This window comes from Dasypus novemcinctus, chromosome 4, assembly GCF_030445035.2.
Source record: "Dasypus novemcinctus isolate mDasNov1 chromosome 4, mDasNov1.1.hap2, whole genome shotgun sequence".
Classification (NCBI taxonomy): Eukaryota; Metazoa; Chordata; class Mammalia; order Cingulata; family Dasypodidae; genus Dasypus; species Dasypus novemcinctus.
In genome coordinates, this window is record NC_080676.1 from 64980613 (window position 1) to 65124791 (window position 144179).

At 37.1% G+C, this 144179-nt stretch overlaps 1 protein-coding gene across 4 annotated transcripts; it reads left to right on the plus strand.

Moving 5' to 3' along the window:
- Positions 1-22135: 22135 nt before the first annotated feature.
- Positions 22136-119292, plus strand: TP63 (tumor protein p63). 4 transcript variants are annotated; one of them, XM_023592043.2, is made up of 12 exons: positions 22136-22306; positions 40282-40536; positions 88046-88232; positions 90675-90790; positions 91823-91932; positions 92592-92728; positions 95470-95552; positions 97217-97353; positions 109729-109886; positions 111664-111808; positions 113050-113143; positions 116098-119292. In XM_023592043.2, exons 1-12 carry the CDS (start codon positions 22265-22267, stop codon positions 116392-116394), a joined length of 1761 nt encoding a protein of 586 aa, XP_023447811.1. In that variant the 5' UTR covers positions 22136-22264; the 3' UTR covers positions 116395-119292. The 4 variants fall into 4 exon arrangements, with proteins under 4 accessions (XP_023447811.1, XP_071070783.1, XP_071070784.1 ...); XM_071214682.1 differs by having other exon boundaries at positions 92592-92716; XM_071214684.1 differs by lacking the exon at positions 22136-22306 and adding an exon at positions 23336-23411.
- The last annotated feature ends 24887 nt before the right edge of the window (positions 119293-144179 follow it).

Sequence of the window (144179 nt, forward strand, 5' to 3'; positions counted from 1 at the left end):
CTTTCTAACCCTCACCCTGCATCCTAGAGTGGTTTTATGAAAGTTATTAAGTATATGTTGTCTTTGTTGGATTTTTAAAAATTAGCGAATAATAAAATATGAAGCAAAAGATATAAACCGTGGACTGACACATATCTTATCATGCAAACATTTAAAAAGTACTTAATTTATGCTGAGATATTTAATAATTATGGAGTGCACGCTTTAAAAATGGTTCCTCAATTTGTAATGGTGTCTTAGGCAATAACTGAGATGTCAGTAGGCCATCCTCTCCCCTATTTCCTTTCCTGACCCAGTTCCTCATCCAGATCTACTAAAAAATCTTGAGTGGTAATGGTTCACATAATATTATATTATTCTGATTATGTATAGTTTGTAGCTAAATGGGGATGGCTTGTTATGTGAATTCAGTGTAGGGGAAAACAGGAGGAAAAGTGTGCCTCTCAACTTGTGCAGTGAAAATGAAATGCTCTTCATAGTGTTATAAAAGTTGAATTTCTTGCTTTTTCTGATTAAAGTTTGAATGGCGAAGGATAAAATAGGCATTTTCTTTGCTGGTTTTGTTTTTGAAAGAATTCTCAGAGCCATTTGAAATTTGGAGTTGGTTTTAATTTCTCTTTCCTCTTCTGTAATAATAGGATGAAACGTGCCATACTCATCATTCAAGAAGTTTGCGTGAAGAGTAGCTTTATGGAAAACCATGGATAGTCTGGGCCTCCTAATTGTCTGATAGGCCCTAGAAACAAGTCATTATTTTATGACTGAACTATGAGAAAAAAGGAAGTTCAGATACTAGACTGTTATATATTAAAAAGAATGCTGCCTTAGAGGTTTAAGAACCAAATGCTGGTCAGTCTTTCTATACCAGTTAGCTGTGTGATCTAACATGTATCACTGTCTCTCTCTAGTTTCAGTATCTGCACTGATAAACTCTTCTAGAGAACTGATATTCATTTTCCCTAGAAAAATCCATAAAAGAGAAATCTTGTGAGGTATGCCAACAAATAAAACAAATTAAGTAGTTATTTAATTAATAGAGATTTATTTTAATGGCTAAACCCTTTGGGTGCTGTATTCAAATATGCTGGGTATATGAATAACCTTCTTTAAGTTTTAGTGTGGTTTTTGCCCTATAAAATGGGGTTTATATGATTATTGTGAAAACTAAATAAGGTAGTAAATACAAAGAGTTTATCATAACGTAGTAATCTCTCAATACATGTTGCCATTCTTTAATAATTTTGTTAGGTCAGCCATTGAACACAATGAGGCTGTTTCAAGTGAATACAGTTTGAAGGAGGGGATTGTTTAGCAGTTGAAGTGTTTTGCTACTCTGAAAATCCAATTCCTTTTGCATTTTGGCTACCCAGTTACTTTTTTTTGTTTTGTTTTGTTTTGAGATGCCAGGAACTGGGTATTGATCCTGGGACCTGATAATGTGGGTGCTCAACCACTGAGCCACATTGACTTCCCTGAGTTGGTTTTATCATTTGTTTTATTTGTTTGTTTTTTGGTTTCTTTCTAGGAGGCACCGGGAACCAAACCTGGGATGGCCCATGTGGGAGACAGGCATTTAACTACTTGAACCACATCTGTTCCCCTGCCTAGTTACTTATATTATTGTTGAATTCCTTTTAAAAATCATGATTCACAAATATAAGGAGCTGCAATTATTTTTTTAAAACTTCCTTTTTAATCTGTGGATAATCCTTAGTCAAACTGTCTCCAAATGCTAGAAGCAACATTGTTTCAAAGTCATAAACACTATTATCAAATAATTGTTTTCATTCCTTATCATAAACAATTAATTCTGGCCAAAAAATTAAAAACTCATAATAAGCACTTGAAGCTACCTATGACTTATTAATCACTCATGGTAATTAGAGTTGATGCATGGCTTCGAGTAGATGGAATGGTAAGGCACAGGCCTAAATTTAAAGAAACAAACAAACAACAGCACAGAGATATAATTCATTATCCAAAGACATTTACAAGCAGTATAGTTATCTGCACGGAGATGGGCATAGGAACTTCACTCACAACAGCAATTTAATCTGGCTTCAGAGGCCCTGTCCACCCAGGTCTTCTACTTCCTAGCTGTAGATGTCAGTTGAGTTCTTTAACCTCCTTACGCTTCATTTTCCTCATTTGTGAAAAGTGGGATACAATGGTACCTCCCGTATAGACTGATATTGTATTAAATTAGGATATGCATATATAAAGTGCAAAGAATTATGCCTAGCTGTAAGAAATTCTCAGTAAATATGTCTTCTGTTATTAGATTCTATTTGTGGGCATTTATATATTTTAAATGTTTAATATTAAAGGCCCTATGTATGTTCTACCATTCTCCAAAACTTGGACTCTTTGTAATGATCAAGTTGAATAACAGAATAGAAGTTGTTGAATAACAGAATAGAAGTTTATTCTGTGTAAAAGTAAAGAAAAATTTTATTTAATTGAATGTTATCCCTACATAGTCTCTTTGAGAATATTGGGCAGTAAAATAATTTTAAAAATGTTACTTATGTGCATATTTTTGTTATGTCTGATAAGCCAGCTCTACCCCTACTTGCATCAGAGATGGTATGCCTGATTGGATACAGGAGCTATATTTAATCTCCTTTGTATTGTCCTACTAGGTAGGTAGTCATTTGAAACATAAAAGAATAAGTTTAGAGTTAATGTGATTGATAAAATTATTATATATGGTCTTAGTGCAAATATGATTAGAATAAAAATACACTATAAATTGTTTTATGTAGCCTACAAGGCATATCTCAATAGAGAAATAAAAACTTATTAAATGACTGAACCCATGTAGACATTCAAACATGCTGTCCTTCAAAGTGGTCACCTTTGGCGAATCTGACCTTCTTTTCATTGCTAGACCTTCACCTGCCATTTTATCAGGAATATAAGAAAATGCATCCTTATGTTAATGCCACATTTTTTATTTTTCTCATACTAGAATTGCCTTACTTAATTTGATAATTCACTTTATACACTAAATTTAGTTGTGCTGAATGAATTTTTAGTTATTTCAGTAAAAGGGTGAAATTTGTCACCATTGATTATATTCCAAGAATGATTCACAGACTGATTCATAAATTACATCAGATTGTTCACCAGCCTCAAAACCCTTTTATATACTGGAGAACACATTACAAAGCCTGGCACCTGCAATTGCTCAGCAAATCTTTCTTGAATTATTGGGATGGGTCTCTTTAAATTGTCAGCACCTTAAGGACAGTGGAGCACTCTGAGTGTTCTGAATGCCCCACAAAATCAAATGAAGGTCAAATAATATGTAGACCTTACTATTCTTTGAAAATCTAAAATCAGGTTCTACCATAACATTGTCCTGATGTGAGTTTTGAAACCTAGACACAATCCCACCAACACTTTCTTTCCATCCTTGTTATGTTTTGCCATTCCCATTGCTTTCTTGGTCATCTGGAATGTGTATATATTAATTTAAAATGCTTCTCTGACATCTAGTAAGTAATCTGTAATAGAAGTAGGCAATAAAATTTAGGCATTTGGGTAACTATCAAAAAGTCTTATGCCTAGAAGGCTGTTCTTTTTTCCCTTTGAAGAACATTTATCTCTGAGTCTATGCAAATTTGAAGAAGCTAATCCAAGTCATCTCTACAGATTGTTAGGCAGGAAAAATATGTAATGTTGCAAGTTTTCTCTTGAAATTAATCAGTCACTTCCAATGTATAAATCATGTAATATGTCAGAGATTTTCATTTGAATGAATCAAAGCTAATTGCAGCAAAGGCTTGGAAAGAAAATGGTACCTATTTATCCAAAACAAGCAAATAAATAAATAAAATATCTTATGTTTGAGAAACCTTTGATCTTCACAACTACATACAATGTCTATGTAATGCTATTCTCAGGGCATTATCTCCTTGGGTTTTTTGGTGTTATTAAATGTTATTAAAAACTGCTTTTCTTTTATTAAAGAACAAGTTCATATGTATGATTAAATAAAATGCACCTGTAATATACTAATATAAACAAGCAAAATTACAGCTCTTGTCCTAGAGCTCCAAAATAAATGAGCAGCATCTCAAAGATGCGTTCTCTTTAACATTGTTTCATGTTACTCTACCTGTAGGTGACATTTCCTAAAAAGCTGAGAGAAAGCTGACTGTTAAAGGTATTTTCAGCATTGATCACTTGATTGTCTTTGAAGAGAACCCCTCACTTTCTTTCATTACTCATTGCCCGAAACCGGTGGGGGCGAGTCCAGGGGCCTGTGGGAAGAAGCAGGGGGAGGGGCAGGAGCCACAACTCATGATTCCCTTCTTTTTTATAAAGTTACAGAATCTTTTTTTAGGCTCCCCCGTTGAAGATGTGGACATATTCAAGAGTTTTAATACAATTCAGGATGGAATAAAGGTTTTGTTTGGTTGATTGCTTGGTTATCTGGTTGAGACAGATCATGGGTCTCCTTCAGCTACAATAGCAAAGGCCTGGGCTGTGTTTGTTAATGTTCATAAATAAGTCCCTATGCATCAACAATCAGCAAATTCATTGATTGATTCATTTCTTCCTAAAGTGCATTAAATCATTCCTATACACAAGGCCCCATTGAATATTTGTATGCCCAACTTAATGGTTATACTCGGGAAGTTATCCTCAATAGTATTTGATAGCGTATGAGGAATCTTGTTTATTGAGCATGGTAAAGTGACAAATTGCACTTTTGCTTACATGGCTAATTGTAAGTGTTTGGAAATACTCCTTTGATGTACTAAGAGCAGCTAATGAAGACAGTTAAATAAACAAACCATTATAATGAGTCTAGGACTTCATATAGCTGTATTCTGCCAATTTGCCTCTTTTTCCTGACCCAGTAATTTTATGTGTACCCCAAGGGTACACCTATTTTGTATTTAATGAAAAGTCAGCTTGGCCTGGTTTTCCTTTCTACCCTAAAACTCTCCTCACTGACTTACAATGTCAGTACTGGAACTGATTTTAGAGACCATCTAGTCACCAATGCTTTTATACTGGTGAGGAAACTGATGTCCAGAGAAGAGAAGTGGAAAGCTGTAAGTTAGGCAGCTGCCTGGTGAAGGAGCCAGCCTAAAATCCATGTTTCCTGAGTACTTCCATGTTATGATACCTCCTTTGAAGAATTCTTAAGTATCTATATAATATCTCTTAAAACTAACTCTATATTTCACCAATCAATATGTAGAAACTTGAGGCATCCACATTTTTGGGGTACAGTCAAATGATTGCTTTCACACTGTTATTTTGTCTGTTTTAGCTCATATCTCTTGATATGACTCCAAAGCCAAGTTTAGTGCTTAGAGTGAATGGGGTTTGGAAAGGTAGATTGAATTTCTCCCCCATTTTTAAGACATGTGCTCTAAAAATGCTACCCCCAAGCTCCCAGATAATCTTCTTCTGCAGTCTTGGTGGTGTAATGAATTAGTCTTGCACGAGTCTGCAGCTTCTGGAAGGCAAAGCAGGGGATCAGATCCTCCCTTTGTAGTGAGACAAGCTGCCGGGACAAGTGATTGATATTGCAGACAGAAGTAGGACTTCAAGGAAGGAATAAGCAGATAAGTGGGGTAATAAGTAGATAATACTACTACTTTGCACTTGGTGTCTTTTATCTGAGCATCTGAAAAGAGCTGTATCCTCAAACATCAAGGTCCTTTAGTGTAAGGCGAGAATGGAGTCTGCTTTTACTCCACACCCCTCCTCCACAAGTGATAAACCAGTGAAAGTTTCCAAAGGAAAACCAGTGCTTATTTTATTTTATTTTGTTTCATTCTCTGGGAAACTTAAGTCACCAGGATATGAAGCTATCACTCTAAATATTATCTTGATCTTGATGCAATGTTCTGTGTGTACTTTCCTCTATACTATTTTGATCTGAAAAAAAAAAAAGTTTTACTCTCACAAGTATGGCAATTAATGTATTTTTTAATTTCTTCTGATTGTGTGGGACTACTCCCTTTGAATAATTCTCATTGGTGCATTTATTTTACTCTTTAAAAAAAGTCCCTCATAAATCTTATTTTAGGTCAAAGTCCTTAGACACTAAATCTTTCAGACAGTTTTAGCCCATTATGGCTCCAAGGAAACATTGTGAAGTGAAGCTTTGTTTAATAAGGTTGGTGGGCCCTGTTAGAGATTTCTTTGAGTAAGCCTTCACTAATTTTGTGCACATCTTGTTAAATCAGACAGAGAGTAAGTTGCCAAGCCAAAATTGTTTCCTATTAGCAGACCATGACACAGAATTCAGAAACCGATTCCTAGGAGAGTTAGAGAAAAATATAAGGCCACCACATATATTTTCTTGGTAACTTTGTTTCTTAATCGCCAGACTAAAATCATTTTCTAGACATTAAACCACCAAACATAAATATGAAGTGACATTAAAAATATTGCTTAGTAGTCTTCTCCATTTATGGCTTTTTTGCTAGTTAGGCTATGTGTATATGTATTGTTTGTTTGTTTCTTCTCATCATAGAATTCTCAGGGTTAGGAGAAGTCTAAGGGTCATCAGATTTAGCCATTCAAACAGTCTGATCCTTAACTCCATAATTACAATATGTAAGTAATTGGCATGTAACTTCTTTAGGAAGTAAGAGAATACAGACTCATTTAGTCTATTTTCCTTGATGATCTTATGTACCTAGAAATGGAAAAAAAATCACTTAATTCATGGCTAGATGCCTCATATAATATGTTTTTTCTGAAGAGAAATTGCTTCCATCAAACAACATTTCCTTTAAAAGAAAAATTCCAATTTTGACAAAAAATTTAAAAGTACTTTGTGATATTTAATAATGCCATGTTTCATTGTGACCAAATTATTTTGTGAGCTTATGGTTCCCAAGCTAAGATAATTGAAGATTAAATGTGGGGAAAAAATTGTGTATGTGTATCAGAGGTGATGAGAACACAAAAATATTGTGTGCATCACTATTTTGTCAATATCAATATGCTGTTGATAGTTCTAATCTCTCATAATTTTATCTTCCGTATTGCAGTTTATCAAACACTTTGTCTCATTGACAACATTCATAGTCACCTTTCCAGTGAGGTGGTTGCAGCCCTATTTAGTAAATGTGGAAATGGAGTTTTATATTCTCCCAAAGGACACAGACCTAGTAAATCTCAGAATCCAGAATTTAACCAGATCTCTTGATTCTAAATCAATAGTCTCCAAGCCAAGTACAAAGTGCTTTCAAATATAGTATCAAATATAGCAAATCAGTCTATTATTGCGAAGTGCTGCTTAAATGTTAATTATGATTATCAAATATATCCTCGAGACTCTCCTACACAGTTGGCTCTTTTGGGTGCAGATCATTCTTATAGCCAGGAAATCAAATTATTAACTATTTATAAGGAAGTCATTTGCTGTGATAAGGTTTTCCAACTCTAAACTCATTCTTTCCCAAGTTAGTCTTCTTATTTCCTTTACTCCAAACCCAGTGGATGCTGCGCCTCTTACTAGATTCTATGTTCTACCCTTTCAGTGTGAGATAAAAACGACCTTCTACACAATTACCTAGATTCTAATGTATCATTTTTCATTGCTTTGTTATGGCTTGAACTGTGTTCTCCAAAAGGTCAAGTTCAAGTCTTAACCCCAAGTCAAATGAATGTGACCTTATTTGGAAATAGGGTCTTCTTAGATGTGATTAGTTAAAATGAGGCCAAAGTGCATTAAAGTAGATCCTAAATCCAGAATCACTTGTGTTCTTATAAGGAGTTAACTGGATCCTGACAGAGGAGAGAATGCCATGTGATGACTAAGGCAGAGATGGAAGCCCAAGGTTTACCAGCAAACCACTAAAAACTAGGAAGAGGCAAGGAAGGATTTGCTCGTACAAATTTTGGATTTCTAGCCTCCAGAACTGTGAGGCAAGAAATTTCTACTGTTTTAAGCCACGCAGTTTGTTTCAGCAACCCTAGAAAGCTAAGACACTTGTTCTTATCTGGTTTTGTCTTTCTAAAGATTCTATAGTTCTTTGTTTCCAATCTTTTCTAAGGTGCCTTGAACATCCATTATATTTCTCTGTGTCTGATGGATCTTGTTTTTTATTTTTGCTGACTTCTACCATTCCTCCCTCATTTCATTGGCACAGTTCTTACACATTTTAGAGGCCCACAATTAAAGGTGAAAAAGTCTTCACCAGAGAGAAACAGAAGTTGATGCTAATACTTGAATGTGTTTATTAGGTAACCTGTCATAGTGATCAAAACTTGAAATAGTTTAAAGCAGAATCTGAGGCTGCTGACTGGTACATGAGCTGCAATTCTGGGGCCCTTGGTCACATATTTAAATGCACGGAGGTCTCATAGTTAAATGTAACGCGTCATTTAATTCTTTCAAATATGGTTGGAACATTAAAAATGAGAAAATAAAGAGATCTCTCTCTCATTCCTAAAATAGTTGCAACATCAGAAAGCACTCATTTGCCCTCTTTGGGTTCATACTGTCCAACTTTAAAATAAAAAAAAAACATGGTTATATGATTTATATAGTCTCTTAATTATTTAATATTCTTAAATTCTGTTTTTGACAGTGCTTAGAATTATTGCTCATACTATCACTCTAAGTTAGGCATTTTCTTTCATTCCTTGTGTTTGGAACACTGCATTTCCTTCCAGAGACAGTGACAGAGCCCTTCTTCCCTTCTCTATGTACAAGAAGAGAAAGTGGCACTATTGGTTTGTGTGTCTATAACACAGGAAATATTGGAAAAAGGATTTCTGAGTAGATGCTTAATTGATTGATGACTGCTATGAATTATAGTCCCATAGAAGAGTAATGATGAAGAAATGGGCCCCTGTGTTTGAATCCCTACAATTATCCTATGAACATAGCGTAGTTCCTACTGAGTTAGAAGTCCTCCCCGGCTGAAGATCTGTTGGAAGGATGGGTTTTGCTTCACAGATCTACGGTAAATGTTAGCCCAATTGGGCAGAATGTTTGAGTCTCTAATTAACCCTGCAGGTCAGTCTTTAAAGAAACAAGGGGTAGCATACAGGAGTTTAAAAAAGCATCCCATGCAATTGTTTGCTGAGGGTCAGAGGGCAAACACTGTTGTGACAAGTTGTGTGGACCTGGCGCACTTCCCTGGAGAGGATGCAAGGGAGAAGAGGAGTTGATGTGCCAAAGAGCAGAAGACAGTCCTCAAAATTCTAGGATACTTTTGGTGTCCTTTCAATTAACATGGTTTTCCCTTTTTAATCCAAGGAGTTAGAAAAATAAAGTTATAGGAAATAAGCGGTTATCTAGCCAAACATTTATCTTCAGGGAAGTCCATAGTTAAGGGACTTAAGTCTACATTGAGTATGAGAAAGATACAGAAAATTCAAGTCCACCACAGCGTTCTTCCAACATACATTTTCTACCCTGTCTTTTATTTCCCATATCCTTCCAGGCTCAACTAACTCTACCTTGTCTTCTTCTTCTTTTTTTTTTCAATATTTATTTATTTATTTCTCTCCCCTTCCCACTCCCCCCCCGCCAAGTAGTCTGTTCTCTGTGTCTATTTGCTGCGTGTTCTTCTTTGTCCGCTTCTGTTGTTGTCAGCAGCACAGGAATCTGTGTTTCTTTTGGTTGCATCATCTTGTTGTGTCAGCTCTCCGTGTGTGTGGTGCCATTCTTGGGCAGGCTGCACTTTCTTTCATGCTGGGCAGCTCTCCTTACAGGGTGCACTCCTTGCGCATGGGGCTCCCCTACACAGGGGACACCCCTGAGTGGCACGGCACTCCTTTGTGCACATCAGCACTGTGCATGGGCCAGCTCCACATGAGTCAAGGAGGCCCGGGGTTTGAACCGCAGACCTCCCATGTGGTAGACGGACGCCCTAACCACTGGGCCAAGTCCATTTCCCTCGACCTTGTCTTCTGAATACATAATTTCATCTCTCTGTCCTTTGGTCCATGATGCTGCTTTGATTTAGGAGTGTCTTCTTTTCAAAAGCGTACTCAAACTTGAAGACCAAATTCCTCATTTCCTTATGGGAAATTAATCATCCCTGTATTCCCACAGAACTGTCACATTTAACTTAATATCTATGTCTACTTATCATTTTTTTTAACTAAATTAATTTATTTCTCTCCCCTCCCCCCCCCGGTTGTCTGCTCTCTGTGTCTATTTGCTGTGTCTTCTTTGTCCGCTTCTGTTGTTGTCAGCAGCACAGGAATCTGTGTTTCTTTTGGTTGCATCATCTTGTTGTGTCAGCTCTCCGTGTGTGCGGCACCATTCCTGGGTAGGCTGCACTTTCTTTCGCACTGGGCGGCTCTCCTTACGGGGCACACTCCTTGCACATGGGTCTCCCCTACGCGGGGCACACCCCTGCATGGCACGGCACTTCTTGTGCGCATCAGCACTGCACGTGGGCCAGCTCCACACGGGTCAAGGAGGCCCCGGGTTTGAACTGCAGACCTCCCATGTGGTAGACGGACACCCTAACCACTGGGCCAAGTCCGCCGCCTATCATTTATTTTTTATCACTATTTTACTCTGACTTGATAAACATGTTAGTTATTCTAGATATGTCTCTTCCACTAGAACAGGAACTCAAAGACAGGTACTGAGTCTTATTTCTCTCTAGATCTTATTTCAGGACCCTGTAAATAAAGTAAATAATGCTTGAAATGAAATGTATATGTATGTTGGAGAATAAATAAAATAGTCTCTAGCCAGACGGTTTCTAATACCCTTATCAGCATTACCATTCTCTGAATGGATCTATGATTTGATCTTAGAATGAAATCAAATCAACAAATTTGTAGTCAGCCTCAATTTACTTAAGACTTAAATTTTATTTTCCTGTCAAGAGTCCAGTTGGGAAGCTGCAGATGGTGGGGTATAAAGCTGACCTGGCAATTTTCCCAACGAGGTGAACCAATAAGCATTTTTATCTGTTCCTCTCTAGAGTAACAATGGAGATCAAAAAAGAGGTTGTCTGATGTTTGATGGCTGTGCATGAGTTTTAGTTTATCTCAACGGTATTCCAGCCATTGACCATCACTAAGAATTTATTTTGGTTGCTGAATAAAAATTGTAAGAATATGGACCATTCAAGGAATGAGTTGAAAGACCAGAAGTGAAAAAAGATCTTTTAAAGAGTTACTCATACTGAAGCATCATTAGCCTGATTTGGTCATTTTCTTACTCCCAGGTACAGGACACACTACTTAAGCTGCCATAGACTCAGCCATTCAACCCTATAGCCGAAAGATCTTATCCCGCAGGGAATCTGTCTGAATTACAAGACCCAGTGAATAAAAATGAATAAATAGAGAATGAGCATGAATCATTGATCGAAATAATAGTATGGGCATGTCATTCACCTAGCAACGGAGTAATAAATAATTCCTCGCTTTTATTTTTCATTTTGTTGGAGGTTATGCGTCTTCAGATTATTCATCATAAAGCTAGACTGTGTCACATGCTTCTTTCTATGATTTGAATGAACATACTACCTGTACTGGTTTCCATTTGAAAAAAAGATTTCTTCATTCTTATTATGAAGCTTTAAAGTTTTGCTTCTTTTAATTTAAAACAATGTATACATTAATCCTAAAGTAAATTTAACCCTTTGCCAGAAATTAGCCTGCAGCACTTCTTTTGAATCTTTTTTTTCCCTCTTCTCCTTGTGATGACTACTGTGGAGTTGCCCAGTTAATGATCAATGTAGATAATGTTTTCTTACAAAATCAAACCAGCAGCCTCTGTAGGCCCGAAGATCTGGCTTAACCACCCAGGTCACAGACACACCTACATGGTTGCACCACTTTATAATCTAGTTGTCAATCAGGCTTGGGAAGCTGGAGTAAAGTCAATTTATTGAGTCTGTAAGAGAAGGAAACTCAGGAGACTAACACTAGGAAAAGCAGCTGCTAAAGGGGAAAGAATATCAGTGGGAATCATTTGTGGCCATAGCACCTCTCACTTAACTTTGCAAAGCATGCAAGCAAAGAAGTTGATTTGTTTGAGACTAAATTCCTCCCCACAGTTGATGCACGTGTATGAGAACATAATCTCTTCAGTGACAGGGCAACTTGTGTAGCACAGGAGAGTGTGTAGTTTGAAACCTACAGAGGTGGGTTGCAAACTACAGCCCTAAGCATACTTTATGTATAAACTTGAACATGACATTTAAGGCCTCTGAAACCTGATTTCCTCATCTAAGAAGGACATGCCTGCTTTACAGACTTATTCTATGGATCGAATTAGAGCAGTCCTCTAGCAAACAGAATTTGAATGCCTACTCTGCACTTTCCGAGCTCCAGGAAATACGGAGCTGTATTGGGTGTCATCCTTACCCTTGCGCTCATGTTTGAGAGTGGGAGTCATGAAAACAAAATAAAAAATACTCAATTAATAATTTCCTTGATGGAAATATAGTATATTTTAAAACTAGATGCAGTCATGGGGTTCTTGCCATAATATTTTCCTGTATTTTTGTGAGTAGATTTAGTTTTCTCTTTTAGAAAACAATGTGTAAGATTCACCTCCAAACCTTGTTCACTAGACCCGGCTTTCTAATTCTATATAGGCTTCACTGTATCCTCTGTGCTCAAGGACAAAAATGACACCAGGAAACTACTTATTTTTATTTCTTTCCTTTTTTGGGAGGAGGGGCTCCTAGCTCTGCTATGTCCCACACTTAGAGGAGTAGAAATGGTTTCCATAGACAAGTGCTTTTTCACCCAGGGCCTATTGTCCCATCCTGGAAAGATTATACCAGCCTGACCATGTTTGTACTTGGGAACGCAGCCAGTGTGTTCTGCTTCCCAGTTCCAGAAAAACCCTGAGGTTTGTCATACCTGAATTATGTCAGCCCCTCTGGTGAAGGAGGTAGGGATGTCCATTATCCTGGGTCCAGCTAGGTCTTTGTCTTTTTTGTCTGATCATTTTGACTCTCTTCTTTCTTATATGTGTTGTCCTCGTTTCATGTGGCATTTTGTGGTAAAATGCTGTTTTCTGCCAAAGCAACCATTATGAAAGCATTTGCATAAGAAGGGAGTAGTATCCCCTATAAGCATACAGGGACCTGAGAAGGTCAAGCTCAAAAAGGACTTTAGAAATCCCACCGAACTTGGCAAACCCTTTATTGTACTTGCAGTGAGGTTGAGAAACAGAGAGGCTGATTCCAAGGTCACACAGCAAGTCAGGGTATTAGAAAACTGGAACTTATTTTAAACAGTTATGCATCCATTTACATAATGCAACATTTTTGTACTTAGGATTTAGGGGAAGTCAAGCAAGGAGAGTGTAGCAGAGTATGAGTGGCAACAGGCTGCTGGAATGGCTTAATTCAGCCCTACAATCTCTGACACAAAGACGGTGTGTGTCCTGGATGAGAGATTCACAGATGGGATTCTGAAACATGTCCCCAAATCACAAGCCTGTGACTTCTCCATCCTGTTTCCTGGACTTGAACTTCAGCTACCAGTGGGCCACATATTTTGTAAGTAAAGGTGAATCTGGAAGAATTTGAAACCAGAGAATGATGTTGAATCTGAGAGTCTGAATTAAAAAGAAAATAAAATGTGTTTTTTTTTCCCCTGGAGTTCATCCAGGAATCCAAAGGGAATGCACCTCCTTTCTATTTTGCCTAAGGACTTTTTTTTTTTTTTTGGTCTGGAAAGGGTGGAGAGGATTTCTGTAAAAAGAAAGCTGAGTTACCTCAAAATACAGCCTCCAGGAAGAATGAGGCACATCCCCTGCCCAACCTATTATTCCTGCTGAGGAGGGAAAAATCGGGGCACTAAAAGTGAAACCTACAGTCTCCAGTGCTGAAAACTTGCTAGAAATCAACTGTTATATAAAGTCAACCGCCTCACAGGCTCTTTAGGAAAGAAATACTGTAGGGAAAAAATGTCTGAGTCAATAGTGGAAATTCTGTTTATGATAATATAGATGAGCATGAACTTCAAGGAGGTTAGAATCAGTAAAAAAAAGATGCCAAATATTTAACAAAACTAAGTCTATTTCCATATTGCAACTAAGTCCACTTAACATACTGGAAAACTGACACATGCATAGGAGAAGGACCCAGCTTTAGGTAATATAACCAATTTTCTGGCAGAACAAGGATTTAACCTAAATTCCCTGACCCTTGGGCCAATGTCCTTTCATGAAGGATCCTTAAAAAGCAAGGTGGGTTGCCCTCACTGTGGCTTTAAGTAAGAAAATTATTAAAATCTGAGATCATACTGGAATATATTCCATATGGAACCAGAAGGGAAGGTGATGTGATATACAATTAGAGTGAGTAAATATTTATTCATTAGCTATCTGGTCAACAAAAAGAATTTACCTCAGATCAAACAGTTGAGACCTGGATCCCAGGTATCTGCTGTTGGTTCTAGTCTTCTTTCTACTCTTCTACCCTGGCAATCGACTGCATCATCTATGGCCACTTCCTGTGAAAGCAAGCATTTGGAAGATGTGGCAGGAAATAGAAGGGTAAGAACTAAAGTACAGTGTAATCAGACTACCTGGTGAAACGCTAGACTATTTGATGTTTGGAAAAAAATAGCAATTTATGGTGGTATTAAGTAGCTATGTTCAGAACTGCAGACCTGAATAAATAATAGGTAACTGAAATTTATTCAGAACTTATAAACTAGTTACTGCTTTAAGGTTGCTTATGGAAATTAAGTGTTATAATATGGGATATTTTGGCTTTACACTTGAAGAGACTAAGGTTCAAAGAAGCTAAGTAAGCATACCTGTATTCAAACCCAAGTTGGTTTGCTTTAAAGACTTGCTCTTTCAGAAATAGACCAATCAATTAGAGTGGAGCTGAGTGCGTTCATTTAAATGAATTATTATAGTGATAGGAGGAAGTTAATTTTATTAGTAATAGTTTTACTCTAAGTTTTAAAAATTAAATAATACTAGATGCTAGTGAAGTTGTGGTATGGTGAGCACTGTTGTACATTGTTAATCTAAGCATAGACTTAGAATATTTGGAAATCAATATAATGATATGTTAGTCTTCAAAATATTTTTATCTGTTAACTGAATAATTCAGTTTCTGAGAATGTATTTTAACTAATAGTGTAGTGATTTTTGCTTTAAGGTACTAATGTCACACACAAAAAAAGGAAAACAAATTGAATGACCAATGAATGAGAAATGGCTAAATAAATTTAATATATTTATGCAGAAATTTATAAACATCGTGTTCTTTAAAAATGCATTTAATGACCTAAGAATGCATTCATATATCCAAGTTAAATGTCAAAAGTGGGCATATGCATGCGTATATATAAGCACACATATATATTTTTTAAATATATATTTAATATGTAATATATGTATAGTTTTATAAAACACACACACTTGTGTCTAAAATGTATCTCTGGAAAAAGAATATACCAAAATGTTAAAAGTGGTTACCAGTAGGTTTTAGGATAATAACTACATTTTTTCCCCATAACCTTCTATATTTTCTGTTTTCAACAGCATATTGGTAGTCTAAATAAACAAAAATGATATGAAAGAAAAAAGGGGTTATTTTTTATATAATGCTATGATCAGAGTTCTTATGTCAATATAGATAATATTACAAAGCAAAAAAGCTTGAAAATATTTGACAAATATATTAAAGGTTTAATATCCTTATAAAAAGAAAACATTACCAGAGCAGATACACTACCAGTGTACCTGGAGAGTGGGGTGGCAAAGGATATTAATAAACCATTTAAAAAGAAATTAAAAGGATTAATAAACACATTGAAACACATTTCATCTTACTAGCAATCAAGAGGATTCATATTAAAATAAGAATTTTTTTTCCTCTGTAAAGTTGGAAAAGGTAATCCTCAATGCTATGGAATGTATCCTCATATGAATGCGATTTGAAGCAGTCCTTTTGGAAAACAGTTTGACATTGTACCTATCAAGTGTCTTAGGTCCATAACTTTTGACTTTTAATTTGGCAAGGGAAAATACACATAATGCTGTGAAAACAGAAAATTTTGTGCTATGATGATCATTTTGTTTACAACATATGTACATACACACCAGGAGTAGCTCCATGGAAAATGTTTATTGTACTTCTCTCAGAGTGGTGTTCTTATGAATGACTTTTATTTTTATATTTTGATCTTTCAGTTTTTCCCCTAGAGATCATATTATTTTTGTCATCCAAAATTGTTTAAATGTAAAATGAAAGTCAGTGTGAGAGAGATGTATTTATCTCTGTAAATCTGAAACTACTTATATGGACTATATTGGAGCCCTTCAAAAGAAAGGCACTATCTAAATCCAGAGAGGTGGTAAAAATACTATTATTTTAATCACAGGTGAAGTGTCTGCTAAATGAGCTAGAGCTGCCATGGACATGAAATTGAAGGTAGAATAAATACAGGAAAAAAGAGAGAGATGAAGGCAATCTCTTTCCCTGAAATACAGTGCTTGAAAACATTGGTTCTAACTCAATTCCACCATTTAATATCTTTCTCTGTGCCTTCCTCATCTAAAAATAAGGATTATAACAATACAGCCTAAGTTTCTTATGAGAGTTATATATTTGTTATTTGTAAAGTGTTTTTGGATAGTACCTGGCCCATAGAAATGTACAGAGAGAGGGAGAGAGAGAGCCAGAAAGAATCTAAATCCTGCCCACCATTTTGCCTGTTATTACATGAGCATTTCCACAAATAAGAAATCACAGCTTGAATATGAATATAAGATTTAGAACAGAACCCATTTCCCCTTCAGCAGAGCTGATGACCCCAAAATGGATGTGATCTCATATCTTAGACTAAAAAGAAAATTGATTTGGTGAATTAATTTAGTTAGCTTCAGCAGCCTCTCTCAGTGCTAATTTTTCTTCCCTATCCAAGGCAGGTAGGGCAAGGAAATCTCTTAACTTGGGAAAGAGCAGAGCTTTACAAGTTGCTTGGTGTATTCTGTTGGTCATACTAGAACGTAATGGTAATTGCCATTTAAAAGATGAAATTGATTTGGTTTTGCAGAACCTTGGAAAGTCCCAACATTTCTTAGCTTTTCACACATGCTCTACAAAACCCCAAACTTTTTCTAACATCATAGATTTCTCATGCTGCCATGTTTCCCCTTTGGCAAATAATTATTAAGTGTTTGAGGTACTGAGCTTGGACTGAAAACATTATTCTCTCTTAATTTAACTAAATACTGTGCTTGATTCCTGGAGAAACTGCTTCTCTCTAAAATAAATGTTTGTCTCATAACAAAGTATTCGGGGAAAGAATCTAGTGTTCAACTTTCTAGTTCTCTCTTAGGGAGTTAAACTGTTCCATGGAACTTATATTCATTGAGCTTTAAGATTCTAAACGTGATTTGATGAACATAAATGTACTCTGACCTCAAAAAGTTCATTGCTTAAAGAGGGAGATAGACAAGTACACACCTTTTGCAAAGCAGCATTTTATAAATGTTTTATATACATTCATATAAAAAAAGAGAAGGTTTAATTTCAACTAAGGTATTGGAGAATTCCTCATGAAGGTGGCTTTCAAATAACCCTTGAAAACATTTAGAATTTATCAGAAGAGAATGAAAGCTTTCCAGACTGAGACCAGAACGAGCAGAGGAAAAGAAACAGTCAAATGGGGCAAGCAAGTATAAAGCAAAGCAGAATATAAGGAAGAGGAGGATGAAAAGGTAGTTTAGGGCCAGTTTTGAAAAGCTTTGATTCCCTGGCTAGATAGATGGTTTTGTTTATTGGCATTTGGGCACTCAGAGGAGTGACGTGAACAGAGTTGTTCTTTAGGAAAAATGAAGTGGTGGTTAGGGGACTCTAGAAGGAAAGGAAGAAAGTGGAAACATTTATGGATATTCCTTTTCTACTTCACTCAGGTAGTTAAAACATAAAAGAATTTATATGGTTAGAACCAGGGCACACATTCTTTCTTGGAGTTTCAATTCCTATAAAAACAAGTCACCATTTTTTTCTTTCCTTTCATCAGTGACTCCTTAATCCTACCCACGTTTACCCATACACTTGGCCTCTTTTAGTCTCCTTTCTTTCTCAATTCAATAGAACTTGGTCTTCTGCAGGAACCCACTGCAACACTCATCTCTATTCTGTAACTTTGTGAAAACTACGCATTTCCCTACCCTCGCTGTTGCATGTCAACATAGGTCCAGAAGCACAAAATTGCTTGCATCTCTTGCTTTCCAGACTCTTATCAGTACTGTGTTTTCCCCTACCCAACCTCACATAGGCTGGATTAAGAACATCAAACAAATACTTTCTGGGTGCTAAGGGTTTATATACCTGCTTAACTTTCTTTCACAGGAATATAAAATGGATCCTTTGGCATTTGATATTTGATGAAGGTGGTATTCCAGACCACTTATTTAATAAGTGATGAAGGTCAGTTTGCTAATTTGTAGGAATAGGAGGAGTGGATCCTCATTTGTTTCTTATACCATTATAACTCCCAGAAAGTTAGATTTGGCATGAGATGATATTATGATTGAGAAATGTTATAACATTTGGCTTGGACTTTGCAAACCATGTCTGGAAAACAGGACATAAAGGAAAAGATGATCCATTTAATTATAGAAAAATTAGAATTCATCTACACCAAAAGACAAAACTATAGTCAAGTTTGAAAGACCAAATGTACATGCACACATGCACACACACATGCAAATATTTGCAGCATTTATGATAAAGAGTTAATATCTTTAATATACAGAAAGGTCTTCCATGAGTCATTGTCAAGAAGGATATTCAACAAAATGTTAAGAGTGTTATTTCTGGAAAGCATATGTGTTGATCCCAGGTCTTAGAGTTTCTCTACTCCCAAAGACATGGATTCACAGCAGTGGCATTTTCATTGCAGGGGCCAGTGCTGACCCCTAGTTCTGAGGCCATGAGGTTTTAAAGTCATCTGAGTGAATAGCTGAGTAAGGAAGTTGTGAGCTCTAAATGGAGTGGCATTGACTCCTGAGGGCTTGAGAAACCCACTTAAGAACTTTGTTTTGCTTACATATTTGCAAAATAGGGATAATAATATCTATGTCACTAGGATGCTAGGAAAACTAAGCACCATCCCTAAACCTTTGTGATCCATGGATAAGCATTGTTGTATGTTAGGAACAGGGAATTGTTTCTTTGTCACCTCCTGCTTGAATAAAAGTGTGCATGATATTTGCATCCAGTATTCACGCAAATTCTGAAATCAAACATTATAATGTATACTTTAATTAGCTCTTTTTATGGAAATGCATGTACTAAGTTCAAATTTAAATGGACCGTTAGCTACTTTTTTTGTTATAATGGTGAGAATATCTTAATGTGAAAAAACACAGGTTTTTTTCCTCCACATATTGTACTTTTTCCTGTACATCATTTAAGCATCTTAGTATCTGTGCAACTTCACTGCCTCAATTGTATACTCCAGGGGATGAGCACAGTGAGGTTCAATTATAGAAGTAACCTAAGAGAAATATGAGTAATCCTCCAAATCTTTTCCCTGTATGCTGGACACAGGTCCAAGTAAAGGTCTTTAGAAATCATTTAGTTCTGCCTCTCGTTTCACAGATGGAGAATCTGAGTCCAGAGTTGTTAAGCAACTTGCCCCAAGGAGACAGAGCCAGCTAATAACAGAGCTGGGAATAGAACGGTATTTCCTAACTCCCAGTCCATTGCTCTTTCCCCTTAACTACCTGAAGTTCTCAAGTGTCTGCAGAGAGTACATTATCTTAGACTTTGTTCAGAGTCTTGGTAGATGTGTTAGATAGACACTGTAGCCAGATTTAATCGTGCTGCAGGCAGAGGTGGCACATAGATAGAATTTGACTGTTTAGTCCTTCAAATCCTGCTGGAAATCTTTTGACTTTGTTGAAAATACTTTGTTTACATTTTAAAAGAATAATGTCAGTAGTTCCTTTAGAACATGAACCTTAGATTTAGGGGTTCAAATGATTACATATCTGCATTACTGTAAATAAGAATCTAAAACGTATTTCTGGGCCGTAGTGCTAGTGGCGTCTTCTCTAGAACATTAGTTTCCAAGTCTTAACTTTTTCAGAATTGCCTAGCAGTCTTTATAAAATACAGATGCTGCCATGAAACAGCCCTGGAGAGTCTGATTCACTAGCTCTAGTGTCATATCCAGAAATCTGTTTTTAAAAAGTTCCTTGGATGAGTCTCATGATAGTACAGGTTTTCATACCACTGGAATAGAACACAGCTTTTAGGGAAAGAATCACCTGCCCTTCTCTATTGACTCTTTTTTTTTTTTTAATATATTTTTTATTTATTTTTCAAAGGTACTTAGATTACAAGAAATGTTACTTAAAAAAAATAAAGGATTCCCATATGCTGCACTCCCCACACCTCCCACCCTTCCCCACATTAACAACTTCTTTATTAGTGTGGTACATTAATTGCAGTTGATGAACACATTTTGGAACATTACAGATATGACTTCTCTACCCATGCCCCTTCTGTCCCCTTTATCTGAACCTATAGTTTGTGCTGGAGTTGGTAGGTATATGTTCAAGAGATTTGAATCTCATTTGACTCTTAAGTTGTGTATGGGTTTGGAATTTTAATACATGGTATGAATAATTATACTGCATTTTAAGTACGTTTTTTTGTATTATAACCAGTGACCATTTTGTTAACTACAGGTAATAGCAACAATCATTCTTTCTACTATGTCAGTGAAGAAATGAATGCTACATTTGATATACATTTGGAGCATTGTAGAATGTCATCATATCTTTTCTATTACAAAAATAGAAATACAAAGGAGGCAAACCCAAGGTTATATGCAAACTTGTGAACTTTATTCCTAATATGTATATACCAATCCAATTCTACTCATCCTATCTTCTAGATTTGAGAAGAAATCTTAATCTTCACTTATAATTATCTAGGTCAATTGTAACTTTTATTCAGTACAGTGGGAATGGGTTTCCAGAGTTGGGTATGTAGGGTGTTAATATAAATATAACTGAATTAAATAGAATGTTTAGCAGTAATGAGAGTATTTTAATGAATCACATTATAGACTTCAATGTGCATTTCATCTTCACTAAATCATGATAACCAGGTTCAGATTTTACATGAATGTTCTTATGTATTTGTGTTAATATATTTTAAGGAAAAGTTGATCTCTCATGTTTTAAGACTTATTCAATTAATTACTTAAATAGAAGCATCATGTAAAATAATCATGTTTTATTAAGTGTACAGAAAAAGATATTATACTTGAGCACTAATAGAAACTGAGTATGATAAAATAGAGAAAAGAAATATGCAAAAACATAAGCTAGTGTATGACCCCATGTTTCAAGAAATAATGATATAAAAAAGCAGTGCCTACACCTGGAGTTTTTGTGGGTTTTTTGCTATTAAACAAGGGTTTCTTTTTTTTTTTTTTTTAAATGGGCACATTTCCCAGTATTTCTATTTCCTGCACATGATATGGATGTTTGTTTGTTTTTACAAGATAACGGACCAGTAGTTTAAAATGATACTGAAATACACTCTGAAAAATCAGGTGACTTATGTTGGCCTTACTTTGTGTGAAACCACTAGCATGTCTCTGGGAAGAATAATTTGAAAACTTTTCAGCCATCAGGCAAAGGATTTTAATTTTTGTAGTGAAGAAATAGTACAGTGAATTTGAGTTTTTCCTCTTGACTTTGTGTAATCATTCTTGAAACACCACAACTAGATTTGAAAAAAAAAAGAAAAGAAAAAAACAAAAAAACTTTCAGAAACTTTTCCTGAAGTTCTACTTTTCAGTTGCAAAGTCTAAAATAACTTTCTGAAATGCCTTCCCTAAGTCACAGTGGCTACGATTTGCTTGGTGAGATTTTTGCTCTGTTTTAGGAGAGAGTGCACTTTCTTATGAAAGAGACAAGGGAAAGTTTTACCTTTCTGTCTCTCTCCTGTTTTTTTTTTCCCCCTTTCTTTTTCTTTTAAAGATTGGTGATAAGGAATTCTAACTGCTTAATGAGATGGGAGAGGCTTCACTCCATTGGAGTGGAGGAGTCCAGGTGGAAGTTGATGGATTGGACAGGTAAAGAGAAGAGTCCCGCCCCTTCATGCCTATAGTTGGGTATATAGTAGGGAACATTAAGTTATGTACAGAGAGAGAAAGAGAGAGAGGGACTTGAGTTCTGTTATCTTCTTAGTAGATTCATACTTTAAGGGTCTCAAGGGGGTGGGTGGGTTGCCAAATCCTGGAGCCAGAAGAGAGGACAGCGGCATTGATCAATCTTACAGCTAACATGTTGTACCTGGAAAACAATGCCCAGACTCAATTTAGTGAGGTAAGGATTTTAGATTTTAGCCCTCATTTAGAGATGGTTATTTCTTTTTATTTTTTAAATGAAAGTTTACCTACTTGTTGTTCTTGGTCACCCAATGTAATGTTTTTGCAAATTGTATATAGGAATCTCCTGTTCTTGGTTAATATTTTCAGTGGTGACTGCAAGATTTTTTAAAAAAATAGGAAATGCTATAAAGAACAGGAAAGGGAGAGGAAAAATTTCTAGGTGTATATATTTATATATATATGAAGACACTTAATATTCAGGAGTTTATAAAATCATTGCTAGAACAGACTAAGAAAGATCATAATCTGCTAGAAATTTTGAAATGACTCCTCTTTTGGGTGTTCACAGACCAGTAAGAAAAATTAGTTGACTGTCTTAACTTCTTAGCTCAGTTCTATCTCCATACTTCATCTTTAAAAGCAAATGAAGCTTTTTTTCAAAATAATCAGGTGAGATATTTTTAAAGCCATCTCTCCTTTGAATTAATTCAATCCCAAGACCTACCTAAATCCGAGGGGACTTCAGTAACATCGCTAATATCTGGTGATTGACTTAGACTTTTACTATATAATGACAACTGTTATTTTGAAGCGATGCATTATCAAACATTTATACATTCATAAATGTAAATGCGCATTATATTATAGTATATAGGATTTTATTTAAGGAATTGATTTGAGTCTCTGCTCTCGCCACACGTTTAATGACTTAGGGATTTAAATCAGTGGGCAAAGGGGTAAGAAAAAACTCCTGAAGACTGTAAGGCTTTGAGGAAGTTTCCTAAGGTTGAGGGAGGTCTAACAACAATATTAGTTTACATTCCTCAGAATAGGGCAGCTGTGTTGACACTAATCAGATTGGGGAGGGGGTGTGGGGTGGAGAGAGAGAGCTCAGAGCTTCTGATGAAAATGCTTGCAGGTAAATGCTTGGGAAAGTAGACTGGAGCACTCAAACTGAGCTCCTTAAAAATCAAAACAAAATGCATGGTCCCGGCAGGGTGTTCCGCTGCAGACAGCAAAAGGAAGAGTCCAGCAAGCGCCAGGAAAGCAGGACCTGCACTATTATACTGGCGGTGCTATTGTCTGGACACCTGAACTGTGTAAATATAACAGGGGAAATATCGAGTTATCTAAAGAAGGAAAAGGAAGTGTCTCTTTTCCTTTAAAATAGTCAAGTATGTTTGCTTGTTCTCAGTAGAGAAACTTGAGTTTCTTGCTTTGCCTTATTATTGAAAGTTACCTCAAAATGTTGCCAAACCCTTTTAAAAATGGAGGTAAATTTGAAGGTTATTTTTTGCCACTTTTTTCCCAGCTTTTAATCATTAAAAAAATAATCTGGCCAACATATCATATATGAAATTGTCTGTCTTGTCTCATGAGGTATTTCACCCAAGTATTTGTAAGCAGGCCCTAGCCGACTTTGTTGTTTAAGGATGGGATTGATGTGTGTATAAATATAAAGGAGAAGAACTATAAATTGGTTCAAAGATATCTTTAAGAGAAGTATAAATGAAAAAATAAGAAAAAAAAGTAAAGCAGAAAATGATTAAAAGTGAAAAGTACTCTTATGAACAAAAAAACTGCATAAATGCTGTGATGAGAAGATATCTGTTGTGGTTACTGCCTTTTATGGAGACAAAAGAGACATGTTGTATGTGTGAATATGGCATCCTTATGATCAAAGAATATACCTCTATGTGGGTTTGAGTTTGTGAAAACTTCAGGTATATCACAGTTAGGAGCGCAGATGGGAATACTCGTCTATTTTCTCTCAGAATGCTGCTGAAGTACATAGACGACACCTATGACAAAACATGGCTGCACTTCCCTCCCTTCCTGGGTCTGTTTTGCATAATGCATTTTCACATTCCATGTTCTTCCACCAGTGTCTGTATTATGTGATATCTGCATGGCCTTGGACTTCTATTTTCTTAGGAACAGCCTTGCCTCCTAGAGTGTCTGTTTCAATATCTGGTCGTCTGTAAAAATGCAGCTCTATATATGAGTATACGAAATACCTGGGGTCGCGTGGTCCTGAGAATCCTGAAAGTTATTACACTTTGGAAACCATTTTAAGATAGTATTTATGCAGAATATCAAAGCAACAATCTGCTATTACAACACAAGAATTGATAGAAATTGATCTAGGCGTCAAAAGGGAAAGGACTACTAGTGACAGCGAAAATTATTTTAAAAATGTAAGCCAATCTATGACCTCAAATAATTTAATTTGCTATTAATTTCTTTGGGTTGATAAGGTTGATAACTCAAAAACTATATAATGGGGGACAGGTGGTAGGTGGGGGGCAGCTTGGTGGTTAGGCTCCTGCTTCCCTTGTACAAGGTCCCAGGTTCAGTCCCTGGTACCTCCTTAGGAAAAAAAAAAAAGAAAAAAGGCCAATATAAAAACACTGTTCATTCTTCCTTTTCCACAACTTTCCAAGACATGTCTCCCAAGCAGAGCTGAACTTTGAAAGATTTTAATGAATAGGAAAGGTCTGGAAGGGAGGAGAACATGGGCAAGATATAACAAGCATGGTTTAAGGTTCTACCCTTGGGTCACGATGCTGAGGCCTTAAACGAGCAACGCTCCCCTGTGCCAGGTTTGGAATGACACAGCCTCTGGTCTCAGACTTGGAGAGGGAGAGGCTGAAGAGAAAGAAAATTCTCTACAGATCAATTGGAGAAGTTTTAGAACAACTTCTCAAATTTATTTAACTCACGTGGATAACATTCATAAAAAGAAAAAGATTAATTTTTAGTTGCACTGTCTTGCCAAAAACTGGGCTGAATTTTTGAGGAACAGAAAAAAAAGAGACTGAAATTCCTCTTCAGAAAGAGATATTTACTAAGATTTTCTATCTTAGTGTTTTGGGTCAAGAGGGAAAGGTACTTTAATAAATGGGTTGCTGTTGTCTAGAATTAAATGAGATTTCGGGGCTCATATACTGAAACATTTCATTTAAAAAATTGGGGTTAATGCTTTTTCTTTATGCAGTGGAGAGAGCTACATGTGAATAAATGAGTTCCATTTACCTAACTTTTTTTCTCCTTGGTACATAGGAGAGATAGAATACACTCTAAAAAGGGCTATCATGATTCACTGTAGATGGTCCAAAAGTTTCTGTAAAGAACCGTTGCACGAAACTAGCGAAGTGCAAGGTGAAAAGAGCTGAGGTAGCAGGATAAGCTTCAAGTCTGGATCACGGTCATTTAATTGACCTCTGAGCCTGCATGGTCAAGGGGAATGCTTTCTCCTATCCCAATACTGTTTCTACTGACTGATTTTCTTTTTTTAATGGAAGTGATTTTTCTCTTGCTAGTTAACAAATGCACCGTTTTAAGCTACCTTTTGTTGTGCTTCTGAGTTGTTTAGCAGCAGAGGTAAATGCACATTAAGTAAGAAGCAGAAGCTGCAGGTTACATTAAGTGTCAGCCAGGCTGTACTCCTCACTCCAGGCTGTGGCCTTAGATTAAACTACTGTTTTATAACTGGGTGCCTCAAGCTCAGAGGGGACTGAAAGAGATTTTAGATCACAGATCAGAGATCATACCTTCCTTCCCTACCATCGAAATAACAATATGGTGATAATAAATCCTTTCGCCAAGATAAGGAAAAGCATGATTGTTTTGTTTTGCTATTCAGAAGAACAGTGGTCCTCGATGGCAGTGTAAGGAGTGCAGTAGGAAGTATGAATTAATTTCTAGGTTATCTAGAGCAGCCAGAAAATATTGGTGTTCTTTCATCATACTACATACCTGCTTTTGAGTGTAAAATTGCTAAAATATTCTTAGATGATGAGGATATTCAGAATTTAGATTCTATATTCTGTCTTGTATCTGAGATTGAGATATTTTTATTTATCAAGCAGGTATATGGGTCAAAGGTTTGAGAAACATGTTATCACGAATGTACTCTAGCTTTCTTTGACAGCCATAGAATTGAGTGGGAACTGAACTGGTGGATAGAGGAAGCTAGGTAAAAATCTTTCCTTTTTGGCACCATTAAGTGATTAAGCACTTTTCCCCTGTTGAATAATTTTTCTCACTTGCAATTTTTCTCTGTGTAATAAATAAGAAAGAGTGAACTTAGATACCAAAAAGACAGCTCCCTGAAATCCAACCTGATTTTTTTTTTCCAGAAAAGTTGTGCTGTTTTGAAGATGAATTTTTTTTCCCAAGCCCAGGGTACTCTCAATATTCTTTTGACTGTATAAGAAAAAGACCAGACAACTGGTAAAGCATCATTGTCAAGTATCAATTTAGTGGGCTTTGGAGCCAGTAAAGGGAGTCCAGTAGCATAGCAGATTTTGAGTCTGGAAGAGAATGGACTGAAGTGACAAAGTGAAGTTTATCCAAAGTTTGAACTGTAAATCTTAATCCTAGTTTTCTCTTAAAAATAAAATTTGGAGGCAGAAGAAAGTTGTGAAATGTGACTTGTTGATGTGGTTACACTCTAAATATTCTTTCATTTAGTTAACTAAATTTACCATTTAGTTAAATTAAATTGCACATTGTCAATTTTCATGAATAACAGTGATGAGGAGGAGAAATGAAAGAAGAAGGACTGACTTACTCATTTTGGTAAATGTTTCCTGAGTATCAATTTCAGGTAGCATGGTGCATTGGTGCACAGGCTATAATCTGAGTAAGAAAGGGTTCTTGCACCCAAGATGTTTACAGCTAATAGGGGGAATGAGACAGGTAAACATGATATAATTCAAGGCAGACCTTATATTTATGAAAAGTGCAAGCATGATAATATAAAGGGATGAGAGGGAAGTGAACTTGGCCCAATGGATAGGGCGTTCGTCTACCACATGGGAGGTCTACGGTTCAAACCCCGGGCCTCCTTGGCCCATGTGCAGCTGGCCCACACGCAGTGCTGATGTGTGCAAGGAGTGCCATGCCACTCAGGGGTGTCCCCCACGTAGGGAAGCCCCATGCACAAGGAGTGTGCCCTCTAAGGAGAGCTGCCCAGCATGAAAGAAGTGCAGCCTGCCCAAGAATGGCGCTGCACACACGGAGAGCTGACACAACAGATGATGCAACAAAAAGAAACACAGATTCCCGTGCCGCTGACAATAACAGAAGTGGACAAAAAGAAGAACACGCAGCAAATGGACACAGAGAACAGACAACTGGGCCGGGGGTTGGGGGAGGGGAGAGAAATAAATAAAATAAGCCTTAAAAAAAATAAATAAAGGGATGAGAAAGAGATCTCCTACATGTATGAAAATCAAGGAAGTCTACATGTTTATATAGGCTGCACTTGCAAGAACAGGTAGAATTTGCTAAGTCCTGGATATGCCAGAGGGAAGGAGAATTTCAGGTGAAACATCAGCAAAGGCACAGAGATGGGATAATTGCTGGTATACTCAGAATCTGTAGATAAAGCATCAACTCCTCATTGCATTCTTTTCCCTGATCCCCCACCTCCAAGTGAAAAGGCAATATATATCTGGGTATAAAGCAGATACAGTGGTTTTGATACCGAGATGCAAACCAGGAAAAAAAGTGTTTAAAACCCAACCCTCACTGAGAGCTAATTCAGAATAGTCCCTGTGAGGAAATCAGGAATGAGCAAGTTATCGTCACTGACCTCTGGGAATTCACAGTCCTAGGAAGTGTACAGGGTGTTCAGAAAGGACTGGAGTATAAAGAAGAATGCAAGGACATCGAAAGGATAGAATTGTTATGAGGAACATTGTCTCAAAGACAGTGAAATGGAGACAAAATGTTCATGAGGAAAGTAGTATTTCCCATGGTTTGAGGATGAGAATTCTGCCAAGGAGGGAGGAGAAGATGGTCCTTCTGGGTAGAGGGTAGAAAATAAAGATGAAAAAAATCAAGGAAGAACTGCACAGGACCAGTTGAATAGATGGAGAGGAATAGCATACTAATATGTAAAGAGAACATGTTGATTTAAACCCTGATCTATATTTAATATATATGTCAAAATGAAAAGCTTTTGAGAAACATCAAAAGATGGTAGGGACATTTTAATGCACTAAGAACTGGAACCCATGTACATTTTGAAAGTTTGGGCAGTCTTCAAAATATGAAACTCAAAATTTTGACCCCATGCTTGGAGGATGATAAGTAGCAAATGCAGGGTGGGAGAAGAATTAGCCCAAATGATCTTATGGGCTTGGAAAAGTTGCAGACACCCTGTGTCCATTCTCTCAGACTTACAGAGACAGGTGTGGTATCTTACCTTTTATAGGGACTTGATAATTACATTTTTTAATTAATGGAAAAAGCTAGGAACAAAAGTTATGCTGATTCTCTATATTACTTAGAAGTTAGCACTATTTATCAAATAGTCATCTTAGAATCAGAACAAGAAAACATTTTCCCTGTACACAGCTCTAAATACAAATAGTAATCCTGAAGCTAAATATGTGAGAGAATATAGCAAGCATGACTTGTGTTCAAGATGAGAATCCCAACTGGGAAATATTACAGCAGAAGGAATATGAATGCCCCATTAAACAAACAACTCTGCCCCCCATCTTCAAAACAAACAAAACATTTAAGATATTAGTATCATAAACACAAAAATCTTTGTCATAAAATTTGCAAATTTCATTTGGGAAAAGGATACACATTTGTTTTTCAGATTTGAAGAGAAATATTGGGGAAGACCTTTCTTTATCCACATTAGTATCCCCTCCTTCCACAACTTCCTCCTTCACTTCTGTTTCACCAAGGAAGAAAATGTAGGCAATTCAAGAAAATGGACATCCAAGCTTGTATCTCATTCTCTTCTCATCCTTACCAATACAATTCTCCACTTGTATGAAGTGGATTTTGAAGATATTCAATTTAACATATAATTGCCCTGCTTTTAACTTGATGTGGATATTAGGGGAAACAGTGAAGTTCCACAAATTACTATGTTGCTATATAGCCACCCTTGAAGAAATCCTTAGTTCAGTGTCTGTAAAGTCCTTTTAGATACAGCACTTTATACTTCCCATTATTTTATTTTCTTATTTGGTCTGATAGCATAGCACACCTACACTATTGAGAAAGCATTCATTTACATTTTCAAAGCAAAAAAAAAAAATCTTGAAGATTATATAATTTAAAATGTACTTTTAAATTTGATAATGACTCACTCTTCACATACTGGGTTTTGTTTTTTTTTTCCCCTTAAATGCAGTTGTTTAAATTTCTTTTCCAAAGACGAATTAAATTGGGCTTCATATAAATTCTAACAGAGATGGTTTCACCAGATAATATTTACCTGTCAATTTAAAATTCAGAAACTGGTGTTAAGATAAAGAACATGTTGGTTCTAGGTAAAGGAATTACTGGCAAGAACAAAAGAACTATGCAATGTTAGTGGATATATGAAGTTTTAAACTGATATTCCATGCGAAACTTTTAATCTGAATTGCATCTTGCCTGTGCTTCTTGAATGGCAAAAAAAAATTTCCTTATAAAAACTGAAAGAGGGAATTTTCAGTCAAGTTGTAGTGTGTTGCCAAAGGCGGAAATTTATGAAATACTCTCATCAGCTATTCTGGAAACACTACAAAAGAAAGAGTTCTACTTTCTTATTGGTGCTAAAGCCATTAATAGGTACAGTTTAGTGTAATACCCCTCTGAGAATTACCACCCCCAAAGTGAGCTTGCCTTGGAAAAAGCTCTGTATAGGCATTTTCTTTTTTTCCTTTTAAGCTTGCACAAAACACCCAAAGGGGCCATTTCCAATCCAGGCAGTGATCTTTCTCAAGTTTATTCTTCCTCAGATCACAGAGACAATGGGAAATATGCCCTGTTTACTCAAATCAGTCTGGATTAGTGTCAGTCTATTGATGGAATTGGAATTAAAAGGAAAACCATTACCCTCTAAGGGCAACATCAGATGTTTTGGGAATGGCTTGATTACTTTTAAATAGACCATGTGAGACTTTGTCAGGAGACCCACATTGAGGACTCTACAAGGTATATGTTGAGAGAAACGGAAACACTTGGCGAGCTAGAAAGCTCATTACAGAATTTAGGTCTAAGAAATCATTTCAACAGACAATCCCAAAGTGCTTAGAAAACTGAAAATCAGAATACTGAGATTTTCAGAGAGTGCCTCTCTCTTTCTCGCTCCTCCTTTCTACTCCCTTCTTTTACCCTCCTCCTCCTGCAAATTTATCTCCAGGGTAAATCCTTTCCATTCTTTAAGGTCCTCCTGGGAATTACTTTTTTTCTTAAATATTTCCCAGATTGTTCTGTTCAGAATAACCTTTCCTACCTCTGAACTCTTTTCATTTCTCTGTCCTTCCTCCTTGCTCTTTCTGTATACTGGGTGCCTTCTCCTGTCTCTAGACTGAAAGCTCCTGAAGGAAGGAGGATGTAGTTGTACTTATCTCTGTATCCCCTATAGGGCCACTGAATCATGTGCCATGTGCTCTAAATGTAAATGTTGCTTGAAGGGATATCTTCAGATAGATACACGGTCTGCTTATTTACTGAAAAGTTCCTGAAAGGCTGTTTGTAAGCAACCTACCTGTGCAGAAAGCAAAGCAATCTCACACTCATAAGCCTTGCCCAGATGTATTTTCTGCAGATAACGGAGTAATATGGTTTTCTTTGATATATTGCAATTTTTTTTTTTTTTTTGGAAATGAGCCCAGGTATTTATTTATAGTGACAAGCAATTTTTTTTTTAAAAGACAAGGCAGTTTCATGAGTTAGGAATGAATTGTACTCTAACAGGTAAACAGTGTAAAGTGCATGCACATAATTGATTACCCATAAGGACAGAGAATGTGTTTGATTTTTTTTAAACTAAGCAGATTAGATTTTTATCTTGCTTTACAGTCTTTTTTCTTTTTTTTTTTTAAGTGTTTACTTGCTTCCACACTGGTCCCTTGATTTAGTTTGTCCCTGCGTGCCTCTCGATCATCACCAGAGATGTGGGTGGTTTGCTCTGGGTGAATAAACTTGATGATTTGCAAACACTTTCCCATTTTATTTTCTATAGTGTTATTATTAAAGGATGTCTGAGACATCTTTAAATCACTTTTCTCTCAAACATGGTGTCCCAGCTTTTTTCTGCTCAAATAAGACACTAATGAGCTGTTGTAATTATTAAACTGATTGATGGATTGTTACTTTTATAATGGGGTAAATAGAATGAAAGGAATAGGTGAGTGCCCTTTCAAAGTAAGCCATGTCTCTCACATAGCTGGACATTTCAGCTATTTTTTTGCAGTTAAAAGTGGCAGCTTAAAGGAGCACTCCAACATTATATAAGTAACCATGTCTAATTACAAAGCATAGTAAATCACTAGAAATCTTTTTCTCAAATATAATGAAAATGTAGCAAAGAATTGACAGGGAAAAGCAAATTAGAAACAGCATTCCTCATTTGAATATATATGTAATATATACACATGCACATATATACACTTATACACAATAATAATACTGAGTACTGTACCCCTGTTTTAATGCTTCAGTTTTCCATTTACAATATAGGTTAAGAGATTCAACTCCTGAGTGTTGAGTTTTGGAAAATGAAACCGGGAATTCATACCATTTGCAAGAAACGGTTCATCTGGTAAACCGCAATCTCAGGTCCTCAAAATATAAGTTAATTATAACAATATTCTAAACTGAATCTAGCTAACTGGGCAGAAAATCATGGAACTTAAGAGAGGTGGGGCTCAATTTAGTGGTCTATCCACTAAAACCTACATTTTATTCTAAACCTTGATTGATTCTAGGTGTTTTCCTTCCAAAGCAACCTTTGTTTTAGATACAAGCTTCATCAGTAGGAAGTGAATAATTACGTGACCACAAAGATTTGGATTCTTATTGTTGATCTAGATGCATATAGAAACATCATCTAGACCATCAGGTGAAAACCACTGCCTTGGCACAAAAGTGTGTATGTGTTTGTTTTAAGGAAGTAGAAGCTCATTAATAAACTTCCCAGCTAGGTGTGAGCTACCAAGTATTACTCATTGCTTTGTGAATGACAGACTAGCTATTCTGCTACTCGTTCCCATAAAAGTTGATGCTGAAAGCACAATTCCCACCTACCAAGACAAAGCAAAACCCAAAGTAAAGGTCATAGAGATTATTCGGCGATGCACTGTAGCATTCACCTGGCAGTGGTGTCAGAAGATATGAAGTCAGTTTGGAGACAGACTTGCTTCTGGATGAAAATCAATACATAGTATTGTGAGAAAAAAAATAGATACTTTCTGAAAATTATTTATATTCTGAAGCACTTTGCATTGGTTCTTTTAATAAATATTTGCTGAACATCTGCTATATCTCATAATAATACTGGGAATTTAGCACTAAACAAGTCAGATATAATCTCTCATAAATTTATAATCTAGCCGCAACGACCAACATTAAAGTATTTATAGAGATAATTAATTTCAATTATGATTACGTGATACTCAGGGAAAGTTGGTGTGCTATGAAAGTGTGAAACAATAACAACCTTTCTCCGCCAGCTGTCAAAGCAGGCTTCTCCTGAGAGATGTCATTTATGCAAAAAGCTGTGAAAGAGAAGTTGAGAAATAACCAGGGAATAAGGAAACAGGGTAGGGTATGAGTTTTCCAGGTAGAACGACTTGCATGTGCGAAAGACTTGAGAATTGACCTTTGAAAAAGTGAAGGAAGTCCCATGGGATTGTCCTTCATTGAGTGAAGAGAGTTCCAAAGAGTGCCTCATAGGCCATTTTAGAGATTTGAGGCCTTTATTCTAAAAGAACAGGAAGTCAGTCAGAGGAGTCAAGCTTGTGAGTGAAAAGATCTGATTTGCATTAGTTTCAAGTGATAGCTCCAAGAATTGGGTCTCTACCTCTTCTTTGCAATTCTACACTTTTAGGAATGTTGTAAGTTTATATCCATCTTTGATGAGTAAAAAACATTTCATTATATATAAAAGAGTTGTGTTTTCCTTGAATGTAACTTTTAAATAGAAATTCTGAGCAGAAATTCCAGTGGCTCCTATTTATATGCCACCAGAAGGAAGGCTACAGGACAAGTTAAGGATTAAGAAAGTGGGTTCTAGAGCCAGATTTGCTTGTTTCACATTTGGGCTACGTCACTTACAAATTTGGGCAAGTTACTTAACCTCATGGGGCTTCCTAATCTTTAAGGTAGGTCTATGCCACCAATCTCATGAGGATTAAGTAAGTAAACATACGTAAGGCACTTGAACACTATATGGCACATAATAAGGATTCAGTAATAAGTACTAATAGCAGTAGTTGTAATAGTTAATATTCTTTTCATATAAAGGTTTGACTATGATTGCTAAATGTATTTCAGATGTTTTTATGCTTGACTGTCATTATTATTAAAATTGACACATCTTCTGTTTTATGTCATGGTAAGGAAAGTTATCTCTTATGGTGAACGGTTAATCACATTTAATCACCCCCTGGTTTTAAGTCACAATTTCTGGTATGGACAAGATCGATATGCTATCAAATTTATTTTTAAATATTTTAAACTCATTGTAAAAATCAATGAAGCATTACTGCTGAGCTTCTAAATCGCCATGGTATGTTTTCTGTACAGATGGCTAACCTTCACTGAAGATTTTTATCTTTGACTGTGTACTTGCTTGTCTTCACATTACCATTAACCAACTATAACCTACTAAATAGAGGTATTAAATCATGATTGTTATAGATTGCAAATGTCCTCAAACATATTTTTCTTCAAAATTTAAAAATAACAACTCTTAGTTCACTCTGTACAAATTGAAACTCAATATTTTTATCTAATATTTGCATAAAAATTATTAAATATTAAAATGATACCATTCTGCTTTCTTCTAAACTTAATGCTTCCTTAGAATGTCGTGCCAGTGTTGTTCAGAATTGAGGTACCTCACAATTTTTATTTTGTTCTTTTTTCACGATTAGTAGAAGGAAGCACTTACTAAATTCCTAGAATTTAAAGTTTTTTTCCCACAGTTGAACTCTACACATTTTAATTTAGCTATATTTGAATCCAGTTTTGACTTCAATACATTGTAAACTTCCTCACTTTTCAAGTACTTTATCTAATATTTGTTGACATTATTGTCTACCAGGTTAGCCAGCTTTGTATTTATTTGTCTAACCTGCTGTTGTCTGGAGTTGGACATGGCTTTTAAGGCAGCTTTCTCCTAAATTCTGGAATCTGGTCCCTCAAAGGACTCTTGTTACTTTGTGTCAGAACAGAAAACATCCTGGTAATCTCCCTGCCTACTCTCTTTCTACTTTTGTGTCTACTTAAATACTTTATTACATTTTACTCATTATGAAGTATGGCTATGTTTTATCAACATTCACTTTTTTAAAGGATAATTTTAGAATACAAAAGAAGGGAAATATTTTACATGTAACAAAAACTCTTTTTTTTTACAAAAAATATGGCACTCAATAAATTCTTACTTAGGAAAGATGGTGCCTTACCTGGCAAATTATAATACAAATATCTTCTTGGCTTGAAATGGAGCACTCTAAGTCAATTGTGTTTAATTCTAGCATAAAACAAACCATCATTCTTTTGAGGTAAGGCAGGTGGTAAAAGACTAAAAAAATGACAAATATTTCTCCCTTAGGCAGTATTTGTTGAAAAGTCTCTATCTTGCAGATATTTGAGGTTGAAAATGTAGTACTCTCTGCTAGAGTATAATCAAATGAAAGCTTTGTAAATCTAGGGTCATGAAGAAAACTGTTTTCTTTTCCCATGAGGAGCTTTATAATGGTCACAAAAACTCCTCCATGAAGCCTGAGGTGAAAGGTTATATCAGCTGAGGAAACTATATTTGCTGCCTGAAACATTTCAGATTTCTAGGTTTGACCTGGAAAATCTCCATAAAGAAAAAACAGATATCTCATTTTTAAAGTGATTTCACAACATTAATTTAAAATAACTTCACAGATGAGGATGACTATGTCTAACAGAAAGTTGGAACTAAAGCACCCTTCATGTTTGATCATCACATTCAACCTCTTCATTTTGCATATTTTTTTACCTTATAGGAAGCTAAGGTACAAGTTCAAGTGTATTGTCCAGAGATACACAGCACATTAGTGACTGTGTTGGGATTTAGACTCCATGTCACCAAGTCTAAGTTCAGAGTTCTTTTGCCTTATAAGGGTGCATATAGGAATGTAAGGAGTGATAAAAATATTCAGTCTCCTGGCCTCATTTCACAGTCAGTCAAGGATTTTAAATATAATTTCTTTCAAGTGAAATTTGGGCAAATCATTGTTTCCTATGACAAGGGTCCAATTGACTTGAGATAAACTATAATGGTATATCTCAACAGTAACCTCTCTTACCACTGGGTTTTGGCCCTCATTCCCATTTTTATAAAGTTTTTCCTATGTATTGTTGACTATTATTGCAATATTGCCATAAATTTGCTATTACAGATAGTACAATTTTGAAAAGAGAATGTACAAAAATTCTCTGTACAGAAAAATCAGAGGAGATACATTTTAAGAAACACAAACTATAAACTATAGCTAAGTCATATGTGTTATATCAAACCCTGTTTCCATTGCAGTAGTCAAATGGCTTGATTGGGAACCTTTTTTGATGTTGGATTTTTTTTTTTGTAGGAATATATCTTTAACTTTAATAAGTATAAATCCAGGTATTCAATATTTAGCTTTGTTTAAAGCAATGTATTAATGATTGGTTGATGTGAAGAAAATTCAAGCCAAAGAGATATTCATATACTTTAAGAGAGTAATGTAGGAAAGAAAAATAAAATGAAACTGTATTCATAGGACACTTTTAAAGTAGTGACCATTGCTTTTATTTTAACCATCCAAACTGAAGTGAAGAAATAAATCAGCGTCTATAGATGGCTATGAAAATGCAGAGAGGACTTACGGGAGGAGACAAATGAGACAAACAAAAACAAGAAAACACTTTTTTCCATACTTGGGAATTGGCACTGTTCCACTTCTTCTTTTCTAATGGTGAAAGCAAATAGTTCAAGATTCAGCCCCTGGTATCCCTACACTTATCAAGTCAACTCTGTGTTTCAGAATAGCCCAAGGGTATATGTTATGACTCTGACCAAAGCATGCGTCATTTTTCCTGTGGTTAGATCAGCTTGTCTGTGATGAACCTGAATAAATTCCAGCCACAGACACTGGTAATTTTCCAGTGTCTAGGTGGTAAGTATTCTATGCCAAAGTTATTTTATAAAAAATGAATAATCTGTTTGCATTCATAGGAAATCAATTGCTCAACTTTGTCAGATTCATGGTAAATATCAGACAAACTGTTCATTTTTGCCTGTTATATATTGTGGAAAGAATATGATGTGATACGTAATTTTTTGCATTCCTTCATTACTTCTGAAAACATTTGCATACCAACCAGCAGAGTGTGTTAAGATTATTCTTAGATCAAGATACCTTGTGATTAGAGAGGGAGGATCTCCTTCCTACTTCATTTCAAATATTCCAATAAATTTTGATACGTAAGAAAATGCCTGGAACATTTAAGATCACATAGAGCTTTTTGGGATCAAAAGTTCTTCCAAGGGCAGTTTTTCTGGCTGATAGCAAAGTGTCATGTTCTAATTTCTGAGAATCTTTTACCTGTCATTGTAAATAGTCAGGTATTACATGAGCAACTCAGCATAACACTTAAGAGATTTTCCCCTCCGTGTTTATGGAACTGCTAACCTGTAAAGAAGGGGCACAGGCACTGTTCTCCTCCCCCCAGCTTCATTTTTGTGGGGAATAAGAGTTAGATATTATTTGCATAGAGTGGGCTTGTGGGCGGGCATGCAATCTGTGCAGTTGTACAGAGCTCCATGCTCAGAAGGGTCCCATGCTTTGTTTAATGTTCTGTGGTCCCTGCTTTGAAATTCTTAGTAATTCATGAAAAAAGGGAACCCATTTTTATTTTTGCACAGGGCGCTGTAAATTATGTAGCTCATTCTGCCTGGGTGATGCTTGTTCTTCTTGGCTACGTTGGCCTCCAATATAATTCTGTCAACACATACAGTCTTTCTTCAAATCAAATAAATAAGACAGTTGAGAATATCTTTTTGCTCATTATTTTTAAAATTAACTTCTGAAGTATTGTTTCCCGTGGCAGGTTCATACCATTAACTTTTAATAAAGTTATGCCAAGTATTCTACTAAATATCCAAGCATCCCTCACTCTGCTGGGTTTATTGTTTGTATCCATTTTAGGCTAACTAATTCAGAGTTAGTAGTGTTGTTTATTTGCATTTAGTTTTTTAAAAAATAAAAAGATAATTGTGAATACGTATTACTTCACTTATCTGTCTTTAAAACATAATTTGGGAAGAGTTTAAATTGAAAGATGTTCTCCCACTTTTAACTTGAATAGCAAGTAACTTTTGCCCAATCCTGAGAAATCTGGTTTTATGGTATCTAAATGGAGGCATTAGTATTGGGAGCAAATTCTGTTTACGTTGCTGCTATGCTAGTGTTAAGTAGAACATTTCACTTGGAACTATATGTAATTTAAAATTATGGCATTTAAAATTACACCCATCAGCACCCACAGTTCTATTAAAGACTTTTATCATAGTTTCTGCTTGTTTGGTGCCACTCACTTAGCTCAATCTTATTGATATTCTAGGGGTCTCCTTTGTGACTGAAAGGTAAATGGAGTTTCCATTTCTCTTCAGCCCTTGGAAAAGCAATGGGTACTTTCTCACTGGCTGTTATTTCTTTAAGATTTATTTATTTTATTTCTTTCTTTCCCCTCCCCCCGGTTGTCCGTTCTCTGTGTCTATTTGCTGCATGTTCTTCTTTGTCCGCTTCTGTTGTCGTCAGCGGCACAGGAATCTGCGTCTCTTTTTGTTGCGTCATCTTGTGTCAGCTCTCCGTGTCTCACTGGCTTTTAAAGCTGGGTCCCAAAATTTTTGTCTTTACATATATTGGGGAAAAAAAATTCAAAGGGCCTATGTTTCTTTGTTCTCACCCAAGCCCAAATTAGCTGAAGTTCCATTCTATGTAACTAGAAAAGAGGAGGAAAGGAGTGGTCCAACATGCATTTTACTGTCTGCGAGAAAGTGCTCAGCAAGTTTCTTTGTCCTTTTCATCGGGGCGGCGCCTCCCTAATTGTACTGCTGTAGGGGAGCACGTGGCTCTGCGAGCATTATCTGATTCCTACAGGTCCTTCATGAGTGCTTCGTATACTGACCCTTAACTTGAACACAAATAATATCTTTTCAATCCCTTCCCAGGCTGTTGCCTCAGGCTTGGATACCTAAGAGCTTTAGTTCAGCCAGGAGTGTGGACACATTTGTATGGGCCTCAGGTTTTTTATTTTTTTTCCCCCTCCTTGAGTTGTCTCACCTGAAGTTTTGCAGCACCTGTCAGGAGGGGAAGCTGGAAATGGAAGGTAGGGGAGAAATAGGAGTTGTAGGAGTCAGTGGGGAGAGAAGGTGAGACAAACAGTTGCTCTTGTCAGCAAGGGGGTAAGTGTAAAGAGATTAATAGTTATTTGAAGAGCAAATGGGGACATGGCATTCGACAAAGGAATGCGAATGTACACATGTAATGGAATGGGCATGCGACCAGTAATATTTAGACAGATGGTCTCTGGACTGAATGGAATGACAGGGTCCATTTTTCTGCTCATGTAAAATAATTAAAATTTAAAAAATAATTTTATTAAACTTAAATTTAAACTTCTCTTGAGACCTCATTCTTTGTTCTTCTCCATCGTTTTACTTAGTCTGGGAGTCTCAGAGTTATGTCTATGGAAGATTTTCTTTATAAATATGTACCAATAGGGCTGCCTTCCCCTTTTTTTTGAGTTTGATTTTTCTTCTCCTTCTTTTACCGGAAAAAACAATGATATTTCCATGTTCCAAAAAGGTTTCACTAAGAGAAAGCTGTATCAAAGCCTGGTTGCCCCTCCTGGAAATGTGTTAGGTTTGACTTGGGTTTTGGAGTGACCAGCCTGATTTTTCTGGTCAGGCTAACAGCTGTGATGCAGTAGACACGGGCCTGAACTTGGAACCAAAATATTTGGTTTCAAAATCCTCACTCTTTCCAATTAGCCAATGCCTGGACAAATCACTTCTTTTCTCTGATAGTAATACTGTCAAAGTGTGCTGCAGATTATATAAGAATAAATTAATTCATGTGTTTCATAAACATTTTACTGAGCCCCTACCCTGTGCTCAGGTCCATTCACATAGAAGACGCAAAAGCATCTGGAAAATGCTCCATGAGCTAATGTACTTCTGAATTATACCAAGTATAAACTTTACTGATACCCACATGGTCTTCCTCTTACATGTTGTGCTCCAGAAAAAAGAATAAATAGCTGAAAAGAAAATGAAGGAACAGATTTTTTAAAAATAGACCATATTTGGGTAATACACCAGCACGCTACTTTTTTCCATATGCAGTTGACTCACCCTAACACTGCTACCATGCTTCTCTAGTCTTTATGAAACTAGCTCCCTGGGGGTACTGCTGGCACCCTGGGACAGGATATAGCGTTATTGGGTGAAAGGGGACTTGGTGGTCATCTCATTGTTCTCCATATACCACACTTTGATGTGTAAATCTCCTGTAGGACAAGTCTACCAGGTGGTCTTTCTCATTCTAAATACCAGGGCTGGGGGGGGGCTGTGTGGAGAAAAACAGCATTCATTTATTTTTTAAAAATTCCTGAGCAGCCACTGAGCACTGGATAGTTTTTGTCCAGTGTATTAATAAGACACCTATCCTACTTTCAAATGCTTTTGAAATGACCATAGTCTCAAAAACTTCATGAAAAAGCTGTGTGATCTGTGAAGGTAGGTCTTTATCTCGTGCCCACACACACTTCTCTGTGAATCACAAATTGGCTATTTTACCTGAGATATGAAGTGTTACAGACCTGAATTCAGTTTCTGTCAACTTGTACCAAATAATGCCCTTTTTGGAGCAATGATCTGTGGCTTAAATGGCTAACGTCAGGTTTCTGGGTATCCTGCAGCCACAGTACACAAACCTGGGGCTCCTGAACAGCATGGATCAGCAGATTCAGAACGGTTCCTCATCCACCAGCCCCTACAACACAGACCACGCGCAGAACAGCGTCACTGCGCCCTCGCCCTATGCGCAACCCAGCTCCACCTTTGATGCCCTCTCGCCATCGCCTGCCATCCCCTCCAACACCGACTACCCGGGCCCGCACAGCTTCGACGTGTCCTTCCAGCAGTCGAGCACGGCTAAGTCGGCCACCTGGACGGTAAGGGCACCGGGCACAGACACACCACTAAGGCTTCCCCCAAGTACAAGGATGGCCTTCTATCACCCCCAAGGGATTTCTCCTCCCCTAAGCCTAGAGACCTGAATTCAATGGTGAAATTCTTGTCTTCTCCACCCCACCGGCACAATTTGTCTTAGATATTTTAACACTGAACCAGAGCGACAGAGTGTGTCATTTAGTTGGAGAAGACCTGATGTAGAAATTAAAAGACCTGAGTTTTAGCCAGCTGACAGCAATTTCAGCCAATGTTTCCTGTCTGGAGCCTGTAAAGTCTTATGCCAACTGAAAGTAGCATTATCATAGGATATCTGTTTACAGTTCCCAGAATGGGGAGTCTTTCTGAGGCTCATTATTTTGAAGAAGTAAATGTCACATTACAGTGTGATAAGATAAGAAATTTCATTTTATTAAGTCACAGCTAAAATTGTTTACGCATGTAGTCTCAAAGGAATCATAAAAAGTCTTTAAAACTACACATCAGGGCCTTGAACAAGTTCAAAGAGATTCTGATTTAAAATGTTGGGGAGAAATTTTTTTCCATATATGACTTTTCTGTGAAAACAGGAAAATGTTTTCAAAAATTAAAAAGGTGTAAGAGTGTTTATTCTATGTAAAGGTTTATTTTGTAATGTATTATAGCATGAAATTTCTAAGACTGGATTTAACAGGTAGGTCAAGAATGAAGAAGACCAAAGTGTATGCCATTGTCAAACAATTTAAAGTTTGCATGGATATGGAAATGCTTCCAAATATCATTATCTTGCTGAAAAGTAGCTCTAGAATTTGATTAAACAGTTTTTTCCCTTGGACAAATGGGTTTCTTTGGAAAGCATTTCTATTTTATATTATACATTGTAGTTTGTCTAGTTCCTTAGCGGCTTTAACCCAGTTATACACAGTTTTAAAAATAATCTTCATTCCTATCACTTATTATATTCCATCATAATTTCATATCTGTTCCATCATTTTTACCTTACCTCTCTGTGAAGTAGGTAGGAGAGGTTTTATAATTCCTGTTTTATTAGTGAGGGAGGTTCAAGAGGTGGAGATTAAGTAATATTCCTAAAGTTATAGAGGCTTCTGTATTGCTGGACCAGTTTCTGACTTCTGCCCTCTCTACTAGGTTTTGTCTTTTGTTTCATTTTCCACCATTTCACGCCAAGATGTCCCAAACATGCTTAAATATTAGTTTTATTTTAGTGCTTTCTTTTCACAGTTTGAGAAGCAGTTATCTTATGGCTAATAGTTCAATCATAAAGTAGTTTTTAGGTTAAAACTTAGTCTCTCCCCATGTGTTATCAATTGCATAATTGTTAGTGTCTCTATATTTATAATTCTAGAGATGGATACTACAGGTGAGTAAACCTAAATTCTATAGGCCTTACGTAATAGGGCTAAGTAATAACTGAAGAACCTTTTAGAATAAATGCTTTCTAAATGGAGTGCAAACCTGTCTTAGAACAGTGGTCAACAACGTGACATTTACAGTCACTGATCTTCAAGGCTAATCGTTTCTTGGTTGGCAGTCGCAGTCAGTGCTCCTCTATGTTACTAGCAGGTGTGGCTGAGGGGATGCTGGGTGTGTTTGGAGCCACTGAATGATTAATCACTTCCCTTTAAATGGTCATGGAGATGGGGCTTGATGTAAGTATAATGTTAAATTAATCTTACTCCTTCCTTCTTCTCCTCCCACAATCCTCATACATAGTACAATTCTAAACTTTCCCCACTCAAAGCCTCCTTGTAGGATGAACAAGAAGTCAGAGTTTTGGTTTGGAGTACACTGGTAAAATGTCCTTACATGTGACAACACTAATATCAGTACACGGGAAAAAGAGGCAGTGTGCTCATGGGAAAAGATAACTTTTGGGCACCAGAAAAGTTAGGTTCTAGTCTTGCTCAGCTGTACAACTTTAGACAAGTTTTTCTTCTTTTTAGAATTCAGTCACTGAACCTACTTTGTTTTCCTAAGGTGAGATGACAATATAAATTAATCAGCATAGAAACTTTTCAGAATGACTTACGAGTCAAGTGGATGTTTTTCTGTCATTAACTGAGTGACATTGGCTAAGCTGCTCTGCCTTCTTTGGGTTTCCCTTCAATTGCCTACAGTAGATCGTAGAGAATTTACAGAATAAGGTGGTTGAATTAGATGAGCATTCTATCTTACTATCCTATTGCATGGTATTTATATTTTTACTGAAGTTCTTTCTTGTTAACAACCAGGCTTATTTCAGGCCCAGTTGCATTTCTTCTAAATCTCGAACACCTGAGCCCTTGTCTGAGTAACTTCTGAGATCACCTACAAAGATGTTCTTAGCCTCTGACCCCTGCACAGTGGAAGCTAACACTTTGAGAAAAACTATATATCCCCATACACACACATACACACACACATGCATACACACATACACATACACACATATATATATATCACTTCACATTTTTAGGTGTTTTCTCCACCATAGTTTTAACTGAGCTTCATAGCCAAGGCAGTTATCCCCAACTTTATCAATGAGGAAACACCAAGAAGTAAAGGTTACTTGGTTAATAGCCACGCTAGGCCCCCTTCACTCCCACTGCAAATCTTTCCACCATCCTACCTAGACTCTCTCTCCTCTTGACTGCTGGAAGGCAGTGACATATAGCAGCTGGCACTGTAGCTGGTGTAGTAAGGAGGTAGTCTCTTATACCTGAAGCCCAACTGATGGAGGACTTCTTTTATGTCAAGCCTACACAGCTTCTATCTCTTAGGCATCTGTGCGTTTTAAAGCAATTTTTTCAAACTAAAACAGTATATTTTAAAACTTCTCACAGACTGGAAACAGCAGAACCAGCTGTCATTAGCGGAAGGCCACTTTTATTGCATCTCCTTGTGGTAATTCTTTAAAATTCTTTAATACAAACCTTTTTAGTACCATTTTATCACTTGTCATCCTTTCGTGTTGAGTTCTTTTTAGTTTCTGGTTTTACTCAGAACTGCTGTCAAAAGATAATTAATTTATTTGAACCTTTTATGCATTTTTCTTTGCTTTTTCTGTGGTTCAAATTGTGAATGTGATTGCGTTACCAGTTCCATAAAAATGTGGTATTTATTTTAAACTTCTTCCAGTGAAATAAAGTGAAGTGTGATAACATTTTTCCATATTCTGTATTTCACATGAACTAGCACACGCACACATACACACACACACACTTAACTATTTAGGATTTAGTTTGATTTTCTTCCTGTTTCCACAGTCTAATTGACACTACCGGTAAAAGCCTATCATTTAAAATAATGAAGTCCTGGTTAGTATTGCAGTTAGGAATCATCAGCCATGGGATCATTCAAAGAATGGTAGTTTGGAGATAATAAGAAATTTAGGTGCAGAATTCAACCCTGAAATTTACTGGCTGTATGTGGCACCTTCCCCCCAAACGTAGTGCGTCTTAACTTCACTTTCCTCACCTACAAATGGGAATTTTCATGCTTTCTTTATGGTGAAGATTGATGACATATTCTTAAAGGCACCTGGCTAGTTATAGGCACATGAGTTTTATTGAGTCCGAATTTGAATCTCATTGTTTTGTGGGTTTAATCTAATACAGTAAGTAATTATTTAATTAATTACTTGCTTTGGGACTATTAGCCTGCACACTGAAGCCCCAAGGGACTGTGACACTATCCACTATCCAAATATATGACCAGGTGTCATGAGACAGAAAGAGGCTCTCTCAAATGCAAACTTCTGCTGGTCCGCTGTGCTGCTTTCCTAAACCTGCCTAAGTATGTGCAGGCTCTCCTTGCCCACACAAGGAAAGGACCTTTGCAGATTTAAGGACCTGTTGACATAAGGTATTTATTCTTCAGTTTTCAATCTGTTACGCCAATTATGGGGTTGACTTTCTGAATTCTCCTCGACAAATGAAGGATAACAGTAAGTCTTGCTTATTAAGAAGCTGTCATAGTAATTTGTAGTGGCAAAGTACTAGAATCAGCCTAAACTCTCACTAGTGGAGAACTAATCAAATAAATGGTGGTATATCCATGTAACAAAATACTACATGACCAATAAAAAGAATCATGTATTGACACATCCTAATTTTGGAGTTGCTGATGAGGAAAAAAAAATAAGCTTTCTGTGGCACTTACTTGGGAATTGAGAGTACCTGTAACAAACACCACTTCTGGGGGCAGTGCTTTCTTTGTGTTGGACACTAGAAGTGAAAACTCTGTGAATATATGCTAGTCTGCTGGCATCATGGGTCTCACTCACCAGTAGTTTGCCACTGTGAATTACTGTATTAGTCTGAGAGCTGCTTTTCCACAACCCATGACATACAATACTCTCGCTGAACAAATGCTTGGTGCTCTGTGAGAATCCTCAGGTTAGTTTTTTCCATTATGCTCAGACTGAGTTAATGACCTTCCACTTGGGATGTATGATCAATTTTGCTACTTGTTTTTTCTCCCTACAAGGTTTTGTAGGACAAGCACCATGGCCTGTTGTCCACTACTGCCCTATTTGTGGTAGAACCTTAATAAAGATTAAGAAACACTTTTTTCCTCCATGGACAAGAAAACTGTTATAGTTCCAAGGAGTATCCCTCAGTTCTGACCCTGAATGGTAACTGTCCATGAGTTATGAATTTGGGCCTTTCTCTCTCCACCGATGATTTATGAAAAGCATTCTTCCTTTGCCTTGTCTAATCATGCCAGCTTCGTGTTGGGTTCAGGGCTTTGAAGAATTTCATTTGAGCAAGTGCAGAGATTAGGGAAGTGGCGTTTGAAAGGGGAACAGGCAGTTCCCCAGAGAGCTTCTTCAATCCCAGCATATCAGCCTGTTGCAAGCTCTCTCCCCTTGGCTGTGCAGGCAGACTGCCTGAAATGCTGCCCATCGCCCACCCTCCTTGTCATCAGGTTACCTGTAATATAAGACTGCAGAATAAGGCTGCCAGCTCTGCAGAAATGTAATGCAAGCGAGCCCATTGCATGAGGCTCTGGAATCTCGAGACTCTTAAGAATAGCCCATCAAAAGGACAGGATGTACAGACCAACTTTTTAATAGTGAACATGATTTATCAGCTTCCTTTCACAAAGGAAGCACTTCTCCCCTTCCAGGGTGACCTTTACTGGGGCTGGAGCTACCCTTGCAATTGAGTGACTTATATATTTCATTGATGAGGGACAAGAGAGATGTCAGCAGACTTGGCTCCTGTCAGTGACAAATCTGGTAATCATAACAAGGTTATTTTCACTCGTTGCATAGCTGTTCTGTGAATCATCTAAGGAATATATAGGGGGGCCTTTCATGCCCTCACATTATGAGGAACCTAATAACATTGAGCACATTGGCTTGTTATGCATGCTAATTCTTAGTGCACAGAGTTTTGAGTAAAAATGTGATTTAAAAAATGCTCAAAGATTCTTGGTGATAGTTCAAGTTATTTGTTTAACTATAGGCTTTAGATTTAAAAATGATTTTCCACTTTAAGGCATTCTGAGCATGTGTTGCCCCCAGTCCAGAACAGAATAAGTTAATCAGCATATTTGTCCTGAATTGTTTAGATTGACTCTTGGGTAATGTATTTGTGATAAACCAGTTGCGCCTAATCTCCTGTTTATCAACCACCACAGTATTCTGTGTGATTTATTGAACGTACTGCAGGGTTTCCATTTAAAAGGAAAATCTTGGTATTGATTCATTGCATCTGAATATTAATCAAACTGACTACTGATTCAAAAGAAATAAAATTTTAAATAAAGTTTGCATTTCTTTTCTACTGTAAAAATAAAAATAGCAAAAAGCCCCTTTTTCTTCCCTTTTCTTCATCTTCTTGTTCTTTATCCCCGTCCTTTTCCTTCCCCTCCTCCTTTCTTCCCTTCCTTCCTCCACCACCTTCTGTTCTTCCTCCTCCCTCTCTTTCTTCTTCACTTGTGTTATCATTAGTAGTGATCAGTTTAGTTTGGTTCTGTAGTTATTACCAACCACTCAACATCTTATTTTTCTATTGTAGGTGAGCTTTCCTGGTTAATTGAAAGAATTTTTAATAATCTGGAGAGGATAATTTGAATCTATCCTGATGGGAATTCCCATCAAGAACAGGAATCAAATCATCTGTCCCCTTTCATTTAACCCATCACTTTGACTAGAACTGGGTTACATCAGAGGTGGTAAACTCTAATGTCAGTCAGGCTAGGGAGTTTGCATAAATTAGTGAAAAGATGAGCATGGGGACTGCAGCAGTATGAGCTCATATACTTGTCTACAGGGGTACCTGCTTTGCAATGCCAGCCTGTTGAAATGTGGGAAAGTCGATTAGGATTGTAAGATTAATTTTTCAAGAGCACCTAGAAACCTGAATTTGCATGTAATTGCTCTGTATCTTCAAATGATAATAATAAAAAAAATTTTAAGTTGTAAAACACTACAGTCCATACAAAACGATAGGTAGGCTGAATGTAGTCATGTGCCACATGTTAATAGTGACAAGTAAAAGATTACTTAAAGTTTAAATGCAATAACCGGAAGCTGGAGCAAGCATCTAAGAGAGAGGGTTATGAGTAGACATATTTCATTCAGAAATAATATTTCTCTATCACTTTCAAAAGTTGTATAGATTAGCTGTTTGCTAAAAGTAAGTGATGCATTGAGTAGATTTTTCTCATTTGTTTTCTTGCAATAATGACCTTTTTGCTTTTTCTTTCTTACAAAATATTATTTTATAAAAGAGTTAATTATATGCAGTGTTGTCCCTTGACAAAGAAGAAGGGTTTCTTGGTTTTTTGTTTTTGTTTTTGCTTATATTATTAGAGAATGTATGGACCTCTGTAATTAACTTTTTGACATTGACAAAGCTATAATCAAAAAAGGTTAAGGAGATTTAGAGCACGCCAAATCAATTTTCTTATCTTACGAACTGATGGCTCATTTTAAATTGGCACATAGAGAGTACATTGGAATAAAAATGTCCTGGAAATTGAGCTATAAACAGGGAATAATGGAATAAGAATTGTTAACGACTCAAGAAAAATATAGTATATCATTAAGCTTGACTGAGATCTCTTAAAATGAATGTTAACTTATAATCAGCCCTGAATAATGTGTGTCACTTATTGTGGGATTGTCACTCATGGTATATTCCCAGATATAAGCTTTCAGCCTCCTTCTCCTGTTTGTATTCCCTCAAAATAGACATTTACATAGTGAAATAGTTCCCACCCAACCCTGGTGGAGAAGAGAAGATGTATTTTTCTCATGAAAGGTGTTTAGCCATCAGTTGTGTGAGTAAAACCAATTTCATATAAAATAAAGCCTCATGGCTTTGTATCAGCAGCAATTAGTACCTCTGCTCAGGTCACGGTCACCAAAAAGAGACTTAAGTTAACAGAGGTTTTCTGCCCAGGCACTTCCAACTCTTCGAGGTAAAGAAGAATTTATTGTAAAATAGAAAGGAAAGCCTAGACCCTTTGAAACCCTGCAGATGTTTTGTAGATCTTGGAATGGTTTTTAGAACAAGGGGTGCTGTAGGCCACACAGAGGCCTAAAGGTCATGATCTTAGGGGCAGATCTCTCTGGCTTTTAATAATGATCATGACCCTTTCAACAACTCAATCATAGCTCCCCCAGCAGGACCCTTTCAACAACTCAATCATAGCTCCCCCAGCAGAAATTGAAAAACAATTTGATAGTAGCCAGAGATCCGAGATTTATTTTATTGCAAGGTAAATTAGGGAAGGATCCTAACTATTCAAGTAAAATGAATTCTCTCATTTTACTTTGTATCTAATAATGAAGATTCATGGTTTCTAACTGAAAGAAAAATAGCTTGCCATCTTGTTGATGCACGAGAAAGGTCTGAAGATCGGGGAATTATAATTTCTAGTTTTTTTTTAGGGAGAGTTAATGCTGTGTTTTCAAGTTCATCGATCAAACAGGAGCTCCTTTATGAGTTACTCATTAAGTTTTTTCTTTTTCTTTTTGTGCTGTTTAACTTGTACCATCTGCACTAAGTCTGAATAAGATGAAGACACCATTTCAAAAGAATTTTTTACTTTTCTTTGAGTAGTTTCCAAGTTGTATTAAATAGGAAGAATAATGATTACTTAACTTGAAAGTCCTCATTTGAATTTGAGAAGTGACCTGACAGGCTGTCAAAGACTGTGGCTCATATTATTGCCTTATCCTGGTTTTTGTTTTTAGATTACCTACTTGAATGCCACACCATATTCATGCTTAAAATTCAGGCAGTTTTCTGAGCTTCCCATTTACTGGAAGCATGGACTAAAACAATATAGATAATAGACATAAATATGGAATGTAAATCTATTTATGTAATTTGTCTGATGTTAAATTTCATCTTACTAAAATATGTTCAATTGGGCCCTATAACTGTTAACAGTTAACTTTTTTAAAGAGCTTCATTGTTTTATTGGTAACATTTCAGCAGGACTAATAAAATACTTTTTAATTTTAATAGTTTTTATTAAGTCATGGAAATAAAATTTACTATGTTTTCCTTAAAAATGTAAAAAAATACATGGTTATATAATATAAATATGTTATTCTGGTTGAATAGCAGGGAAATAGGTTGCAGTAATTAAATTTGAACTAGAAAGATATTCCTCCCCTCTGCCAGGCCCTCCCCAACTTTATTTCATCCTGTGTATTAATTTGAGCTATTCATCTTTATGAATACGGAGCCCTGGAGTTAATATAAATTGTCTCCATTTTTTTTTTTTTACTACTTTTTAATCTTGGAAAAGCAAATAACATTTTCCCATAAGAAGAATGTTATAATTATGGATTACATTTTGACCAAGGAATTGTCATCAAGTAAGTCATAGACGTGATTAACTATATGTCATAAGAGTAAGGATGTTATTGCGTCATCCACTGTAATCATTTAAAATATCAAAATGATTCTCATAGTCCTATAAAATTTTCTTAAATAGCTTATGTCTTGAAATATATGAGCAAGTTTACTTATAATATAAAATTTTCACTGTTGTTTTAATTAACTTTGTTTATCTAAAATTGATATGCTGTTATAATATGCATTTTAATTAATATTTTGATATGCCTGAATTTTTATATGTTTTACAGGGAACAATTTGAGAAGCCTATGTTTCTTAAAAATTTTTTATGGGAACTGTATTCTTATTGCTAGTAATGATATCCAAACATTCTGTAGTATAAACAGTTTTTTATTTTATAAAATTGAATCAAATTTTGAAGGTATTATCAGGGATTATGCTTATGAGGGGGTAAAAAAAGAAAATATCATGACCCTATTGAATTTCGTGCTCGTGTGTGTGTGTGTGTGTGTGTGTGTGTGTGTGTGTTTAATCATTTCTGGCCTACCGCACTCATCCCCAAAGGAGAACAGTTTTGAGAGGGTACAAAATTCCCCAAGGCAGCTGGATATGAGAATAGCTTAGAGTACTATTGGGGAGAAATTTACTCCTTTGCTTTAGTGACAGTAGAAGTATTTGGGGACCCAGGGTTTGTTGCTTATCTTTGAACTCTATCTATTCAAGTTAACCACCTCCACACATTCTTCTAACCTTTCTGTACAAACCATGGAATTAGTGGGTAAGGCTTTTGGGAAATGATGTGTTGTTGATAATTAGATAAGGTAAAATGACCAGCAGGTAAAATAGAAAGTATTTTCATAATAATAATTTGAAATAACTTTTTCTATGCTTCCACTTTTATAATGGATGCTTTAAAAACGTATCTCTGTGGTTCTTATAATATCTAGTCTTGAATTACACCACATGGGAAGGTAACCTCTTTCTCCTTTACTTATCTCCATGCCTAGAATGTGTCTTGTAAAAAGAAGTGGTTATACAAGCATAATTAATTGCACACTACCTTAAGATGCCTTAATCAACTTTATTCCCTTTTAATTTAGCAAGCTATTTAGCAAATAACTATTTTAATATTACCTTAATGTGTCCTTTATAAATAAAATTGTAAATTTCCAAGAGTTATCATAAGATAACTTAGTATATAGGCTTCTACTCTTCTTTCATGCTTCTCACTGGCAATGGATGATCTTTAACTCTTATCTGTCTTCAAAGGTTACAGCCTACTTTTGTATGTTGATATAACAAAGGCATATTTTTAAGTGTTTATATTTTATGTATGAGAACCATGATGTAATTTGACAAATACTAACTCCTCTGTGCATCTTTTTGTTGAAAAAAACTACATGGCAAATTGTGTGCAGGGAACCCGAGGTCTAGAGAAAGGAAGGTAGATTTGGTCAATGAACCAGTAGCAATTCTGGACTTTTCCCAGTCTGGTTTTCTACTCAAGAAATAAATAAATAACCATCTATATAACTTTCTACAATGTACTTATATTTCAGAATTGAAATTTTGCAGAGTATGCCATGGTTTTCAGTCATAATGTTTGCACAATAGGTGTAAATTAATGTAAGAATTGTATCGGCAACAGTCCTTTATTTAAATTTTTATAGAATTTTCTCCCTCCCCCCTCTGCCCAAGTGTTAAGCTGTTTGGAATCAGGAGTACAGATATGAAGATGATAATCAGAAGGAGGAATAGGAAAGAGAGAAAGTGAAATGGTGTATTAGAAGATAGTGAGTAGATCTTTCTGCAAATGTATAATGTTCACACTTTAAATTTGTTATTTGGATATTTCCTAACACACTTTTGTAGCTCCAATGTGGTATTTTTTGTGAGATGGACTTCTAATTTGTAGAAGAGAGTAAAATCAATTAAAACGGAATGTTTTACTTCAATCCAAAATCATTACTTCTTTTATTAAGACATTCTATAGTCTACTGAATGTTTTTGCTTCGAAATATGAGAGCATAACTCGTATTTCTTTCAGATGTCTTCTTAGAGGTGTTTACTGAGTTATTTCAGGAAAAGAAAGGCTATCAAAGGGGACTTCTTAAATTATTTTGCCTGGCAAGCCTTTTCCTTTTTGAGAACTGCCCGTTTTCTTCAACAATATTTCCGTGATCTTATTCAATGAACATGGGGAACATGTAATTCTACTTGATTTCCTAAAATGCTTTGCAATTTGCAGGGAAGAAGCTCTCCGTAAATACCTGTCTAGATGTAAGCAACATAATTTCAAGGCCCTTTCTCTGTGTATAGTAGCTGCAGTTATACTTCATAGGTGTGCAGTTTCATTCAAGATACTTACTTCTTTAATTAGTGTCTAATTTAATGAACCAGTATAGTCATGCAGAACTGTCTTTTAGATTTGATTCTGATGTTCATCCCATTTGCTTTTGAAGGTCCCAGTGACTACTGAAATCCCAGTGAGTATCCACATGTACAAAGAAATGACTGTGGGTACTTTGTCACCAGTCTCAGTAGAAGGTCAACTGTGTTCACTACAGGAAGGATGGTTCTGGACAAAGCCACTTAGAAGGGGAGGAATTTGAATGGACATATTTTCTCTGGGATCTGCCCACACTGTTACATGAACAGTGAGAGGTTAAATCCTTCTAAGGCTCCCTCACAAGCTTTCCTAATCTAACAGATTTTCTTTTTATAAATGGTTGGAAATTTTGTTTTGAAGTTGTCACTTGGGCATATGGTTGTGGGGCATAGTTTAGCTCCTAATTTATTGCTTTCTTAATTTGTTTGACATCGGAATTTAGACTCCAGAAACAGAAAATGCAATATGTTGAAACATTTAAGCAGAAAAAGGAATCATCTCCTCTCTGTAAGTTCCTGATTTCAAATTAAAATGTTTTCTTTTCAAATGCTAAATTTCAGGATGCAATATAAAACACAGAACTCTGTAAAAACATAGGAGATGACTACTATGTATTATTTTAGTTATCTTGCGAGAATGAAGGTTGCAAATATTGTGGCTTATCTTAGTGCTTAGCTATCTAGCACATCCTTGCTCTTATTGAAAGCAGGGGTTCTTTTACTTAAGGACAAACAAAAATCCTGAGGAGGCAGGGTGGTAGAGGGGAAAGATTCAGGCTTTGTGTCCAGATAACCGGAGTTGACTTCCACCTCTGTTTATCTGGTCTTGGACAAGTCACGGTCTCTAAGGCAGATTCCTCATCCCTAAAATGTGGATAATACTCCTTTAGGTAGCAGTGTTATTGGTAGGACTAAAGATAAGGAATGCAAAGTGGCTAGTACAGTGCCTGGAAATTCATTATTTTTATTAGGGTGGATGGTAGATTTAGGATTAGAATTTAAACTAAACCTGCCTGACTCACAGATTCCCTCAGAATGATAGTGGGAAATCCCTTCCATGTAATTGCTCTAGCTTCTGGTGCCTAGCCTTCCATTATGTGGTGGAAGTGATATATTCAAACAGGACTTCAAAAACTTTTACCCCGATTAGAAGCAGAGGAAAAATGATTGGCTACCTTTGGGCATCTTGAAGGTATACTCTGAAGTGGCCCATGCAAAGCGTATAGTTTCTGGCTTTTTATTCCCCCTGCAAAACCTATTTCAATTTTGTGTTTTAATATAATGTATATTTAGATGTAAATATTTCTCACCCCCTTTTTAAAGTCATTAAAATTGAAGTTCCTGGAAAATGAGTATTCTTATGGCTTTGAGTTACTCCCAGGCAGAGTACCTGTATACTTCCAATATACAAGCAACCCAATTTAAGAAGCACAACTTTGAGATAAAGTACCTGAGAGAGAACATCGGGTGATATTCCTTTTTTTTTTTAATTAAAAAAATGTTTTTTAAATTTTTAATTTTGGTGATATTCTTTTTTACATCCTTAACCCAAAAGAACTAGGATCCATACTATGGAATGGTGATACTGTTAATCAGTTGTGTAGTGCTTCTTTATTGCCTGCTTTCCTGAAACTGGCCATATTTTAGACTTATTTGGATTGCTCTAGAGAGCATAATTTCCCAAAAGAAAGGAATTCACAGGGAATCAGATTCCAGCTCAAAGTAAAGGATTGTCAGCATTCTCTGTGCCTGGAATACATTGCACTCTAAGACACTAGAGATTGTGAAAAGAGAGGTGGGATACTTGACTCCAGTTTTTGATGCAAGAATGAATCAAGTGGCCTCTAACGCTCCCTCTGGATTTCAAATTCCATGAATCCAGAACAGAAGCCATTTCTAGCTGAAAATAGAGGAGGGCAGCAATTCCTTACTCCATGCCATGCAGTTGGCTAAATGGAGAGGAGAGTGAACTTTCCAGACAGGCAGTGGGAGCAGCCTAAGTAAAAACCAAGAGGCAAGCCTGCTGTCCTCTTCCAAGACAGCGACTCCACCATTCTGCTTGAAGTCGAAGTCTGGTATTGGAAACTGCATTAGATAAGGTTCAAAAGGAAGGATGGGCTGAGCCTTTCCAGGTTAAGGCATTTCGACTAGGTTATCACTAGGACCGTGTGCTAATGGAGTGCTTTTTGAACTCAAGATCTGTACTGGAAGCAAACTATTCTGACAGTGTGGAAGTTGGTTGGAGGTGTGTTGGGGTAAGGGAGAGCAGTTTGGAAATTGCCATGTTAGTGCAGACACGAGATGGCGGGACTGAACAGTCAAGCCATGATACAGTGCACTTGCTATGCAAGTACCACGATGAGAAGGCAAGAGTCAGTTACTGAAGTCATGGCCTCCAGGACTGAGAGAGAAAGTCAGGGAGGAAGAGGAGAGCCAGAGGGAGCCTGGTTTATTAGTAAAGATCTGTTAGTAAAGGTTCATATGCCTTTAGGGGGGATCTTCCTGCTTCCTTGGTTTTCTCATCTTTATAAGGAGAATAATGATATCTACCCTACAGGGTTGTTGTGAGGATCAAATAAGATAATGAGGTGAAAGTGGTTTGTAAACTAGGAAGACTGTCTTTGTGCAGTTTCCTCTAGCAAAATCAGCATTTGTACCCTTCACCCAGGGTCCAAGCAGAGGATACTAGTTGCATGAGATGATTCTTATCCAGCCTATTTCAAAACTTCTTACCATGTTTCCTCTCATACTGATAATAAAAGCCAAAAGCCTATTAGCTTCTAAACACTTGAACCTCTGCCTTTACTCTTTCTCTGAGGAGAAACCAAAGTAGTATATAGAATAGAATTCACACCTTTCTCCTGGGCTTCCTGCAATAGCTGGCCCTGGGAGAAAAGGGCCCCTCCGTGATACTCTTCCAGCTGGGGTGTCTAACATGCTTTGAAGCTGCTATCCGCTTTCCTCTGGAGACAGTTATTTTCCCATGAGGGTGGCTGGCTGCTGTCACACTGTAGCATTGCCCATTTCTCACAGTACTTTATCACAGAGACATTTATACCTATACCTAAGTCATCAGCCATACCTTCCGGGAACTGATTTTTCCCTTGAAGCACCAGTGAGAGAAGAAGCCCTTTCAGAGTTCTCATGGCTGAATCATTGCCATGAGCTAACGTCTCCAGCTTTATGAGTTAGTGCTGGCCCAGGCATCAGTTTTGTAGGTAGGAAAAATGGAGATGCAGATTAGTCTCCCCTATCGTCACTGCTTTTGCAGAGGAAAAACAAACCAAGCCATCATCAGAGAGTGGCCTTTTGGAAACGTGATGTTTGGTTCTTCTCCTCTGTAAAGATGTAGACTAACGTAAAGATCTTATTTAAGAGTTCATAAAAAACAAAACAAAAGCCCTTGTGATTTGTGTATGTGTGTGTGAGTGTGTGTGTGTTTTGTTTTGCTTTGGGAAAAGTAGGCAAAATGATGTGTTTGGGAGATGAATGTTCTTGTAATAGGCAAGATGAAGCTTGCAGGAGAACATGCGTAACTAACCCATTCTGCACGAGGTAGGGCCAAGACTTGTTTGTGTTTCAGTGCCTGTTTAAACATGTCTAAGGCCCAAAAGATTTATAACGTTTTAGAAGATTCCCATTCAAAAGTTATTTCTTCATTTAACAAGTATATGCATCAATATCATGGTGATTGAATATATATACCCTGATGGAGTTTGGGCAGTGCCAACATTGAGCTAAGTGGTATAAAAATGGTTGTCAATTTGACAATATGTAGTGGATATAAAAACACCAGGAATGTTAGAAATAGTGTATGAATCCACCTATTTTTTTTTTCAGGGTGGCACATTCTTCACATTTGATTAATACATTTTGGAACACTGCTACACCACTATAGTTTACATTGTAGTTTACACTCTCCCCCAGTCCATTCAGTGGGTTATAATGTCCTGCATCTGTCCCTGCAATATCATTCAGGACAACTCCAAGTACTGAAAATGCCCCCATATCACATCTCTTCTTTCCTCTCCCTGCCCTCAGCAACTCCAGTAGCCACTGTCTCCACATCAATGATACAATTTCCTCATTGCTAGAGTCACAATTGTTCTATTGTAGAATATCAGTAAGTCCACTCTAATCCATATTTTATTCCTCCATCCTGAGGACCCTGGGATGGTGATGTGCACTCCACCTACAAATCGAGAAGAGGCTTAGATCCCACACGTCTGATGGATAGAATTCTCCTGCCTGCAATTGTAGACTCTCTCGATTCCCTGGTGTGGTAGTTGAGCATCCTCACCTCCCTGTTAGCTGACCTGAAAGAAATTTTGCTTTCCAAGTTTTTAAAAATTTGTGATAGAAATTTTGTACGTAGAGTAGCAAGAGAAGGGCCTGGGTATTTACTCATAGATATTCAGAGGTAGTAATTAAAAAGTTATCAAAAAGAAAACAAAAAATTGGAAGAGAATATGATGAGGGGTTTAAACTTAAATAATCACTTAAACAATAACATTTTATTTTCCTTTAACCCTCCTCCCTTTTTCTATATCGTATATATCATATACATGTTATGTCACATATATAAACATATATCGCATATATACATTTGTCACATATGTGCCCTCCCCCCTCTTCCTTCTCTCTCTCTCACACACACGTTTACATACGAATATAAAATAGGAAATAGTCTGGGCGAGAGTCAGTGAGGAGTGTACTTCACTTTTAAAAATAGACATTAACAATGTGCCTTCCTAAATCTATGTGCATTGAAAATAGTGATATTTTAGGCAATGATCTGCCTCTCTGCACATCTTTTGGGAAGGAAGTTGGGGGTATATGCTGTTTTTCCCTACTGCTCCTGCAGCTCCTCCTCTCTGCACCACCCCTTCAACTCCTTGCTTCTTTTTTCATTCTACACAGAAGTGCATGAGCTACATGGCGAAAAGGGCACAGAGAGTACTAAAAGAATACAGAATGGTGAGAAAAAATATTGAGGAGACTTCTGAAACTTGAGGTTTACCAATTCTTTTTGGTAAAATGAGTCTTTTAAACACGCATAACTGAAGTTAGCACAGTTAAAGTTTTCTAGTCCAAAAATCCAAATCCTCATATGCTGAGCCAGCAACAAGTACTATATGTAGCAAGGACAAATGTTGTCCTCACACTTAGAAAATTAAGAAGCATTTTGTTGCTTACATGAATCTAAGTTGATGATATTTGACCAGCTTCTTGAAAAAAGGCAGTAGTTCACATACAAAAATTTTATTTCCCTTTGTTCATGCATAGTTTCAAAATGATTTTATGGGTCCCGAAATGTGAAGAATGGGTTTCTCTAAAAGTGAGACTATGTATTTTTCATTTTATTTTTAACTTCTCTTGGCATTCCAAGATATATTCAATTTTTATTTGAGAGAATATTAATAAAATACAGTCTGAAGAAGCTATACAGAATCAGGCTCAAGTAAAAAAAAAATACCAAAATGAAAAGATGAAGAGGGTCCTTTATCAATAAATTTTAAGAAATACTAGCTGTCTGGGAAACTCAGTAATTAGATGAAAAAGAAACAGTATCAAAAAGCTTTGCCTTAAGTATTTTAAATTTTTCTTTCTCAAAGCATCAAAATTACTAGCCACACAAACTGGCGTGATCAAATTGGACACTGATCATGGTTTTCCCCCATCTGGTGCCTGTGAGTTCTCTATTTTATGCACGTGCACTTATATCTCAGATGCCTGTGTTAAGATGAAGGCCCCAGAACATTAGAACACCATTGCTAACATCCACTGAATAGCAACTTCAGTTTGAAAATCCATTTCTTAAGCACTGGAAGGTATGCATTGGAGACAGACCCAATTTACCAGCTAGGGTGACTAGGCAAGTGACCTGACCCTTCTGAGACTCAGTTTCCTCCTCTATCAGTGGGAATAATTTCTCTTGCAGCTTGTTGAGCATTCAGCGCATAAAGCCCCTAGTTCATTGTCTGCTACTGAGCAGGCCCTTGATAAATAGTGTTGTGGTTATTAGATCTAGATGCTGTAGGGTAATCATATTCATAAATCGGTCAGTTAGCCCTTCTTCAAAGAGCTCACACTCTATCAGGGAAAACTGATAAGCTTAGCTGTAATTCAGTGTGACAGGTGCTTTAATCTGTTTGGAATGCCCCCCTAGCCAGCCACCATTCTTGTCTGCCATGCAAACTCCTACTCATCCTTTAAGACTCACTTGAAGCAGTAATTGTAGATGAAGCCTTCCCTGGCCATCCCCCTCTCCCCACATGCACATACTCAGTAATTCCTCTTACATTCATTGCACTACGTATATATGATATTCCTGTTTTCCCATTACTCTGTCCTCAGAAGCAGGAGCTTTGACCTCTCATTTCTGTAGATTAGGGTTGGCACATATAACAGACCCTAGAAAACATGTGTCATAATATTCCTTGTCTGAATGAAGTGGGGTTGCAGCACCAAAAACAGACTGATTTGCCTCATTTCACAGAGGAGGTAGCATTTTAAGTTGAGTCTCAAAAGATGTGTAGGGTCTTGTAAGAAGCGGAAAAGAGAAAGAAACTTCTGGATACAAGGGATTAGGGTGAGTAAAGGCATGGGGTCATGAACATTTTATTTAAGTCTAAGAGTAGGAAAACAGTTTGATATTCTTGAACTGCTTGTTTGGGGAAAAGGGAGAGAAGCAGGAAATGAGGCTGAAAATAAGTCAACAGAGCCTGATTAAGGAAAACCTAAATATCATCCCAGAGAGTTTAGTTCTGATCCTTCAGGCACTGAGAAAGCATGGAAGTGTCTTTAGTACATGGGAATGGAGGGTCATCATATTTCTATTGGAAAAAGACAACTGATAGCATTGCAGGAGTGGAAAGACAAAAGCAGAGATACTGGTTAGGAGACTATTATGACAATTCAAGGAAAAGATAATGGCAAAGGAAATGGAAGTGGCTCCGGGGTTGGGTCAATCTGTAATATGTATTCATAGATAGACACCCATTTCACATAATTGAGGTTGCTTTGACTCCTCATGTTGTAGAACATAGTTATTTTTTTTTTATGATTTCTTTTGTTTATTCCCATCCTCCTTGCTCCCCAGCCCAGGCCCCATTGTTTGCACTAGCTTGCTTTCTGCTTGAGTCTTTTTTTCTTTTGGGAGGCTTTGGGAACTGAACTTGGGATCTCCCATGTGGTAGGCAGGCATCCAACTACTTGAGTGACCCAATTATTTTTGAGCTACTTATTTTCAGGACTGCACTAGCAAACAAGTCAAATGATGTATTCTTCAAGCGTTTGAGGACATTTTTGGTGCTATGCTTTACTTTTTTCACTTAGGATTAGTCTTGGCTATCTGTTGTAGTGCTTTGTGTAGGTGAGGACCTGCAGGTGTGTAGCTGGCCAGACAAAGGAACACTTTTTGTTTTCTCTGGCTCTGCCTTGCATAGGAAATGTTTGGGTTGCAATTTTACTTATCAAAGAAGAGAGACTCTGGCCTAGGTGCCACTGACTGACTGGTTGACTCTGGCCAGGACATTCTGCTTATTGGGACTTTGGGTCTTCAGTTTTCTTACCTAGGAAAGAAAGATATTAGACTCAGTTTTTAGGGTTCTTCTTGTTTTTGATTCTAATTATAAGAATGAGCAATGTTGCCCTTTAACGAGGTGAAAATAATGGCCCTAACAGTGGCCCAATGAAAATGGAGGCATCTTTCACTTCAGCTTTGTACATAATGCAAAGAAAAAAAAAAGGCATGCTCTTAAATAGCAATACCATTTTCACAAAATCGGTGATGAGAAGTATGTATTTGTGCTTTGACCCATAGTTGGTCCTCAATTAATATTTGTGAATTGTGTTATAAAATCTCTTCATTCCTTTTTCCTGGGCACAAAGTATATTTAGGATTGGTAAACTATACTTTCACTGCTACTCAAAGAGGGATCCAAAATTCTTGACACACAGAATATTACTAAATCTAGCTACAGAAATTGGACCAACAGGGAAGGCTTTGTAAATCATTTGCCTTGAGTTCCAAGCATATGAAAGGAAGATTCAGGAAATCAAGTGTTTCTTCTTACTTTATTGCCTGGAGCAGGCTGTTTCTGAGAAATGTAGTACAGAAATAGCTCTGAAACCAAATATAAAATGATTAAGAACTTTGAGCATTTATTCTGAAGGCTAGATTCATACAAATAGATTAGAATCCAACTATCAGTATTTAGAGAATCTACTTCCTCTTTGCTACCTGATTATTTGACCCAGACCTTAAGGGAAGGAATGGAAGAGCTTGAGAGGAGCACATGTGTTATTTTAAAGTTATAATGAGACAATGTTTGGAACAGCTTCTTTAAAATTAGTACATTTCTCTTCTAACTAAGTTCAACTGTCAAAGATTTCTTTATTGCTCTGACAGTTTTCTTAAAATATTTGCCCTTTTAATCCCTTAATTAGCAAACTAAAATGTAACCTTAACTTTTTTCAACCAGGATACACTATTTTCTGCATTAAATTTGCACTCATTTCACAGTCACATCTCATCTGACTTGCAATAATCTTTCTTTATATAATTTGGAAGTTATTAATACTGATTAAATATTAGCTGCATCATCAACCCTTATTTTCTTGGACTCTATTTCTGAGGGAAATCTCTTGAGAGAGGCAAGTGGCCATTTAATAGGATTAAAAAAGAATGAGGGAAGAGGGGTTTTGGTGAGAGTTTTAAACTTGTTTACAGAAAGACAGTCTAAGACTATCTAGCGGTAAGATTTTAGATCTATGAGAATCTTTGTGTGTGTGTGTGTATGTGTGTGTGTAAAGAGAATCTTGTTAGTAAATAAAGCTAGACATTTACAAATTGTAGAAGAGCTGCCATTGCAGCAGTTTGTGTCAATTCCTGATACAAATGATTGATAAACTTGTGGGTTTGAAAAACAACAAAACAAAAACCATCTACCTGTCAATTTGATTTACTGTAACTCTAGTTTTTATGGCAACGGTTAGGGACAAAGTTCATTCTATAAAATAAAAAATATATATATAAATATAGAGAGAAACATTGGAAATTGGATTAATTTTATTTAGGTGAAAATTTTCAATTTGATTTAAAAAAGTAAGAAGCCATTATCATCTTTTTCTCATGATGAGTTTGTGTCACAGACTCGATCATACAGTTATTAATCTCAAATTTTTTTATTTACTTGTTTTATACAAGAGTCTTTTCTCTTTATACAGCATACTATTTTGTTGTTGTTACTGTTGTATTATTATGCCTACCACTTGGGTGAACAATGGATAGGTAAGGTCTCCATTTAGAAATTCTAGATTTCTGGACAGGGAAAACCACTGAAGACATGTAATTGTAATGGAAAAAAAATTGATATGCAGCACAAGAAAAAAATAAATACACATTTCTCTGGGACACTTGAAAGAGGGAAAGAGCATGTAGACATTCAGTAAACATTGGTTGAATAAAACAATGAATGTGTAAAACTGGAATAAACATTGCTTATAAGGTCTAGAGCAATTTAAACACCAAACAGTCATGTAGAAGTAAGGTTTGTAAACATTGTCTGTAAATTGCTCCAGTACAGTTTTAGGGAAATGGAAAAAATGTAAAATTCCCCCACCACTTTGACTGGATGATATGGACCAGAATGCTTAGAGGAGCAGCCTAGTCTGTTGCCCTGTGTGGTTTCCTTCCCAGGCAATGCTGCCAACTTCCTGTGAAATGAAAAGCAATAGGGGTTCTCAGTTAGATGCAAACAGGTTTGTACTGTGAACACAATAACAAAACTCCTTATAATTTGAACATAGAGGACAGCTATTTAAATTTGTTCCTGGACATCCGTTGATTCCCTGAGATGTTTCTGAGTCTTTTAAATATTTCCACTTGAATTGGTTATTTTTATTTTGAATTAATTATATTTTACTATTTTATTAATTGATCAGTTTTAATAGATTTATTATTTATCTTCCATTCATTCAATTGGTTTACATAAATATACATTTTAGAGGATAGTTTGAGCAGGCAGAAAGTTTCCCAATTCACTTTGAAGGTGTTTATAAAATTATTTGTTAAGTACTGGTTTGATTTATACGTTCCTAATGTACAGGACACTTTCATTTCCTTGATATCATTTGAGTTTCAAGGCAACACTCCAAGCTTACTGTTATCATCTTCAGTGGAGGACACTGAAGCTTACAAGGTAAAGTGACAAGCCTGAGATCTAGGCTACTAAGTAGTGGAGCTGGGACTCTGATTTTCTGGTCAGGTGCTCGTTTTACCATAGCAGTGTGAATCTGCTAGGAATCTGTTCCCTTCCATCTTTGTGATCTTATTTCTGGTTCATGAACACTCTAATTAAAGCAGTGGGCATTTGACCAATGAGTAGGTTTTGATTTACAACATACAGGGCTGGCATTTACATTTTTGGCATGAAACTTGAAGTACCATGAAAGCTTTCATGTTCCCATTAGAGGGAAATAGATCTTCAGGTGATGTGGACACTTTAATTTCTTCTCTTCATTGGGTTTTACTAGGACCAGCTAATGGAAAACATGAAAGTGCAGAGTTCTCTGCATAGGACTTGAAGGGCTTACTAGTCTTGTAGTTAACTCCAGAGACTGGTAGATAGACAGCTTTTCAAGCCAAAGTCCTCAATCCAAGGAGGCTGCCCTGGGCCAACCCTCCTCAGTATATGTCAACTCAGATACAATAGTTCTAGAGACAGCTCACCAGCCAAAACCAAAAGTCACAGAGATGGTATAGCAATGAAAGGTAGAATAAAAGGTTGTTTGCTCCTTCCTTCATTTTCTCCGGTAACATTATGTTTGACTTAAGTTTTTATCTCTGGCATTAGATATGGTGATGTTTATTCTCCTGTGTTGGTGTTATGGTGGCAGGAGTTGACACTAATAACCAGCCCTGTAATTTAGACAATGTAGCTGAGATCGGTAGTTACCATTTATTGAGCATCTGTTTCAGGGCAGGAATTCCACAAAGCACTTTATATTTTGGCATCTGATTTGTACAGCAATTCTGCAAGGCAGTGGATAATTTTCCCATTTTATGGTTGCAGAATTGCATAACCTCTTTAGTCCTAGAATCACCTAGTAAATAAAGAACAGAAGGGTCCAGGAATGAGTGACCCTTGAAAGCAGGGTCTTCCCAACCAGTATCCTAATTTTCATTACTTTGTGTCTATTACTGTTTCATAGCTTTTATTTTTCTTTGCCCACATTAAGCTCTTCTAATGATATAAAGACACCAAGGAGAAAGGTAGAACTGGATTTTCCCTAATTCCCTACTGGTAGAGTAAATAGGAACAGAGTTGCTAATGTGTTCACTCATTCCGGGAAATAATAGGAGCTTCCACTTAGTTTAAGCCTGGTATCACTCTCTATTTCATTTCCTTTCCTTTTCCCCATTCTCCCTAAAAAATGTATTAGGAAGGGGGTGGGCTGAGGGAGAGAGGCAGGAGTGTTGATAGAGATGGCATCAAGGAAAAGCCAGGGTGAATGTGTAGGAACGAATAAGAACTTGAGCGCAGTATATACATAAATTCACCTCTAGTGCAAACAAAAACAACAGCAACAAAACTTTGTGCCTTTGGCTTGAAAATTGCCTTCACAATTTGTGAGCATATTTAGGATTATGTAAGTGCAGTGCCTTAAAAGTAAACCCAATACCTTTTACTCAAAGAATGCAAAGTGCTTTGCAAACAGTAGGACCCTGTAATCTAGGGATGATTTTTTTAATGCCCTATTTTATGGACTAAGAAACCAATTCAAGGAGATCTTCTGATCTCTCTGTGTAGACAAAATAGATCCAGGACTAGACTCTGATAATTCCAACTTCCTGTCTCCTTAGAAATCAACCACACTAAAAGACTAATCTTATGTCAAGGTAGCAATTTTCTCTAATTACCTTTTTTTTTTTTTTAAAGAAGGAAAACACAAATTATGCAGTAGATATATTTGCATAAAGATAGATCTTGAAAACATTAGTTATATTAAGATAATAATACCTGTTTCTATAAAGAATACAGAGAGGTCAGATCTCTACTTCTCTAAATGTCTACAGCAAAGCATTTTCAACAGTTAGAAAAGGTTATTGTTTGCACTCTGCCATTTTTCTTCACATGAGGAACTCATTAGTTCATAGTGGAAATTATCTTATTTTGAAAGATGCATGGGAATAAATAATTGTTATAAAGCAGACACTTTCAAAATACATGTATGTATTAATTAAAGTAAGAGTAAAAAATTTTTAAAAAAGGAGTGTGTGTGAGCATGTGTGTATGTGTGCTGCAGATAAAACAGATTTTGAAGGTTGAGAAACATGATGATACTTGTAAGGTATGAAGGAGACAAGACCAGAGGCGCCGGGAAGCTTGACTACTGTGGAGTGCTCAGTTTAGACTTGTCTTTGCCCCATGGCCTGCAGCGTTGATGAAGAAATTGGGGACGCTTTTACTCGTTCCAAAGTCTTACCTGATCAGACCTGCCCAGGTTTTGAGTTTGGGAAAAAAAGTGTTTGAAGTAAACAGGAAAATTACTCACCTTGATGATGTATTTTACTGGCACTGACAATGCTTTGATAGTCTGACAGATTTTCTTTTTTAAGTTTTGTGGAGGAAAGATGGGGAAATTATGAATATTTTATTTGAAAATATAGATTCCTATGCTTAACACTTACTTGCTAGTAAAGGGAAAAATTCATTTTGTGTCCTTCAAATTTATAGTTTTGCCCAATCCTTCTAATGAAGCGTAAGTCAGAAATTTTCCATTAGCAATTTTTACTGTGAATCAACAAAAATACAAGAGAAGATCCTTAATTCTGCATATTTTTTGTGCATATGTCTTCCTAATCATGCCGTTGCTGTTCCCACAGACCAGAGTCTTCACAGGACATTGGTTGTGGGTTCCAGCACTTGCAGGTTGTTGTCTCCTATAAAGGTGATTAAGTGCTAACCCAACTGGTTTGATGAAAGAGTTCAGTTGTTCTGTGCACCAAATACAGTAAGCATACCTTGTTTTTCTTCATTGAGGAAACTATTCTTAAATTTTTGCACATAAATAAATATTTGAGATAGATCGCTTTTGGAAAAAATCAAGTCTATTTTGCTATTTTGTTCAAATATAATTCGATTTCTTAAGTTTCCCTCCCCCACTCCTACCCTTTCCTCCTTCCTTCCCCCCTCCTTCCTCCCTCCCCCCTCCTCCCGCCCTCCCTCTCTCCCTCCTCCTTTCCTTCCTTCTTCCCTCACTCCCTCCCTCCCTTCCTTCCTTCCCTAAACTGTTAAAGGATACACATATTCCATCTTTGAAAGCTGGATCATACATACTTCAATGTTTTAATCTTGACTGGGAAAAGGACAGGTGGCTTGGTTCCATGAAAGGAGTCCTGTGAGATTGAAATCCTAGGCTCCTAATATGGAATTGTCCCTAATTCACTGTGACCTTAGTCAAGGCTTGTGCCTAGACTGATATCTCACCCCTGTAAAATGACAGGGTTTGAGAATTATTAAAGTTCTTTCAGCTTCATATTCTCAGATTCTGTGTAGCTTCTCAAACTAGATACAGGGTGACTTGGATAATCAAAAAGAATACTGGCATATGGTTAAATCTGATAAAATTCAATACTTAATGATAATAGACTAAAAGGAAGGAATATAATAAATGATAGGCTATGATGGCATTTAAAACAAGAAATCTCTGCCAGTGCCCTTCCCTTACTTCTCTGACTGGGAATACCTTGACCATATTTTTTGCATGTGTCTAAGTCCTAATTGGAAATGTATTTGGTGACTAGTAAGATCAAATGAGGGGCAGTACTGACTAGGGTCTACCCTACCAGCCTCTTGAAGCCACAGATACAATGAGCGTCTTGAAAGCTTTGAAATACATTTACTGCATGCTCAGTTCCTGTCCTGACAGCAGCAGTTGTGAGCACCAGAGCAAGTCTGGGTTCTAAACCCTTATTAAACCTTTATAAAATATGCCTGAGAAGTGGGTTAAGAAAGATTTGCCTCACTAGTCAGATGTTACTATCAGGTGGCCGAACTTTGAAGCAACTGCTTAGGCAGCCCATCCACTTGGTTGAAGAGTCAATAGTTTACTGCCATAAGCACGTGCTGTATCAAGAAGTTTCATTTTGGTTCCATTCACGTTCTACATTCAGCAAAACGTCAATTTTGGAAGATCTTTTTTTTTTTTTTTAAACCTGGTTATACTAAGGATGTAAATCAAATGCACATATGGAATGTCAAATAATCCCTTTTAAGAGTCCATTTTCTTATTTCAGTTGGCATAAGATATGAAACTGAATGTACTCAAAAAGTGTAGGAGATTTTGAAGAAGCTATTCATTAATGGCAGTTTTCACCTAAGGCAAATGGAATTATTTAGCAAATACCTTCTAGCACTGAGACAGGTAGGCAGCATTTCTGTTTTTGCTAATATTTGCAAGTATATCTCTTCTAGAAACCACAAAACCTTTGCCCTGTGATCTGTAAAATGATGACATTGATTAGACAAATTTTGCCACTATCTATCATCTCATCACCCAGAAACTTAGTGTGAATGGCATTCTGCAGACTCATTTTTGCCAATGTTTCTCATTCCTATTCTCGTTACTACTTTTCCATGCCAAACTTATCTACCTCTCTCTCAACTGGTGCTGTTAGCCCTCATTATTGCTCCTAGACATTTTTGTCCCACAACTCTTCCTCTTTGGTGTCTGGCTGGGGAATCTTTCTAATACCCAGATCAGATCAAGGACCACTGATGATCCATTGTCGGTGATGACAACTGACCTCTTAAGCTCTTCATATCTGATCAATGTATTCCTTTATGGCCTTACCTTCCACTAATTCAAAATACTCGCATTCTGTTTGTGAAATGCCACATATTTTTCAACACATAGTCTCACACAAATACTTATTATCACATTTCCTCCTTATAACAAGCCTATCAAGTTAGTGGTATTACCTGTACTTCTCAATTTAAGAGTTATGTAACTTTTCTTGAGATGACATACAAATTTTGTGAGTGGGGAAGGAAGACTTCTGACTCTTAGAGGGATGTGTTTTCCATAATATACTGTGGTTCCAAACATCCTTCCCCATAGTCATATATGATGTATTACAATCATCAGAAGATGATTTTTGTTTTGTTTTCCATGCCCATGCCTTCAGTCTCCTGCTGTTCCCATTACCCAAAATTTTCTTCTCTCTCATTCCTGCCTGTCAAAATTCCCTCTGTTCTAAAACAACATTGGCAAAATATTAATAACTGTTGAAGATGGGTGATGAATATGTGGAGTTCTCTGAATTTGAAATTTTTCAAAATAATAAGTAATGAAATGTCTCTCTATTCTTCTTAGCCAAGGTTGCCAAATTTAGCAAATAAAAATTCAGGACATCCAGCTAGATCTGAATTTCAAATAAATGTATAATTTTAACATAAGTATGGATGGACCATGTGATATTTGGGATATGCTTGTGCTAAAAAAATTTACTGTCTATTTAGAATAAAAATTACCTGGGCATTCTGTGCTTTAGCTGGAAACCCTATTTCCCAGCTCAAGTAACTGCTCTTGCAACAGAAGTGAATTTTTCATCCCTTTTACCATACTGGGTTCAGCATTGGTGAGGTAACAAAGAAGTCTGTACATACGTTTAAATACTAGCTGAGCTACCACACTTGTCTCGCACAGCCTATTGTGCCTCCCTCCCTCCCTCCCTTCCTTCCCTTATTCTTTCAAAGTATCCTCTCCTTCTCTTCCTGGTAGTGTTTCAAATTTGTTGTTAAGGGCAGCTGCTTTTAATAATCTTTATTATTATTTTTTAATTACTTCTAAAACATTTTAATATAGATATACTCTGTAACTCCATGGTATTACTAAAACAGCTATGTTGCATTCTTTTCCCCACTGGATTTAATTAGAGTAATAAATTTATAAAGAATGCAGAAAAAGCAAGCAAGATGAAGCAGGATCCCATCTTAATAAATGAACTGTAAAAAAATTAGGAAGTACCATTATGATACTCTTTTAAGAGGTGTTGTAAGCAGAGAAGAGAGTTGGTTTAAATCACCCCCTCACCCACCAAGACAGGCACATACATTAGTGACTCAGAGTCCCTAACCATCAACCATGGAAAAAGATATCTCAAAATTACTTCAGTTCTTATGGATCTATTTAAAAAGAGTGAGGAGAGCAAAAGTTGAAGACTGGGCTTAAAGATATTAAAGAGCAAATATGATCTAATTTATTCAGTTATACCTCTCCTTTTTTATAGTATCCCAGAATCTAAGTATTTCATCATGTTGACTTTCTATACATATATGTATAAGGAAACCCAGCAATTTTTCTATAAGATAGCTTGTCTTACTAGAAATTCATCTCATCATGGTTTACTTTGAATCTCAGGACAAATGTAGTTGAAGGGACCTCAAAGTCCCTTAAACTTATCTCAGTGTTTGAAAGTTCACCTTTACAGCACTCTAAAAAGCACCTGGTACCTTAAGTTAAAAAAACAAAAATACAGTAAGCCGAAGCAGATCAACAGACATGTCCTCTGTTTATGTTTTGAAATCCATTTGCTAGTCATTTCCCTTATTTTTAAATCCTATTATATTTACACCTGGGCATCCATTTCTCTGAGTGAAAGGAATGTAGGATATAAAATATCAGAGTAACAATGATTCTTAACAATTATTGTTTGTACTCTTTCATGAAGAGATTTAAAACTCTTTGCTAATCTGACTTAGTTCCTGTGGGAAGGATAGTACAGTAGGATTGTAGTTTACATATTATATGTAGAAATACAAGTAGAAGCACTTTTATCACCCAGCTCTGAAAAAAAAAGAAAAGAAGACATGGTACATGAATCTAAGGAACCTTAGAAATAGCATTGAGAATCTAGTTATACTGATTTAAGTTATAGGGGTAGAATTATTATGGTTTTTTTTTTTCTTCTTTCTATGTTTTCTCTCTTTTTTTTTTTAAGATTTATTTTTTATTTATTTCTCTCCCCTTCTTCTCCCAGCCCCTCTCCCCCATTGTCTGCTCTCTGTGTCCATTTTGCTGTGTGTTCTTCTTTGTTCACTTCTGTTGTTGTCAGCGGCACAGGAATCTGTGTTTCTTTTTGTTGCATCATCTTGTTGTGTCAGCTCTCCTTGTGTGTGGCGCTATTCCTGGGCAGGCTGAACTTTCTTTCGCGCTGGGTGGCTCTCCTTGAGGGGTGCACTCCTTGTGTGTGGGGCTCCCCTATACAGGGACACCCCTGTGTGGCAGGGCACTCCTTGCGCGCATGAGCACTATGCGTGGGCCAGCTCCACACGGGTCAGGGAGGCCCGGGGTTTGAACCACGGACCTATCCTCTGGGCCAAGTCTGCTTCCCTCTATGTTTTCTTTGTTTCCTGATTTACCCCAGGTATATGTCTTCCCATAAAATTAGCCAGGAATTGACTCTGATTGACCTATTAAAATATACTTTGAAATTACTTTTTTTCACTAAAATAATTCTGCTAATTGCTGGTCTAGCAGTAAAGCTACACCATGGAAATAACTACTGTGACTAAATACGTGATATAAGAATGATAGCAGCTGCTCATCAAGCACTTAACCCTGCACAAGTCCTGAATTGTGAACAGCACATGTTTAGGGTAGATAGTAATATGGTCCCTGTTTTAGAGATGAGTAATCTGAGGCTTGGGCAGGTTCTATCACTTGACTAAAGTCTTTCAACCAGCAATGAGAGAGAGTGGGCTTTGCAGCTGCATGTGTCTGACTTTAGAGACTACTTTCCTTCCTACATCCCTGAGTTGTTGCCTCTTCAGCTTTGGAGAAGAGCTCTGAAGGCAAGCAGATCTGACTTTAACCTGGTCCTGTTGCTTAGTAGCTGTGGAAATTTGGGCAGGTTATTTAACCTTTTGAGCCCTCACTCACTTCTCTGGTTGATAAGAGTAATAATATCTACCTTACAGGTTGATGCAAAGATTAAATAAATATCAAGAATTAACAAAATGCCTAGGCTGTAATACATGTTTAATACATATTGACTTTTTCTTATTATTCTTAATATGTTAAAACATGGGTCCTATTTCCTACAATTCTTACACCTAGTCTCCAGTATTCCAAGTATTTGAGCATGCACTAGGATTAGAAAATGCTGTGGTTCATTAATCGGTACAGATCTTAAACCTCTTTTTAATAAATTAGCTCTCAAAATTGTAGCTGTCTATCCATGATTCAGTCTACTGACTGATACCTTAGATTAGCAGCTGTAAAATTGCTTTAGGAATGAATTGAATTGTTATTTTGTTCTTCTCTGACTGCAAGCAAGGAGTGTTAAACTTTCAATGCACTATTTCTGAGCATAACTGTACTCATGGTGGGCCAAGGGAAGGGCAAGTACATGCAGTAAGGGTTTGGAGGCTGGGCAGTATTTACAATCCTACATGTGTGTGAGGTGACACTAAAAGTTTCAAGGCTCTGCAATAACCTTCTGAGTTTGTGAAGCAAGAAAGCACTTTGTATTCATGTTCCCCGTTCTATTTGTGTCTTAATTTTGTATTCTGCTATGTGTTGGCAATATTCCTATAAATCAGTCATTCCTAAGTAGTAAGTTTCTGCAGGGTAGGGACTCCCTGCCCCCTGCCCCCCTTCACATTCTAGCATGTGGTACAGACTTGAAAACAGCGAGGACTCCATAGATGGAAAGGGAAGCACCATAAAATGTGCATAGTTACCCATTAGGGCCCCAGAGGTGAAGTTAAAACCTACATTAGAGACCTGGCCCTCTCTTGCATCCTCTCTTTGTCTGAGCAAACCAATTTTCCTACTTGAGCTTCTGATTCTTCATTGGCTAAAAAGGGAATGGAGAAATTTTTCCTACAGAGTGTTCTGAGCATTAAATGAATATGGTTTATGAAAATGCTTTATAAACTGTTCCAGACTTTTCAGATGGGTGAGTGGTGGTGTCATGTATGGAAAAAAATAGATGCAATTACCCTCCATACTGCCCAGACATTCGCTCTCATCTTTTGTTATCAGATTGGCCTGTATAGTATTTTGGCCTTCCAGTAGCCCACAGATAGAATTTACCATGGTTGTAAGAGAGGACTCACTTATAGGGCTGGTGGAGAGATGAAAATCCAAAACAAGCAACAGATGAGGAAAAAGAACTAATATGTCTGGATCCTCTTCCTAAGGGTTCCTGGACCATTACCTAGGGGTAGGGCTATAAGAGCCTCCAGCAATGAATAGTTTCTTAAAGTATTTCTGTCACTAGAAAGATGTGGCCTTCAGCAGGGATTAGAGGTTTAAGATCTAAACATGAGTCATTTTCAATCAGAAGAGTATTGATAGAAGTATAGAAAATAGCCTTCAACTTCGCCATCCAGGGGTTGAAGAAAGACAGCTGCCAAGGAGGGACACTTATGAGGTTACAGGGCTGTGGTGTGGGGCTTTGTCCAGGACCAGGGAGGAAGGCGTGTTCCTAGTGGGCAGGACCTGAGCTTGGCATAAGGTTGTTGACTTCATGACCCAAGGCTGCCTTTTGATTCACCAAGATGAGACCTAAGGATGGAGCACTGGCTTTGGGCCTTGAGGGGAGAGAAGTGATAGGACAATAAACCCAGGGTTTTGTAGGCTGTTGTGAACAATGAGTCAACCTCAGGGGGAGAGGAGACATTTTCTTTCTCATAAGGGCTTTTGGAGGCTTAAATCCAGAGTGGTGTACCTGGGGTGTGTTGGCGTCAATTAGCTGCTGTTGTCCTGGAAGGAAAGCTGGATGGTTGGCCTTAATTGTCTCACATCTAGAGAGAGTGTGTGTGTATGTGTGTGTACCTGTCTCCCTGAAGCTCTCCTATGGGTCCACCCACTCTGCCCCCTCCCCGCCCCAAGATTAACATCATCTTGAAGAGATGAAGTACAGAAATGTTTCACAAAGCAACCACTGGTTGGAAGTTAGAGGTCATGGGTTCTAATTCTGCCCCTCTTGCTAACATTTGATGATCTTTTCTCCATGTATGTTCTCCCATTTCTTCATTGGGGAGTTAAAGTGAATATGTCCAGTGGAAAGCGGAGGTAAGAGTTCTCTGCCCACCTGTGAGAAGAATTTGTACTCCATACCAAATTGTCTTCCTATGTTCCTGAGAATGTCCAGGTTTGTTGGACTGAGGGGGCGGAGAGCCCATGTACTTCAGGTGCCCGGGAAGTAGTATGCAAATGATTAACCAGCTCTGGGAAAAAGACAGACTGAAGTTCAATTCTCAGTTCTACCATTTATTGGATGTCAATTTTAATTTTTGAGCCCTGGTTTCTACACTTGCAAACCAGGAGAATCATCTTACCCCTGCCTTCTCATGGTTGTTATGATCTCATGGAACATGTGTGAAGGTAAGCTAACATTTTCTGAGCACCTACTGTGTGAACCAGTCACTCTGAGAAATGCCTTCTGGTGTCTGCTTTGTGAAGGTAACTGAATGGAATTAGTTTTCAGGTGGGGGTGGCAAAAAATACTAAATGAAAGTTCATTTCACCCCCTGGAGAGTTAAAGTTACAAAATGACCAATCAGTTCTGTCAATTCTCTTCAAACTTGCTCTCTAAATTGATGCTATTAAGCAACTAGAACTAGGCTGGTGGCCTCCACCCCCACATGCTTCCGAGACTGACCTTGTTAGGGACCAACAAGCTGTCCTTCAGTAGGGAGGCTCCAGCTGCCTGCCCCCCGGCTAGTGCCCAGAGCAGGCCACAGAGCTCAAAGAGGCACCTTCCTCCTTTCCAAAGTATTGCTCCTTGAAGTGAGGTCTAAGTGACTGCCCCCCCATCCCCAAGCCCTCACGGGCCCCTTGGTCCCCGGCTGGTCTTCACGGGAAGCGGGTAGCAGACAGCCCACCTGCTTGATGTCAACATCTGTGGGCGCGGCCCCAGGAAGAATGTGCCGCTCCCAGCCAGCTCAGGTAATTAATCCCCACAACTGACAGGTGGCAACAGGCGGCCCTTTGGCTGGGGCCATCAGGAAAAGTGCTTGGAGGAAGGATTTTTTTTAAAACTATCAGAGCACAATTCGTACATGTCTGGCAGCTAGACGGCTGTGGCAGGAAGGGAGGCGGGGAGAAGTGATTGCCTTGCCAGACAACTTGGGGCCAATTTTGGGATATCCTCCTTACTGATCATCACTATATATCCAATAGGATATGGTGACCTGTGAACTGTTTGCAGGCTCACTTTGCAGAGTTCCCCTTCCTTTGAAGTAGACACACTTGTAAGGTGGAGTGCCTTATTCATGAATTAAGAATTTGGGGCCCAGGGGGAAGAAATGATTTCCCTAAGACTACACAGGAAGTCAGTGGGCAGGTGGGGCACTGTAACTCTGTCCTCTTGACTTCCAGTCCACAGTGCTTCAGGCACTATTTTGAAGCTCCCTTTTACAGGTGCAGTTTGGAAATAGGATGATAAAATCATGGTCCTAATCAGAGTGGGGACAATTAGTGGATGCTTTAATGATATTTTGCATTTCAACCTTACCTTTTAAAGTGAGTTTCTCAAGGGAACACCCCCACCCCACCTCATTCCCTCCACCTTTTAATCTTGGTATTTTGGGATACCATCTATCCTCAATTATTAATTAAAAAAAGAAAAAGACTGTCTTCCTAGATATGAACTTTATAATGTTTGTCAAGTATTACTTTTAGAGGGAAAATCTAGAATACAGTATAAATTTATTAACCTATACCATTAGATGTGATAGAGTTATTCAGTATATTTGAAGTAGATCAGAGTGACCCTATGGCTAGCCCTTTCTGACTTGGAGTCTTTTTAAATTTAAGTGAATTCAATTTTTAAAACCTCTTGATTAAAAATTATATTTTAATTATTGGATTTTTATCTTCAAGTATCTCATTTATCTTCCCTATTAATCTCTCCTCATGGTAAGTCACCTGCCAGAATTTTAATTTTCCTTCTCTGAATTTTTTTACCCTACCAATTCCAATTATTGACTTAACAACCCTCTTATCCCTACAAAACTACATTTTTGATTTGGCAATTCCCAGGAATACAGTTTGGAAAGGAAAAAAAAAATGCCACTCACTGTTTTAGGGCAGCTCTAAGAGAGACTTTGTGCTTGATGATGGCTAAACTTGGATTAATGCAATTGTAGTAACTTTTGGGTTTGGATTTTTTCCTATTCTTAAATATTTTAGTATTTTTGAGGTAGTGCAGATTACATTTTACCTCTTGCAGTTTTTGAACTCTCTGAAAAGAGGAACCGTGAATAGAAGCACACCTAGCATTTCCTGTTGGTCAACAGTGGTTGTCTTTTACATTACCTTGAGTCTCCTTTTTTCTTTTTTAGTAAATCCAAATCCATTCAGAGTCCCAGAAATAAAGTGGGATTTATATGTTTGTTGATGTATTTAGGTTTTATTCTCTTTTTAAGACCCAGGCATCTTCTCAGAGTAAATTTGCCCTAAGTTTTAATGGGCCACAGCTGCATCTGGTTTAAAAGCTAAGGCTAATCTTTCTGTGGGCTAATGGCCAACAGGTCGTAATGCACATAGTATTACATTGGAATGAAATTTAAGGGCATTTCCTTTTAGCATGAAAGCCTGCCAGATGTGAGTTGATCTGGGTGCTGGCATTGTAACATCAGGATGGCCTTGACAACCTCCTGCACAGTTGCTTCCCTTGATGAGAGACTGAGTCATGAAGTGGGTTATATAATTATTGATTTCTTTGGTTAACGGAGTTTGTTTCATCTGTATTCTTAGAGATTTTGGAATCAAGAAAGCCATGCAATTTGGGGTTTGCGTAGAGTATGGCAGTCCTTCTGGGAAAGGTTGAAAGGAACAAAGTATTTTGTTGTGTTTTTCCTTTATTTTTTTCCTTTTTAATGTGGGGGCAGAGGGTCTTTGTTGCACCTTTAGGAAAGGGAGCTGTTGAAAAATTATGCAGGTGTGTGCTGATATTAGCTGGCATCTTTATGCATTGTGATACTGAATTACTAGTCTGGCAGCCAAGAGCATGTAATATAGTATGTCTACTGAGGCAGGTGGTGACGGTAGGGCTGTAGTCACTGGAATGCTTTTTTTTCCCCTTCTCTTTGCAACATATTATTAGTAAAGGAGCTGAATTTACTCTTGTTTTCCAAAATCCCCCAGAGTTATTTTATTTGAACATGATATTTGGCTCCAAGTACTTCACCCTCAATAGGCCAAACCTCCCCCCTCCTTTCTAAAACAAAACAAAACTTAGGCAAAGCTTACTTTTCCATTTTGTCAGTGATATTGTATAGCAAGAAAGAGTTGAGTTCATCTGTTAGTTTTGAGGCATGCCTCTGTTCCATGCCACTGTAGGAATGCTTTATTCATGTGGATGTTCAAAACTGTCATGTCTGTGAGAGAGGAGATTCGATTGAGACCCAACAAAAAATTAGGTTTTTCAGTCTTGTTCGTGAACTAGTGGTTCCTAGGAATGAACAGACAAGTATACCTATTTATCCATAAGCACATACATTGACTCCTACTCTTTTACATTTTTCCAATGAGAAATCAAAAAGACTGTCAACACTTTGGATTCCACATTCTTTCAAAGAGTTACCTTGCCAATGGGTACTGGCAACTGGGTTCTCTAACAGATTTGCAGCAGATCATAAGAATTCAAAATGAAAGAAACACTATAGATCATCTAAAAAAGATCTCTCTCACTTTTCTCCCTTTGGGTGATTATCTCAAGGTCCAGAGAGGTCAAGTGAGCTGCCTGAAATTCCTCAGTGCATGTCAGATATTAAGAGAGATCAATCACTTCCATCTTTAAAAGTCATTTTCTTTATTTTTCTTTTGCTATCACAGTATTTCTTTTTCTAATTTCACATTAAGGTTGTGGAATTTAAAGAGACACAACTGCATCTGCTGTCTCACCTAAGTATGTAAAAAAGATTAGTACAACCACTCCTGATTTATCAAAACATGGTTATGATAAAGGGAAGAAAATCTCAATGCCAAGACAAATTTATATACTGAACTCAAAAGGATATGGTCCTGTGGGAAATGGAATTATATTTTGGGGTGTCCTTTGAACTTTTATACTGGTGTTTCTAATTATATTGTGTTTATATAAATTCATTCTGATAACAAATATACCAGTTACATTTGGCTCCATATTATGAGCAATAAGACACTTCAGCAATCTTTTTTTTTTTCTTTTCAGGAATGCCCTCTTCATTCTCCAGACTAAATAAAGTCCCTCACTTGCTTTTCCCTCTGCTTTTCCTTCAGAGCTTGAATTACAGTTTTCATAAAAAATTTAATGTAGGTGCTTTCTTAGACAAACTCCCTGAGTTTAACATAAGACTGCTGGTTCCCTGGTACCCTGCATACTGCCTGGCATAAAGCAAGGGCTCAATAAATATTTATTGCATTAATGAACAAACTTCACATCTCTGAAAATTGTACCTGAAAATTAGGGGGGATAGGAGGTTTTAAAAAGACATGCTGTCATGTTCCTTATGGTTCCAACATTTTATTTCTGTATTCTCTGTCTGATAAAATCATAGGTCTGCAACAATTCTACATGGTGCTTCCCATGCTAGGTTTATCCATTAAAATGTTTAATTAGGAAATATTTCAAGCATATTTTTAAAACCCACAGTAAGACACCTGAGTACCTACCAAAATGTTAACAGTCTGCCATATTGCTTCAAATCTCTTTTTTAAATAACATATAACAGATCAAGCAAAAACTCTTTTCCCTTTAATCTATAGCCTTTTCCTCTCCCTTTCCAATAATTAATATGAATGAAGTATAACTATATATAAGAATATGAAAATATCTTGGAAACATGTGAAGTAAAAATAGGATGCTAAGGATAAATATAGTATAATGTAATTTAGGTAAATTTTTAGGACACACAAAATTGCTTTTCATATATATAGATATATGCATCTGTAGCAAAAAAAATGCATGGGCAAGGATAAACCAAATCCATTTACTTTTTAACAAATGAATCATGTAGCTTTGTAAGGTTTAGAATTCAGTGATTACTAGTAGATAAATTGTATGATTTGTTGTTAACAGTTAATATTCAAATTTCAGCAGATTTATTATCTGACAAGAAATACTTCCTGACCAGGATAAATTAATGTTTTCACAGTGCTCTCAAAACCATTTAAGCTGTATTAAACTCTCTATATGGAGAATATTAGAAATATGAGGTTTCAGTAATAATCATAATAAATGATTTTTACATTGGCCTTTGCAGTTGATTATGGTTTTGCATGCTCATTTTCCCCTCAAGGCTAAACATGTGTATTGCAGTTGTTTCTGTTTATGAGATGAAGTAGCTGAATTGAGATACAAGGAAGAAGAGGCAGAACTTAAAACCAGGTTTTCTGATCCCTAGTCCAGTAAAATGATGTGCCAACAATTTCTGGTCTTGGACAAGAGTCTGTTTCCTATTGTTCTTTACTTTGAGAGCTGAGCCTTTTTCTCCTTCACAGCAAACTTGACCTATTAAGTCTCAGTGTTACTTTATGCTATTTTATGTGACATCCAAGGTGCCTCACAATCTGGTAACTGCCTTTCCTGCTTAGCTTGATTGTTTTCCACCCTGCCCCATCTCCTTCTTCCCCAGAGTCCATCTATATTTCACTCACAGTTCACATCTCCTAGCTCTTATTCATGATGTTCTCAGTTGTGAAAAGTTTGAGCTCTGCTTCTTTGCTCTCTTCCTTCCCATCCTTGGATGCACAGTCCAGATGGTAAATGAGAGCTTATCCTTTAGAGCCTAGTTTAAGTAGCACTACCTTACGAAGATTTTCTTCACTAGTTTCATGAAATACTTTTCCCTTTCTCTTTTTCTCTTCCTCCCAGGCACTCCATTGGCAAGTCTGGTTAAAATATATCCAGAAACTAATCATTTCTTTCTACCCCCTTTGCTGGTCCAAGTCATTCTCATATTTCTATTGGATTTTTTTTTTTTTTTTTTTTGCAATAGACTCCCTACTGGTCTCCCTGTTTCCACCCTTGCTTCTTAAAGTCTATTTCACATGTAATAGCCAGACTAATATCATTAAAATACAAATCAGATCATGTCACCTACTCAAACATTTCCAGTGGTTTCCTATCTCATGTGAGAGAAAGCTGAAGTTATTACCCTGTTCCTTAAGGACTTTGATCTGGATCCTCATATTATCTCTTATGCCTGATTTTATCCCCTACCACTGTGGCCCTTGCTCATAAGCTACGCTGGCTCATCACCCCAGGACCTTAGCACTTGCTTTCTTTACTGTCCAGAACACTATTTCCTAAAGTTTTTGTTTTTTAAATATATATTTATTTTTATTATCATAGCTAACACATAAACAGCATGCATAACAACCAAGAAAATGCTTGCTAGAAAGACTGAAATAGAGAGTGAAAGGTAAAAAAAAGTAACAAAGACATAAAGCTTGTAATTTTTAGCAATTCATTTTAAAAATGAAATTTATAGGAAAAGAAATGGTTTTGAGAAAGTTCTATTCATCTAGCTACTTACTTTTTAAATTGTCAAATTTTTAAAGATATTTTCTTTATTTGCTTCCAGTGAAGATGATAGCAAGAATGAACATGTTAGATCTTTACCGCAGTTCTTTATTTCTTGATGCTGCTTTGAACCAATGTCTCATGTCCTTTCCTTTCTGTCTGAAGGACACCCTTAAACATTGTTTATAGGGCAGGTCTAGAGATGATAAACTCCCTCAGTTTTTGATTAACTGGGAATATCTTAATCCCTCCCTCATTTTTTTAAAGGAAGTCTTGCTGAATATAAAACTCTTAGTTGGCAGTTGTTTTCTTTCAGCACTTAAGTATTTCAGTCCACTACCTACTTACCTCCATGGTTTCCAATATAAAGCACTTAATCTAATTGGGACTCCCTTATGCATAATATGTTGCTTTTCTCTTAGAGCTTTCATCCTTTGCATCCCATAATATGATCACTATAGGATGCTGTCTTTTTCTTCATGTTTATCCTGTTTGGTGTTCTCTGGGCTTTTGTATGTACATATTGATATCTTTTGCTAAGTTTGGGAAGCTCTCTGTTATTATTTCCTTCAATATTCCTTCTGCCCCTTTCTCTTTCTTCTCCTTCGGGGACTCCCATAATACATATATTGGGAAGCTAAATGGTGCCCCAGAGGTGTCTTAGGCTATTTTTGCTTTTTATTATTCTTTTTTTTTCTTATGCACCTTAGCCTGACTCATTTCAAGTGTCTTGTCTTTGACTTTACTGATTCTATCATCTGCCAGTACCAATCTGCTCTTGAAACTTTCCTGGGAAATTTTCATTTCAATTATTGTGGTCTTCAACTCTTGTAGTTCTGTTTGGTTCCTTTAAGTTTTTTCTATCTTTTTTACTAAGATTCACATATTGCTCATTCATTTCTTGCCTCATATCCTTTATTTCTCTCTCTGTATTTTCCTTTATCTCCTTGAGCATTTTTAAGATCATTTTTCTAAGTCTCTGTTTGGTATGTCCACATTCTGGTCCTCTTCACTGGTATTTTCTGGGTTTTTATCCTTTTCTATTGGGTGGGCCATTATTTCTGTTTTTTTGGGTGTGTGTTTTTGTTTGTTTGTTTTGTGCTCTTGTTTGTTTGTTTTGTACACTGCATTTTAATATTTTAAAATGTTATCTCTGGGAATTACTCCCTGAGATGTCTGTTTCTTGATTTAGTAACTAGTTGGTAAAAAAGCTATAGTCTCCTATCAGGAAAGTCTGCCCAAAGCAAATGCAGTGTGTAGTGTCCTCACTGTCTTTCTGGGCCTGCATCTTGCTCTGGGATTTTGCTTGTTAGTTGTTTTTGAAGTTTTTCTGTTTATAGAAGTTTGGTTGAGCCTTCTGTTTCCCAAGAGACAAACCTCCCTCCCCCAGGTGTTTGAAGCCAGCAGGCAAACCTTTGCCCTAGGTTGTCCGTCTCTATCATTTCTTTTACTTCTTTCATCATCTCAAGCTGCTTTGACTGGAGGGCAAATTCTGGGAGGAGGGGAACTCAGGAGAAGACTTTCCCAAGTCAATGCTTTCCAACCAAAACAGGGACAGGGACTCACAGAAGAGGCATAGACTGGCTCCGAGTGCCCTGGTGAGGGGAACAGGAAGGGTGCCAAGAGTTTCTGTCATGGCTCCTCATAGCTGAACTTTCTTGGCCTGCCCAGCAAATGCAGCCATTCAACTAATTGTCTTCTGCAACCCTGAGGCAGTGCAATGTCTGTAAGTCCCCTCTGCTGCAGCCTTTGTCCATGACAGTTTGAAACAATAGCAGCCTTCAGAGCCAGGCCCCTAGTGATCCAGAGTTGCTCATCAAAATCCATTATCAGTGATTGGCCATGCTCATGTGTGGTCTTGAAGAAGATTTTCATGTATCTTTCTTTCTGTCACCAGTGAGCTAGTGAAGGCTGGACCCCACGGTGGCCTGCCACAAAAGTGGAGGATGGGTGCCAGTAACTGCTGCCCACAGGGAGAGCAGTTTACTGTTATTTATCATAATTTATAAGTCTCTTCTTCCTGCTCTTCTTTGGATGCTATACAGTGTTCTTCTGGCCTCCAGAGTTTCCAAATAGTTGTTTCAGAGAGTTACACCATGTTTAACTGTTGTCCTCAGAGAAAAACCAAGTTCTAGTGCTCCCTATTCCACCATCTTCCCACAGTCCTCCTTTCCCAAGGTTTTTGCTTGACTCACTCCATTATTTCCATCAGATCTTTCCTCAAATATAACCTTATCAAAGAATCATTCTCTGACAATCTCTTGATAAAATGTTATCCTCCTTGCATTGTACTCCCCAATTCTTGGCTCTTGACTCTATCACCCTTAAATGTACCCTGATTTACTTTTCTTTATAGCACTTATCACCATCTGACATATGATTTGTTTATTCTAACTCTCCTCACTAGAATGTTAGCACCTTTACAGCATGGACTTTACTTATATTCACTGCTAAACTTCCAAACCTAGAACAGCGCCTTGGCTATAATAAGTAATAAAAATAAATAACTAATTATTTAATATTTAATTGTTCTATCATTTGTAATCCAATAGCACATTTCGCATACCTCTGCTATTCCCAGTGTATTTGGGCTGTCTGTACTTCACTGTGTCTCTAGGTTGTGACAACTCAAGGGTTGGGACTGAGAAATTTTCCTTTCAATTCACTTTATATTTTAAGTAACATGCTGGGCAGTGTGGATACACAAGTTCCTGGATTCCAGAGATTTTTAACCTTACTTTTTCTCTCTTTCAGTACAGAAGAGAGTACCTAGCTTCATTTGGTATGTGCTCAGTAAATGTTTGTGTTAGATAATTATTTAGTGATGTAGAAATTGCAAAAAATAAATTGCACCTGATTAGCAGCTTCTGATGTAGTTGCACACACATACATACACACAAAATCCAACCATTAAGAGGTCAAAATTCTTCATTTTAAAGGGTCAGAGGATGAATGACTAGGAACTGGAAGACATGCTTAGGCATGTTCAGTACAAAGCAACAAACATAAATGTTATAGAGTTAAGGAAGAAAATAATGAGGCTAAAACAGTAGGCTGAAATGAAAACATGTCTAGTTAAATGAAAAGGGAGTTCAGTGGAGATGGAAGGACATTTTAAAATCAGTAGAAGGATTAAAATTATTATTTGGGATATAACTGAACAAAAATAAAGGGTAAACTTGGAAAACTTTCTCAGAATGCAAACAAAAAGAAAGGATTCTAATAGTTAGTGTTAAGTGCATAAAATATATGGTGTCTACAGAATAGGGGGTTCAAAGTAAGACATGTATTCCTGAAATTAAGAGCAGAAGGAACAGAAATATAATTTAAAAAGGAAAAAAAAAAACTTTCTTGAGTTGAGTTCAAGCTTTTAGAGTGAAAGAGTTCACTAATTTCCAAATAATTTCCCCCAAAAATCACATTTAGAAACATTCTTTCTGTCTTTCTCACTTCTTGTTTAACAAAGACAAAGAAAGAAATAAAATCCTGCAAGCAACTTGGGATAAATTGGCAGCTTACTGAATTTAAAGGAAGAAAACTTAGAATGGCCTTGGGCTTCTCAGCAACATGAAAATATGTATTGATTCAAATATCCTATTTCAAGAGCTCTGTCTACAACTGAAAGGTACTTAAGATGTACATACTGCAATGTACTATACAGTGTTATTTTTAATAATGACAAACTGGAATAAAATTTATACTGTATAAGAAAGGTGTGATTCAATAAATTATGGTATATCTATAATTGCAGCCACTTAATATCATATTTTAAAATAGAAAATTCTCATATGTTAAATAAAAAAGGTTACCAAGCCAATTTTGACATGCTCCAATTTGCATAAGTATGTGCCTCTGTGTTTGTGTATTTTGTCTAAATTATTAATGTTTTTTTTTTAAATTTATTTATTTATTTTTAATCCTCCCCCCCTCCCCGGTTGTCTATTCTCTGTGTGTATTTGCTGCGTCTTGTTTCTTTGTCCGCTTCTGTTGTCGTCAGCGGCCCGGGAAGTGTGGGCGGCGCCATTCCTGGGCAGGCTGCACTTTCTTTCGTGCCGGGTGTCTCTCCTTAACGGGGCGCACTCCTTGCGTGTGGGGCTCCCCTATGCGGGGGCACCCCTGCGTGGTGCGGCACTCCTTGCGTGCATCAGCGCTGCGCATGGGCCAGCTCCACACGGGTCAAGGAGGCCTGGGGTTTGAACCGTGGACCTCCCATGTGGTAGACGGAGGCCCTAACCACTGGGCCAAGTCCGTTTCCCAATTATTAATGGTTTGTATCTCTGGGTAAAGGAGACATGTCATATATTTCCTTTTCCCCAGAATTTCTATGGGTACATGTAGTTATAATTATGAAAAAAGGAAGAGCTTTATAGAAAAAAAAATGTTGCAATTCTAACCCAGAGATATATAAATAAAAGAATATTTCAGTATGATATAGTAGGTCTCATCCAAGGAATACATTCAGTAATCAATCAATTTAAACCATTGTTTTAATAGACTAGAAAAAGAAAAAAATAATCTGATTATTGCTATAGATTAAAAAAATAAAACCACATACACACATTTAACAAAAACCTCCGTCCTTCCATGGCCATCCATGATTTAAAACTCAGAAAACTAGGAACAAAAGGAAACTCTTTAAACCTGATAAACTATGAAAAACCTATAGTTAACATTATTATATTTAATTATGAAAGATTGAATAATTTCCCCCAAAGTAGGGAATAAAGGATGTATATCTCCTCTCCTGTCTTCTATTCAACCCTCAACTGGAAGTCCTAAACAGGGAGTTAGGCAAGAATAAAAATGAAAAGGAATGCAGATTGGAAAAGAATAAAACTGCCTTTATTCTTAACTGACATGATCTTCTCTTAGAAAATCATAAGACATCTACAAAAACTACTATAATAAGTCAGTTTAGCAAGGCCACAGGTTACATGTTCAATATACAAATACTAGTTATATTTTATATACCAGAAACAAACACTTAGAAATTAAAATTTTGAAATACTATTTAGAGTAATTTAAGAAAATGAAATACTGAGGGATTAACCTAACAAAATAGGTATAAGATTTGCATACTGAAAACTTGAAAACATTTCTGAGAGAAATGAAAGACGTCCTATTTAAATAGATATATATACCATGTTTGTGGATTAGAAGACACAATATTTATAAGGTATGACTTCTCCCCAAAAGGACCTACATATTTAACACAATCTCATCCAAATTCTATCAGGATTTTTGGAGAAATTGACAAATGACCTGTAAATGCTATATGAAAACACAAAGCACCAAAAATACCCAAAACAGTTTTGAAATAGAAGAACAATATTATATAGCTGAAACTACCTGATTTTAAGATTTGCTATACAGTTCAAATATGCTTATTGGTATATGGATACATATAGATAGATCAATAGAACAGGAGAGTTTATCTGGAAATGGACGTGAACGTATATGGTGAATTGATTTTAAAAAACATGCCGAGGTTATTCAATGTGGAAAAAGATAAAGACATGATTTTTAACAATTGGTGCTGGAATAATTGTGAAGTGATTTAACAAAAAAAATAAGAAAGAAATTCTGACCTTTATGGTATATCATTTGCAAAAATTGGCTCAAATTGGTTACAGGCCTAAATGTGACAGCTAAGACTGTAAATTTTCCTGAAGAAAGCATAGATAATCATTCTGATGTTGGGTGGGTCAAGTCAGGACTTTTTAAGACACACAAAAATTTGAGCCTTAAAATCATAATATTGATATAATAGAATTCCTTAAAATTGCTTTAGAAGGCACACTTAAGGGAAACAAAAGGCAAGGCACAGGATGGGAGTAATATTTGAAAAACTTGTTTTGATAAAGAACTTATATCCAAAATGTATAAAGAACTCTCAAAGCTCAAAAAAAAGAAAATGCATAAATAAAAAATAAGTAAATGAAAAGATGGTAAATATCATTATTTAACACAGAAATGAAAATTTGAGCCACAATGAGATACCATTACACACCTACTAGACTGGCATAAATAAACAGAACAAAATAAAACAAAAAACAATTTGTCAAAGCAAGTGCTACTAAGGATATGATGCTCTCATACATTTTTGGTGGCAATGTAAAATGTTACATATTCTTTGTAAAAGTGGTTTGGCAATTTCTTATAAAACTAAGCATGCACTTACCATGTGACCCAGCAATCATATATCCAGTATTTACTTAGAAAAAAGGAAAACAATGTCCTCACAAAGATTTGTACATGAATGTTCATAATAGTTTTATTCATAATAAAGAAAAGCAGGAAACATTTGTTGTATTGATAAATAATAGAATTCTACTAGAAAATAAAATGGAATGTTGACACATGCAAAAATATGGATGATCTGAAAAGTATTATGCTAATTGAAAGAAGCCAGGCACACACAAAAAAACCTGCTAATACTGTATTATTCCACTTAAATGAAATTCCAGATTGGCTAAAGTATTATGAGAGAAAGTAGGAATATTGTTGCCTGGGACCAAGGCTTTGGGAAGGAGTTAACTACAAAAGGGCAAGAGGGAATTTTCAGGGAGTGAGAATATTCTGTATCTTGATTGTGGAAGCAGTTACACAACTGTGTACATTTGTCAAAACTCATAGACTTGTACGGTTAAAAATTGATAAATTTTGCCTCAATAAAGTTGATTAAATCAACACAAAACACATAAGCAAACACATGCACATAATTTAAGACATGGAATTAAAGAATTTTAAGTCAATGGTGTAGAGCCAAATTTAGAGGTAAATTTTAGAAACCCCACAGAGAAGGACAGAGAGAAATTAAAGTAGGCCAGTGTTTTCAAATTTGTAGTCTCTGCTGACTAGAATTACCGGGGTATTTAAAAATCTTGTCATAAGTCAGGTTCCCATTATTTTGTGATCAAGCAGAAGCCTGGAAAATTGGGGATGATGGTGGTGCCTATTATTTGGTAAGGATTAAGGAAAGCAGGGCAAATCTGAGGAATTATTAGTACACTCTAGGCCAGGGGGACTGAGTGGTCTAAGCCATGATAAAGGGTATGACTTTATAATGGAATTCCCCAGAGCTATAATGGAAGTTAGGAGAAGCTGATACTAGAGCCAGGTCTGCCTCCTCCTAGCCCAGGGCTTTTTCAACTCTATCATTTGCTGCCTCTCCCTGCAATTAAATCAACGAATGTTATACTGAGGAATCAATAAAGAGGAAGTGATGATGTTAAATTAGACGACTTTTGAGCATCATTTTAATGTTGGAGAAGATTACATACATTTTAAGTAGGTTCAGGTAATAACCACAACGTTGAGAATTAGGGGAAAAAAATGTAAATAGAGCAAAAAAAAATTGCACTACTGAGCCAAGAGGATAGAGGCATGAGAGACATCGTTACAGGAGGAGGATGGACTCATGCTGTAATGGTTTCTAACCAGCTCTTCTGTGTGACCTCAGGCAAGCCTCTCTCTGCCTGAATTTTTCTTATCTCTAAAATGGGGATAATAATATAGGTCCCTCATCCCTTATCTGCAATTCCATAATTCAAAAAGTTCTGAAAACCAAAGGTTGTTTTGTTTTTACATTTTGTAAGTTTGTGGCAAAACCATTTGGTGATGAAACCCAGCCTGAACTATCAGGCTCTGTATAGCCATCTTCCACTTAGTGTGAATATTAACAAATTCTGCCCAAATGTCAGGTTTGATTATGGGGTGCTGTCCTAAATCTTGCTGGAGGTATTTCTAACATATGCCATATGAACTTTACTCCTTTCTAATATTTAAACAATTCTGAATTCTGAAACATCTGGCCCCAGGGATTTCAGATAAGGGACTATATATACCTGTAATATCTTTCTTATAGGGTTATGTGAAGAGAAAATTCCTTACAACAGAACTGAGTAAATGGTGAAGCTCTTATTTATTATTTATTACTATTTAAGCTGGGAAATCAGATTCCCCACCTCTATCCATGGTAATGAGCAAGAATTAGCACCTGATGGTGCCTAACCTTATTTTTAGGACATTTATACCTTAGTCTGTCAAGCCTGATTTATAGTATATCAATTACTGAAATGGAATGTTTCTCTTAAGAAACCATCCTACTCTGAATACTTATCCTTCTTTTTTGCAATCTTCACATACTTGGAAGGATGCCTCATTAGTTTATGCCTTCAGGTGTTAGTTGACAGACTTATTTTTCAATCTTCTTTCCTAAGGTTCTTTTTATGAAACTTGTAGTTAGTTTTGTATTAAACATATCCTAGCTGAAACATAAATGGATATGCTTAGTTTCTTGGAGGTGGCAATATGGAGTACTTAATGTGCCTTAAGACATTGTCTTTGTTTGTAAAGTCATTAGTTAAAAATACAAAAGCAAAAATATCCATCTATTTTCATTCAGTGTTTCCTAACTAGAATTTTATTTTTGTGGCTGTTTTTGGCATGCTTCCTGTTTCTTCATGTTTTGTAAAATCCTTTTGCTGTGTTTCATCCTTGGCCCATGGCATGGAGAACTGATTATGCCATATACTCTAGCTTTGGGAAATAAACTGAAAATTTCATATAACGAAAATACTTGGGAGAGAAAGAAAGATTATTTAAATACAGATTAGATTACAAAAGAAAGATAAATCAGTTTTAAATGTACTTTTTAGTAGGATATTTGCCTTTAGTCAGAGTTGGTTTGGAACAAAGCAATTATGAATCCCTTTGTCACTCTGACTACTACTTCCCCTGGAAGGATGTTGCTGCCAATTTAGAAGTGCAACCAGTGTGTGTGTGTGTGTGTGTGTGTGTGTGTGTGTTTACCCCTTCTTTGGATAAATGTTACTAGGTGTCCCAGTCTTGGCCAGCAGTTCCAGTGCCTCGGTGGTTTCATTCCAGACTGCAGTGATGGGTCATTGACCCAGAGAACATGGGTGATAAGGTTTAATATAGTATAAGGATTAGATTGGAGACTCTCATATGGTTCAGTGGTAGAAAGAGAAGCAACACAGGATAGGATTTTTCTTTCTCTATTTGGTTCTGGGGCTAATGGTTTCTTCACCCTATTTTTCTAATTCTATAACCAACCAACCACTACTGAATTTCCTCTCCCCGAAGAAGGAAGTATGGTGAGGAAGAGTTTCACTCATCTGTGAGTGAAGAAATATGCATCTTGATCCCTTTGCTGCTACAATTCGCTGTTACATTAGGCCAGTCCTCGTCTTCTGAAAGTGTAGGACTAAAATAGGGTCAAAAGCCCCTTCCAGCTCTTGCATTCTTTCACACCATGATGTTAGAAGATAAGTACAGTTCCTTTTAGGGAGCTTGCTTGGCAATTTTAGGAGTGGTTGATCTGGGGTAAGAAAACTTTTTGTTTGTTGTTTACTGTCATACAGTACATGAGAACCTTATATTCCATTTAGTTGCTGATAATCTATGAAGCTGCTCATGGTATTAACCAGTTATACCCTTCTGAACCTTTTTGTTTATCCTAAAAAAGAAGAAAATAGGAAATAATGGAATCAATATGTTTTTAAAAATATGAAACTTTTTGAAAATATGTAACTATTTAAAATAGCAGAACTGTAGTAATTTGATTAATGAATATAATATCCTTTAATAAGATTGCTAGATGTCTGTATATAGTAGCCTGTACTAAGCATATAGCTATAAAATCTTTCTAAGGTAGACGTATTTTCCTTTCTCCGATATAGAGTGTAATAATATCTCCTGTTGTTTCTTCCCTTCCCTCCACCAATGGCCCAATCTCTAAGCAGTATTCCACTGAACTGAAGAAACTCTACTGCCAAATTGCAAAGACATGTCCCATCCAGATCAAGGTGATGACCCCACCTCCTCAAGGTGCTGTCATCCGTGCCATGCCTGTCTACAAGAAAGCTGAGCATGTCACCGAGGTGGTGAAACGGTGCCCCAACCATGAGCTGAGCCGCGAATTCAATGAGGGTAAGGAGAACTGCAATCTGTAGGTGTTCAATTAAGCACCGTGAGGGTAATGATCCTGTGGGGATTTTTGTTTGGGGTCAATTACCTGGGTCAGCCCTCTGCAATCTGACAGGAACTCAGTCTGCCTTTTTGGTTGACAGAATGCCTGAAAGTAATGACAAATAATTTTATGGCTTTTACAATGGTTGAACATCTAGTTTTTACTTCAGTAATTAATAGATGCCGTGTACTAGTTTCTCTACTGTTTCCTTCCTCTTATTTCCCCCTTTCAATGAGGAAGCATAAAGGAAAAAAAACCAAAACATACAGGTGATCTGTTCAGTACAGGCTGGTGTAATTTTCAGCTTTAGTGCCTTTCCCAGAGTGGTTTTGAAGGCTAGAGTCATAAAGAACTGAAAGTGTAAGAAGGATATAAAAGGAGAAATGATGAAAAAATAGAAGAAAAAACAATGAAAGAAAAATAAATAATATGCTATAGTGGGTAAGAGGGGTAAATAAAAGATCTAGAAAGCAAGATAGGAGATACAGGAAAGGTGACTGCAAAATGAAGAATTGGGAACCGGGGGGCAGGGGGGGGCAAGCATTTTGTTTTGAGCACCACCTTCAGGCTCTTCATCCATAATAAGTCCTGCACCATCTTCTGAGCCTCAAATCTAACCACAGTTTTATGGAAGAGGCCACAATTTCCATTAGATCGGCTATTGTATAGATCCGTAAAGGGAGGCTGAGCAGTGAATACAGAAAAGTGAAAGGACAGAAGAAAGGGCAGGTTATCATCAGAAGGTTCTGTGCAGGAGGGATTGGGAGTTAGGATAATTTATATAGAAAATCTCCTAGTAAAAGCAGGACATGGGGAGAATGAGAAAAATTAAAAGGGCAAGTAATAAAAATAAATTGTTAGATACCTTGCGTTTGTGAATATATTGACTATAATAGATGAAAAAGAAAATTAAAGGAGAAATAAAAAGAATGGCTAGAAATTTAAAAAGAGAAAAGATCCCACCTTGACACCACTACTTTTTACACATTAATTTCTAGCCCTTGTCTACATGGCCACATTGTCCATACCTTTGTGTCCTGCTTTTCACCCAACACTATGCCATAAAGATTATTCCAAGTAGCTAGTACTATCATAATTTCACGTAAGTACCTTGTTTTCCATCAAGGTGACATAACTGTGTTTTTTTAAAAAGTGTTTTCTCTTCTTCTTAGTTTTTTACTGTAATGGATGATGCTCCAGTGAACATCTTGGTACACTTAGCTCTTTACTTTTATTGAATAATTTCCTTAGAGTGAGATGGCATGGCCAAAGGTATATAATACCTTTAAGGCCCCCCAGTCCTTGGAGCAGCGTCTGTCTTTGAGGGCTCTACTAAGTATCACAATTTTGTGAAACTTGGCCCAGGCTTATCTTTTTTTAAAGATTTTTAAAATTTATTTATTTATTTATTTATTTCCCCCCCCCCCCCCCGCCCCAGTTGTCTGTTCTCTGTGTCTATCTGCCGCATGTTCTTCTTTGTCCGCTTCTGTTGTTGTCAGTGGCAGGGGAATCTGTGTTTCTTTTTGTTGCATCATCTTGTTGTGTCAGCTCTCCGTGTGTGCAGCGCCATTCCTGTGGCTGCACTTTCTTTCATGCTGGGCAGCTCTCTTACGGTCGCACTCCTTGCACGTGGGGCTCCCCTACGCGGGGGACACCCCTGTGTGGCAGAGCAATCCTTGCGCGCATCAGCACTGCGCATGGGCCAGCTTCACACGGGTCAAGGAGGCCTGGGGTTTGAACCGCAGACCTCCCATGTGGTAGATGGACGCCCTAACCACTGGGCCAAGTCCGCTTCCAGGCCCAGGCTATTTTAGAACATGCTTCCCTTTTCTTGTCCCCCAACATAGGAGTTCTGTCAGTGTGACAAAACCAGCAAGTTTCTCATCTTTATAACTAAAGCAAGGTCTGAAGATGGAGACTTTATGAAGAGGCAAAAAATAGGCAAAGTAAAATTCATTTCCTTGACGTTTGCTACCTCTTATTTAATATTTTCGCAAGTCAGAATTTTAGGCAGCCTCTTTTTTGGTCAAACTGATTATTATTATTATTTAACTTTTCCTTCCATTTTCTTGGGAGGCTGGAAAAAAATCTCTCCTCAGATCAGAGATCTAATCCTAAAGAGTACTATAAAGCTTAAACCATTCAACTTAAGCAACAAAAATACAGGACTCTTCTCTCAAATATAGATTAGCAATCCAGCCCTCTCTCTTATTTGGAAGGTAGTGATACCATCATATTTTAGATATCTGACAACAGGATCTGTTCTTTCTTTCAAGGGTGTATATTTCCTTTATTACACAAACAGTTTCTCAAGGCCACCACCATTCTCCCTATGCACTTTATTTTGCTTTCTTTGTTTTGAGGTTAAGGAACTAACTCTTTTGTCTTTCTTTGTTCTGCAGGACAGATCGCCCCACCTAGTCACTTGATTAGAGTGGAAGGGAATAGCCATGCCCAATATGTAGAAGACCCCATCACAGGAAGACAGAGTGTGCTGGTGCCTTACGAGCCACCCCAGGTAAAAGATAAGGCCTGAGCAGATTCGAGAGAGCATTCATTTTGGTGATAGGGAGTCTTGCTAGAATCTATCACTGTTCTTAGTCTTTGTCATCAACTATGTAACACTGTTGTATTTCTTCCTTTCCTCTTTTCCACGTGACTCTGCCCTATAACCTTCAAAACTCCTAAATTTGTATTAAATTAACTTGGTAGCAAGTCTCTGTGCCCTTGTTCCCACCTTAAAGGCAGATAATAATTGAACTGGCAATCGGGTTTATGGATAGCATGGTTTGATCCAGAGAAGCTATCTGGCAATTGAATTGGTAATGGGTGTACACCAGTATTGGATGCAAGTGTCCTTAAACTAGGCTGAAAGTGGGAGGGCCTAAGGGGATCCTCTTAGCTGAAGTTTAAATGAACAGATAACAGGTTTGTAAAGCAGAATGGTATGGTGAAAAGAAAATTGGGGTAGCAAGACCGAAGTTCTTTGGTTTGTTGATTTGTTGTGTGGGTCTTTGGTATGTGATCCTCCTTCTCTGGCCTTCAGTTTCCTCATCCATAAATGAGCACTTTGGGCTAGAAAACCTACTTTAAAGGCATTTTGAGCTCCAGGGTGCTATTTATAGAAGTGGACATTCAAATTATGCTATTCTACTTCATTAACATAAGGAAAATATCCTTGGGTATTTTTGGTAATTACAAAATTACTATTTTTGGTAATTTTTTCAGCTCTCTCTTTTCAATGATATTCATGTATGTGGTGAAGCCTGTTTGAACTGGGTTCTATGCATCAGCTTGCAAGAGAACAGAGTCAAAGATCATTTGTTGGTTAAAACCTATGTCACCTAATAGAATGTTGCAACCCTTAGCTTTAAGCTTCCTGTGAGGCAGGCAAAGAGGGATCTCTAATGAGTTTCAGAGCTTGCCACGCCCAGAAGGAAGCTTATCACTTTACCATTAACTGGAATTATTTAAATAGAGGCAAGAATTGAAGAGGAAAAGCATCACTTCAAACCATTGCTAACATTGACTCTATTTCCCTTGTGTCCAGGTTGGCACTGAATTCACAACAGTCTTGTACAATTTCATGTGTAACAGCAGTTGTGTTGGAGGGATGAACCGCCGTCCAATTTTAATCATTGTGACTCTGGAAACCAGAGAGTAAGTGGCATATGCAGAATTTTCCCTCTACTAAAAGCATGGGCAGAGGGCAAATTGAAGTGGTTTCTGCTTTATCATTAACTTTGCATGCACAGTAGAGTGGTACCCTTAATTTTGTCCTTTGTGCTTTCAATCCTTGCCGCAATCACTTACATACAAGATTTAAGACAGTGGAGACAGAGAAGGTGGGTGAAGAGAGAGGGGAAAAAGAGGTGGGAAGGTGTGCAAGCGCTTCATACCTGAATTCTTGACATTTGCTGGAATTATGTCTGATTAGACAGTGTTTGTTTTCATGTGGCCCCCAAGGCATTTAACAGTTTCTTTGAGTAAGTCTGGGCTGCCTAAGGGGATTTTATCCTGAGACATCCCCTGGCTTAACTCAAGTTTCCTTCAAAATATGTAGCTAAATACAGCTGCTCAGTTAATGGCTTGGAGGTTCTTTGCCGAACAAATGGAATGTTATTTACTAATATCGCTTGTGGCATTTAAGCACTTTTGTGTTCTGCCAAGTGCTTTTGGGTCCATCCTCAAAGCAGCCAAGGCTGAGCTGGTGGGGGTGGGGGTAGTGGTGATGGCCAGCCACAGAATGGGGGAGAATTCCAGGGGACTTTCAAATTCTTTGAATTTAACCCTTTCTTCCCTTCTTCGCTAATTCCTAGTGGGCAAGTCCTGGGCCGACGCTGCTTTGAGGCCCGGATCTGTGCCTGCCCAGGAAGAGACAGAAAGGCCGATGAAGACAGCATTAGAAAGCAGCAAGTCTCGGACAGCACAAAGAACGGTGATGGTACGAAGCGCCGTAAGTAGCTGTAGTGGTCAAATGGTGCAAGGTGGGAACTTCTCAAGATACTGGTGTGGGAAAGGGTGAGGAGGAGGGTGAAGGGAGGGTGAAAACCATCACTGTGAGGATTTCTTCTGATTCCCAGACCAGTAAGGTCAATATCATCTGGAAACTTAGTAATAATGCAAGTTCTTAGGTCTCAGACTTGCTGAATCAGAAACTCTGGGTATGAGGCCCAGCAATCTGTGTTTTAGAAAGCCCTCCAGGTGATTCTAATGGTAGCTCAAGTTTGAGAATTGCTACTAGTTTTTTGGTGTCAGTTTTTAATTGTACCTTCCTACCTTATGAGTCTATGGAAACAGTATAGTTAAGCACACATTTTGGGAAATGGACATGGCTCAACTGATAGAGCATCTGTTTACCATATGGAGGGTCCAGGGTTCAATTCCCAGGACCTCCTGACCCATATGGTGAGCTGGCCCACGCGCAGTGCTTCTGTGCGCAAGGAGTGCCGTGCTACACAGCCACCCCACGCACGAGGAGGGCACCTTGGCAAGGAGAGCCGCCTCGCATGAAAAATGCACAGCCCACCCAGCAGTGGCGCTGCACACACGGAGAGCTGATGCAGCAAGATAACACAACAAAAAGGAGATGCAGTTTCCCAGTGCCACCAGATAATGCAAGCAGATGTAGAAGAACATACAGCAAATGGACACAGAGAAGACAAAGTAGGGAAGGGGAGAGAAATAAATAAAATAAATCTTTTTTTTTAAAAAGCACACATTTCATAGAGCACAGACTGGGGAGTAAGCAGATCTATGTTTTTGTACTAGTCTTAGCTTCATGTATATGGCCTGCTTTGGGCCTCAGTTACTTCATCTATAGTCAGACTAAATGATTTAGGTCAGTTGTTTTCAAACATTTTTTTAAGCAAGAATGTTTATGTGAAATATTTCAAGGAACCTACAATGTAAAATGGACTAGAGCAGAGCTACTCCAGTTGAAGGGGATGGAAGCTGGGGGGTGGGAGTGAGCATGGGCTGTGGCTCCATGCTCTATTTTCAGCTAGCCCTTGCCCATGAGGTACAACTCCACAGAGTAATAGAACTCCACGTAACAGAGTTTGAAAACCACCAATCCACACGTTTCCCACTTGCAGTGAAATTGGGCTCTAGAAGTTGCCTTGCATAAGCCTGACATCACCACAGCAAATGTTTTCACGTATACCACATATCATCTATGTCATGCAAAAGAATTTTAATCTTATCATTGATTAGTATCCAGAAAAAATAGAAATGTTCTCCTATGTTTTACAGGAAAACAGCAGAATATTAGAACAACCTTTTGCCATCAACTTTTAACTCTTCAGCATGGTTTATGTTTCCTCTTAAGCTCTCTCCCTGATTAATCCTCAAAAAATCATACATATATGTGTAATATATATACGTAAATGCCACATACATACACATATACACACATATAAGTATATATACACACATATACATATAAATATACATACATACATACCCATCATCCATCCATGCATCTAATTTTACTTTTTTTAAAAGATGCATCATTAAGAAGAATAAAAGTTTTCAATTTACTTGTAACAAGCCATTTTGCATCCTGCATCCTATGGTGGTTTTAACATTTGTCCTTCCTTTAAAATGTGCACCTTAATTCCTCTTCCACTGAGTGTGAGCTGGACTTAGTAATTGCTTTAAAAATTTTTTTTTGAGGTAGCAATATATATAAAACGTTAAAAATCATCTTACCTATTTTAAGTGGACAATTCTTTGACATTAATTATATTCACAGTACAGTGTAACTTTCACCACTTTCTATTTCCAGGGTGTTTTCATCATTCCAAACCAAAACTCATACTCATTTAGCAATAACTCCCCATCCCCACTGCCACCCTAGTCGCCACTATTCTGCTTTTTGTCTCTATGAACTCATTTACATGAGTATCTCTCTGAGTCTTTGCTTTCAGTTCTTTGGGCTATGGAAGTTAAGCATATAATCACCATATGACTTAGGAAGTTATATACTCCTAGGTGTATACCCTAATTTTACTTTTGAGTTTTCTTGATTGCACATTTCCTATACTCTTTCCTGAACACCCCTATTACCAACAAATTAGCAACTCTGACTATCAGTAAGACCTAATCACCTGGCATTTGGTAGAAGGATCATCCCTACACATTCCTGGATTCTGGATGTAGTTTCTAAATTTGGAAACCTTAGAGATTTATCAGGTTCATTCATTCATTTTACAAAAGAGACAGCTGATGTCCTGGAAAGTGAGACTGTCAGAAATTGTGTGATAAGTGTACTAGAGCAAGAGGGGTAAGCTCATGAGGCTGAATGCATTGGCCAGACAACTTCTACAACATGCCTTTACCTCCTTGGAAGATTAATGATCAAAAAATTAAAACACAGAACCTATTTATCTTCCTTCCTTGAACAGCTGTTCACAGACACACTCCAGCAAGCTATGAGATTACGTGAGGTGATACTTAAGTCAAAGGCTGTTTCCTTTTGCATCTGAATTTCTTGCTTCACTTGTTCTTCCCCACCTTCAGCTCTCTTCATTATTGCTAGACTTACACTTAATGTGAAAGCAGTCATGGCCAACTGGATGCTTAGAACTAGAAACTTGAATCTCACAGGGATTGCTACTGCTACTGTCTCTTTACTAAATGTATTTTTGCTACAGAAATGTCCCCAAGATAAAACTTGCATTTTTCCTCTGCCAGCTTTTCGTCAGAATACACATGGCATCCAGATGACATCCATCAAGAAACGAAGATCCCCAGATGATGAACTTTTATACTTACCAGTGAGTCTCCTTTGAGTATTCGTGGTTCTGCCACTTTTACCTTCTTTGAATGGACTTTTACTACATGGTCATCTTCTGCTTATTGGTGGCAATTGAATGGCTAGTGGGTTAAAGCAGAGAGAATATACATATTTTGAAAAATCAGGAAAATATCCCTTCTTTTTACAGCTTTGGAATATACTAGTGTCTTGGGCTCCTCTACTTACCTACCTATCCAATCAAAGCTACACTTCTAATAGAATTTTTCTTGCTCAAATATTTAGAATTAATTTGTACTTCATCACTTAAGGATGATAAGATTATCATAGGCAGCATGGCCATACCAACTTAGGACTAATATTTTGTGAGAAAGAATTCACAAAGTCATTAATACAGTGAATATAGAGAATTGACTACGATTTCTTTTAGGGAGAGCTTTAGAGAAAGTGAAGCAAGGCAGAATCCTCAATTTTATGTGAATGGTCAGAAAGCTCAGGCCAATTACTATGTAAGAAAATTCTTCCTACTGCAAGGAACATTATCCTTCTCAGTTCACTGAAGTGCCCTTTACTAGGTTGTAGTCTTAGCTCTTTGAATTCTCATTACCTTATTCTCTGGCCTCTAGAGTGTCAACCAAGATGTGTGATCACTGTAGTCCTTAATGCCATCTAAACTGACATGATTTGCAGGCAAACAAGGCCAAGAGAGTTGATTGGGAGCTGCTGCCCTGGATAGCAGCTAAAGCAACTCAGCATTCCTTCTTTCCCACCTTCTTTGGTTTCTGATCCCCAGGGTACTAGACAGAAGGTAGAGCAATCAGACAGTGATTTAGGTAAGTTTCTCAGTGTCCTATTTATCAGACTACATTTGGCAACTGATTTGTGAACTCTAATTAAAATACTATCCTGATATACTAAGCGTTCCAAAAAACTTTAGATTTTCAGCTGAGGGGAAAGTCCCCACTTGAAAGCTATTGTTTCAGTAAGATTTCATTTCGCACTAGTGCAGGCAGTGCCCTTCAGTGATTTGCACCTTGAATTTCATAAAGAATTCGACAAACTGAAGTCTGTGAAAAAAAAGACCCTATTAATTTAGCATGTATTCAGTTGATATTTTTGAGAGGCAAATATGCTAGATCCTAAGCATTTAGAGATCAGGTGGACACAGTTCTTATCTTCAAAGAGCCCATGTTGTAGTGAGGAGACAAAGAGTTAAAATGTAATGAAAGAAAGATTTCGATAGAGCTAGGCATGGAGCTGTGGGGCACATAGAAGGGACAGCAGACGTGGCGCACAAGAACAAGGCCGGGAAAAGCTTCCCAGAGAAGGCGATCCCAGAGCTAGGTTTTGAAGGGGAAGAAAGAGCCCAACAAATTATAGAAAAAATCTTTCTATTTCTGAATTCTGACAAATTCTGCCTCTCGTCCTGGAACTAGGGAGGATGAAGTAAATGAGGTGCCTGGAGTGCAAAATTTAAAAAGGCACTCACCCTCAGGGTTGTGCAAGCACCTAAAGGGCCTCACTTGCCTCACCCTAGGCCCGGATCTTCTCGACTTTTTAGTGCTTTTTAGAGACTCTCTTAATGAGAGAAGCACATTTTACTCTGGCTGAAAACTTTTGTCTTTCCAGAACTACTTCCCACAGTTCTTCATTTTTCCTCCTATTTCCTCCTGCTCTTTTACATAGGTAAGGGGCCGGGAGACTTATGAAATGCTGTTGAAGATCAAAGAGTCGCTGGAACTCATGCAGTACCTTCCTCAGCACACTATTGAAACCTACCGGCAGCAGCAGCAGCAGCAGCACCAGCACTTGCTTCAGAAACAGTGAGTGTGTCAATGTGGCATTTGGGGAGGCATGGGGAGCAAGAGTGACTGTCCATTTGAGTAAGCAAGAGGGTGATCGATGGGTGATGAACAAGGCGAGGCTGTGAGACAGCAGGTCCTACTAAGTTCAGAAGAGCTGGTGTACAGCTCCTTTTTCAGTTTCTACCTTCTATGCTTCTTATCATAACTGTGCCCTTGAGAATTTCAAGCCATATTCTGACAGGGAATCCAAACCATTTCAGTAAAATACGGACACTCACACTAATGAAGCTAGCTCTCGTCTATTCCTCTGATCCCTATATATCCATCAATGAAAGGATTTAGAGCACACACCACACCCTATTTTAATAATAATGTCTGAATTTTAAAACATATACTCTGTGGATTGTCTTGCACATATCCTGGGCTGCACGTAATCTACTTTGGAGACAAATGCTGTGGAAAAGGGATAGCAATTAGATTTTGCAATGAAGTAACTTCTTTGCTGCATTGAGAAGGATTCTGAGATCTAGTGCATGTTCATTGGAAAAACATCTGAATGCAGAAGACAAAGTAACATCACATTACCAGGCTTTACCATTCCTACCCTACACTATCTTCCAGCAAGGCATATTAACATTATTGATTCAGATTTCACAACTATATTAGAATATACAAGACAGCCTATATATATATATACTTACATATATAAATATATATATATATTTAAGTTTTACCTGGGCTTTTGAACTTTGATGATGTTAATTGTTTTATGACTAACCAGAAAAGAATAGCTCTTATGAAAGGAAAGGAAGTTGGCAAAGCAGGACTTTGCTTATACTTACTTTTCTGTGGTTAAGAGTAATCACTTGTTAGCTTCATCAAGATATTCTTTCTGGAATATTTCTGGAAATATTGCCAGAGCCTCTGTTAAGAAATGTAAACCATATACAATTTGGGCCAGTTTGAGTAATTCAAACATTTGACTTTACTCTTTGCCTAAGGCAAAGATTGTCTTTTACAATAGAAATGTAAATGAGCAATAATTAATGGTTCCATTCTGATATGTTATTAGCTACTATTGAGATATAGCTATGGGGAGTACTGTAAAGAGAGCTCATTATTCTTTTTAAAATAAATATGAATGCAGTTGAGGAGGCTGAGAGGCACCTCTCATAGTCAGGAACCATCCTCTAAGCTTCTGCTGGCTGTGGGGTGTGGGGTGGGCAGCAGAGGGATAGAAAAGAACCATGCTCTCTTCCGAAGACTTCAGGCTAGTTGAGCATTGAAAACCCTTCTGCCCAGCAGGGAGCTCACCATTTACTTTTAGCATGAGAATTTTGCAAATTGTAATTATACAGCTTTATATGTAAGGCTGAACAGAAGGTTTAATCTTTTCCCTGGGGACATTGATTTTCCCAAGTGGAGAATTAGAAGTTAGGGTTGCAGACAGAATTGCCAATCCTACTGATTCTTTGGGATACCAGGTAGATATATTGTTACTGAATAATATTTTGAACAGTATTTATTATTGAACGTTAATAATCACTATTACTGTATTGAAGTGCAGAATTGATTTAGTTCTCATGGAACTGTAGGACAGGGACCAAAGAAACAGGCAATCAACATTATTTACAGACGTGAAAGGGAAACTTAGAGGCAATAAGTGCCTCTAAGATATGCGTGGAAGTATGGTATTAAGAAACACTCCCAGATTGCCTCCAGTTCACTCTGGAAAAGTCTGGCTCAGCCAAAAAGACCTCAGGAGAATTGCTCCATAATGTATGTTGACAGAGTTGCTCAGCAGTAATTACTATTTTCCGTCTTTTTTTCCACCAGTAAACAGGAAAAATTCTGCTGAACTAAACTGATACTTATTAAATGGTTTAAAGGGTCTAACTGTTGAGCACAGGGTTAGGCAAACTTTTTTTCTGTAGCTTTACAGAAAAGAAAATAGTAAATATTTTAGGCTTTCCAGTTTTAGGCTTGCAACTACTCAATTCTGCTATTGCAGCACAAAAGCAGCCATAGACAACACGTAGGTGAATGACAGTAACTGTTACAATAAGACTTTATTTCTCAATACTGAAATTTGCATCTCATTTATTTTTCACATCACAAAATAGTATTCTTCTTTTGATACTTTCCATTTAAAAGTATGAAAACTGTTCTTAGGTCACAGACCATATTTGGCCCATCTGCTATAGTTTGCCAATCCCTGTTTTAGGTGAATGTGTAGCTTTTCTTTCGTTAATTCTTAAGGCTCAGACTTCGATTGATAGTAGTATTTGGAAGCTAATACGCATCTTCTGTGGTGGAGAGGCATTAAAACGTTTTAGGAAATCCTATAGTGAGGTTTAAGATATACTTCAATATCCACCCAAACTACAGCAGCCTTTAACAAGAACTCTTTTGTCTGAGGAAATTAGACAAGCCCATTCACACTCAAAATATGGTGAATGGCGTAACCCATCCATTGTCAGAAAAGGTGGAGATAGTTGATTTCAATAATGTAACAAATCTTTATTGAAAATCTCCTACGTGAAAACATTAAGGAGGAAAAGGTGATTCCCGCCTTCTCAGAGTTTGTAGTGTACAAATTACAGAGTTTACAACTCTGGTGAATTCTTAACCAAAGCACCTTTGTAATCTTAAGAAAGCTCTGTGTAAGTTAAAAGGACAATGTAAAACAGAATCTATAGATCATACAATACAGGGACTAGCTTAGTGTCATTGTGTAAGAGACTTTACAAACCAGGAGGACGGGCATCAGTCAGTCTGGGGCAAGTGTTATTTCTGTTATTTACACGGCACACATGAAAACCAGTATGCCCATATGATGGTTTTATCCAGTGCTTGTTGTCTGACTGACTGGCATTACTATATAGGAAAAAAAATTTTAAGCCATATAGTATAAGACAGTCTTATTTCATCAAAAAGAAAATGCACTTTAAAAGTATATTTTCTTAAAAAGCCCAAAAGATTTTTAGGGACAGTTTTTTCACGTTTTTGCATGGTTTTCAGTTGGTATTTCACAACAATATGTAAGAGCTAATCTCAGCAGTGATAACTTGTGCATGGAACTCTAACAGAGTGCAAAATGAAATCTTTGCAAAATACAGATATTTGTTCTAATTATCCCTTTGTAGCATTGTATATACATGGGTCTCTGATGATTGATAGACATCTCTGAATTCTTTAGTTGCTGTATTCCTCAGCTGAATTTTTTTTCAGCTTTTATTTTCATGCAAATCTCCAAGAAAGCACATAAATGACTAGACAAAGAAAAATGGAAATCTCATTCTTTGGCAGTCATTTGAAAGGATTAAATCATGTTGGAAAATGCCTATAATAGCCTGTTGATTTCCTTTCCAAAAACATAGTGTCAATTTTATGCTGGAAAGGAAAGAATTTTGTATTTTTCATTACCGTGGAGGGGAAATTAGTGGGAAGGGAATACACTTTCTACAAAGGGGCAATAACTTCTATTAGATTCCCACAATGTGTTTTCTCTCTGCTTGCTTTTCATTTGTGCATGGTTTTTTCCTGTTTGAAAAATTCCTTCACAGTTACCTTCATGATCATAGGCTTTATGGAAGAGAGATTTTACACTGAGTTGTTATGAATCAAATTGCTATGGATACAAGTAAACTTTGTACCATTTATGGAGAAAGTTTATTTTAGTGTAGTTGATTTGTGCACATAGTATAAATATTGGGGATTATGTTTATGCAAGCCAGAATCTAAAGAGAGAATAAATTTGACCCAATCTTTATCCTGGAGTTATAATACCTTTCTTTCATTTTTTCAAGGGGTATTAACACTTAAAAGAGTTTTGCAGAAACAACTTGAGACCTGCTTCACAATCTTTTGACTTCTGTCCTTCAGACCCGTACTATTTCTTTCTCATCATTATCTAGAGTTTATCCTTCTTGGCTTACATTTTTTCATATCAGGCCAATATCATTGTGTTAAAATTTCACCTAGCCTAACTCTTCCTTTCCTCTTTAAAATTAATTTTTTAATTTCTACATGAATTTCATTTTAATTGTAATACAAATCTGTGACATGCTGAGATGTCCTTAGTGTTTACTTTTCCTTGGTGATCAGTTATCAGTGTGGTTCATATGTAATACAAGTCAGATTATAATGGAATATTGGAGGAGGGTGGGGTATTCAAAACCAGAAGTACACTGTTAATTTCATATGTTAGAGCAGAAGTTTTTGCAATGCTTTTTTCTGCTTCATTAGTTAAGAAAGTTGTAATGGCAGAATGAAAACAAGCATCTATTCCCATGATCCTGTCTCTTTATCAGTCAGCTGGCAATTATCCTTGCTGTTTTAATTAAAACCCCATCACTTTAAGCTCATTTGTCTATGATCATCATCAAGCATGTTGATATTTTCCTCAGATTCAATGTATCTGAAGGAGAAGCAAGTCATATTTTCATCGGATTATCAATGTGGAAGTCAGCAGAAACTGCAAATCTCCAAATTTAGAGAAGTGACTAATATCCTTTTATAACTTTCCACATTTACAAAATATTTATTTGAAACAGCAAATTTTTTGGGTCAGTTCATGAGGTTCAACTTTACAGGACAAGGGATTGCATGAGCCCTTACACTTTACATTTGGAACTTCACAGCACCTTTATGAAGTAGTCATGGGAGAGATTTATTTGTTCTGAGTTAGTGATGAGAAAAAAATCATAGAGGTTAATTAAGTTCTGATATTAAATCACTTTTCTAAACTTCCACAGCTATTTGCAGAATTTGTCTCAGTTCTAGGTCTGAAAGTTTAAACCCTTATGGTCCATACACTCTTATCATAAATAGAATACCAGATTGACTTCTGCATCATATTTTGTCTCAAGAAGTCCTTGTTCCAAGAGAATCCTCCCACCCCAAGTAAAAATACAATACCTGACCTGGAAGCATTCCTCATAATTTGTATTCTGGCATTTTCTTTTACAATGATACCATTTCTTCCTGGTGAGATTGACTCAATCTCAGCAATAACCGAATAAAAATGCCTGTTCCTCTGCAAAGTATAACCAAATGTGTTCCAAAAAGCCAGGCTGGGAAAGAATTCCCAAACAGTTTGTGGGGTTACACGACCTTTAGCAAAATAAAAGGGCTTGTTCCTGTCATCCTTGTGGTATATTTGATTTCTTAATTATGCAAAAGGTGCTTTCCTGAGTTTGATAGGTGCATTTATAGGGCAAGTTTGTGACTGAAAGAATTAAGATAGGTATCCATCTCAATCTGGGCCCTACAAAATGCCATTAATAGTTCTTCACAAACGCATGATGACACAGCCCACAGACTGGTAAGATCCTATTTCTTCATACTTCATACTTAGGTTAGACAAGAATAGTAATGAGATATAATAATTAGGCAGATGATATTTTAGAAAAGATTAAAGTTTATTCTTATTTCATTCCCTTTTCCAATTAATTTAGTCAAGTAAAACATATTCTAAGCACCTTGACCTACCTTGTTGCAGTAGTGTGCACCAGAATCACCTGTGGAACCTGATCTATACACCTGGGTCCCTCCTGGACTCAGGTTGGATCCAGGGAATTGCTTGGTTAGAAGTTCTACAGGTGACTCTGGTGTATACTTTTGGTAAAGTACTACTGCCTTATTTCTTCTTCACGAAAATCTTGAGAAATAGACGTTTCTGAGTAATTTAGAAGGAGGATGAAAATGAAGGAGCAAAAACGGGTTTTCAGGCACTCTATTCTGTCTGTACTATGATCATGAAGGTAGGAGGAGTATGTTTCTGTGTTCAGTTGATTTGAATACATGAAGTCCTAAGTCTTCATCTTTTCTTTTCTCTGGTTCCTCTCTGCAGTCTCCTTTCAGCCTGCTTCAGGAATGAGCTTGTGGAGCCCCGGAGAGAAACTCCAAAACAATCTGAAGTCTTCTTTAGACATTCCAACCCCCCAAACCGACCCATGTACCCATAGAACCCCATCTCTGTGCATTTTGAACATGTGTGTTTGTTTTATTTCCATGTGTTCTGTGTGTGTGTGTGTGTGTGTGTGTATGTCCAGCCCTCATAAGCAGGACTTGAAGAAACTGGCTCAGAGACCCAACCTCTCAAAGGCACACGCCAGTAGTGAGAAAAATCTTTTAAAGGGACTCAAAACTTTACAAGAAAGGACATTTTCTGCAGATTTTGTAGTGATGGTCAATCAGGAACCACTGTGTTTGTGAACTTTTTCGTTGTTTCTTGGGAGGGAGGGGTCAGATATGGAGAGGGACATTAAGATGTTTATTGGAACCCTTTTCTGTTACCCTGTTTCGTGTTTCTAAAATTCATAAAGAAGGTTTTGAGCAGGTCTCAAACTTAAAATGTCTTTTTAAGAAAAGGAGAAAAAGTGCCTAAGGCCTGTCTGGCCTGTTTTATGCTGGTCATGCAGTAATATTGCAAGTAGTACTAAAACTAGGGTGTCTGCTGGGCAGAGAGAGGTGATTACCATAAATAGTCAGTTTGGAGGGTTTTCTTTTCTTCTGAGAACTTGCGATATTAGTATCCTTCCCTCACATGTAGTTAGAGTGTTCATTAATGCTGTGTCACATCCTACCTCTGCCCCCGAATTGTCGGCATCTGATATGATACAGTTCTCCTTGCACATGGTAACCCTGGAGACATATCTCTAAGACCCGTGTTTAGACTGCAAGGCAGGAAAACGTGTTTTGTGGTTTCAATAGGGAGAGGACAATCACCCTAGCAATTTTGCCCCAGGCAGTTATATACTATGGTTGCATGCCCCAAGTGGAGTTTAAACTCCTCTCACCAAATCTGTGGTTAATTTGTTTGATTGGAGTCCCTGTCCCTCAGTCCTACTGTAAAATCAGCCATATTCCTGATACTACATCAGTCCTTTTATCCAGGAGACTAATGTTTTAGTTCAGTGACGTCCAAGCAGACACAATGTTAAGTCAACTTTCCTGGCCTAGAAAGGTAGAGAGCTGCCTCTCTTAAGTCAAAGAGTTTAGATCTCTGTTCCTTTTGATTTTAAACCCTTATTTTAAAATAATAGTGTAAAGACTTGAGAAATTCCCTTTCACCCCCTTCTCACCACATCAGATGGTCAGCTCTTTACTTTGTGTCACCAGGGCAATGATTTCTTGTTATTGAGGCTGTTGTTTTATGGATGTGTGATCTTAATTTTCAATAAACTTTTGCATCTTGGTTTATCTTGCAGTTTTTTTTTCCTTTTCTGTCTCTCTTGCTTGTTTTGGTTTTCCATAAATACTGGAATATCCTGATTTAAAGTCCTTGAAGTACTACGTGTAGGTCTAAAGAAAAACAATCATAATGTTCACTTGGGTTCTGGCTACACTGCTTTTGTCAGTATTTGCTTGTTTTTATTTACAATACTTTGTATCAAGGTCATCAGCCCTAAGAATAAACTACAATGCCTAAGCTAACCTGAGAATACATTTTAAGCCTATGCACATTTAATTTCATTGTAGGGATCCAGGCACCATAATATCATTTGTTGACATCTCTGAACAAGCCCAAAGTTGTATCTTAAAGTCACAAATTTACTCATAGGAATTTAAACCAAATCCGAAGTTATTGAATAATTTGGCTTTCAGTATGGAGACTTCAGCAAATATTCAGCTGGAAATCTCTAGTGGAACTTGGTGTCCAATGTATTTTTTTTAGTTACAGTAAATACTGAGTTTTGAGTAATTGCCTTTTAAGCTTAATAAGAAGTCGTACTAAATAAACCTAACAAACCTAGTGACTTGGGGAAATACTTTTAAAAATTTATGTTTGTGATATAAGTATGGTAGTAAAGTCAGATGCTCTCATTATATTTGCAAAGTACTTTCAATCAGTTTAATAACTTTGATTCACAAATCCCTTAAAGGTGTAGGATGGTTAACTTTTTAATATTTATTTTTCTTTCATAAGTATTCTTTTCCTTTCACCTTGTTTTCATGTAAATTTTTGATAAGAGTATAATGGCTATATAAATGTTCATTTGACCTGATAAGAACTATTTGAAAGTAAGAGTGAGCCTATCTAGAGAAGAACTGCAGCCCTTTGTCTTAGGAGCAGGATTACCTAGTAAGAGAGAAAAGGTCACAAGCTAGGCAAAATTTAAAGGAGGTGCAACTCCTTTTCTGATGTTCCATGTCTTCCCTTTTTACTACCTCTTATATCAGGAGTATTCTGCTCTATCTTAACATTCCTTCCCCCTCTCGAATTGTGCTTTCCAGAAATGGTTTGGTGAAATAGATTTACCTTGGAGTATCACCAGATTCTACTAGAGAGTTGCTTTTTAAATGGCAATGGGAGAATCCCGTTGGTAAAATTCTAAGCATCTCCTAGAAAGTGGAGATGATATGAATTCATGTCTTCTCAAGTATTTTGACATTCTTCACAGAAAGAATCATTGGACCTGGAAAGAGGAGGCATAATTTCTAATCCTGGATGGTCTAATGAGCACTTTCAGCTATGAAATTCTGAATTTTATTCTTAGCAATATATGCAGAAGCCTAAATTGTTAAGAGGAATTAAAAACTGAGATATGGCTTCACCAGGATTTCTCCTCAGACTAGAAATACATGAATTATACATGCCTTTCCATATCTGTTAAACTGGATTCCTAGTAAATCTTTAGGAAAAACATCCTGAGGGCTTTACTTTGTTATTTTTTCTCAGGAAAGTTGTATTCTCACTTTTTTTGTTGTTGAGGGAGAGGAAAAAGTTTGACAAGACCAGAAAGACACAGATCCTTCTGCCTTTGATCACTTTTTCCATTTCTCCAGCTTCCCCAGAAATATTTAGGAGTGTTCATGCAAGGATTGTGACATGATATTTGCAAAGGGGAAAAAAAAAGCATGGTCTTCTTCCAGGCCTTTAAATTGACCACACACTTACTTGGCCTCCCTCCTTTTTCCAGGGTACAAAGGTCATCAGAATGTTCCTTTTATTTCAGAATTGCAATAAATAAGTAAATAAAAATAAAATAAGTAAATAAAAAAAAATACCCTGACCTACCTTGCTACTTTAAATCTCACTTCCAAATTAACGGAGGCATACCCAGAATTCTGACCTTTTCAGACTCTGTCATCTCTATGCATCCCTTCACCACCATTTCTAGATTTGCTCAATTAAGAATGTCTGCCACCTCTGACCACTTCCTCCTACTAAATCTTAAACAGCTACCTCCTGTCTGCTTGACCAGGAACAACAGTGTTAAATGTTAGGACTGGAGAGGAAGAATGAAGGAAGGAATATTTATAAGCCACTTAATTGTCACCAGGAAATGTTTAGCACTCTTACATGCTCTCATTTAATCTTCATAACAGCTCTTCCGTAGTGAGTAAAATGTATGTTCTACGGATTAAGAAAATGAAACTAAGGACACTTGTATACCATCCAGAGTCACTTAGTTTGTATCAGACACAGAAGCTGAACCCAGATCTTTCGGGTGACTCCCAAAATCCATCTCCCTTCTTTGTTCATTTGTGATTTCTGAGCTGCCTTCTTCAGAAAAGGTTTCATGTAGTTTATAATAAAAATAACAACTGATCTACCTATTTCAGAAAAAAAAAAAAAAGGAAAACTTATAATGGAAGGTTTATAATAAAAATAATAAAATAATAAAATAGTAAGAAAGATCACAAAGGGAAAAGGAGAAAAAGGTTGCAAAGGGATCTGGAAGAAGGTATTTACTATAACTGAGGGTCCAGTGAAAATGCAGGGTTTTAAAATTTATTCTTATTTTCCTAATGGTGGACACTCATGGTTCAAGCAATGCCTTCCAATAGGTGTTGCAGTACATTCTCCTAATTTGGGGAAACAGGACTTACAGGAAGAGGTCTCCAAAGGCTATAGAGTACCAACTTGCTCCTGGAGTTTGGAGTATTAGGCATCTTGGATACTTTATGGTAGACAGAGCTAGTGAGAAGCAGCAGCAGCTGACAGAGCTCCTCTTTGCTCTCTTGCCCTGTGTTTTCCTACCCTTTGATAAGGACTTAAGGATGCTCCTTAGTGCATCCAAATGTGCTGAGTCTTATGTAAAACTCCTATATCAGGGCATGGAGTAGATTTGGAAGTGCTTAAGTGACAGCTGGGCTGGATCCATTTGCCAAATCCCTCATTCTTTACTTTAACTCAGTCTCCCACATTTCTCTTACTACTTAACCCATTTCCTGATTCTATAACCCATTACACACTATTGTCTTATTTCTGGAAGGGTGCCACAGAATGAAAGAACTGTTGGACTGAGAACTGGGAGACCAGGTTCCAACCCCAATTCTTCCATTTAGCAATATGTGACCTTGGGCACATTTATTTCCCAGAGTCTTAGGTTTATATTCCCCCTTCTGTATAATAAAAATAAGAACCCCTACCCATACTTACTCTGCCCTGATTCATCTTGCCCGACACGGATGTTGTGGAAATCAGTCAGAAAACGAATAAAGAATGATACTGCAGGGACAGATGCAAGACATTTATATCCTGCCATAACCCACTGAACAGACTGGGAGAGAGTGTAAACTACAACATAAGCTATTAGCCCATGCGGTATAGCAATGCTCCAAAATGTACTCATCAAATGCAATAAATGTACCAAGCTTAAAAAAAAAAAAGAAAAAAGAGTAATTTGGTAATCTGAAGTGTTTCACAATTGGGAAGGTTTATTACATAAACACTTGTTTAGGCAATGTGAATCTATAATTGTGAGGAGCTGAGAAGGGCTAAAGAAAAATATCAGTGACCCCTTACCTTAAAGACAGGAATGGTAAAATGCAGCTGAATTGCTAATTCCACATTAATGGTCATGCTCACTCATGTAGATGATATACAGCACATTGTTGTCATTCCTTAAGTTGTGGTTCTTCAGTGATATGGATAGAGCCTTCTCCGTTTCTTTATAATTAAGGAGAATGCAGAAGGGCAGCTTCAAAGACCAATTCCTATTACTGTTGTACTCAAGAGAAATCACATTTAAAATAATGACCAGAACAGCCACTTTTTTCTTGTCATTGCTTTCTGGGTTTTGTTGTGTTTTCTTTAAAACATGGGCCCCTTATTAGGCCATGTATGCTTTAAAACTGGGTTAATTTACAGAGCTTCCAAAATTTGTTTGTAACAAAGAAAAATAAAACTCTAAGAAAAATTTTTTGTTTCTCCTCTAATGAAATATGCCTATAGCAAGAAGGAGGCAATAGGAACAAAATACTACATTTTGGTCTTTGAAGATTGTAGGAGGGTAGCTTTACCTGCCACAGGTTAGAAACACACTCAAACCTAAGACTTCATTCTGTGATCATAGTACTTACTCACTTTAAATGTTTCATTCTTTATAAAGTTATTCCTTTTTTTTTACTTCAGTTCTCACCAAAGCCCTACTAAGTAGGTTGCATGCATTAATCATTGGGCTTCTCAAAGTTGGGAGCATATCTGATTAATTTTCCTAGCTCTACTATCTAACTCATGAAGTAAGTGTATATGTGTATAGCTTACACAGTTTTCTTGTGTAAACACTGAGGCAGGGATGTTAAGTGGCTTGCACAGGGACTTAGAGCTGACTAATTTTTACTGGGGGACAGGCTTAAATTTTAATTTTCTCACTCTAAGACCTGCCCTCATTCTGGTATACATGATTAGTTATATATTTAAAAACTGGAAATGACAGTTGAGTAAGGAATATCATCTGTAATATAGCTCAATATAATGAACCAATTCTAGTACATTTCCAAATTGAAGGTTATGCTGAATGGAAAACAGTTTGTTCATTTTTTTCCTTTATCTCCCAGAAGACTTAAGGAAAGTCGTCAGACCATTGTTTGGCTTCCAGGTTTTTTCTGCACAGAGGGGCTGTTGACATTCCAACAGGTTTTCTCATGGCCCAAGAGCATCTCAGCTGCAAAAGCATACTTCCAAGTTGGCAGTGAGGTATACTCCCAAGTGTCCTGATCAATTGGATTTGCTGTTCTTTTCTGCATGTCCCAAATGGCTTCAATTTGAGCTTGGCATTTCCATGTCATTCACAAGCCATTGGGCCTTTGCTCAGTACTTCTCCTACAGTGTTTTTCAAATTTATTTAGGTTGAAAGACAAGAGAAGAGAAGGGAATGTAGAGAACAACATAGGAAAAAGGGGCCAGTTATTTTACTCCTCACAGAGGAGATGCTTGGGGAAGATATTCAAGTTTGTACTCCACCCATTCAAAGAAAATATGACTTGATGATCCCTCTCTAGGTAGAAAATTTTCTCAAGTGGAACCAAAAATGAATTATCAATACTGTAGGAATATTTTTGCAAATGTACAGTTCTAGACTGAGACTTGTTTGAAAAGACCAGCCCTTACACTTCAGTGTTCCGTGCTCACTATCACCCCCATGTTTGTGTTTCTAGAACCTCGATGCAGTCTCAGGCTTCATACGGTAACAGCTCCCCACCTCTGAACAAAATGAACAGCATGAACAAGCTGCCGTCCGTGAGCCAGCTTATCAACCCTCAGCAGCGCAGCGCCCTCACTCCCACCACCATTCCCGATGGCATGGGAGCCAACAGTAAGAACATTTCCCTTTAGTACAACTGAGGGACCAACATGACTTAGTGTAGGAGAAGACTCTGGGATAGGGTAAAGACCAACTCTTAAGCTAAGTAAGAGACACAGTGGGTCAGATCAGATAGAAGCTCTGTAGCTTGGATTTCTCAGAGTAAACATTTCACTTTTGAGAAGTATGGTTCTTTCCATAACACACTGGTAGAGATGGAGAAGGCTGTTCCTTTAGGTAAGGATAGATATCTCTGAAAAGAATAGTCCACCATCTGTCAACCTGGTTGGGGCTCTACCTCTGCCAACCTTTGAGAGAGTTGAAAGGAAATGTATCCACCATGTGGGAAGTAGCATGGGAAAGTAAACTTAAAATCTAGAGAACTGGATTTTTGTCCAGACTTTTGCAAAATAGTCGCATAGCTAATGGCTGTAATGCAGAAGGATGTACAGCATCCTCAAGTAGGCAGAAGACTGGGCATTAGACAGGTAACATCCTGAAATCTAAATACCAGTGGCTGGATCCTGTCCTTTGAAATCCCTCATAATTTTATTAAACATTTTAACTTACATTCAGTGTTACCTTGAAGAGACTGGGTTTCCTTAGAGAAGTGTTCAAGGGCTAGGATTATGGTTTTCCTATAGTCAAGTGATGCCTGTTTTATTTTAATGAGACGGGGAATTTTGTGGTAGGATTGTCTGGTCTGCATAGATACCAAATGGTTCTCTCACTAGTGATAAATGAACCTTGAGGCTCAAAACCTGATCCCTTAACAGGTTTGCTATTTTGACACTGAAAGGGAGAGACACAATTTATTTTTTACTTTATTTTCTTTCTTGTGACCTCTTGGAGTCCTCAATATGTTTTTGGGATCGAAAAATAGTGATAATGCTGGTGATCTTCCACATTTGTGTACCTTACAGTTTACCTACTTTTTCTTACTTATATTTCACAACTATCCTTTTATGTAGTCTGCAAGTCAGAGGGGAGAAGAGATTGAGATTTGATAAGCCTTTAATGTTTAATCAGCTAAGTAGTCCAGAGGCCTTTTCCGTTTTTGACCTAGAAAACAAAATTTATTTTATAAATATTATTGGAATTAAGTTTCTCATCTCCCTCAGGGAATGTCTGCAGTTTATGGTTCAGCGCAACACCAATAAGTGTTGGTGGTGGTCCTACGTACAGCCTTGAAACAGACCACATGAAAGACTTGTAATCCATAGTCACCTTCTTACTTATTAGGCCTGTGGTTCCCTGCAAACATTACAATAAATCCTGCTATTCCAAAATAAACATTCCAAAGGTCACTTTCTCATTCACTGATTTGTTCATTTGTTCATTTAAGTTTACTGAGTACTTACTCTGTGCCAGGCACTGTGCTAGGGTCTCTGGGGGTCTAGATATGTATAAGATACAGTCTCTATTCTTGAGGCTATAGGCCTAGTAAAGGAAACAATAATGCAATCTATAAGGCAAATGAAAGGCAGAATATATTATCATTAGGAACAGTGAGCAATTGAACAGAAAATTGGAAAAAGAGAAATGGGTGGAAACAGATTATCCTAAGAGAAAGTACAAAGGTCAAGAAGTGCATACTTAGTTTGGACTTTGGTGACTATTCTGTTTAACTAGACATAGGATGCACGAACAGGTGTAGTGAGAGACAAGACCAAAAAGAAAGAGTGCTGGTTTAGGCTCTTGGTAATGTTTAACAAGGCAAGATGGAGCATTAAGATGCTGGGGTATGATGACGGTAGTAACCCTCTTTGTTCCTCCTGCTTCTATTCAGTTCCTATGATGGGCACGCACATGCCAATGGCTGGAGACATGAATGGACTCAGCCCCACTCAAGCCCTCCCTCCCCCACTCTCCATGCCATCCACTTCCCACTGCACTCCCCCACCTCCGTACCCCACAGATTGCAGCATCGTCAGGTGAGTCCACAGACTGTGCCCCTGAGGGCCTGTCCTCAGTTTCTCTGGGTGGTAGAGGGTGGACATTGTCAAAGTAAATAGAATAGTTTGGAAGAAGGAAAGCAACCCCATTATTATCTCTGATCTATGTAGTGGTCAGCATTGCAGAATTAAGGAAAATTAATCGGCATGGGAAAAGGTGAACATGTGTTTTTATAAACATATTGTTTATCATGCCTGTTTCCCCATCTTCACTTACTCCTTGCCTCCTCCCTCACATTTTTTACAGTTATCAGTTGTGGCCCTCAAATCTCAAATTGGTGCTCAGGGCTGGGTTTCCAAAAATGGCAGTAAACTTGCTATCTTGCTCCCTTTCCTGCTCTCATGTCTCATTCATCACAGAACCATAATTTTGGACTTGGGTGTCCATGAAAAAATGTTGGCAAAAATGGTAAGGATCTTCAAGAATGAGATGACCTCTTTTGCTTTACCATATGGAAATAATTACACTCCATGGAAGGGAAATTCAGATAGCCAGAAGAGAGAAGTACATGATGCTTGAGATGTCTGTTTCCCATGTGCCTAGTGCACATCTTCCTCCTCTGCTTCATGTGCAGAATGGTTCTTATATTTGGCCACTGGAATGATTTATGTTCATCCCATGCAGCTGATACAACAGTATTAGTAGATGTCAGTCCCTGGGATGGCTGAAGTTCATGGCTTATATCGCCCATGTTCTGGCTCTGTGACATTGGTGGCATCATCATTCTGAGACTAACACCAAAGAAGAGGGCATCTGTCTTCTGAGGAGAATATAAATCAAAAAGCATTAAACATTTCCTAGAGTAATAGCCTACAGTTTTTTATAGCCACATGAAGCACAGGCAGAAACACAAAATACAAAATGAAGGCTTAGATGGCAAGAGAGCTGGGAAACTGACCCACTTGGCTGCTTCCCTCCACCCCCTGCAACAGTTTCTAATGGACTTACTCAAAATCCCTGAAATTACACAGATCACCATGTGAAGGTCACTGCTTTGCAGGTATCCTTATAGTTGATTTTAAGGACTACAGACCTAAAGTTCCAGTCGCTAATCATCCCCAAACCTGAAACCCAAGGCCCACACATATTTTATCTGCCCCTAGTCTCTTCTGTAGGGCATCCAAGGGCACAATGTTGGGTGTTCCTTTATCTTGCCAATGCAGTTGGGGTGAACTTTCTTTTTCTGTTTCCTCCTTCCTCTTCCCTCCTCCCTCTGCAGTTTCTTAGCGAGGTTGGGCTGTTCATCATGTCTGGACTATTTCACGACCCAGGGGCTGACCACCATCTATCAGATTGAGCATTACTCCATGGATGTAAGTAACTGTTAGACTTTTCTCTTGAGTTTTTTTTTTCTTCATTTCCTCCCTCTGGTGGTATCCACGTTGTGGTTCAATCTCTCCCAGCTTTAAAATTTGTTTTTGTGGTGTCCCCAATATTCTAATTTGATGGAATCCATAATCATTTTAGAAAGCTTCCCAGACATTAGCCTGTAAATATTAGAAGCTTAGCAATCAGTCTTCCTCAGCGTACATGCTCAGTCAGCAATTGTTCCTTGCACACTTAACATGTGCAGCGTGGGAAGGAGGAAATATAAATACCACCTTGAAGGGGACTTATAAAGGAAATTTGTAATTTCTTAAGAACTCAGAGAACTGTTGGATGCTCTCATTAATCTGCTTCATAATCATGAAGCAAGTGGTGTTATTCTCACTTTTAACGTGGAGAGATGACAATACAGCCATGATGAGTTGATGACAGACCCAGGAATATAATGTTGAATTAGAAGCATCTAGGCTATTACTCCATTAACTGACATTTTCTGCTTCTCCTTAAAGTAGGAACTTAAAGGGCAGTCAACTTTTTCTGTCAGTTAAAACTACATGTTCCTTCATTCATTTTCAATTTTATCAGAAAAAGGCATAGCCATTCTTGATCATTGAGAAAGATCCCTGGTCATGAGTTCAAGTCCCAATTATGCCTTTTAGTAGTTATAAGAAGTTGGAGTTATAACTTTACCTTTCTGAGTCTCAAATAATCAAATTGGGGCTTTACTGTTCTGTGATTTGTCTTTTCAAACAAGCTGGAAGTGAGGGGACATTTTCTTGTTTCATATTTCTTCTTGAACTGCTACTCACATGGGAGTTTAGCTTGCTCTGGTTTACAGTGATTCAATTTTTCTCCTAGTCTGTTCTTCATGTTGCTCTCTTTGGGATTTCTCTTCCAACTTTGGTGCTTTGGACTATGGAAGAAGCTGTCTCTGTCTCTTCTGCTGCTTCTGCACTTGGGCCTTCTTTACACCCCTCCTTGAGCACCGATGCTAGAGATGCCCCTTCAGCATGAGAATGCCCCCATCCTGTGGTGACAAGAATATTCTGTGCTGCCCCTATGCCCACGCTCTCTACCCCATAAATCAACCCTGATTCATGCTCCCTGATGGAATAAACTATAAGTGAAAACTATAGAGAAAGCTTCAATATTAAGTTCCAACAGGATTCTGATGACTTTGCAATCATGTCAGTCCACTGAAGAGAAGGAATTGCCCTGTGGTTGAGAGAGCATGGGAACCTCCTGTAGTAGAGACCAGTATAATGGAAGAGGGAATCTGCCCCTTCCTGTATCTTTAAAGTTATACTTTCCGCTTGCTCACTTGTGTCCACTGAGGAATGTGTCAGATTGCTACCTTGCCTGCAGATGTTCTTCACAAGATATCTCTGCTAGTATTTGCCAGGTCTTACACAGCTTTCTTGTCTGTCCATCATCAATTAAAATCTGTCAAAAGAATCATCAGGATTAATGGAGCCTAGTTTGCAGAAAGTGTTCGACTTCTTAGAGGTTGAGAAGTATAAAGTACTATACTCAGTTATCCATTTGTGGATTATCTTCTTTAGAATGTATTCTTGTGCTAGAATAGGAAATTGGAGTACTTCTGATATCTTGAGAATTCACATCATGGGGGAAAAATGACACCATACTGCAAATATCTGAGTTGGGAAATTCTAGAAAGCAGTCCAATTTCCTCATCCTCACCTCAGCTTCTTCCTGCTTATTACTGGTTGCTGGAAATAGACACTTCCTTCTCAGCTTGTCTTTCTGCACCGGTCTGTTGTTTGAAGGAATGCCATTACATTTGAGTGTTTTCTTAAGTATCTCCTATAAAATGCAAAAATAGATTAATAATATAGCAATGACAATACAAATGGCTAAAACGTACACAGTATTATAGATTTACAAAAGGATCTTCATATCCACCTTTACAAATGAACCCACAATATGTGTTGACCTAAAAAGGAATTATATTCTGATTTTACCAATGAAGAAACTGAAGCCTGTAGAGAATGGGTGACTTGCTGATGATCTTTAGGCAGTGACAGAATAGGAACCCCTATCAAGGTCTTTTGACTCCAAGCACAATGTGGCTTTCTCCCACAACAAACTGCCTTCAGAAAATGTAAGCTATCACAGAAACAAACCAATGCAGAGCTAATGTAGATAAACATAAATGATACTGGCTTAGTTCAGAGAGACTATGCATAATGCCTTCCACCCCCACCCATTAGAAAATGGATACAATTGTTCATCATTTTGATACCCTAATTTATCCAAACACCTGAGACCTTTCGGTAACTAGAGCAGTCTTAGAAAGAATGTAAGATCAGAAGCTGTCCTGGGTCACCAGTTCATTCACTTAGTTGTGTGGCTTTAGACTTGTCGGCCTGTCTAAACATCAGGTTGGTTTGCTTAGTATAAAGTAGGTGTAATCATATCTACTCATTTGAAGATTAAATGAGATCAGGAATATAAAATAATTAATTCAGTGCCTGGAATGTAGAAAGTGCTCAATACCTGTTAGTAAGCTCTTCTCATCCCCTCACCCAGTGGTGGTGATGTCCCATTAATATCTTTTTTTGAGTGACTAGAACCATGTATATTTAAGATTCTGAGGGTATCTTTACCTTATGTTTCTGTGTTGGGATTTTTGCCCTCTGATCTATTATAATTACTCTCCCCACTATGCCAATGAAGAAACCAAGGTCAGTAGAGAACAACCTACAAGAAGAAATGCAGAGATGACAGCTCAAGGATGTGCCTTGGGTTTATTTACATATAGCACTGAAGGCTATGAGAGAGAAAATTTTATTTCCCAATTAGGGATTAATGCATTCAGGTCAATTAAACCAAAACACTGGGGAATGACAAAATAACGTGGCCTAAATGTCAGTTTGTCTCTTTGTCCTAATTCTCCCCGACTCCTTTCCCTATTGAACAGGATTTGGCAAGTCTGAAAATCCCTGAGCAATTCCGACATGCTATCTGGAAGGGCATCCTGGACCACCGGCAGCTCCATGACTTCTCCTCCCCTCCCCACCTCCTGCGGACCCCAAGTGGTGCCTCGACAGTGAGTGTGGGCTCCAGTGAGACCCGGGGCGAGCGTGTTATTGATGCTGTACGCTTCACTCTCCGCCAGACCATCTCCTTTCCACCCCGTGATGAGTGGAATGACTTCAACTTTGACATGGATGCTCGTCGGAACAAGCAACAGCGCATCAAAGAGGAGGGGGAGTGAGCCCAATTGTGAGCTACTCCTGTCCTCTTCCCACCTGCCCACCCCATCCCCTACAAGGCACTTCCTCTTGGTCTGCAAAACATTCTCCCATACTCCTCCCATACTCTTCTCAGTGTGATCTCTTAAAGGAAGAAGTAAGAGGATACCTCTTATCTAATTCTGTCATGTCTGACTTACCATGTGGTTCTGTTTTCTGGCTTTAAGCCTTGACATCTATTGCTTGTAAGACTAAAGTTGCCATAGCTGGGTGAAGTGGGGAAAAGAAAGAAGAGAGAAAGAAAGAGAGAGAGAGAGAGAGAAAGAAAGAGAGAGAGAGAGAGAGCGAGAGAGAGAGAGAGAGAGAGAGAGAGAGAAAACAATAGGTATCTCAAGCTGCAGAGATCTCTCATTAACTTTTATAAAGCATTTTCACCCTTATAGTCTAAGACTATATATATATATAAATATATAAATATACAGTATATATTTTTGGGTGAGGGCATTTGAATATTGAATATTGTTTAAATTGTAATTTAAAGTAAAGGAAATTGTATTGCACTTACCTACTTTTTTTTTTAATTTACTCTTTTTATTTGGATGACTTATCTATACCCTTCTCACAAAGGGTAATATGTGGTGATAGGTATATAAACTTGAGGGTACATGTGACAATGACATATAGGTCTTTTCAGTTCTTTTGATGCTAAAGACATGCCACATCAAATCTTTGAACATATCCAGTTGTATTTACCTTTGCTTATCATGTGTATGATTCTCTATGCTGGTGCATTTTATGTTACTAGCATCCCCACTAGTGATGTAGGTTCACTTTGAGCTTATTTGGTCCCATTACAAGAAAAAGTCCATATTTGCACATTGTCATCTACACTAGAGGCAAGGACATATCTTACCTTATGTGTGTTTGGTAACAGGCTATGTGGGTCATGGCCAAAATTCACAAAAGGTCTATTGCAACCTGCTCAAACGCACCTGGTATCTTAAATATGATCATATCAGTAACAACCTCAAATTTAATCAGACACTTTCTCCCATGATATGTATTGAGAAAATATATTGCCATTACAGGAACCTTAAAAACTAAATTTCAGTACTAGATTGACTAACTCAATTACACAGCTGCTATTCTTGTTAAAGTTGATTTGATTTGTGTAAATGTCACCTATGTAGTTCTTACAGTGAAGTAATAATGTCTATTAAGGATAAACAAGAATCATTCTGAAAGCTTGAGTCTCTGCTAAACAGTATGATATCTCAGCAAGTCATGAATTGAAATTCTTATAAAATCTTTTGACACACTGATAGTATTATTGGGGACAGGTTTCTTTTAAAGAGCCTCCTATTCTATAAACCACTACATATAGAGGCTTGTTTGCCTCTCCCAGGTTGAAAAATAGTGGGGATGATTTGGGAAATATAAAATATGAGATTAGTTTTCCTGTGGCATCACTATATCATGCTTTTTTTTTGATCAGTAGAGTTTCACTTTGTTTGAAAGTAATTGTAAGAATCCAATTTGCCGTTTGTCTCCCTTCAGGACTGTGCACAGACAGAAAAGTTGTGCACAGAGATCCAGGTATAAGACTTTAATGGGAGCTGATGGTCGAACCATACAAACGAAGACATTTTCAGACTTTGGGAAAATGTGTAAATGACCATATTCGCCTAGATCTTTGAGAAACATACTTTGTAGCAGTTATTTTATTTTAATTTCAAACTATAAAATCTATTTTGTATATATTCCAATGAGTTCTGAAATCCTTTCTGCATTCTGGTAAAGGTCAGTAATTGCACAGAAGCTGCCATTTTTACTTTAAAGTGCAAAAGACTCTAAAATGTAATGTATGAGATTCTTCTGAAAAGTGTATATATATATTTTGCATGTGAAATTGCATACTTTGTATTTTTTTTCCTTTTGGGATATGGGTTTTGCAGAACCACAGTTGAACCTTTTTTTAAAAAAAATTGTTTTTGTATTTTCATGGAAATGCCATTTAGTAAGAATACATGTCAAATAAGATAATACCGTAATTGTAAGATGAGAGAGGGAGGAAAATTGTTTTTTATTATTATTATTTTTTATTTTGTGTGTTTAAGAGAGTGAGTCCTTGATTTCAAAGTTTTATTGTGCTTAAACGATTACAAGCACTGTTCATTTATGGAATAAGCATGCCCTTTTGAAAAGTCTTTCAGGGGGAAAATGGAAACTATGCCTTAGCAATGCTGGGAAGACAAATGGCTTCCGCTCTTGTCCTGAGTGTGTGCATAAGCCCTATAGGACTTCTGAGCTAATTCAGCGCTATTCAAGCGACACTAGGGGCACTAGAAACTCAGAAATTCCTGTATAGTATATATCTCATGGGTTTGGCATTAGCTGAGGTTAGGCGCAATTACTGGCTTCACATCCTGGTGACAACTTATGTTCTTTGAGTGCATGAGTATCTAGAATCAGAGGTGAAGGAATATCAATGACAGCCAAGTGGGGGCAGGCTTAATGGAGTTCTTGTGGTCTCAGCTCAATGCAATTAGCTGAAGAGGGAAAAGGTTTTATTTTGGAGCAGGATATAAACAGAAGTAGAAAGCAGAACTTTTTTCATTAAATCCCCTCTTGATGTTCCTCTGAAATACAGGATGTGGGATGTTGAATGTTAAAGGGTTATGTATTTTTTATTTTTATAATTGTACAAAAAAATTAAGCAAATGTCAAACGTTTTATATGCTTTATTAATGTTTTTGAAAGGTTCTTTCTTATAGATATAATGTTTTTTTAAGCTTTAGTTGCTTGTCTGTTGGTATTTTGTGTTACAGTCTTTTGGTGAGCCAGAGGCAAATCTAATGAGACATTTATGTTTGCCAAGACATGCAATAAAATAAATAATAAATAAATAATGCATTGAGAAATGGTGTTGATGTTTGTGGGTGTATATGTGTCCTTTGATCTTATTTTTATTATTGAGGAAGAGGAAGAGACACTGAGAGAAACATTACGGTTCAGATAGTAATGTAATATCACACAACAAATACTCAATCTTTTTGTGTTTTAGCTAACCCATAAAGTAGAAAAGACCAACAAGCTATCTTTATTTGGTACCCAAGACAAAGGTTTATCAATTTATTTACTTGAGGTCAGAAAAATGTTTCCTTTGGGACAGGGTCTAGACTGTAGATATTGCTAAAGTCTAACTTAATGGACTTCCCACAATGCTCAGTGATGACCCCCTCAGCATTGTTAGACTGGAATACATATTACATTATAAAGGTACTCACACATTCAAATAGGAAAGACAGGTGCAGCTTAAATTAAGAGTACCAGTAGATTATAATTCTTATTCCTCAAACACTAGGTGATAGGTCCCCCAAAATGAAGTGATGGATGCAATGGTACTGGTATCATTTTGTTTTGATACACAGAAAAACTAAAGAAAAATGAACATGATTGATCTTTGATATCATCCCAGACTTTTGGCTCAGTTTCAGGTTTTGATTATTTTTGAGCAATTCTAACCATTTGTATAGATACGTATTTCATGGCTTTTATTCATTTTTAGGGGTTTTCTGAAACACAAAGAGAAAACATACTTTAAAAAAAAAAGTAAAACTCATTTTCTTGCAATTTCCATAGTGATCTTATTTTCCCATATCTTGAAAATTTTTCTTATTTCACCATCCTAGAAATTATTTTGTCATTACTTAGCCAAAAATAAAACTAAACTATTTTTAAAAAGGAAGAATAGTAGAATTTTCTGTCCAGTATGGTAGCCACTAGCTCCCTGAGGCTACTGAGTACTTGAAATGTAGTTAGTCAAAACTGAGATATGCTTTAAATGAATGCAAAATATACATAAAATTTCAAAGACTCAAAATATAAAAATTTAAAATGCAAAATTGCCCCCTGATAAATTTTTACATTAATTTCATATTGGAATGTAACTATTTAGGATTAAATAAAATTTATCATAAAAATTTATTTTACCTATTTCTTTTTATGTTTATAAACCTACTAGAAAATTTTTAAATTGTTTAAGTGTCATTTATTATATCTCTATTGGATAGCACTGGTGTAGAAAGACAAAACAATAAGAACCCTAAAAGGATGATGAAATGTATAGTTCTCACAGTTGTCTTACTCTACTGTCCAAAAGCATCTTCTTTCAAGAAGATGTAAAAGAACATAGGAAATACTATCCTTGTAGTCTGTGTTTAGCTTTCCTTGAGAATTTAGATATTTTCATTTTTGGTCAATAATGACAGTGATTAAAATCAACAGAGGAAGATGCTTCATAATTATTAAATCAGAAAATGAATATAAAGAGACAGTGGTACATTAGACTCAAATGATGATGATGAAATTGAATATGTAAGTTAAATTTCAGAATGAATCTTTATATAATTTTCTCAAATACAAGGCTCAATGACTGAGTAAGGTAGTTAATGATAAAAAGGATATACGGCACTCTCATCTAGTAATTGAAAGGAAATAGATAAAGTAGGAGTTTTAAAACATATTGGATTGATCATTCTAATTGATGAATAGAAGTCTAAAAATAAAAACATCTTCCAATTTTTGAGCAAAGAAGATGGTCACCCAACCTTTAAAAATTATGAGTCAAATTTCCAAAAACATCTGCAAGTATTTTGATCAACTAGAAGTAATGATAAGCTAGACTCTTATCAGAGGTATTTTTAAAATTGGTATTTACAACATGAATATGTCTTAGATTACATGATAGTTGAGCAGTTAATTGCATTTAGAGGATATTTATCGTTTTGTGCATATTTATCTCCAAATTTAAGAAAATAATGAAATTTGACATTTACTGTGCTTAAATTCTTATTAAAATTTTTGATGAAGTTATTTTTCACAATTCCCTTATTCTTATTTGTAAAACCGTTCATAAAATAAAAATATAAAAAATAAAAAGTTAATTAAACCCAGATGGTAAATGGTGATGACTGTTTTTCTCCTGGTATACTGAGAGTTGTTAGAATAACTCATCTAATATTGTTAATTACAGAACACGGAAGACCTAATGTCGATAAAACATGCTTGGATTATCTAAAAGTTACATAGGTTCCTCTTCTGGGTACAGTTTCTGTATTATCTAAGTAGGTAACAGGAATCCCAGTTTGTATGCAAAGCAAAATTAAAGTATGGAATAAAGGCCCCCTATGTCAGTTGTGGCTACATATTGGAGCCTTCCTAGACCAATGAAGACATTTATGATCTTGAGAAAGAGTGCCCGAGTCTGGCACCCTTCACCCACTGTTTCTTATTCATAACGTACACTTCCATTACTAGATAAACTAGAATAGAAGAGAGGACACATCAGGCCTCAAGTATAGATTTCCCAGCATCCTCTTTGATTCCATAAGAGCCTTGTGCCCACTAGCATTTTCCTGAACTTGATAAATACTACATATATATTTTTTTCCTGGTGCTTCAGACTCATACCAAAAAAAATTATATAGAGATGTAAAAATTTTTATAGGAGTAAGGGGGAGATTGGAAAGAACTCTGGGTGGAGATAGTCTGGTGACAGGCATTTCAGTATCTGTAAAATGGGGAGTTTGGAACTGAACCTGTCTGTTTGGTAGTCATATCCTTTTGGGGGAAGACCTGAAGAATGGGCAGAAAATAACCCTGCTATTGTAGACATGAGATTACAGTTTTAAGATAAATTATACTCTTAAAGATATACTCTTCATTAAATGGAGAACTAAGAGTATCTGGAAACTTGACCCTTCTACAGACCAACTTTCATAGAACACTAAACGTAATTTTTCAGAGAAGAAAAGTTTATCACTTTAAAGTGGTGTTTTTAGAGTTAACGCAGGGTGTGTCTTTGAAATTTATGAGATTTATAACTCCTCACACTAATCCTGAATCTGTTTATGTGCCAAGAGGGTGGCAAGTACTGGCAGGTGAATTTCCCTTTTGCATTTCTGATCAGAATCCTAGGTCTAGGACTTTGGTGGAATAGAGTGTTGTAATTCCAGTAAAAGCTAGATACAGAGGGAAAAGGATTGGGAAGAGATTTCTAGCAGAGAGAGCTTGGCATAGGGAGCCACAGATGAAAAATTTTAAATTTGATGAGCACTTTAACTCATCTGACATTTGATCCATGATCTTGGGAATGCCACAAGAGAAATTGTGCTATTTTGAATAATTGCTTAGTTTTCCTAAACTCATTGTTAATCTGCGTCATGCTACTCTTGATCATTCTGTCCTCCAAATTTCTTAACTAAGTTTGCTTCATCTATGTCCAATATTCCTCCAACTTCCAATGCCTTCCTAATACCACTCTGCTCTGTTAACGAGCAAAAGTTAGAGAAAGCACTGGAAAGCACTCACAATGCCTAGGATACAGCAAAGCCGGAATTTTAAATGAGAGTAAAAGGAGAAAGAACAGAAAGATCAACCCATTGTCAGATTCTGTCCTGTGAAATGAATGGAGAAAATTCTGCTGTGTCATTTCACAGGGCTTCCTGCCAAATGCATTTTGGAAATGTTCACAAAGTTTGTTCTCAGGAATTTTGGAATTATAGTAGCATCAAGGCACCAGCACATTTGGTATTTTAGAATAAATGCTGAACTTCGTAGAATCCCTGAGAGAGGTCATGAAAGAATGTTCTAGGAAACAGTATCCTTTTGTGAATCTCAGTCATGAGAAACCCTAGGAAATATTTGCCTCCTACCTGGTATTCAAAACTCTCAGGCTATTGGAAGTCTCTTTATTTATTTATTTATTTTTAAACTGCTTTTGGGCTGGGGAAACTCAAGTACTCTTTTCCTTTCGTTTTGCTTTCTCTGGGACACTAATGTGTCATTAACATAAGTGATTTACTTCTAAGCAGCACAGACTTTAAGCAAAATGCTAAGGTGTTATCTTTGGAAAACTCCCATTTTCCTACCTGTTTCCTTTTCTTCCTCCCTGCCTAAGATATCCACATTGCATCCTTTCTCTACTCACAGCTAGTGTTCCTAGCTGAGTGTTAATTCACTCTATGATGGATAGGGCACCAGGGTTATTTGCATTTTTCTAGGAACTTTAAATCATTCCTCCTCGGAGACTGTTGCCTGCTTCCTCATTCTTATGGATCTCCACCCTCAGGTCCAAGATATCTTCGGATTCATATGCATGGTTGGAAGTCTTGGCTAACCCTCATTCCACCAAAAGCTCAGCAGAAGGTTTCATACTGTCCCATTGCTAGCTAGTGTTCAATCATCATTTGGCAATTATGAGTTCTGTCTTCTTAGATACTGCCCTTCTTCTTCTCTGATATAAAATCCTATTCATGACTACCTAACTTGGCTGTCTCTTCTCTCCAACTTTCAACATCTTAGCTTCATTACTTCTTGTCCTGGGATAGGATACCACAGGTCTTTGCTCATCATCATGGCTTCTGTGACTTTGACCTCCCTTAGTGAGAGTGGCAGGAGTTGTGAGTGTCTACCTCTCTCCCAAGATTGTAACACATTCCTTCCTCCCCCGAGGGAAAGAGCTCACCTGTGTCTTTGCCAAGAGACCATTTGCTCATAAACTCTGCTCTAATTATTTCCATGGTAATCTCATGTAATGTCAGGCTCTCCTCCTCACAGTGGATGGGTTGTTTGTATCCAAGGTGAGGAAACCAGAGGTGGTGAACTTTGGTGAGGTGTGAGAATCTGACAGGGCAGGTGGAGGTCAGCAAAGGTTTGCACAGAGGTGGTGCGTGAGCTCTGGTCTATGAGAGCTTCCTTTGTGCTTCCTGTTCAAAGCATTACTCAACTTCCTTCCACACTCTCTGATCTGTGCAAAGCTGGTGGGAAATTCAGATTTGAAAAAGACAAAGCTCTAGGATCAGAGAGGTGCAGACCAAGACATAATTTAGGGTTATCTAGCTCAATCTCCTTATTTTATAGATTAGGAACCCTAGGCCCAGACAGGAAAAGATACTGTCCAAGGTTTCACAGCACTTCAATGAGCCAACAGCAAGTAAGAACCAGGTGGTCTACACCTTTCTTTCCCATTTTTAGTGCACTGCAACTCAACCTCTATTTAAAAAGATCGGTTTTCCATGCTCATAGCAAGACTCTTAATATTCTTTCTGCCCCTGTTGTTATTGTTATTTATCTCAGTGGACTTGGCAGTGAATACTTTTGAATGCTGCTTATAAGTGGATCTTTCTCTTTGTGTGGGCTGTTGTTTTAGCTACAAACACCCTTTAACTGAAGCATTCTCTGGAATTTACACAAAGATTTTGGAACCAATTGTGAATTTTATGTTTTTGGTGCTATTCAAATCCCCTCCTGCCATCTCTGCCACTGGGTTGGATTTTTTGTTTGTTTGTTTTTGAATGCAAAAAAAATTTCATTGTGGTGCCTGGATTAAGGATGAGCAACATGTCTGCCTACTCTTAAAGGGTAGGCATCCTTTGGAAAACCCAGAAAAAAAGACACCATTCTTGCCTTAGGCCTGGCACACCTTAGAGTGACAGAGGTAAACATCTTTCCCAGGTGAGCAATCTCCTGGCGCCAAAGGAAGCCTAGGCCTAATGATTTTGTACCACGTCTTCCATAGTAAAGGCTTTTAAAGGAGTCTGTTGGGATGACTTGTAATGGGCTGTTCAACCTCATGCAATCTCATTAAATGTGAAAACACTCTCCTGGCCTCCAAGCCTGCAGATGCCAGTGCAGGTCTGATGAACAACATAATTCTGGCTTGGGAATACTTTATGCATAGCAGGGACAGCTACATATCACCAACCAAGAAGGTCACCTTAGACATGCCCCAAACCACCTTGAGCCATATCTAACTGACAAACCCAGACATGGCCAGCCAATAAACCACACTTAGAAACTTTGCTTTCCTAATATGGGGCAGAGACAGTGAATACTCTGACTTTAAAAGACCTTATCATTGTCTCCTCTGCCTCACTTAGACTCCAGGCTGAACTGGTTCCCAATTGGATAGTAAAAGTTGGCTGCTGGGTAGCAGATGTGACTTGAGCAGTTAAGTGATTGCCTCTCACCTGGGATGCCCTGGGTTCAGTTCCCAGTGACTCCTAAAGAAAAAACAAACAGACAATGAGTAGACAACAAGCAAAAAAACAATGAGCAGGGAAGCAGATATGGCTCAGGTGACTGGGCTCCTGCCTACCATGTGGGAACTCCCTGGGATGGATCTCAGTACCTCCTAAAGGAGACAGTGAGCTGGCACAACAGGCAGTCATGGCAAGCTGACACAATAAGAAACACAACAATGTAGGGAGTAGAGTTTCCTAGTGTCTCCTAAAAAAATAAACAAGACAGCGAACTGATGCTTGCAAAATGACTCAACTAGAATTATGGAGAGGAGAAACATAATAAGAGGCACAGTAAAGCCAGGAGCAGAAATCGCTCAAGTGATCAGGCACCTCTCTCCCACAACAGAGGTTCCAGATTTGGCTCCTGGTGCCTCCTAAAGAAACAAGGAAGATGAACAGACACAGGAAGCACAAACAACAAGGCGGTAGGAAGAAATAAATCAAAGCAATCTTTAAAAAAAATGAGCAATGAATGCAAACAATGAGCAAAAACACTTAGCAAACAGACAAGAGAGCTATCTCAGGGAGTAGGGGGAAATGTTGGTCCCTGAAGAACCAAACTTTGGTCTGTAATAGTCCTTATTAATTTCTTTAACAATTGAGATAGGCAGAGACAGGCCACAGGTTCAAACAGAGGAAAGAAGTTACATGCCCAGCACCAGATACTGTGAAGATAAGACTTACAAATACAAATTCCTACAGGGTCTAATAATTCAGCCTAAATGCCCCAAGTGGGCTGAGTGCAAGATCTTACATAGTAGGTTGATTTTGTTAGGATTAACTATATCAGACACGTTGTACTTTATTTAATACCCAGTAAAAAAGAAACAAAATGATCATATACAAAATAGCATTATACAGCCAGCAACAAATCTCTTTGCATCTTGATTAGTGTTCTGTGCTGAGGAAATATGTGTTGAATGAGAGGATGAATGAGAGCTTAGGCTCTGCAGTCCAACCCCTGACGTTCCCATCCTGACCTCACTACTTACCAGCCAGATGACCTTGGAAAAGTTGCTTAACTTCTCTTCGTCTGTATTGTCTTGTGTAAAATAGGTTAATTGTGATGCCTTTTAACTTTGTTGGGAGGACTAGGTGAGTTAATACCTGCAAAGCATTTGAAACAGATCTGACGAATGGTTATTGGTCTCTAAGTCACTATTTTATTTAATCCTGGAATGCTACCAGGTTAAATAAAGCTCCTAGCCCGAGCTTCAAAGTTTGAAAGAAGGGGTTTCTGTGGAAAGGACACTTTGAACAATCTTTTCACTGAAATCAGCCTTCCCCTGGTGCATCTTTTGCCCTGCACATTATCCCACTCTTTGGAAGAAAGACATTGGACTTCTATTTTTTCTATTTCATTTTGAAAGGCATCAAGGAATTCAAAGATGGGATAATAAGGAGATAGCATGAATAAAAAAAGAAAAAGCTGGCTACAGGCTAGATTCCAGAGCCTGGGTTCTGATCCTCCTCTGTGATGATCTCAGTATGTATCTTTGGACAAGACGTGTGAGCCTTGGTTTCCCTATCTCCAAGAAGAAAGTTAATACCTTAAAATAACTCTAAATTCTCTTTTAGCTTTAGTATTTAGAAGCTGATAATTCTACATGAAGTTTCATACAATTTGAGGAAGACAGTAGGGTTTTGGCTACACTTTAACATTATTACGTAAGTAAAAAGAAGAAGCCCTAGGAATGTATAACTTTCAGGGAAAAGCTATAGGAGATACTAATGTAAATTGGGATAAAAGCAAAGACATATGGAACAGGGGTAACTGTTTTCCACGACAATGTCCCTTTATTGCCATGCCTTCCCAGTTGGTTACCCTCTTCTAATCTCTCAAGAGATCAAGAAATAGAAGAGAAAATGTTAACACAAGGGAAATGAAGTGGCAGTTTTCTAGATTATTCATACAAAAAAATTCTATCACGAATAACAAAACAAAAGATGATCTAGTAGAACTTTGGAATTAGATTGACTGCATACATATACTAAATTGTGATATTCTTTATATGCATTGATTCACAGTTCTCTAAGAAATTTAATAGAAATTATTTCTTTTGGCTCCCATAGAAGCTCCATGAAGAACAAGCATTATCAGCTACATTTTACAGCTGAGGAAGCTGAGCCTCTGAGAGGTTACACGCATGCCCAAATCCACGAAGCTACTCACTGGTAGAAACAGGATACACTAAGGTTTTCAATCCCAGAGCTCTTTTCATGGTACCACTATCTCCAAATAAGCAAAGAATTTTTCAGTGGGTCTCTCCCCTTGGGATGAATACATACATGCACACCTAGGAAGTGGAAGCCTGAGGTCTTATTCCGGGTGGTGAAAAAATGAGTATTCAAGAATCTTTCAGACTTAGATTACATCCAATGCACCAAGGGCCCTCAGGTCACTGTTGGAGGGAAAACACTTCAGTGGCTGGCCATTGTCCACAGAAAAAAGTTCATCCATAGTTTGTCACTGGTTTGGTCTTTAAACCTAATGCCTGATGCGCCAACCAATCTTGACTACTAAATATTCCCCACTAAAACAGTCTACACAAGGCAGGTTCTTCATATTGTTCCCTGATGAATCCCTATATAGTAGGCATTCTATAACTATTAGTAACATTTTTAAAAACCCTCAAATTTTCTTTCTCTTTGTTTTTGCTATGCTACTCTCTCCAACTCCACCCTTACCCAACTCAATCAACCTTTCTCAGTGCTGCCCATCCTTCAAGAACTAACTCAAATATCACCTCAGCAACAAAACTTCCTCGATTATCCACAACTAGAATGACTCCATAGAACTTAATAGCATTCCTTCTTTGATGCAGTATGGATGGACCTGTGCCACTTAGCTTGATCTTTTTTGTTTTGATTGCTTTGTTTCTGAGATCTAAAGAGTGTTTTAATTATGGTGAAGCATATCAGGAACAACTTTCCATCTTCCCTGGGGACAAAATGGAAAAAAGAGAAAAGAAAATAGGAAAAAAACATATCTATATACCTCTGTTATTGTCAGTCAATGACCCTGGAATGGAATCTACCTGAAGATTTTAAACTCTAGATATGGCATTTAGATTTCTCTACTATATATAGAATTTGTACTTTGAAAAAGAAATCCATGTACCTAACCCAAGTATTATGATTGAAAATATTTTTCATAGTAGGTACAAATCTATATGTGTTTTTTAAGTAAATCAAACATTCCAAACAAAGTTATAGCCACCTTTTTTTCCCATATCTATAGGCATACACATCTTCCCTGTCACTTCCCCACTTCAGCTCAAGCTAGAAGCAGCCTGTCATAAGTTTAGAGTATTTCCTCCAAACAGTTTTGATGTTGGTTTCCATAATACAGATGGGTACCTTTTCATGGAGATAGAATAGTAATCATAAAGATAATAAAATAGCTGCCACCAACTATAGAGCTCTGTTCTTTGCATAGTTTCTTATTCAACTCATAAGTTAAGTGTTGATGTTGCCTTCTTACAAATGAAAGTACAAACTCAAATATTTATTTTTTAACAACTTTCCCAAGGCCACACAGAGCATAAGTAGAAGAACAAGAATTGAAATATGTATCATAAAGAAACATGTATCTTTTTAAAAATTCTAAATCATTTCTTTAAGAAAAAGTTCTGCATTGTAGAATGAAATCAGTGGCAGAAGAAATCCAGAATCTAATAATTTCCAACCACTCTCTTCATAGACTAATTTTTGAATCATATGGTAGCCATGAGAACAATGGATGATGGGGTCTAAAAGAATTACACTTAAGTGCTGTAAAGGGACCAGGGCTCCTGTCCTTCAATGAAATCACACTGAATTGTATGCCCTAGGTGAGTCCATTAGCTCATATTACAAAAACTCAAGCATGTGGATGACTGGTCTTAGAAAGTCTAGCACAAAAAATCATGACTCCAAACAGTCCTCTTCAAAAAATACTGATGATTTGCCATGTGTGTATTTGTATTAGTATACAGATCAAATGGCCTGGTACTAAATATCTGAACTTTAAGAAAATAGTTTCTCTATATTATTTTTGTATGTTGACACAATATTTTTATTTAAAATATCAAAAAATGATAAAATATTTTAACAATGAAAATAATTTCATATAATTAGGAAATAATAATTTAAAAGTAATCAAATATAGTTTGTATATAAGTTTAGTGACTCCAAACCTTTGCCCTACCCTCTGTATCTTGCTGCCTCTTCTAAAATGGTCAAATAATACTTCTGTCAACACTACTGAACTTTCAAGTCTATATTTTTTAATGTGTGCTAGTCATTGTGGGGTATCTTCAGGAGCAAGCAGATAGATGAGTAAGACCTGGCCTTTGCCCCTTAGGAGTTCATGGTCATAGGTTTGTAGAGAAGGTAGTGGAAGACACAGATGCATACAAAATTTTCACTAAGGCCTTTCAAAGTAAGCTGCCTTCTCTTCAGGTCTTCTGTAGTGAGGAGGCAAATCTGTTCTTCCCCACACCTGGCCTCAGGGAAGAGGGCCTGCCCTAGCCATCAGATGCAGTTGACTTATGCCACAACACCAAAACACTGCTGTTCCTAGAACATTTCTAATGCACAAGACAGAACCAACACAGGGTGACTTTTCTGGATCCAGTTGGAGAGACAATTCCCATCAGATTTTAAAATGCTACTTTATTCAAAGGCCTTAAGTATTCATGTTGCTCCAATAGAGCTACAGGCCTGACTTGAAAGGAGACCCAATGCTTTTTTGCAGCAAAGTTTATCCCACTGAATCCTTCTTCAATTAAAGTAAGCTGTAGGGGCCAAGAAATAGACAAGTGAATTAATCCTTAGTGATTCAGCTCCTCCTTCCTCCCTGCCTTTATGTACTAGCCAGGAATGTGGGGAGGAAATGAGCAAGGCCAAATCTATGCTTGATCTCCATCAGGTAAAGGAACCAGGATCTATACACGCCCAAGGTGATTTTCCTACAAAATGCTATTTCTTTACAGTAAGTCTTCCCTAGCACTTGGCTCTCTCATTTACAAATCTGGGAAGAATATGAGTGGGGAGAAAGACATGGATGCCTATCAAAAGGCAACTGAGGTATGGTCATAGTTTTCTCACTGGCACTAAAAGGAAACTTGTGATTCATTATCTTAGGTTAGATTCTCTACCATCAGATCCAGAAATAAATTCCCCATGTGCTAGTGAGTTATTGACAAAGTGTTCCAATTGAAGACATTAGGAGCATGAGGCAAGCAGGACAGGAAGGGGAAGAAACCAACCGAGCGATGTTGTGGAGAGAATAGCTTCAAACTGATCTTGAAGATGAACCTTGGAGTATATGTTGACCTAAAGAATCTTAAACCAGGAAGTTTGAGCTTTTATAATCATACAATTAGTCCTTGGTAAAGGGCCCTCCCATAGGTATGTATCTTCTCTGGCACATCCAGCTTTCAGTGTGCTCCAGTACAAAACTGCAGCAGCTCAGCAGCAGTACTCCAAGAAGAGCCATAATTTCTGGTTGTTGAAAGTGAAACATGCCCAGGCTCAACAGCATCCATTTAAGAAATTTAAAAAAAAATTATTCTGGGAAAACAAAAGTTCTGAGGGTACCTAGACCTTAAAACCGATAGCATCTTGTTATATTCCAACAAACTTTCTTTTGCCTTGGCGATCTGTATTCAAGTGTTACCTGTGTGTATTCACTAATTTTTCAGACACTGTGCTAAATACTTTCATGTATACTCTATGTACAACATGATTGTTGCCACATGTACTGTATGGTATAGCAAGATCATTAAAGGTTGACAGTCCTAGGTTTAAAATGTACTTCATCCATTTACTAGCTGAATGACTTTTCTTACGTTACTACACCTCTCTGTTTCCTCAGGGAGTAGGGAAGTCAGTGTGAGAAATAAATTAAATAATCAAGGACAACCTTTAACCCATGGGAAAGTCTCAATAAATATCAGCTATTAATAATTGTACTGATAACAATAATAATGTGATTCTTTGAGTTGGGCAGAAAAAAAGCATCATTCAGAATTTACAGATAAAGCAACTGAGTCTTGAAGTCATTTGAACCAGAAAAGAAAGCTAAAAACTGCTAAAGCGTGAGTTCTAAAAGTATGTTCCTCAGATCCCTGAGTATTCCTAAAACTCAAGTTTCTACAAGGTCAAAACTACTTTCATAATGATACTAAGGCAATATTTGTCTTTTTCATTGTGTTGAAATTTGTACTGAAGGGGCAAAGACACTGATAAGTGAAACATCTATCACCTTAGCACAAATATTTACCACCATACAGTTGCAGGGGGACAGAGCCAGAATGCTCCTGAAGAAGAATTAAAATTAAATATTAAATCTCATCATCAATGTCCTATGTAAGAAATAGGAAATATACATAAAACACTTCACTTGCATATAGTTTTATGAGTGAGCTGAGTGAGCTGATTTTTTCGTGGAACATCATTTTACTTGAAAGACAAACTATGGTTCTTTAGATTTAGGGACTTGGCTGATACTTTCTTGCAAATAGGTAGAGCTAACCTGATTGCATTTGTTGCCAATGATAAAATTTGAACTTTCAAGCAAAGATTAGTATTTTGAAAAACTTGAATCTGTAACTATGATCTTCACATTTTCCTAATAGTTAATGAACTTTAAAATGAATTTGGATATGAATAATGTGATTTTTTAATTGTGTAGACACCATTTGAGATCTGCTAAATTCAGTGAACCAATATTTCTCACATGACCTATGTATTGTGTTATAAAATATGCATTGATGGAAGAGTCACACAAAATATAAACTGGATCAGCAAATTTTAATGTAACAGTGTATGAAAAGTTCAGTAATGTGGTTTCAGTTTTCACATGGCGAATAACATTTAAGAAATTACCCCTTATATAACTATCCCAGGGTCCACAGGATGGAGGAACACAGTATGGATTAGAGTGGACTTACTGGTATTCTGCTGGGGAACTATTGTGATTAGTAAGGGAAGAAATTGTATTATTGATGTGGAGAAAGTGGCCACGGTAGCTGCTGATGGTAGGGAGAGGAAAGAAGAGATATGATGTGGGGGCATTTTCAGGATTTGGAGTTGTCCTGAGTGGTACTGCAGGGACAGATGCTGGACATTGTGTGTCCTGCCATGACCCACTAGGTGGACTGGGGGAGAGTGTAGACTACAATGTAGACCACTGTCCATGTGATGCAGCAGTGCTCCAAAATGTATTCACCAGGTACAATGAATGTGCCACAATGATGGTTGTTGATGTGATGGTTGTTGATGTGGGAGGAGTGGGGTGGGGGGGTGGGGAGTATATGGGGACCTCATATTTTTTTAATGTAACATTTAAAAGAAAATAAAGAATGAAAAAAAAATTACCCCTTGTTGAATTTTAATGTAGTGTCAAATATAATATTCATAATTTACTGAAAAGAGCTATTAAAATATCCTTCCTTTTTAATATAAATGTATATATGATGCCAGATTTTTTCCAGATACTTCAAGCAAAGTAATATATTGTTGTATATTGAATGTAAAAGCCAATATGAAAATATGGCTGAATTCTATTAAGCCAAACAATGCCACTCTTCCCACTAGATATTTTGCTTTGGAAAATATAGTTTTCATTTTAAAAGGTTTTTAAACATGTAATGGATTTATTATTATCATTTTGAAATTAATAAATATTTTTGAAATTTTCCAGGTTTCTTTCCTGGTGAAGAAAATATTGCAGGTATAACCCACATGGAAAAAAAAAAAAAAAAACTTCTTTGGATTCTTGGCTAATTTTTAAGAATATAAAGGGGTTCAGACCAAAAAGTTTAAGAGCTACTAAAGTAGAGTATTTCAACTCAATCATAGGACTCTAAGTCCATGGTTCTTTCCATGACACCATAGCTATCTTCTAAAAAGATTCTGAAACAGTATTGGTTGAAGCTGTATCCAACAGCAAAGCAGTATCAAATTTTGTGGCTTTGAACACACACTGATTTTTCCACCTGATATGTACTCAGTAATGAACAGAAGACCATATGGCTCTTTATGCTCAAGTCAGAGGGCTTGCATTCTAGTCCTTTCTCTGCCACCCTGGGAAAGCATTTTCACTCCTTATGACTCAGTTCCCCAGCTCTGAGATAGGAGACCTAGACTATATGAACGTCTGTTTGTATCTTCCAGTTCTACTAGTTATATCTTCCAGTTCTACTATGTTCTTCAGTTATTTACAAATAATGAATAATGACTAAGTACCAGACACTCTTCTGGGGGCAGGACTTACAGGGATCTTACACAAAGACCTTGCCTTCACAAAGCTTACTTACTAGTAAATGGGATAAATAACAAGCAGATAAATAAGTGACTATTAAATCCAATGAAGAAATTTGAAACAAGGTGAAAAGGAGAAGAGTGAAGGGGTGGGAGATGGAGGCTACTATTAGCTATGATGCTGAAGGAAAGTCTCTAGGGAATAACAATTGAAATGAGACCTGAATGAGGGGAAGAGGTGCTATATCAAGATCTGAGGAGTAATGTTATAAGAAAAGGTAATAATAAGGGCGAAGGACCTAGATGGGAAAATACTTGTCATGTTCAAGAAACAGGAAGAAATCCAGTGTGGCTACAGTGGAGTCAGACAGGCAAAGGGTAGGAGAAGATAAAGTCAGAGACTGCCAAGGAGAAGACCATATCATGTAGTGCTAAAAGATGCATGATAATGAGTGTGGATTTTATTTAATCTGACTGTGATAGGAAATCACTGGAGAGTTTTGAGGAGATAGTGACAGATTTGAGTTATATTTTTAAAAGACTACTGTTTTCCCTATATGCTCCCTTACAACGCAGGAGCATGTATGCAAATCACTTTCTAGGAATAACCCTGGATCTCACATAATCCCCAAGCTCAATGAGCAAATTAAACTCTAATAGTAAACATGGGTTACTCATTCATTCATGTTACAATGTTGTCTTTCAGATAATGGTAATGATCTCTTCTAACATTTGAAAAGCAAGTCCACATAATAATTTCTAATCTAAAGAAGAGGCTGCAGATATATCAAAAGAGGGTCTTTTAATCTTTAGTTCTGCCTATTTTGCTGGTTCCCTGCTTGTATCTTTAGATTTCTCTCTTTTTAAGTATGGTATTTTCCATTGAAACAACTCCTTTATGATGGTCTTATGTTAATAAGCCTGTCTGATTTGCTATAAGCAAAATTATACACTGTTGGGAATTAATGTTTTTTATATATCTCTTTTCACAGAAAGTTCCTCCACTCACACACTCTGATGGCTCCTCATTGACCCCAAAGAGACATTCAGTTCCTTAATTGTGTGTTTCATGCCTCCACTCCCTGGACCAGACAGACCTCTCCAGATGCACATTATACGACTATGTCCTAATAGAAGGGAGCCATCAGTCCTACTGCAACTATTCTTTATTGTCCTCAAACACTATGCACATCTTATCTTTATGTCATACTCCTGTTATATGGCCTTTCCTGACTACCCAGTCTTTACTGATTGTTCCCTTATCTGAAATACTACTGTAGTTGTTATGCTTAACATATACTACCTTGAATTATCACTGACCCTTTAAAGAAACACATCCATCTTTACAGGCTAGTTGTGTGCTTCTCGATGGTAAGGTCCATATTTTACTTTGTATTCTAGGCACTTGTAATATATTACTTAACTGTCCCATAAGCAATTCAAACTCATCATTCATCAATACTCCTTAGTTCACACCTCTTTCTATACCCAGGAAACCTATCCTTTCTCTTGTTTCCTTTTGTAGCATCTATGAATCTCAGTCCACAAACTTAAATGTGCAAGAAATTGAACTTTATTTTGGGCAACACTTAACTTAATTTCTATTTCAAGCTCCCACTTTGCCAGCATGTGAGAAACAGTCTCAGTTAATTTAGCTTCTCCTTGTTTGCCTGACATTCTGTCCAAGTTCAGGTGGGGGACCTGCAGGTCTCTTCACTCATCCGTCTGCTCATAAATCTGCTAAGGATTCTATTATCTCATCTGGTTCTCTGTCATCAGAAAGTCCCCTCTGAGAGATTGCTTCATTCCCATGCCCATGAACACCCCAGCTCTCCCCATGGCAAACTCAGAGGCATGATAATCACTCTGATGCGGTTTAGGGCTCCACCTGCCTAAACTCACACACAACCACATCCATAGTAAAATGAAATCTTGCTACCATTCCAGGGATCCACTTGGGAATACAGAATGGTTCCTCACTCTGGTGCCCAGCATTGAGTACACTCTCATATTTTCCGCATCACCACTCTTCCTTTTTGGAAGAGGAAAGCTTCCATGGTCTTATGGAAGCTGTAGCAGTTTGATATGGTTTATGAATTCCAAAATTGGATATTGGATTATGTTTGCAAATTGGTCTGTCCCTCCGGACATATTAGAGTATACTGGATTCAGAGGTTTCTTTTACTTGATTAAATAATGATTAAGGTTTTGATTAGGCAACATCAGTAAGACATTGAGTCCCTGCCTCCTTGGAGGGTGGGGACTCACAGAGAAACTATACAGCAGAAAAGAGAGGTTGGGTTTTTGACTGGAATCCTAGGAAGTAAGCACACAGAGGAGCTTGGTCATGAGGAAAGAGAAAAGTCCCCGGGAAGAGAAACAAGCTGTTCACCTGATAGTCAAAAGTTGGCCATGTGGAGATAACAGAGTACTGAGCCTGGAGAGAAGCAAGCATCAGGAAGAGAAGAACCCAGGAAGCATGAACCTTGGCAGATGTCAGCAGCCATCTTGCCCCAACATGTGGCAATAGACTTTGGTGAGGGAAGTAACTCATACTTTATGGCCTGGTAACTGTAAGTTTCTATGCCAAATAAATACCCTTATAAAAGCCACAGATTTCTGGTGTTGCATTAGCCTCTCTTTGTCTGTTTAATATAGAAGCTATCTCATCTTTTTCAAAATATTTTGTCTCTGCCCAAATTTTCTAATTTACCCTAGGAGATTTATAACCATAAATGCAGGAATATGCTATCAAATAATTGTCTGATTCTTGCTCTGAAACTTTTCTATCATAAGACAAGGACAGGAATAATTATTATTTTATCCTGAAAAAATAAGGCCAGGAATAATTATTACTTTGATTAGGCAAATGTGTGGATGAGTAGATAAACTACCAGGTAAAAAGATCATGAGTTTACATTGTTATCCTATCACAATTCTTTTAGTAAATAGCATTACCTTCTACTTCTCATCTAACTAATCCAGCAATTTGGGAGTCAACTTAGACTTCTTCCTCATACCCATTCCTACTGGTCTTGATGTACATAAAAACAATACCAAAGACAGCTTCTTGGTCTAAAATTGGGTCCTCGAGTAATGCTAAGGCTCAGAAGTTTCTGGTAGAAAAAAGTAGTATATGTGAACTAAGTCAATAATTCAGCATAGATGGGGATAAGCTATAAGGGAAGAAAAGATGTGTTCTTTGAGTTCAAAGGAAGAAGAAATCAATGCCTGCTCATAGCCTTCCTGAAGACTCACCCAAATACCTACACGGTCTAGATATTCCATATGCATTGCACGTGAGGATGATAACCATAAAACTGTCTATTTACAAATCAACTTGTAAGTTTTTTTTTTTCTTCTTAAAGCAAGGCTCTGTCTTTATACAAGTGAGCATATTATCTTTCGAAAGCCTCCTGCAGATAGTTATGCAGGTTGAGCATTGCACCAAGCATGACATCCAAAGTTTTGACCTTTTCCAACAGATATTAAATAATTGTATATTTATTACAACAATTTGTTGAGAGATGGAAAACCTGTTTTATTCTAACAGAAACAGTATATAATGACAATTTTCTAACAGATTGGCATAAAGTGTCTTGAGGAAAGGACACAATTTTATTTATATTTAAATACATTGCCCTATGGGCTGAAGTTCATTTTTAGTCCTAACTATCTAAAAGCCCTCTAATTTGGCCCTCAAAGTTGTGCTTTTAAGAACCACCCAAATTCTTGATTTCATTCATACCAGCAGAATATAAAAGTACACCAAAGGTCATCTTTTATATAGAAAATTTTTTTAAAACATGACACCAAGTACCTCTTATTCTCTTCCTTCTGTCTGTAATCATATATTAATGTTTGCAATATTTGATATTAAGTACAGACTTGGAAGGCGCTGAAGGAAGATTATAGAAGTACATCAGACCCAGTCTCAACCCTCAGGAAGTTCAAAATATAATTGAAAAAATGAAACAGATGCAATATGAAAGGAGCAATAGCCAAGATGGGTACAAAGTGCTGAAGAAGCACCAAGGAAGAAATGAGTAACTCTGCCTAAGGGGGTAGGAGTAGGCTTCAGTGAGGAAGTGACACTTGACTTGGATCTTATGATATCAGTGGGGACTGACTCTCCAGGCAAAGAAGGCAGGGAATGCTTCCCAGAAAGAGAAACAGCACGTATACATGTTTCAGGAAAGTGAAGGATTCCACTATAAAATATTAACCATGGCTGGAATTTGGGGTGCATAGAGTGAGGAGGGGAGTGATGAAAGGCAAATCTGGTAAGTCTGATTGAACTATGATATGATCATGAAAGGCATGGAGCACAATGCAACATTGTGAAGAAGAAACTTCAGAAGCTATTGGCAAGGAATGAGGCATTCTAGGAGCTGGGTTTTAGATACATCTCCTGGCAGAAGTAGTTTGGAGGAAAGCAGTGGACCACTAAAGGAACTAGTCCAGGTAGTTTCAGGAACTTCTTAGGAACCCCTGGACCTGCAGGATCTCAATAGTGAAAAAGCTCTAATTGTCATGAGAACAAAACTCTAAACCTAATACTCCTGCTCAGCTCATGTACCAACATATTGTGTGTAATCCACTCCTGAAGTTAGTAAAGGGTGAAGGTATTTACTTATAATGTTTTTATTATTGGCTCATGTACAATTGTGCTTCTTTTCTCGGAACATTTATCTTAATTTGGAATTATTTGTTCATAAATGCAATTCCTAGATGAATGCCTGCTAATCCTGACTAGGTTCTAGGGCCTGAAAGTTGTGTCTGCATTTTACTTATCACTGTGTCTCTGGGGGCAAATGGAGACCTTGTCATATATTAGGTGTCCAATAAATATTTGTTAAAGGACTGTTGAATCAAAGATAGAGAAGTAGTTATAGAGGTGGCATGCTGCATGGGGACAGACCTGATTATTTTTTCCTTGTTTTTCACAATGGTAAACAAAATATTCAATTGGTAATTTAATTGCTGTTTAATATTTAATTTTTTTTGTTATTTATGCAAATTTTCTCTCTAACACTGCATGTGAATACCAGCTCTGTACATTAAGTCCCAGATAGGAAGTTGTCTTGAAATGGGAAATACAGTTGATCAGCTTATTCTCTAGATTCTAAATTCCCAAAATAAATAACAGCAACTGCTAATTCTGGCTTTGGTTATTAGTATTTCCTTTTCTTTTTTTTTTTTTCTTCCTTTGACTTATTTCTATAATTAACAATGCCTTTTTTAACCTAAGGGGAACACTTTTTCAGTCATTGCTTCAAATTTGATGAGCTTCCATGAAAAAACTCCATGCAAATCCTACTTTTAGCAGGCACACAAATCAAGAAATAGTCAAAGCGCTTCCTTAAAGGCAGAAAGATTAAGGCAGAAGATTATACAACAAAACCACCCACATTCAGTTTTGCAAGTCTAACAGTCAGCCTGAGTCATTACCCCAGAGCGGGCCTGCATTCCATTCCAACTCATAGCTTTCCCTTCACCATTCAAGACACAAAAAAGCAAAATACTAGTAGTGATGACCAAAAAGACAGGTGTGTTTCTCTTTCTTTGGTTACTTGCAGCCCTGGAGGCAGCAAATGTTTCTTGTTTTTTTTTTTTTTTGCTTAGTAAACACATCTCTTGGGAGGTAATTAAAGAACCAACACAAATCTTAAGATAGCCAAAGTAAAAAACAGTCATATTTCTAACACCAGAATCACAGGCATGAAATTCTCAGAAACTACTTTTTAAATTAGTCTTACCTACATCTGGCTAACCCCCACAATAATATCCTCCACACTATTTCTTCCATCCTTCAGTCAGACTCTTATCTCAAAATGGCCTGTTTTTCTCCTTTTGTAGTTTTCTTCATGTAAGATAGTATCCTATACTATCTCTCTCCTGTCAATCCTACTCATTCTTCAAGTGACCACTCAAATGCCATATCTTCCACGTTCCCCCTCATCATTCTAGGAAAATCATATTATCCCTTTGTTTGCTTTCCAGCAGTGCCTGGTTTATGGACACGTTATATAGACTTTCTTCTTTCTTTTATTCCAGTCATTTGTTGGTCTGTAATTCTTCTTTTAATAGATTGTATGTCCCTTTAAGACAAATCAGACCAAAATAATTGCCCCAAATAATATAGGCAACTGATAATAAATGATGAATGAATAAATTCTAAAAAGTATTTGAGAATGTTTACAATAATAAAAATATGTACAAGAAGACAAATTTCAAAAACATGGAATCATTTGTTACAGTAATAAAAAATGACCATGCAAAGCAAAGGTTAATGCAATTATTGTATTTGAGCATTAAACTTAGTGTAAAACTTCTTGGTAGCCAATGGAAAAAAGAGAAATATTAGATTACACATGCTTATGACTTAGTTAAGAATAAGAGGAAACTGGAAATAGACTAGTCCTCACATAATTTGAAACTTAGATTTAAATTGTTGCAATCTTTTAGAGGATTGAGATGATCCACATCTAATCTAGCTGTGAGTCAAAAGATTAGAAAATACCCTCTAGAAGAAATAAAAATATATATAGCGATAGATATAATTATATATATATATATATATATATAGCGATAGATATAATTATATATATATATATTATATATAAGATTCAAAGTTACAAGTTATGCCTGGAAATAGAATAAATTAACTAAAACTAAGGGAAAAATCTTTGCTAGAAACAGCCCAATAGGTAAAGCAAACACAGAAAAAGATATTTTCCAAACTGAAAAAGAAATTTAGTCACTGATTGAAAAATCTCTATGTATCTCAATCAAGATAAATAAAAACAAAATTACTCTTAAGTTCATCAGAGCAAAAGTATTAAAAAGCAAAAGCAAAAAGAAAATCTTAAAAGCATCCAGAAAAAGATACATTTCTTTCCAAGAAGTAACAGGAGACTGATAGGTTAGCTTTGCAATGGAAATCATAAAAGCCAGAAGACAGTAGAACGATATTTTAAAGCCTTGAAAAATAAAACTCGCCGTATAAAAGTAATACCAAGAATAAAGGAAGGAAGGAAGGAAGGAAGGAAGGAAGGAAGGAAGGAAGGAAGGAAGGAAGGAAAGGAGGGAGGGAGGGAGGGAGGGAGGGAGGGAGGGAGGAAGGAAGGAAGGAAGGAAGGAAGGAAGGAAAGGAGGGAGGGAGGGAGGAAGGAAGGAAGGAAGGAAGGAAGGAAGGAAGGAAGGAAGGAAGGAAGGAAGGAAGGAAGGAAGGAAGGAAGGAAGGGCAAAAGAGTATCTCTTGTTAACATAGATGCAAAAAAATCTAAACATAAATTTTGCAAAACAAATCCAACAATACCAAGTAAGGTTTATCCCAGTATTTTAAGTTTGGCTTAATAGAATACAAAATTTTTTCAAGTATGCACAGTGCATACACCAAGATAGATCATATTCTGAACTATGAAAAAGTCTCTGTTAATATAAAATGATTAAAGACAACTCTTGTGTGCTCCTATCATAAAAGGATTAAATCAGAAAACAGCAACAGAAATATATCTGAAAAACCCCCAAATATTTGGAAACTAAACAGCACACCCATAATCCAAAGAAGAAATCACAAGGGAAATTAGAAAGTATTTTGATAAGTGAAAATGAAAACCCACCATCTCAAGTGTTTTTGGAATGCAACTAAAGTAGTGCTGTGTTGGAAGCCCCCAATAGTATAGGCAGTTTCAATGATGCACTAGTAAAACACACAGATGTCAACATATTGTTATACTTTTGGTTAACCATTATTTCAGTGAAAGGATATAAAGCAAAATCAGCAAAGGGAAAAAGTACATAAGGCAACGATTGGAGGAAACCAGGTACAAGCTTCCAAGAGTCCTCTACCAGTGGAGTCAAACAGAAATCACTTAATTTCCCCAGCAGTAAGTTGTGACAATACACGTAAAATTTTGCCTACTAGGGAGTGCATTAGAGACTCAGGGTCTAGGCTTTTTATTGGAGGCTGGTCATATAGCCACCATCTACCTAGACTTACCAAACTTCCAGACTCCCAGGAGGAATGCAGGCATTCAACATAAACCATATTGTTTGCACAAACAGTTTAGGTACTGTGAGCCACTCTTATCAGTTAACAAGCGTTGGAACCCTCCCAAAAATCTAAGTTCCCAGACATTAGGTGAGGGCCAACCATGCAAGTAGGACTTTTTAAGGATAGCAATCACGGACCTGCTATGTTAACTCTTTCCTGTACGTATTAGGAATTACATTGAAAAAGCATTCGAAAAAAATCCAACCCCCATTGATTATAAAGCTCTACTTATATAGGAGCAAAAGGTAACTTCTCCAACTTAATGAAGGGCATCCAGTAGAAAAGATGCTTTGAAGGAGAAAATATTTGAATAAAACAAGAAAACCATTTTAGTTTTGTTTCCTGCTTAAGAATTGACAACAATTAACTGTTGTTGCAGGAAAGGCCAAAGGAGAACTTTATTCACTTTGTTGGCATAACAATGGTGTAATCTTTTAGGAGATCAGTTGAAAAACATGTTAAATGAGTTTTAAAATCATCATACCCTCTGACCAAGAGTTTTTACTTCTAGAATCTGCTAGAGGATCTTATCAAAGATATGGGTAAATATTTATGTGTAAGAAAGTTTAATGGATAATTTGTTTTTAATTCATAAAGCCATTTATTGAACTTGAACTTTAAAATTCTGATAATGATGATTCTGTAACTTTGACGAGCACACAATTTATCTCCAGAAGTATTTAGTAACTACATTTTTCCCTCCTTTTCCTATAAAGAGAAAGGAAAGGCATTCAGCTTTTCTGTTACCTCTCTTTAAACTGACAAAGGAGTCCCTTATTGGTGGCAGGATTGGCCTGGGGAGGCTCTCAGCTCATGGGCAGATGAATAGAAAAACAGCTGTGTTACTTGAGGAAATTCCAAGGCAGAAAATCTTCCATGAAACTACCCAAACTTGGCATAGCTTGAACTAAAGTTTTTATCTATATGATGCAGTACAGCACTAATGTGTCAAGTGCTAGCCAGAAGCTGGGGCTACCAATTAGACTCTTTATGTTAAGATTAGGGTACTTTCCTCTTCAGATGCTCTTGGGATCATATCATCTGTCGGCTCTAGATTATAGGCACTATGTCAATTTGGTGGTTTATATTTTCAACTAATACTTTTCTTTCCATAGTCATATTTATGGAAATGCATAACCCATTAACTAAAAATAAGTTTATAGTCTTTAGCAATATTTATATGTACACACATGCTTACATATATATGTATATATAATGCATATATACAACTATATAATATTTGTATATATAAATATTGTGTATGTGTATATACTGAATGTGTGCTTAATATGAGGTATAGGTTCAGGGGACCTAGAAAGGATCCATTAAGCAGTTAGGATTTTTGCTGAGACCTCACCCTGTAATAACAACAACAAATTCCAATAATCCATACAGCCAACAAGAAGAGATTGGTCAAACAAATTGTGGCATAAATACATAAGGAAATATTTTTCATCTAACAGTTATGCTTATTAACAACGACCATGAGACTATTTCACCATCTCTCGGTTACATATGGGGTCAAAAATATTTGTCTAATTAATTTATATATTTTATATAATACTTTCTTAATACTACATATACAAGTGAATATGCTGCTCTTTTTTCATTTATCACTATACAAGCATATCGATCAACAGTCTTTGAACTCATGACTTCTTTTTCTTTATTTCACATTTTATTTGGAGTTATTTAAAAGAAATAGAAAGCCATACCACATAGCTATAATGACCATTACCTTCTTGCTAATTTTTTTTAATTCCTCTCACAGCTTCCTCACCAGTCTGAGATGATAAGAAGATATATTCAAACAGAAAAAGAATTTCCTAAATTAAACATTTTTACACTTTTTGTGTATTCTGCAGGAAGACAATGAGTCCATGTATTTCTACAATATCATCTACTACATTTTTTCATTTAGAAAAAATTTTATTGAAGTATATCATTTATATATGAACATACATAAGCAATAAGTATATAGTAAAAGTTGTGAACTTATGAAACAAACATGCTTAACATCATACAGGGCTCCCATACCTCACCCTACCACCAATGCCTTGTATTGTTGTGAAACATTTGTTAAAAATTATGAAAGAGCATTGCCAAAGTATTACTACTAGCTATAGTCCATGTCTTACTTTTGGTACATTTTTAAATATATGACTTTTAAGTGACTACATAATATTTCGTTATATATTTTTTTAAAAGATAATGAAATGTATCATGCTGATCCAAGGACAAAAAGTATAAATAGTTTTTTCCCAAGATTTAACTCATTTTACCATATTGGTAAATATTATCAGATTCCATTGGATATACTAAGAAATGATTATATTTATACAAAACTAATTAGTTTACAATGTGCCTTTTCCAAGTGACTACATCAGTTGTGACATATAATAACTTTATTAGG

Coding starts and splice junctions, on each gene's coding strand:
- TP63 (XM_023592043.2), top strand. CDS start 22,265: ATGTTGTACCTGGAAAACAATGCCCAGACTCAATTTAGTGAG. Junction 88,233..90,674: donor GAGCCGCGAATTCAATGAGG/GTAAGGAGAACT, acceptor TTTGTTCTGCAG/GACAGATCGCCCCACCTAGT. Junction 111,809..113,049: donor ACAGATTGCAGCATCGTCAG/GTGAGTCCACAG, acceptor CTCCCTCTGCAG/TTTCTTAGCGAGGTTGGGCT.